At 49.6% G+C, this 141,081-nt stretch overlaps 1 protein-coding gene across 6 annotated transcripts; it reads right to left on the minus strand.

Moving 5' to 3' along the window:
- Positions 1-1,253: 1,253 nt before the first annotated feature.
- Positions 1,254-87,918, minus strand: FGD3 (FYVE, RhoGEF and PH domain containing 3). Of its 6 annotated transcripts, none has more exons than XM_021927707.2 (19): positions 69,598-70,307; positions 58,159-58,326; positions 57,510-57,544; positions 56,854-57,355; positions 34,481-34,570; positions 33,322-33,458; positions 31,583-31,739; positions 27,331-27,469; positions 26,527-26,585; positions 24,130-24,276; positions 22,300-22,392; positions 19,957-20,036; positions 18,332-18,362; positions 17,761-17,868; positions 15,818-15,880; positions 7,453-7,575; positions 4,538-4,678; positions 2,819-2,959; positions 1,254-2,162 (listed from the first exon to the last, which is right to left on the minus strand). In XM_021927707.2, the coding sequence occupies exons 4-19, from the start codon at positions 57,304-57,306 to the stop codon at positions 1,911-1,913; spliced, it is 2,214 nt and encodes a 737-aa protein (XP_021783399.1). In that variant the 5' UTR covers positions 57,307-57,355; positions 57,510-57,544; positions 58,159-58,326; positions 69,598-70,307; the 3' UTR covers positions 1,254-1,910. The 6 variants fall into 6 exon arrangements, with proteins under 6 accessions (XP_021783399.1, XP_021783398.1, XP_021783397.1 ...); XM_021927706.2 differs by lacking the exon at positions 57,510-57,544 and adding an exon at positions 65,642-65,798 and having other exon boundaries at positions 69,598-70,305; XM_021927705.2 differs by lacking the exon at positions 57,510-57,544 and adding an exon at positions 68,188-68,523 and having other exon boundaries at positions 69,598-70,305.
- Positions 87,919-141,081: the final 53,163 nt, after the last annotated feature.

A 141,081-nucleotide genomic window follows, 5' to 3' on the forward strand; every position in this document is an offset into this window, starting at 1 on the left:
CAGCACAGTCTTCGGCCCCAGCAGACCCCTGCCCTGCTGGATTCACCATGCCCCGCAGGCCAATTCCAGGTGCCTGCTCAGTGCCAGAGCTGTGGGGCTCTGGGGGTGTCCTCTCTCTGACTCAGTTTCCTCAGCTGTCAAGTGGGGATTTCCTGGGGCTGTGGTGAGATGGCAGAAATGGAACTACTGGAGCAGGCAGAGGACGGAGTCCTGACCCTTCAAAGAAGGGCCTCATGAGGGCTGCTGCGGATGCTCAGTAGATGTGTGTGAGGGAGCGGCTCTGCCACTGCTCCGTAGGGGATGAATGTGGGTCAGAGCTCAGATCTGCAGGGCAGAAGGCAGGGCCAGCAGCTGGGGTCCCCTTGAGGCCTCCTCCACCCCGTCCCTAGCTGGGTGAGGGGCTTTGCTGCTTCCTTAAGCAGCAGCTGGAGCCAGTCGGGGCACCTCTGTGCAGCTAGAAAGGTCTGATCCCGTCTCCCCCGGCGGGCACTGTCCAGTGTGGAAGCATGCACGTTGTTTAGCATGCCTGAGCCTCAGTTTTCCTCCGTGTGAAGTGGGACTAGAACATCCAGCACAGTGTGGGAAGCAGTGGCAGAGGCCCGGGTAGCCAGCAGGGGCTCCGTGTGCAGTGGCTGCAGCATCCAAGCACGGCCCAGCTAGAGCTCGTGGGAGCTCACCCTCGCCCTCACCTGTGCCCCCATCTCAGCTGTCCCCCACTCACCTGTGCCCCCATCTCAGCTGTCCTCCACTCACCTGTGCCCCCATCTCAGCTGTCCCCCCAACCCGTGTTCCCAGCTCACCTGCCCCCCACCTGGGATCAGTCTCCCATTTCTGGCTCCTCCCCCTGCCCTCTCAGCCCCCGGTAGGTGCCCTGCATGTCTTCCTAGGTGTCTCCACATGGTGCTATATGGATATTAGAGGAGTGGGGGTCCTGACCAGTGAGCATCCCCCATCACTGGTCCCTAAATTCCCCCACTCTCTCCCAGAGGCCCTTGGGGCTCTGGTGCAAAGAGCACCCGCACCCCAGTGGCCTCTGCAAGGTCCCCACTGGCACCATCTCGAGTGCCCTGCACCTCACCCTCCCCATCTCTGAGCCTGGCCATCTTCACCTGCCATCTGCCCACCCTGGGCAGGACAACAGATGCAGAACTGCTCTCCAGGTGGTGTGCGGTCCCATCACCCTTGTCCCTCAACCTTTTATCAGTCAGCCCACCTTGTGGGGGGACCCCGCTGAGGGGCTCAGGAGAGAGCACTGAGGCTGCGCCACTGCCGGTGGCCAGTGTTTATTTATGCAGATAAGCACTGTGTGCCACCAGCATCAGGAACAGCCACAAATCTCATGCGTCTGCCACTCAGTGGCTGGGGTAAGTCCCAGCAGAGCTTCCGAGTGCAGTTATTTAGGAACCGTGAGTCCAGCTAGGACGCGGCAGGTCCACCTCCTGGGGGCTGGAGGCAGGACCTCAGGAGAGGACAGAGAAGGGAGGTGGGAAGCGAGTCATGATTCAGCTCACACGGTAGACAGGCTGGGCAGAGGCGGGGGTGGACCACACTGCAGACCGGCCGGATGTGGCTGTCCCTGGCAGTGCCCACGCTGCCTCCTTCTGCCTTCTGGGCCACCATCACCACACGACCCGTATGGATGATGGTTACTGTGGCAGTCGGCCCCTGCTCCGGGCCACACTGCTGGGGCTGGAGGCCAGGCTCTTAACCAAGACTTGCTGGGTGACCCTTGGCCAGTGGCTGCCCCTCTCTGGGCCTCAGTTTCCTTCCCTCCAAAGCCAAGTGTCCTGAGCTCTGGGCTGTTGGCCCACCCTCAGCAGTCCAGGGCGCTCTTCATCTGGCCTCTGACGCCACCTCCCAGGAGAGCACAGGCCCAATGTGGTGGAGTGCAGGGCAGCGGGAGACTCAGCTCACGGAGCAGCTGTGCCCATAGGGACCTGAGGCTGCAGGGTCCCCGGGCTGTCCTGGGCCGTGTCCCCACGGGCAGCAGTGCTCAGGGTCTCCAGCCATCGCTGCTGCAGCTCTGCGGAGGGGGCGCTCAGGTACCAGGATTGCTTGGCCCACTGCAGCTTCCACACATGCCCAGAGTCCAGCCTCTCCTCAGGGTCCGGCACACTCAGTTTGCAGCCGGGGAGAGGGATGGTGCGGGGCAGCCGGCCGTCCTGCAGCAGAGGAGCAGATGGTCAGCGGTGCCTCAGCTTCCCGGCCTCGGGCTCACCTCAGTGACAGGGGCCTCTCCCAGGAAGCCACTCCCAGACCCTTGCAACACAAGGCAGGTGCTGAGCCCGAGGGGCCTGGTGGCTGTGCCTGCACTGCCTTTGTCAACAGGAGGACAGTTGATGGGGGGACCCACTGGTTCTCCCCGAGGGAGGATATAGGGGAGGGGATGCCTTGCCCCCCTCACCAGACCCCCAGACTCCATGGCCTCCTTTGGGCTGTCTGGCCCCTGGGGAGGCGAGGCAGGACAGGCCAGTCCCTGTGACAGAGCAGCAACTGGGGCTCCAAGGGGCCAGGCCAGGGCTGTGTGGGTTCCTGAGTCTCACCTGACAGGTTCTGTGGCTCCTGGCCACCCTTTGTGCCCCCTTGGCCCACCCCTCCTTGCACCCTGGCTGGCTCTGGGGTCCACCCAGGTGCCAGTAGGTTCTGTCTCCTGTGACTGGGGAGCAGAGGGAATCCTGCGCTGCTGGGGAAACTGAGGCCCCAGGTGACACTGCTCAAGCAGGTGGGCCCCAGCTGGTGGCACAGGCTTGCTGTGGGAGCCTCAGGCCTGAGGCTCTGGGCTGCTGGCCCAAGGGCCTGGGGGCGTGGGGACACGTACCTGGCTGCCTCCCTGCACGTGCAGCACCTGGGGATCTGACGTGGGGATGGCGGCCCACACCTCGCTCCAGGTCTCACCACTGTCTGACAGCTGCAGGGGGCCGCAGAGCAGGCTGGGCTGGGGGTCTGCAGCGGGTGTCTTCTGCAGATACAAAGACACAGGTTAGGGGCAGTCTCGCCTGCAGTGGTCATGCCCTGTTCTGAGGAGGCTGGGGCAGGGCCAGGGCCACTGCTTGGGAGGAGCTGGCTGTGGAGACCTGGCCAAGGCCTGCACAGAGACTGGGACCAGCCTCACCCGGCTTCCAAGGGTCACTAGAAGCCTGCAGGACGTAGGCGTGTGTGGTATCAGGCGGGGTTTGCAGGCAGGGCTCTCTAAGGGGAGGGTGTCCATATGCTGGGTCAGGACACATCAAAATCACAGGAAAACCCAACAGCAAGTACCTGAGGGTGGGTCACGGGACAGGGACTTCACGCGTGTCAGTTCTACACACACCGTATACATGCGTGTGCATGCACACACAGCACACACACACACCACACGTGCCACACACAGGCCCTCCCTCTGTCGTGTCACTGTTGGAGCTACTGTCCACCATTTGGACATGGCTTAGACACCCCCTGCCAGAGCTGGACCCCTCAGACCTGGGCCCCCCTTCGAGGCCAGAGTCCACCTTACAGGACCCTGGAGGCCCGTGCCCCAAGGACCTGGCGCTCTCAGAACACACCTCAGTATTTAAATTGCAGGCATGAGGCAGCTCAGTGGGCAGAGCAAGGTCCTTCTTCACCATCGAGACCATTCAACGCTCAGTCCTAACAGACTTACATCCTTGACTTCTGAGACCGAGGACCTAGGTCAGGGCTCCAACCACAGCTGTAAGTCAGAGCAGCTGGGACCCTGAAAACACACTGACCCCCCGATCACCTGACTGAGCCTCTAGGAGGGAAATCAACACTAGAAGCTTCCCAGGAGACCCCAGCGTGCAGCCGGTACTGCGAACCGCAGGCTGTGTCGAGTGCAGAGAAAGGGCGATGCGCTTTTCTGGAAGCTCACGTTTTCTTTTTCAGCTTTCCTGCAACCCCCCAGAATAGACTGTGTTCTTGAGGAAAGAAGGCAGGGAAAGCAGCAGCCACTCTCAGAAAGAGGAGTGGAGGAGGAACAGAGGAAGAGAAGGAGAGGAGTGTGGGGAAGAAGAAGATGGGGAGGAGGAGAGGGAGCAGGAGGAGGAGGGAGAGGAGAAGGAGAAAGACAGGGACGCAGAGGGAAAGGAAGGAGGGGGAAGAGGAGGAGGAGAAGGGGAGCGGGAGGAGGAGGAGGGGGTGCCTGCCTCCAGGGCCCTGCGCACCCTCTGACAGCTGGAGGTGAGGCAGGCCGAGACAAGGGCAGTGTCTCCCCTCAGATGGGCCTCAAGGCCTGGACTTGAGGGCAGCTTCAATCCATGCCCTCCAACCAGGTGACCAGGAGTGACACTTGTTCCCATCTAACTCCTAGATGCAAATGGTTCCCAAGCCTTGGCCGTGGCTGGTCCCGAGAAGCCAGTGTGCACACACGGGATCTTCCGAGTGTGTTCCCAGCCTGGGGGCCCCACTGAGACACACCCACATCTGTCCTGGCCCCAGGGACGCCCGAAAGCAGAGGCAGCTGGAGCTGCTGGGCACAGAAGCAGGTGTCTGGAGGCTCTGCCACACTGCCAGGAGGGGAGCAGGAGCTGGGAGCACCCACCTCTGTGCTCTGCTTGGGCTCGGCCGGAGCCTCGGGGCTGGGGCTCTCGGGGGCCACTGGCTGTGACAGGAAGCACTCTCTGCAGACGCGGCTCTGCCGGCTGTTCTCGGCCTTGAACTCGGAGCACTTCCCACAGATGACCTGCCAAACAGAGGGCACCTGTGACCCCAGCACCCTGGGGCAGAGGATTATCCAGGAAGAGGCCAGAGGAGAGGTGGAGTGGGCGGGAGGAGACTTAACACAGTGTGGGGAGGTGTAAAGGGGGGAATCCTGTCTGAGGGCAGAGAGCAAGGCTGACCTTGCTGGGCATCTGGTATCCACCCTCCTGTCCTGGAGGGTCCAGAGTCCAGGAGTCTGTGTGCATGGGAGGAAGAGTGGGAAGAGCCGCCAAGCACACGGGAAGACACCCCATCACTGGCCATCAGGGAAATGCAAATCAAATTCACAACCAGAAACCACCTCTCACCCCTCAGCACGGCTATCTTCCAGACCAACAATGACAACAGCAACGAAAAGAAAATAGTGTTGGCACGATGTGGAGACATCGGAATCCTTGCACTATTGGTGGGAAGCAAGCTGGCGCAGCCTCTGTGGGAAGCAGTAGGGTGGCTCCTCTGCTTCCCACAGAGTTAAACACAGAGTTACCATACGATGCAACAGTTCCACTCGGGGCATGTACCCAAAAGAACTGAAAGGAGGATCTGAAGGGATGTTTGTACACTCATGTCCATAGCAGCGTTATTCACAATAGCCAAAAGCTGGAAGCAGCCTGTGTCCGTTGGCAGATGAATGGATGAAGTCGTCATGGTCTGTTTGTACAGTGGCATGTGACTCAGATGCATGGGTGGAGCGTGGGGATGTAGCCAAGGAGTGCTCCTCAGTGACTTTTCCAGAGCTTTTCCTACCCTGGACACTCCTGGCAGGCCCCCTTGTCCCCCCTCCTCTGGCCCCTCCAGCTGCGTCCCGTCGGTGGTCCTGTCTCTCTCTGCCTCGGTCTCCCTCCCTCTGCTGGATCCTTTTCCCAGCACACAGAGGCTCCTGCTGCCTCAGGGCCACCCACACCCACTTCTGCATCTGCTTCTCCTGTTCCATCCTGCCCCGTGTACCGAATATTGCAGAGGACTTGGAGATCCTTGTTCAAACCTTGGGAAATTCTAGTTTGAACCTAAACCTGCGGGCACCGGCTGCTAAGGGACCACGGCACTCAAACACTGAGCTCATATCGAAGGTCTCAGGAGCCACAGCAGCGGGGAAATTGCGCTTTTTAAGTAGATGGAAGGCACCCTGTTCTGGAGTCCTACTTTTACGAGGATTTTATTTACTTTTGGAATTTATCTTTTCTCTATCACTTCTTGTGTGAGGAAGCAGGAATACTGGGCAAACCAAGGCAATGAAAGCTAAGCCCCAGCAGGCTGACATGGAGATGCAGTGACGTCAGTGAGGGCACCGAGCCACCTCTGCTGTGCAGGGAAGTCCAGGTTGGCCATGAGGATGCCCACTCCAAAGAAGATTAACAGAGGCTGCAGCTTCTGATCCTGAGTGGTCACAAAGCCTGAGGCCTAGAGCTGAGCAGGGGCCTGGGCACATATTCTGAGGATGGCTCTTAAAGCAACAGATTCCCCTCAGGTCTGATGGGGAAACCAGGTTTAAGTTAAATCCCCCAATTCTGGAGTATAAACTGGGCCCCAAACTGAGAGTTCTTTAAGAGGTACAGATCACATTTCGCACTTACCTGCCCATCCATCCTCTACCATCCATTCATCCATCCATCATCCATCCATCCATCATCCCTTCATCCACCCATCCATCCCTCCACCCACCCATTCATTATCCACTCATCCATCCATTCATCCATCCATCCAACCATTCATCTATCCATCCTCTACCATCTATCCTCCATCCATCCATCCATACTTCTGTATGCCATCCAACTATTTGTATATTCATCCATCCATCCATCAATTCTCTAGTCATCCATTTATACTTCCTATATATCCACTTCCATTCACACTTCCATATGCCATTTATCTAACTACCCACCTATCCATCCATCCCTCCATCCATCTCCCCATCCATCCATCCATCCATCTATCCATCCATCCATCCATCCATCCATCTACCTATCCATTCGCCCACCTCTCCATCCACTCATCCATTCATCCATCCTTCTACCCACCTATCCATCCATCATCCATCCTTCCAAGGACTCATCCACTTATTCCCCTCCCCCTGCTGCCTCCCGCCATGTGGCAAAGGTATGACAAGTAACACCAACTGCTTCAGGCACAAGTTGCTGGCGCCCTTTGAAAAAACACCAAAGAATTCTGTGTTGAGATCCAGTTGCTGACATAGATTCAACTTTAACCTCTTAACCTAAAGATACTTAAATCATCAGTTCCTTCCTCAGGGATACTTCTACATTCAATATTAAGCATTGAATTTTCTCCACTCTCAGGAGAAAGGGCTTTGGAGTGAGGGGAATGGAGATGGTGTGCAGCTGGGGTGCCAGTCGGAGGCACTGCCTCATCACATGGGCCCACCAGGCCTTCAGCACCACTGGAGCGCTGGGGCAAAGCTCCCAGCACAGCCACACCCTTCACCCATCTCCAATACACCTTGCAAGGAATGAGGACTATCATCTCCTTGTTCTCAAGGTCACCCAGCTAGGGGTGCTGTGGTTCCCAATCCAGCACTTTTCCAACCACAAGGAGTGTTTGTTGAACACCAGAGCTGACCAGAGAAAAGTGATCAGATTCTACTTTGGACAGGACAGTTTTGCACTCAAGGGCATCTATATCCATGAGCCAGGATCAGGAAGCTCTTCTGTGCAGGGCTGGTGTGCTGCTGGTGAGGACTCAGCTGCTCTGTCCGAGCAGGGTGGCCTCCTGTCCCTGTCCCCCTCTCCTGGGACTCACCGCCCCGCATAGCTTGCAGTGATGCCTCCTCTTCGTGATGGAGTTGAAGGTCTCGCCACAGCTCTTACAGCTCTGCTTCTCCTTGTCACGTCTGGTCTTAGAGGATAGTTTTCTGGGCTCGAGCTACAAGGAGGCAAATAGATGCCATCAGCTTCCGAGTCATGTGTGCACCCTACCCCACACGGCAGTGGAGTGGCAGCTCTCGTGACTGTAAAAGCCACACAGGCTCAAGGCAAAAAGTGGAACATGCAGAAGGGAATGAAGTGAAGAGCCAAGTCGGCCCCGTCTCTCTTCCCTCCCTCACCCCCCAAGCGGCTGCCTGTGCCCATTGCACCGAGTAAAGATTGTAAGTGGGTCAAGATCTTCATGTTTGGAACAACCTGGCCAATGACTTTATCTGGTGCATCTGAGAAACGATTGAAAGGAGCCACAGCTGGAGGAACACAGCGCTTACTAGGGTGGGCAGTGGGCAGCACAGCCACGGCCTGCAGCCTTGGGGACGGAGGCACCCCTGCCCGCAACCCGAGCCATGTGTCCACATGCCTGCTCTATGCTGGGCACTGGGGGGCCACACCCTCCAGGCACGCCACATGGATGAATATAGGTGTACACCCACATGCCTGAGTGTGCAGACAAGCATGGCAACATTTTAGGGGGAGGCTGGAGGCAGTGGCTCACACCTGTAATCCCAGCACTTTGGGAGGCTGAGGCGGGCAGATCACTTGAGGTCAGGAGTTTGAGACCAGCCTGGCCAACATGGTGAAACCCCGTCTCTACTAAAAAAAAATACAAAAATATAGCCGGGTGTGGTAGTGGCAGTGGTAGTGGGTGCCTGTAATCCCAGCTACTCGGGAGGCTGAGGCAGGAGAATCGCTTCAACCCAGGAGGCGGAGGTTGCAGTGATGCAGTGAGCCAAGATTGCACCATTGCTCTCCAGCCTGGGCAACAGAGCGAGACTCAAAAAAATATCTGGGAGGACATGTGAGGAAGCCATGAAGAGCTGTACCTCCCTCTGTCTCCTGTTGCCTGAACTGCCTATAGAGGAAGGTGGTGTGGAGGCTGCAGCAGGTGTATCCTGGGGCTGCCCAGCCCAGCCTTGGTTTCCATCTGATTATGAACCATGCAAGGTGGAGAGACCCCAGGCTCCTGCCTCCTGTCAGCCATGAGACCCTGGATGACTCACCTCTCCTTTCTAAGCCTCAGTTTCCTCACCTGTAAAATAGGATGAGTGACTGGTCCCTGGGCCCTAAGCCTCATCACAGTACATAAAACTGCCACTTTGGCAAGTGGCTAATTACCCTTTCTTTTTTTTTTCAACTTGTGAATTTTTTTTTTTTTTATACTTTTTAAGTTCTAGGGTACATGTGCACAATGTGCAGGTGCAGGTTTGTTACATATGTATACATGTGCCATGTTGGTGTGCTGCACCCATTAACTCATCATTTACATTAGGTATATCTCCTAATGCTATCCCTCCCCGCTCCCCCCACCCCACAACAGGCCCCGGTGAAGCTAATTACCCTTTCATGTTATAGCCTGCAGCCCTGGAAAGGCCTCATCATTTGAAGAAATAACTTCCTGGGCTTTTGAAGCTTGGTCCACACCCAGCATTTCCTCTCTGGGGAGGAGGCGCCTCCCTTGAGATACTTTGTTATGGGCGCAGAAAACACCCTTAAGAAGACTTTAGGAAAAGGCAAAGCTATGTCTCCCGTTCCCCAGGATGTCAGAGCTGGAGCTGCCCCTAGAAATGTTGATCTCAGCCTCTCCAGTCAGGGAAACTGAAGCCCGCAGGTGTTGTTTTTCTTTCTTTTCTTTTTTTTTTTTTTTCTGTTTAAAAGAAAATTACATAAAATAAGCTAACCATTAGTATAGCTGCACAGAATAAAAACAGGTCTGGGATAGGCTTTAAAATATTACAGTAAACAGAAGGCCGGGCGCGGTGGCTCACGCCTGTAATCCCAGCACTTTGGGAGGCGAGACGGAAGCGGGATCAGAGGTCAGGAGATTGAGACCATCCTAGCTAACTGCGGTGAAACCCCGTCTACTAAAATACCAACTAGCGGAGTGGTGGCCGGACGGCTGTAGTCCCAGCCACCGGAGGCTGAGGCAGGAGAATGGCGTAAACCCGGGGAGGCAGAATTTGCAGTGAGCTGAGATCCAGCCACTGCACTCCAGCCTGGGCGACAGAGTGAGACTCCGTCTCAAAAAAAAAAAAAAAAAAAAAAAAATTACAGTAAACAAAAGTGTGTGTGTGTGTGTGTGTGTGAACAAAAGTGTGTGTGTGTGTGTGTGTGTGTGTGTGGCGGGGCTGGGGGCCGAGGGGCTGTAAGAACAGCACCAGGCTGAGGTGTCTGGAGCTGGGGAGGGACGCTCACTGCAGTTATCCCCACTTGTGTGGGTCCAAAACTGCCATAGGAAAACGCTGAACAACATACACTTAAAAAAAGTTTAACAGAAACTCTTCAGGTTCAAGGAGAAAGGGCCAGGCGCCGTGGCTTGCACACGTAATTCCAGCACTTTGGGAGGCGGGAGGGTTGCTTGAGGCCAGAAGTTCGAGACCAATCTGGGCAACATAGTGAGACCTTGTGTCTCAACAAAAATTCAAAAAATTAGCTGCCGTGGTGGCACGTGCCTGCAGTCCCAGATATGTGGGGGGCTTAGGTGGGAGGATCACTTGAGCCCGGGAGGTTGAGGCTACAGTGAGTTGTGATCACACCACCACACTCCAGCCTGGAGGACATGACATCCCAACTCAAAAAATAAAAAAAAAAAAAAAAAAAGAAAGAAAGAAAAAGATGAACTGAACTGGTTGGGGGTGAAGAAGCAAGAAAGGGGTGGCTCAGATTGGGCATAAGCATTGGAGGCTGGGATGGGCTGAACTGTGTCCCCCCGGATTCATATGTTGAAAATTTAATTCCCAGTATCTCTGAAAATGTGACTATATTTGGAGACAGGGTGTTTAAAGAGACATTAAGTTAAAATGAGGTCTTCGGTTGGGCCCTGATTCAATCTTACTGGTGTCTTTATAAGAAGAGATGAGGACACAGAGACACAGAGAGAAGACCGTGTGTGGACACAGGGAGGAAACTGACATCTCCAAGCCAAGGAGAGGCCTCAGGAGAAACCAGCCCTGCCCACACCTTGATCTCAGACTTCAGCCTCAGGTAGTATTTTGTTCTGGCAGCCAAAACACACGGACACCAGTGCCTCCGAGCACATTCTGGCCGGGCACTTCCAGCTGTGTGGCCTGGTCTGTGGTCCCCCTTCACTGGCCCACCTGCAGGTCCCCCAAGCGCCCGGCCGGTTTGGCACAGGAGCCCAAGGGCAGGGCTGGCTCCTTTGAGGGTGACAGGGACGCTCACTCACTGTGCTGCAGCCCCCAGCACCTCTGATGAATGGGCCTTGTGCCAAAGACACGGGTGAGGCAGCCTCGGCTCCTTCTGCAGTTTTTCTTATGCTCAAGACCCCAGTGGGGGCTCCAAGCACACTAGGCGGGGAATGGGCATCACTGACCTGGTAGTGAAAACCTGTTCTCCAGGTGGGCACCCAGAGAGGCTGGGATTGGTGGAAGGGCGGCCCCGATCTGCACCTCAGCCCAGAACCGCCTGCTCGTGAGGACCCCAGAAGGGGGACCCCTGCCACGGCACCCAGGGGCAGCACTGCATAGCAGCTGAGAATAGCACACGGCATGCCCATGGGGCAGGGGGCAGCAGGGGCTGGAGAAGCGAAGAACAGCCATGTAGGAGGACAGGTACCTGCGGGGCTGGGTGCACAGCAAGAGCTTGGCCTCTGAAGACCAGCGGGGACCAGGTCCCAGTGAAGGGACAGATGACAATTCTGGAAGCAGCGAGTGTGGCTTCCAGAATTGGGGCAGTGCCGGGAGTCCCACTGGCTTCCTTTATCTGGCAATTCTTCTCAGCTATGGAGCTGAGCTGAGCACTCGGGGTGGGTCCTGGCCTGCACCAGCTCCCATGGAGCTGAGGCCCGCAGCCCACCGAGGCCAACCCTCCAGCTCCCGTCATCAAGGTGTGGCAGAATCTGTAGGCATGACCCAGTGGCTGAGGGGCAAGAGGCCCACCTGAGTAGCCAGGGATGGTCTCTCGGCTGTGCACACGCCCCTTTGTGGATGAAGTTACCACGCAGGTTGACCCAAAGAAGGGAGCTCAGGTTTTCGTTGTGGATGTCAGGACATCAGAAAAGCTGGGCCCAAGTCTCTCCAGGAAGATGGAGAACTGTGGCTTCCTCAGTATCTGACCGAGTGACTTCACCCCCAAAGCGCCCAAAACACACCAGCGTTAACCCAGAAAGTGGTCTCCACCAAGGGTCAACAGGGCTGCCCCCTCCAGCAATTTTTCTTGAGCAAATTGAGCTGCACATCCAGGAACGGGGGGCACAGCTGAGTTACATAGAATTGGAGCCCAGTAAGTGGCCCTGATGAAAACAAGTCAGTTTCATCAGATACTAGAAATGACCCAGCAGGGGACACGGGCTGTGGGGCACAGGTACTGCCTGGGGCTGTTCTGACAGGAGGGTGGCTGGGCTGAGGCCTGAGGCCATGCCCCTCGTGACAGCCTTGCCCTGGAGCCCCGAGGGTAGACACAGCGTGCGGCCTCGTCCCAGGAGGGGCAGTGCCTGAGAAGGAGCAGTGCCTGAGAAGAGGCCCTGGCACTGCCCTGTCGAGGGTGCCCTCTGATGCCTCGCTGGCACCTTGGAGGGGTTCATGTGTCACCCACGGTGGGTCTGAGACCCTAAGAGACCTTCTGGATTCTGACATTTTGTGTTTCTGTTAAGAGCAACTCGATGCTTGCCCATCAGGGAAGCCTTTGAATTCTGCAAGGCCCCTTGCAAAACTTCCTGGCTTGGGCGTAGCTTCTCTTAGGAAAGGGGCTTACAGGGACTATACCACTGAAGAAATCGGGCTCAGGAAGTAAGTTTAAGTTTGGTATACTGTAGCAAAAATCACTGTTGTGGATAAGAGGATGAACTTGCTTTTGAGTGCTTTGTAAAATGCACACTGAGCTCACCTCCATCACACCACATTCACCCTGTGCAGCTCGACGCCGACACTGAGCTGTCCCAGCTCCCACCACAGTCTCAACTCTGCTGTTTTTGCTCACAGGAAGCCACCAGTGAGGAACACATGGCCAGGTCAGGCCACATCCACTGGGGGTAGGGACGCCGTGGGGCCCTGGGCTGGAGCCGAGGTCTGTTGTTCGGTGGTCTGTCGTGGGCCCAGCCCTGGCTTGGTGTGGGTAAGGGACAGAGACAAGAGACTGGAACTGGAATTGTGGCCCTGAGCACCTGGCTCCCTGGGCTGCTGCAGAACCTGAGGCAGCTGGGCCCTGAGCCAGGGGAAGTACAGGGAGTGGGGCAGGCGGCACTGTCCACCCAGCTGGGCGCACCCATGGAGGCACAGCGGGTCTGCTGGCCACAGCCTGGTCCAGCAGATGCCCGGACACTGACTGAGGCCCCGAGCCCCAGTTGCCTTCTCGCCTGTGATGGAAGCAGGGGACCAATAAGGGCATTGCCTGTGTGGCCAGCAGCGCCTCAAAGCCCTGCTCCAAGGCCATCTCCAAGCTGTGTCTTCCCACAAGTGAAAACATTTTAAACCATGGCCTTGCAGGTTCTTCCAGCTAGAACATTCTCCTGTCCAGGCACCAACCCGGGGTTCGACTCCCCAGGACCACACTCAGACACCCTGTATGGATCCCCTCAGCCAGGCCCGGGCTCCTGTTGTTTCTACAGCCCACCCAGGTCCTGCCCACCCAGGGCCTCCCTCAGCACGTGGCCTCCACCCACTTCTGCTTCCTTGCCTCCCCAAGACACTGAAGGTGCCTCTCCAGGGCCTGTGGGCTCACACACAGGACAGACGCACTCACAAAGGACAGGTGGCTCTCACTGAGTCTTGATGCCTCTGCAGCGGGACTGTGACCATGGATGCCTCCATAAGCCTGGCCCAGGGCCTGGGGCTGGACATGGAGGGTCATCGAGCGGAGGCCAGCCCAGCTCACTCCTTACGTGAGCTGTATGTGTGGGAGGCAGTGCTCTGTGCCAGGACGTCACCATGGAAACTGTCAGGGATGCCTGCCCTGGCTGTGGGATGCCAGGCAGTGGGGCTGATCAGGCAGTGCCTCATACACATGGGTGTGGGCTGTCACGTCCCCACTGTGACCCTGCGATTGTGTGTCCACTGTGGGCAGCTCACGCTTCTGTGGCTGCACTCACACCATGAGGACACATTGCTTTTCATAACTTTCCTTACTGCTCCAGAAAAGGGACTGAAGAGCTCTGGGAGTCTGGGGCACAGCCAGCCTCTCACTTACTGCTGGCGATACGAAAAGTTGCTGATGGGCGGATTCCCGTCATAGGCCGGGCGTGGTGGCTCTCGCCTGTAATCCCAGCTGAGGTGGGCAGATCATGAGGTCAAGAGATTGAGACCATCCTGGCAAACATGGTGAAACCCCGTCTCTACTAAAAATATAAAAAATTAGCTGGGTGTGGTGGCGGCGCCTGTAGTCCCAGCTACTTGGGAGGCTGAGGCAGGAGGATTGCTTGGACCTGGGAAGTGGAGGTTGCAGTGAGCCGAGATTGTGCCACTGCACCACTCCAGCCTGGGTGACACAGCGACACTTCGTCTCAAAAAAAAAAAAAAAGGCTGGGTGCAGTGGCTCACACCTGTAATCCCAGCACTTTGGGAGGCCAAGGAGGGCAGATTACGAGGTCAGGAGATCGAGACCAGCCTGGCTAACACGGTGAAACCCCATCTCTACTGAAAAAAAAAATATATATATATACAAAAAATTAGCCGGGCGTGGTGGCAGGCACCTGTAGTTCCAGCTACTACAGGAGGCTGAGGCAGGAGAATGGTGTGTGAAGCCAGGAGGCAGAGCTTGAAGTGAGCTGAGATCACGCCACTGCACTCCAGCCTGGGCAACAGAGTGAGACGCCGTCTCAAAAAAAAACAAGTTGCTGATGGGCAGACTCCTGTCACTGAGACATTTTTATCAGGGACCCCTGGGTCAGGCTACGGGGCTTCATAGACTTGGACAGAGCAAACAGCAGATGTCAAGTCCCTGGGGCCTGGCAGGGCAAGGGGAGCCCAGGGCATCTCCAGGGAGGGTGGCCAGGAAGCGGGGTGAGGCCAGACAGAAGGAGAGAAGTGAGAGGAGATTTTCTCCTAGGAGGCCAGGGGACCACTTCCCCGCAGGCTGTCAGACTTCCTCATTTTAGTGTTAATAAGATGTCCCTGCAGGGTGCCTGTCTGCTCTGCAGAGGCCAGGTGGCTGTGCTTTGTGAATCTGGGGGTCTCTCCTCTTGCCTGTTGGGATGTATTTGGAAGTCCCCCCACGCCTGCGCACTCCATTGTGCCTCTGAAGCACTACATCCTTCCCGAGGCCTCCTGAGTTTCTTCATGGTTTCCCAACGCCGGGCCAGCCCAGATCACGATGGGTGGGGCCTGGTAAAGTTCAGGTCATGGGAGGCGGCGGCCAGCGGCCAGCCCACTTGGACAGACCCCTGTCTGGGGTGGGGCTAGGGCAGCCATCTGGGGCCACGTCATTTCTGAGCCTGCACAGCATAGGGGGAGCGAAGCGCCTGGAGAATCGCCCTCCCGCATCTGGGTGCAGCAGCCACATGGGGTGCTCCCGGGTGATGTTGCTGTCAGCATTGGTGAGTGCCAGGCCTGGGCGCCAATGATGATGGCTCCAGGTACAGATGCTCTTGGCCCTCATCCTCTTTAACTTCCCGGATTAAATGGAGGAGGCAGGCCTCATCCCAGTTCCTACAGCACATCCTCTGGCAGGCGGGTGCGTGGACACAGCCTGCCTGGCCAGAGCAGCACCCTTGTGGGCTGGCTGCCATAAGGCACAAGAGAACACAGACGGGGAGAGGCAGGGAGGCTCAGGCCTCCCTGGCCGCAGCTTGGGGTGAAGGACTAAGCAGTCCTCTGCGTTACTGAGCCTCCTGAGGACCTTGCACTGTCAATGCACGCTTTCTGGGACGATTCACACACGTTAAGAGCAGAAATGTTCACCTGGAGCTCAGAGGATTCTCACATGTGTGCCCAGCTGTGTGACCACCTCCAACTAGGTAATGGACATCCCCACATTGACAGGCCTCCACGTGCCTGCCTCACAGAGTCCTCTGCAGTGACCACACAAGTCATCAGAGCCTGGACTCAGACATGGCTTTACCTCCACACACCCAGGTCCCCAGGCACAGTGAGCAGGACAGGCTAGCCCCTCAGTCCTCAGCCTCCAGGAGGCCCCGGTCCGACCCTCCCTCTCCATCTTCCCTACAGGTCATCCTGGTCTGACCCCCTGCTCCGCCTCTCACCCCTGCTGACCACTGAGCATATGGCACTTACCCCTGCTGCACCTGAACCGCCTTCGGTGGTCACCACAGACTCCAGAGGGCTGGTGCTCGTGATCTGGAAGGGACACAGAGGCCGAGTGAGAGGAGATTCCAGGGCCACGCAGCCCCTGTGCAGCGGGGACAGTTCCTGAAGCCTCCAGCAACCCCGTGCATTGAGGGCAGGCTCAGGAGCAGGAATTCCCAGGCCTAGGATTTGCTGTGCCTTTGGGGAAGCTGCTTCCTCCCTGGGCCTGGCCTGAGCTGGAGGCCTCTCCTAGGAGCATCTGCCAGTGTGGTGGGTGGCTGGTGGGTGACGCCTTCCTTTGGCCCACCCTGATCAGGGGCTCTAATTCACACCAAGTCACCCAGTGAGGAGGGTCCCTTTGGGTTCTCTCTCATCCTCCAGGGCTCTTTGTGGAGAGTCTCTGCAGCCCCCACTAGCTCAGCAAAGTGAGGCTCTGGGCTCAGCCTCTGGACAGAAAGGGCTTGGCCAGCTTTAAGGACAGCCAGGCTCAGTGTCTCACATTCCCAGGTCACCTCCACTCAAGGCAGTCCCAGCACTCTTCCTTTCTGGATGATGCAAAGTTCTTACAAAGTGAATGCAGAAAGCAGAAAAAACCTAGTGGACTTGATACAAATATGAAGTGGATATGGGGGAGGTGGGCTGTGCCAGGCAGACCCACGGAGGTGGTACAGAGGGCAGAGCCAGCCTGGAGTTGGGATTCGGGCCTGCGGGGTCTGGGTCAGGCGGCGAGAGTTGGGGCACCCTAACTCTGAGTCATGCCCGGTACCCCCATGAAGGCTGGAGCAGAGGGCCTGGCGTAGGGCTCAGGGCACCGTCTCTCCTGGGTGCCTCCCCGGATGTGTCCTTGCTACAGTTCCAACCCCTATGCCTTGTCCAGGGCCAGTGGCTCCAGGGCCTTCCTTGCAGTGGGCAGACATCAGCCTCCTCACCCAATCCTCTCTCCCTGACTCCAGGGAAGCCCTGTGGGGAGAAATGGCCGAGGCTTGGTCCTGGGGCTGCAGCCCTGACTCCCTGGCCAGGCTTCTCAGCAAGGACCCTGTAGCCCTGCCTCTTTCCCAGCCTAAGTCTCCACATGAAATCCCCCTGGGCCCTTGGGGCAGCTCCACATGAGGATGGGGAGTGAGATGCTCCTACTGCTTCCCCCAAGGGGCTCTGAGCCACCATCTCCCAGGGCACGGGGGCACTGGGGGGAAAATACAGTCACAGAAAGGTGTCTGCAGTCATGGGCCGTCCTGGGCCAGAGTGGTATGTGGGCAGTGCACCACAGCCCTGTGATGCCGGGTCCACAACCCATGTCACCGAGTTTCTCTGAGACTCAGTTTCCACGGGGATGATGTAACATTCCTTGGTGCATAGGATGCTGTGCAGAAGGCACCAGACAACCAAACAGGTCACGTGGGAGCACTTCCTCCACGGCCACATCCTGCTTTCCCGTCCACCTGGGCGCTGACCACGGGCCTGGGGCCCAGCAGGCTGCAGCGGGCACTTAGTGGAGGGTGGGTAGGGGTGAAATTAAGTTCAGTCTAAAGCTGCCATGGAAAGGTGGCCAACGCTTCAAACCATGTCAAACACGGCAAACGCGGAGCTGTAACCAACCCAGCTGCTTCTGGGCTTCACTTTCCCTTTTCTGTCCATACATCCTCTCCGACCACACAGCAGCAGAGGAGGCTCTCTGGACCTATTCTGGTCTCAAGGGTTGTAGGGGGCAGGTGCTGTCCCATCCACGAATAGTTGTTTGCTCAATTAAATTGTTACATTTAATTTGTCTGAAGTTTTTCTTTTAACGCAAGGGAGCGCCCGCTGTCCTGGTCCCTGGTACAGCAGGAGGAAAGCCTGGAGGTTGGGCTGTCCACCCAGACGCCAGTGCCTTCTGCTCTCCGCAGGCAGCTTGTCCCCTGGAGGCCCCTCTGCGCCCCGGGCCACTGACTCACAGGCATGTCTGGAGAGAGGCTGGGGTCCTCATCCTGGCTGAAGGCGCCACCGAAAGCCTTGAAGGTCTCACTGTTCTGCTTGTGCTTCTCGATGGTGGCCTGGATGATCTGGACACAGCAACACAACAGGGAGGACCATCAAGGGGTGTGGGGGTGTGGGAGGACGCTACCCGCAGGAAGGATGCGCCTGCCTCTGTCCCGAGGACGGGCCCTGGCGTTCCCGGAACAATGCCCAGGCCACTGGCCATCTCCTTTCCCTGCTACCAATGATGTGGTCTCCCCTTCAAGCTGTCCAGATTGAGGAGATCCACCCTGAGCGGGGAACCTGGCCTGTGACTCCACCAGGCCTGTGCATGTTTATTTGGGGGCCCTCAAACAAATGAATGGGTTGAAAGGCCTGTGACATCTGAAGGTGCTTATGAAGGCACAGTGTGGTCACTGCATCCCTGCAGGGTGCAGCACAGGGCCAGCAGTCCCGGAGGCCGGGGCCCCCACCCTCTGTCCCAACATAAATGGCCTTACTGCTCAATCACTTGGTCGTTTGGTTACTTTACAAGTTTAGAAGCTTCACCTGAATCCATTCTTTCTTCTCTTCCTCTGTCCTAAAAAAACAAAACAGTCTTGTATTAATCCAGTCTTGGATACTGACTCTAAATGACCAGCCCTCTCTCAGCCCTGCAGCACACCCGAGCCACGCACTGGCTTGTCAACGCAGCTCAAGGATGGGAAGATTGTCCCCAAGGGCCTCAAAACACTTGTGGCCTGGTGGGGCCAGGTGAGCCACGTGGAGCCCTCTGCAGTGGCTGTAATTCAATGCCTCCTTGGACCATAATGGGTCATTACGAAGATCCCACTGTTGGTGGGCTGTGGGAGAACAGAACTCCCACATACAGCTAGTCAGAGCACAGCCTGACATCACCTTAAAGGGTAGTGTGACAACAGCTACCAAAATTTCAAACAGATGCACTACCCTGTGACCAGCAATTCTACGTCAGCAATCTATCTGATGGCTACAACTACACATATGCAGAAACACCTAAAAACAAGGACACTGCTTACAGCACCATTTGTGACGGCCAGGTTCAGGAGGAGCCCAGGTCCTCGTCAGTGGGAACTAGCTAATGATCATTAATGGAAAATTATGTTGCTTTAGGAATGGTGTGCAGATATGGGATGATTCTTGACAAATTAAGTGAAAAAGCAAGATGCAGGACAGGTATAAACAGCCATCTGTGATTTAAAACGTAGATACAGGTGCGTGTGCATAGAACATCCTAGAAGGGGCCAGGCGCAGTGGCTAACACCTGTAATCCCAGCACTTTGGGAGCCCAAGTCGGGGGGTGGATCACCTGAGGTCAAGAGTGCGAGACCAGCCTGGCCAGGAATTAGCCAGGTGTGGTGACGGGCGCCTGTAATCCCAGCTACCCAGGAGGCTGAGGCAGGAGAATCACTTAAACCTGGGAGGCAGAGGTTGCCGTGAACTGAGATTGCGCCACTGCACTCCAGCCTGGGCAACAAGAGCGAAACTCTGTCTCAAAAAAAAAAGAAAGAAAAGAAAATCCTAGAAGAATACTCAAGAGAGGACTAAGAATGTGCTGGGCCTGCTGAACAGGAGGTGGGCAGAGGCTTAATTTTCATCAACTTCCCTTGGTACTGAAAGGGCCCTGATCATCCAATAGATAGTTTTTTCCGATAAACATACAAATTGACCCTTCCAGTCTTCAAGCTTGAAAGTTAACATTTGTTTTATCTGAGTTCCTTCCTCAGTAACCTTAAGGCCTCTCAAAAAAACCATCAAGGGACTGAAACTCACCAGGTCACCACATCCAGACAATGAGATGCCCAGACCCTTTATCCATCATGATTGCTTCCTTGCCCCCACTAGTTCCTGTTTTCTTACACATTGTTACATTTCTTCCCTGCTGTATGTGCCCCTAGTTTTAGTTGGTCAGGGAGATGGATTTGAGACTGAGTTCCATCTCCTTGGCCGATTAAAGCTTCTTCCTCGGCAGTAATCATCTCAGTGATGGGCTTTCTGTGCAGCACGCAGCAGGAGCTAGACGGCACCCTGGTGTTTGGGTAACAGTACTGTTAAATTTTAAGCCATACATAAATAAAAATATATTGCAGGTTATCCAGTTTAGAAAAAGAAGACATGAGGTCAAAGACATTCACTAGAAACAGCCCGTTCCATACCGCGTCTGCAGCTCCAGGGACCTTTTCTTTCCCGTTATGATGAATGTATGCGCTGTGTTTGGCTTGACGATATCTTGCACCTGAAGGGGCAAGAACAAAGAACAAAGCAAACCCCAGCTGGTCATTTTAGCGGGTCCTTAACTCCAGCCTCACGTTTTCTGACTTAGAAGTGTTTCCCCGAGGAGGTAGCAGAGGTGAGCCTGCAGCCCCACAGTTCTCAGGGAGAGGGGCGCAGAGGCCCAGGTCACCGTGGCTGCTGCATGAGCTGGTCCATCGGGAACAGCGGGCCTCCCACCCTGCTCAGACAAAGCTGGGACCGCTCATCTTCTGTGCTTGGAACTCTGCTGACCAAATCCATCCCCCGACACCCAGCCTGTCAGGTTTCCTCCCCATGTCGCCCCCATCCATCCTCCTCGAAGCCAAGCCATTCCCCACAGGCACCACTGGGCACTGCCCCCCTACAGCAGCCACGTCCCCTTAGGATGGAAAGGGACCTGATAAGAAGAGCAAGGGTGGCCTTAGCCACCCTGTAGAGTCTGCGCCCCTGAGCAGGTGTGCCCTGAGATGAGATGTAAATAGGACAATGCGTGCCCAGAACTAATGAAAATGGGGTCACTTCTTCACAGAACCACAGCCTCAAATTCCATCCTCTTCCATCAGGATGAGACCATAGAGACCACGGCTGGGCGCGGTAGCTCACACCTATTCCGTGTCTCATTGCAGTGGGAGTTGAGAGGGCTTTGAATGAATGGGTGCTCCAAAAACATTTGCTAATCAAAATATGTAGTCATTTGCTTAATGCCACCAAGAATCGCTTCTTACCTTGAAATTCTCTGAATTCGGGTTAAGAAATAAAAGACTAACTAGAGAAAATACCTTTTTTTAAGGTTGTTTTATTATTTATTTTAAGTTATTTTTGAGACAGGGTCTTGCCCTGTCAGCCAAGCTGGAGTGCAGTGAGTGGCACAATCATGCAGCCTTGACCTCCTGGGCTCAAGCAGTCCTCCCACCTCAGCCTCCCAAGTAGCTGGAAATAGAGATGTGCACCACCATGCCTGGCTAATTTTTTATTTTTTATAGAGATACGGTTTTACTACATTGCCAAGGCTGGTCCTGAACTGGGTTCAAGTGATCCTCCTGCCTCAGCTTCCCAAAGTGCTAGGATTGTAGGCGTGAGCCACTAAAACTACATGCCTGGCTTTTTACAGTAGTTAGAAGAAACCACTTTTCTAGTGTTTCTCTATAAAAAATCAGTCATGGCTGGGCATGGTGGCTGACGCCTGTAATCCCAGCACTTCGGGAGGCTGAGGCGGGTGGATCATGAGGTCAAGAGTTTGAGAACAGCCTGACCAACATGGTGAAACCCTGTCTCTACTAAAAATACAAAAATTAGCTGGGCATGGTGGCATGCACCTATAATCACAACTACTCGGGAGGGTGAGGCAGGAGAATCCCTTGAACCCAGGAGGTGGAGGTTGCAGTGAGCCGAGATCACACCATTGTACTCCAGGTTAAGAACTACCATTAAAAATAATGACTAACTAGGCTGGGCGCGGTGGCTCACGCCTGTAATCCCAGCACTTTGGGAGGTTGAGGTGGGTGGATCACAAGGTCAGGAGTTCGAGACCAGCCTGGCAAACATGGCGAAATCCCATCTCTACTAAAAATACAAAAATTAGTTGGGCATGGTGGCGTGCACCTGTAATTGGAGCTGCTCGGGAGGGTGAGGCAGGAGAATCCCTTGAACCCAGGAGGTGGAGATTGCAGTGAGCCAAGATCACGCCATTGCACTCCAGCCTAGGCGACAGAGCGAGACTCCGTCTCAAAAAAAAAAAAAAAAAAGTCATTCTGGACCATGCTACAGATCTGCCTGGAACCCTCCCCCAGCTCCGGTGCAGGAAGACAGGAAAGAGCTCGGGACCCAGGAACCAGGGAAGGGAAGCAGGCCCTCGCCCCAGCCAGGATTTCTCCCTGCAACCCTGGGCTTCATGTTTTTGTTTGTAAATAGGGCCCCAAGTCCCAGTCTTAGAGGTGACAGGGTTCGGTCCAGGTCCTGGTGCCATCCCTACTGCCCCCTGCATCCTCCAAGGCTCTGCAGAAAGGGGAGTTGGCAGCAACGTGGCAGGTGGGCGAAGCAGAGAGGGATGGAATCCTGCCCTTCCGGCCTGGGGCACCAGGACTGAGACGATGCCTTGGTCACAGATAGGGTCTGTGGCTTGGAAAAGCAGGCAGGGGTGCCAGGCTGCACAGAGGTGAGTGCCTTAGCAGCCAGAGCCCGGTGTTCCCAGCCCTGCTCAGTGCCCCTTCTAAGGGGACAGGTTTGAGATGGAGGAGCTCACCCACCTGGAGGCCTGAGATGTCCATCTTCTCCCGGACACTGAACTTCTGGCCCATGAGCCGTAACTTGGGCACGCAGTAAAGGATCATGCTGTTGAACTGCAAGAGGGATGGCACAGGTGAGGAACGGGAGCTGCCTGCAGGCCACCCCCAAGGGCCCCAGTGAGCTTCATGAGATCTTTTCATTTTTTTTAATGTTATAAAGTGAAAAATATTTTTAAAAGATATGTGCAGTAATTTTAACTACGGTTACATCTTTGAGTGAGGAGACTCTAGTCACTAGCTTTATTTTTGTTCATTTCTATTTTTAAATTTTTAAACCATGAATATGAGCTAATTGTATAATCAAAAAAACAAAACTTTTTTTTTTTTTTTTGAGACGGAGTCTTGCTCTTGTTGCCCAGGCTGAAGTGCAATGGCACAATCTTGGCTCACTGCAACCTCCACCTCCCGTATTTAAGAGCTTTTCCTGCCTCAGCCTCCCGAGTAGCTGGAATTACAGGCAGGTGCTACCACGCCTGGCTAATTTTTATATTTTTAGTAGAGATGGGGTTTCACTATGTTGGCCAGGCTGGTCTCGAACTCCTGACCTCAGGTGATCCACCCACCTCAGCCTCCCAAAGTGCTGGGATTACAGGCGTGAGCCACCACATCCAGCCAAACCAAAACTTTTGAATGAGCTACTGACACATTCACCAAAACGGATGAATCTCTCAAACCCACATGGGGAGCTAAAGGAGCCAGACTCATCTCATGGCATTGATGTGACATTCAGGAAAGGCAAAATTCTAGCAACAAAGAAGAGACCCATGGTTGCCAGGGCAGGGGAGCACTTGCCCACAAAGGGGTGGGACAAGGGAATTTTGGTGGGAGGGGGGCAGTGATCAAACTGTTCTGTAACTTGGCCAGGCGCAGTGGCTCACACCTGTAATCCCAGCACTTTGGGTGGGTGGATCACCTGAGGTCAGGAGTTCGAGAGCAGCCTGGCCAACATGGAGAAACCCTGTGTCTACTAAAAATACAAAAATTAGCCGGGTGTGGTGGCGCGTGCCTGTAATCCCAGCTACTCGGGAGGCTGAGGCAGGACGATTGCTTAAACCCGGGAGGTGGAGGTTACAGTGAGCCGAGTTGAGCCACTGCACTCCAGCCTGGGAGACAGAGCGAGACTGTGTCTTAAAAAAAAAAAAAAAAAAAAAAAACCAAAAAACTGTTCTGTAACTTGATTGTGGTCACAACTGTATTAGTCAAAACTCAGAATAGTAAAGCAAAAATGAGTTTTAGTTAACATAATTTTTAAAAACTTAAAAAAAAACTTTCAAAGAAATAATTGTTTATTTAAGGAGAATTAGAAGCTAGAGGAAAATAGAGGAGGAAAGAAGAACCATATCTGTTTCTACTGCGCCACGGCACCCGGGGTGGGTCTCGAATTACACTTCCATCCAGCCTTCCCCTCCCTCCCAGCCAGGGTTTGGTTTAGGAATAGTCGAAAACATGATTTGCTGCTACAGTTCTCTGTGCTCTCCTGGTTGCTACAAGCTGGAGTCTGCTCAATTCTGGGGAGGAAAGAGGTATTGGCTGTGAGGGATTAAAAAATGAGATATTTGCAGCAAATGGGGAGAAGCCGCTGGCAAAAGTCTGGTGTCTGGATGTGGAGAAGCGAGGCTCCCTGTGGCTAGGGAAGGGATGCTGAGGGTCTGAGAGGGAGCCAGAGTCCCAGTAGGAGAGGCCACAGAAAAGCCATGTCCTTGGGCAGCCAGAGCCCTGCTGGCACTGCCCTGGACTTGAGACAAATGGCAAGGGAGGCTCTGCGGCTGGGCTGGCAGGAGCCAGGCTCACCAGGAAGAGGTGGCGGTCCTGGGCGGTGCCGTTCTTGGCTGACAGCTTCTGGATTTGGCCCTCCTTGATCAGCTCATTGGCCGGGTTGACAATGTCCTCTTCCCCACCCAGCTGCTCGTACACCTCCAAGAGCTTGTGCATTTTCTCCTGCAAGAGACATGGGGCTCAGGCACCAAAGGTCTGTGAAAGTGGCTGGTAACCTAGAGATACGTGGAGCCCTTCCCTGCAACTGTGGCTCAGAATCCAGAGAGGACAATGAGCTACTGACAGGGATGGGAGGGAAATCAGAGTGATGTTTGAGTTGAGTATTGAAGGATGACTAGGAGTTCGCCATGCAGAACATAATAACAATGATAAACAGCAACAGAGCTAACCATGCTGTGAGCCAGGTACTGTTCTACATGTGATACACGTTTTAACTCACCTAGTGAGGTGAGTGCCATTGTTATCGTCATTTTACAGACAAGGAAACTGAGGCACAGAGAGGTCAGTTGAGTGTCTGAGACCCAGACTCGGACAATCCATATGTCACCTTTCCCTGGCCATGGTGACTGCTGGGGTGGTCACATGGGTAACCAGCACCCAGAAGTGCGATGGGACAAGGTCAAAGCTCATGGCCCAGCTTTGAGCCGGATGCCAGTGCAGCGGAAGGCAGAGCCGAGCCCGCAGCAACCTCAACAGTCACGTGTCCGAGTCTGGACCTGCCGTGCCTCAGAAGCCCCGTCCTTGGACCTGAGTGATCTCAGCCTGTACACCCTGGAGGCGGGTGGGTTTGGCTGATCCTTCTGTCTCCGGCACCAATGCAGGTAGGTGCAAGTGGGCACAGGGTGTGGGGGGCACTAGAGGAGCCAGCAGCAGAGAGCTTAGAGGAGAAGACCAGGGTAGGGGTGAGGGTCTTTTGAGAACTGGGGGAATGGGCAGGTACCTGGTATATACACAGAGGAGCTGGCTGTGCACCTGCCCACTACTGCAGCTGGTGTGTACCGGGGGCTGGGTGTGAACCTGGTACGTACTGGCGGGCTGCGTGTGCAGCTGGTGTCTAATAGTGGAGAACTGTATGCACCTGGCATGTACTGGGAGGGCTGGGCAAGCACCTGGTGTGCAGTAGGAGGGCTGGGTGTGCACCTGTCATGTCCTGGGGGGCTGGGTGAGCACAGAGCCAGTCCATGAAGGGACTAATGCAGCTTTAGTGAGTGAATGAATGACAGTAACACTGAGCACTGACACTTCCTGCACCAGGTCCTGTTCTGAGCATTCTATGTGGAGTGCTCCCCTACACCCGGTGGCTTACAGGTGTGCGCCACCACGCCTAATTTTTGTATTTTTAGTAGAGATGGGTTTCACCATGTTGGCCAGGCTGGTCTCGAACTCCTGACCTCAAGTGATTTGCCCGCCTCGGCCTCCCAAAGTGCTGGAAGTACAGACGTGAGCCACCCTGCCTGGCCTTGCTGAGGCTTTTGAACACAAAAGTTGCCATGGGCTCAGGCCATCTAGGGCTGAGTTCCACGGTACCACGTGGCCGACACTGTCTGGGGCAGGCCGGAGACTGCTTTGTGGGGCAGGACTTGGGGCTGACGCTGGATATGTTGCAGCTCTCACTGTCTTTAGCGTTTTAGGGGTCATGAAACAGCCATTCTCTGAGAGGTGTGTGAGTTTTGGGAGAAAAGACCTGGATTTGGATAATTAAATGAAACTGCCTAGGGGAAATACCTGGAACATAATGGATACTTCGAAAACAAAGGAAATTCCTTTTTTTTTTTTTTCCTGGTTTTTGTTTATTCTTTTTTCTTTCTTTCTTTCTTTCTTTTTTTTTTTTTTTTTTTTTTGAGATGGAGTCTGGCTCTGTTGCCCAGGCTGGAGTGCACTGGTGTGATCTCGGCTCACTGCAAGCTCCGCCTCCTGGGTTCACCCCATTCTCCTGCCTCAGCCACCCGAGCAGCTGGGACTACAGGTGCCCGCCACCATGCCCAATTTTTTGTATTTTTAGTAGAGACGAGGTTTCACCATGTTAGCCAGGATGGTCTCGATCTCCTGACCTCGTGATCTGCCCACCTTGGCCTCCCAAAGTGCTGGGATTACAGGCGTGAGCCACCGCGCCCGGCCATAGAGTGATTCTTTTAATCTCCACAGATGCCCAATGAGACAGGCTGTCAGGGCTCCCATTTTATAGATGGGGAAACTAAGGCATAGAGCGTTAAATAACTCACCACGGACACAGATCTATCATAGCAAGGGGCGGGGCTGTCCAGCTCACCCCCCTGGGGACGGGAGTAGAGGAGTAAAGGAGTCACTCGTGGAGCCCCCCGAAGGATGGGGGCGAAGGGCTGGCCCACAAGGGCCCCCGGCCCTCACTGTTGCTCACCACCCTGCTGGTCCCCGCCCGAGCCCCGCACTCACCACTTTCCGAATGGCGGCATTGGAGTGGTTGGCGGCTGTGGAGATGAGCTCCAAGGACCCTGCAGGAGGGAGGCTGGGTTCAGCCTGGGGCCACGGTGGCTCCATTTTTGCTTGCCTGAGGGGCTCCAGGGCAGCTGCCTCCAGAGAGAGGATCTGTCTCTGCTGTCGGTCTTTCCCATGGTGCCTGGGCTACTCTAGAGGACTGGCCCAGAGGAAGGGGGTGACCCTGCCTCTGACGCTGCAGACACATCCCTTCTGCTGGGGCCAATACCAGGCAGGGGGCTCCCACAATCCTGCAGATGCCTGCCTGGGCTACCTGCCAGCCACACCAGGCAGTGACTGGACCAGGAGCAGCCCCCACCAGCCCCATAAGGCCCATTTCTGGGGCCTAAGCTCTGAACGGGGCCAGCATTTAGCAGCACCTTCCCTAGACCAATGTTTACCCGCATACTTCAAGCAGGGGAGATTTTTCTCTGCCCTCAAAGACACTAAGTCCCTTCCTGGGCTGTTAGGGGTCTCACTTTTTCTCTCTCTTCCTCTCTCTCTCCTTCCTCTGTCTGTGTGTCTCTCTCTCCTCCCCTCTGTTTCTCCCTCCCTCTCCCTCTCTTTCCCCAATGTCTCCTTATCTCTCTCTCTGTCTCCATCTCTCTCCCTCCCCTGTCTCTGTCTCTTTCCCTCTGGTCTCTCTGTTTCTCTCTCCCCTACCCCCAGGACCCCACGACTCTCTCTCCCCCTCTCTCCCCACTCCCACAGTTCTTGGCAGGTGCCCCTGTGCCCTCCTGGGAGCCCTTGGCCCCAGCTTACTCTCCGCGTCCTTCCGGTCTGGGGCGTCCTCCGGAAGCCTCTTCAGATAGTCCTTGAGCAGCAGCTCGTACCGGGGGACCCTCTGCACGGGCTCCAGCATGTGGTGCTGCAGTGTCAGGTTTCCACACACCTCCTGCTTCTGTGGGGACAGAGGGAGCATGGGGCACCCCAAGGACACGTGTGTGGACGCCGGCCCCACCACAGCTTCTGGCCACCACAGCCCCAGGAGGCTGCCTGGAACTGGCTGCCCGGAACTGACTGCCCTTCAAGACATGGCTGGCACAGACCACACTTTACAATGGGGGAAACTGAGGCTCGGAGAGACTGACCAACGGAGCAAGGACTGGAACCCCAGGCTATGGCCCTTGGCCCAGAGCTGGCTCTCTTATATGCATCCTCGGTGGAGAAAATAAATGCCTGGACAGGACTGTCTCCTCTCAAGAGTGGGTTCTCCCCACTCCCCACCCACCCGTGGGCCTATGCAGGGCTCCCTTGACCCCTCTGCTGAGAAATCAGGCAGAGCTTCGCCCAACTCTCCCCACTGGGAATCGGGCCAGGGCCTGTCCTCATGCCTAGAAGCCGCTGGGGAGTCCTCCTGCAGATCGTGCTCGATGTAAATGCACCAGTGTTCCAGTTGGGTGCTGAGATCCTTGCGCCCCACCCGTGCCCAGCACTGCTCACCGGCTCTCCGTGCCTGCCTCCCACCCTGCAGCACCTCCTTGCTGCCATGTCTCCGTCTGGCATCCGAACCCCAGACACGTGTGCTGAATGCTGCCACCCTGTCACCTCTGTGCTCCCCACTCGGGTCCTCCTGCCCGGGCCACTTTGCCTCTGCCTCCCCCGACGATGCCCGCTGGGCAGCCTGTGAGGGCCTGCTGCCTCTGTCATCCTGTCCACCAGCTTCCCCACCCACCTGCCAGCAACTTGAGGGCCTCAACCACCCTCACCCGGCTCAGGGCCCAGAACAGAATGGCTTCCAGCTCAGATGAGCTCAAAAATGCCTGGGATACAACAGGGTGAGAGAAACCCAAATCTTCATAAAAGCAACTGTTTCCAGCAACATATTGACATAATCTCCAAGTGTCTCCCTAAAAGAAACTTGTTTTTATTCTCTTTTTCTTTCTTTCTTTTTTTTTTTTTTTTGAGACGGACTCTCCCTGTTTCCCGGGCCGGAGTCCAACGGTGCCATCTCGGCTCACTGCAACCTCTGCCTCCAAGGTTCAAGTGATTCTCCTGCCTCAGCCTCCTGAGTAACTGAGATTACAGGCACCCACCATCACACATGGCTAATTTTTGTATTTTTAGTAGAGACGGGGTTTCACCATGTCGGTCAGGCTGGTCTCAAACTCCTGACCTCGTGATCTGCCTATCTCGGCCTCCCAAAGTGTTGGGATTACAGGCGTGAGCCATCGCACCTGGCTGAAACCTTTTTTTTTTTTTTTTTTTAATGGAGTCTTGCTCTGTCGTCCAGGCTGGAGTGTAGTGGAGTGCTCTTGGCTCACTACAGCCTCTGCCTCCCTGGCTCAAGCAGTTATCCTGTCTCAGCCTCCCAAGTAGCTGGGATTACAGGTGTGTGTGTGCCACCACACCCAGCTAATTTTTGTATTTTTAGTAGAGATGGGGGGGGGTCTCACTATGTTGCCCAGGCTGGTCTCGAACTTCTGACCTCAGGTGATCCACCCACCTCGGCCTCCCAAAGTGCTGGGATTACAGGCGTGAGCTTCTGCACCCGGCCAAGAAACGTATTAATTGGGGAAAAAACCCAGCTTCACCTGAGGAGTCCTGGCAGACACGCCCTTAATCAAGTCAATATCCCCAGGACGCAGAGACTGAGCCACCAGGCAGAACGCAGGGAGAAGAACACAGCCTCACTCTGGGAGAAGGCACAGCCTCAATCAAACTGGACAAACAGCAGAAAAGCCCAAGCAGGCAGTCTACAAGTAACTAGCCTGCACCCCTCAAAAAGACAAGGACCTAGGCCTGCTCCAGACCCAGGAAGCCAAACACCATCATGAGAGCAATGTGCGGCCCTGGGCTGGGTTATGGACCAGAAAACAAGAACGTTATTGGGACAATCGGTGACATCTGAGTGTGGGCTGCGGAGTAGACAGCACCAGGACGTCCGTGTAAAATCCCCAATTTTGATCACTGAGCTGGGAGTACGCAAGAGAATATCCTTGTTCACATTTAGTGATAAAGGGTTACGGTGTCTGCAACTTAGTCTCGAAACGCTTAAAGTCATCATCATCTGTATGAGTTTAGAGAGAATAGTAAAGTAAGACTATTAACAAAATGTTAATAGTGCATAACAATTTGGCATTTTTGCAACTTTCCTGTAAAGGTTTAAAGTTATTTCAAAATAAAAGTTTAAAGTTTAAAATATGCTTTGGATTAAAGGAAGGAAACCTCCAAAAGGCCACAGGAAACTTGAGTCACGCAATCCTGTTTTGTCCACGCCAGGGCTTCTCACCCTGGGCACTATGGACACTCGGGTCAGAGAATTCTCTGCAGTGGGCCATCCTGTCCACTGCAACGTGTTTTGCAGCATCCCTGGACCCACCAGATGCTGGGTGCACCACCAATGTCTGCAGATATGGCCTGGGATCCCTGGGGGGGCAAAGTCACCTTCAGAGAATGGCTGGACGGTACTGAGTCCAGGCAGAGAGCCCTCTCCACAGCCTGCCTGGCCCTGTGCCCAACCTGCCTACAGTGAGGGGATGTGCAGACCAGTGGCTGGCCTGCAACCGGGGCCATGTCTGCCTCGAGTGTCCCCAGGCAGTAGCTGCTGCAGACGTGTCTGCATCCCAATCCAGAAAGTGTCTAGCCTCCTAAGGGTTTGCTGGACCCAAGAACGGAGTCTGCCAGGGATGGACAGAGGACCACAGCCTGTGCCAGGACAGTGACTGTTCGCTGCACCCTGGAAGGGCTCACTCAAGCTCGACAGCACACACGTATCATTACGCCACGTGGCCATGTGACTAATTTCACTGTCTCAGCGTCTACATAGAGTATGCCCTTCCCTTACTTCATTCTGAAGCCTAGATGGGAGTTGCCAGCTTGATTGGCAACCCGGGAAGAAAACCAAATTAATCCGAATTTTGTGTGGTTTTTTTTTTCTTTCTTTTTTTTTTTTAACGGTGGGGGGTCTGGGGGACAGAGTCTCTCTCTGTCGTCCAGGCTGGACTGCAGTGGCACAATCTCAGCTCACTGCAACCTCTGCCTCTCGGCTCAACCCATTGTCCTGAATCAGCCTTCAGAGTAGCTGGGACTATAGGCTTGCCATGCCCAGCTAATTTTTGTATTTTTAGTAGAGATGGGGTTATACAGTCTTGGGTAGTGGGAAATGCATTTAAAAATAAGCTTTACATTTTAAGAAGTGGTGAGAGGAAGTACTTAAAAATAAAAAATTCTGGGCCGGGCGTGGTGGCTCACACCTGTAATCCCAGCACTTTGGGAGGCCGAGGCGGGTGGATCACGAGGTCAGGAGATCGAGACATCCTGGCTAACACGGTGAAACCCCATCTCTACTAAAAATACAAAAAAATTAGCCGGGCATGGTGGCGGGCGCCTGTAGTCCCAGCTACTCCGGAGGCTGAGGCAGAAGAATGGTGCGAACCCAGGAGGCAGAGCTTGTAGTGAGCCGAGATCGTGCCACTGCACTCCAGCCTGGGCGACAGAGTGAGACGCTGTCTCAATAAAAGAATAAAATAAAAAATAAAAGATGGGGGAAAATAATCTGTGACATGCATGAGAGAAAGCAGTTGATGTTCTTAGCATATAAAAGCCTTGTGAATCAAGAAGAAGGGACCAACCCTACAGGAGATAAGAGCAGCCAGGGCTATGAGGAGGCTGTTAGCAGAAAGCGAAAAAGAAAAAAGCAATGTAACATATAAACAAAAATGCCTGCACTAGATATCGAGGGACACTGTGGAATCAGACTGTCCTTTGAATTCAGGTTCCATCAGATAATAGCTTGTGATGCTGCAGCTTGCACAGCCTCTTGAGCCACAATTTTCCAATGGGAATGCTGATTCGTCTCTGGGAGTTATTGTAACGCTCAAAGCAACAACAGAGCTTCTGGACACATCTCATAATTTTCCTAATTTTCTCTATGTTCCAAAATTTCAGTAATGTCATATATTACTTTTTGGAGTTTATATATATATATATATATTTTTTTTTTTTTAAATAAAACACCGGGCTCTGTGCGTCTTGAGAACATCCGTGTCCACACTCCCGCTGCCCGCCTTACCTGGATGCTGTGGATGACGTCCTTAAACAGTGGGGAGCGCTGGGTCCACGTGCTCACCAGCCCCACGGCTCGGTCAAAGTTCTTAACGTACTCGCCGTACATCTTTAGGAATGGGGCCAGCTTCTGCAGGATGTCCCCGAGCCGTGGGTTTGTGTCCCTTCGCGGAGAAGTGAATCATCAGAGAAATAGCTGGGTGCAATGGGGGCTCCGAGGTTAGTGGACATGAACTCCACCAGGGGAGTGTGGGGTGGCGGCCAGCTCTGTGTGATGGTGAGCAAATTGGTCACCCTCTCTGAGCTTTAGTTTCCTCCCCTATGTCATGTAGAGTAGAAAATAATTAACAGGGCAATTAAATGAAAGGTGCCTGTAAAACAGTTGAAAGCGCAAGCTGCAGGCTTAGAACCAGTGCCCCAGACACAGGAGATAGCAGTAGTAGCAGAATCACCTGAATGATGAGCCACAGCTATCAAAGAGAACCAACAAAATACCATTATGCTCCTTTTAAATGGGCAAAGATTAGAAACAATGGTTCTATTCAATGCTGGCGAAGTCCTGGGGAAAGTAACTCTTTGTAGTACTGATAATGAAGAAAGCAGCTTTGGACAGGGATTTTCAAATAATTTTCAAGAAACAGAAACATATACTAATTGTCTTTGTCCTTAGGACTGTTTCAAAAAGAAAGAAAAAAGCCACCAGCACAAAGCCATCACTGAGGCGTGACTGAACTGCACTCATACATTTAATTTAAAGATCCAAAGGGCAGGGTGGCTAAGTCATCGGACCCCTGTGCTGTTATAAAAGGAGCAGAGGAGGTCACAGGTGCGCTCATGAGTTAGCAGTCTCCAGGGCCTTGCAGGAGAAAACCTGTCTCTAGCAAGCATGGATTTTGTCAGCCAGAAGGCCGCATCCAGTCCTGACTGCCTTGGGGACACAATGTAACCTGCTCGGCAGCTGGACCATGTCCTTGTACAGATTTATGAATTGACATAGTGCCTCCCTGAGCAACAGGTGAAAAGGCTCCCCCTGGCTTCCCATTCCAGCCAAGCCTCCGTGGTCTCCTGGGCTGCAGCTTGGAGAACAGGCTTGTGGGACACAGAAGGGCCAGGCTCCTGATGCAGAGGGAAGCCGGGCCTGCGAACGGGGCAGGCAGCAGAGACCCTAAGTCAAACAGCAGCGGCACCCAGAATGAGGGGAAAGGTAACACGCAACGTGGCGAACTGATGAGCCTGGGGGCCACGCCTGGGAAGTTTCATGAATTGTGACTTGCACTGAGCTGTCCCTCTGCTAATGAACAGAAGCATTAGTGGGACGGAGGGACAGGCCCCAGGGACAGCAGGAGGAGGATCTGATGTCCACTGTTGAGGGGAAAAAATAGCATTTTTTAAACAAAGGTGGAGTATAAGCCAGGAGGGAAAAGAAAACCAACTAGCATTATCCACTGTGTGGTGTTTCCAGATGTCAAACCTCATTTTAGTTTCAGAGCCCCGAGAGGGGCGTTAAAAGCCCTTCATTCCGCATCATCTGCTTTCTCAGGAACTAAGCCTTGGAGACCGTAAGTGGCCGGTCAAGGTCACCAACCAGGAAGGGGTGGAGTCTGGACCGGACCCAGACCGTGCAGAGAAGGGAGGCGCCCAGCCACCATGGGACAGTCCCCCAGCACTTGCCTGGCTCTCAGGCACATGAACCCAGGTCTAGAGACCACTTGAGGGGCCCCACGGGCATCCGCACACGGTACTCACCACTCCTCCGTGATCCGCGTCTTCAGCTCCGGCAGCAGGAACTGCCCGTGGAAGCGGTGGATGGAAGAGATGTTAGAGAATATGCCCGTGATGACTTCTGGAGGGATCCCCGCATCCGTCAGCCTGGTGCAGAAAACCTGAGCATAGAGAAGCCCACGTGTGGCCAGTGAGCCTCTTGCGCTGAGCACAGCTGCGTCCCGCTTCGGCCACAGGTGAGGGCGCTCGGGAGGGGCCGCTGCTGCCACCTTGTGTTTTCTTAATGAACTTCAGAATTATTGTCCTCCCTTTTCATCGAACTGGTTCAGACACCCTCATGGTCTTAATGCAAGCTCACTTATGACTTAGGAATGTGGGTGCGGCAGGGACAGTCCCCTGAGGACAAGGAAGGACATCTTTCCTTAGCCACCTCTCACGCGAAATGGAAGGTTCAGACTTCCTTTTCTATCTCCTCAGATAAAAACAGCAGCAGCACCGTCTGTCAAAACCCCGGCTTCCACAGGTGCTTTATTTCCTGAGCTCATAAACTCCACATTGTCATGTGGATAGGGATGAGTGGCAACCCCTGTCCCGACTATTTATGCAGAAAAACATGCAGAAGCCATGTACATGCTCAGATCATGCAGCTGCCAGGATGAAATGTCCCACAGGTGACTTGGCAAAGCCTTTTCCTCAGAGCCATAAGCACTGAAAACAAAAAATAAGTTTCTAGGATGGGCGTGCTGGTTCACACCTGTAATCCAGCACTTCGGGAGGCCGAGGCTGGTGGATCACCTGAGGTCAGGAGTTCAAGACCAGCCTGACCAATGTGGTGAAACCCCATCTCTACTATAAATACAAAAATTAGCCAGGCATAGTGGCATGTGCCTGTAGTCCCAGCTACTCGGGAGGCTGAGACAGGAGAATCACTTGAACCCAAGAGGCGGAGGTTGCAGTGAGCCAAGATCTCACCACTGAACTCCAGCCTGGGCGACAGAATGAGACTCTGTCTCAAAAGAAAGAAAAAAAAAAGTTTGTAGACCAGACTTAAATTTGTCTGAGTTTTAGTATTTAAGTCATTCATACTGCACCTGTAATGCCCAGCCAATGCTAAGAGATACTGAAACTGCCCACTGAAACTCTGGGAGTAGACTAAGGTGGGCCCCCAAGCCATGTGGGCTACCTGGTCCAGCAGGTGCAGCCGCCTCACATAGGTCTCCTCGGTGTGCAGGAGCTCCTGGGCAATGTGGAGAAGCTTCTGCGGGCCAGAGTGCTGTGGAGAGAAGAGATGCAGCTCACCTGGGGAAGATGAGCCTTGGGGAATCGGCACCTAACAGGCTGCCACTGTGTGCAGGAGAACCAGGGACCATGGGGGCGGCAGGAGGCCACAGGGGCAGGAGCGGGGACAGGAGGGGGCCACTGTGATGGCAATGTGGTGCTCAGTTCTCATAGATGATATTCGCATGGAAGATTTTGGGAAAAGCACAGTAGTTTCTGGCAGTCCCCCAAAAGCCTCTCTAGCCCAAAGATAACTCCACCCTCCTGGGCCTTTGACTACAGAGCAGTTGCAGCAACCACCTCAAAATATATTGGAGAGCAAAATAAAATTAGCTACAAAGAAACAGAAACATGTAGCCCAATCAAAGGAACAAAATAAAAAACTCCAAAACTGATCCTAAGGAAACACAGATCTATGAGCTGCTTGAGAAAAAAAACATCTAAATAGTTGTCATAAAGATGCTCAATGAGATAAAAGAGAACAGAAAGATGACTAAAAAACAAAATCAGGAAATGATGCATGAACAAAGTGAGAATATCAACAAAGAGACAGAAACTATTAAAAAGGACAAACCAGACATTCTGGAGCTGAAATACACTTTAACTGAACCGATAAATTTTTAAGAGGGGTTTGATAGCAGACTTGATCAGGCAGAAGAAAAAGTCAGCAAACTTGAAGAGAGGTCATTTGGAAATCAGAGAGTCAGATAAGAAAAAAAAAAAAAAGAAGAAGAAGAGCAAGGAGAGCCTAAGGGATGTACGGGCCACTATCAAGTAGATCAATATACGCACATGTAAGTTCCAAAGGAGAAGAGAGAGAAAGGGGCAAAGAGTTTATTTACAGAAATAATGGCTGAAAATTTCCCCAATTTGAGGAAAGCAATGGACTTAAAAACTCAAGAATCTCAAAGACCTCCAACTGGAGTAAATCAACAGAGAACCGTATCAAGACACTATATAACTGTCTAAAGTCAAATATACAAAGAAAATCTTGAAAGCAGTGAGAGAAAAGTAATTTGTCTCACATAAGGGTCTTCCATAAGATTATCAGAGGATTTGTCAGTGGTAACTTTGCAAACCAGAAGGTAGAGGGAGGATACATTCAAAGTGCTCAAAGGAAAAAAAACAACTGTCAACTAAGAATATTGTATTTGACAAAACTGTCCTTCAAAAATGGAGAAACAGGCCGGGCGCGGTGGCTCAAGCCTGTAATCCCAGCACTTTGGGAGGCTGAGACAGGCGGATCACGAGGTCAGGAGATCAAGACCATCCTGACTAACATGGTGAAACCCCGTCTCTACTAAAAAATACAAAAAACTAGCCAGGCGAGGTAGCGGGCGCCTGTAGTCCCAGCTACTCGGGAGGCTGAGGCAGGAGAATGGCATAAACCCAGGAGGCGGAGCTTGTAGTGAGCTGAGATCTGGCCACTGCACTCCAGCCTGGGTGACAGAGCGAGACTCCATCTCAAAAAAAAAAAAAAAAAAAGGAGAAATAAATACTTTTCCAGTTAAACAAAAGCTGAGGGAGTTCTTTACCATTAAATCTGCTCTAAAATAAAAAAGATTAAGGGGTCCTTTATGTTGAAACAAAAGGATGGTGAAAAGCAACATGAAACCACATGATAATATAAGGTTCTTAGTAAAGGTGAACACATGGATGAATATGATAATTTGTACTATTGTCCTTTTGGTGCATAGAATTTAAATTACAAAAACGTTTAAACATTTAAATCTATACGAATAAATAAAGATGAACTCATGATATCAATAACAGCAGGGAGAGGGAAGTGAAATTGTAAAAGAGTTTTTGCATATGATTGAAGTTGTTATTAGTTTAAAATAGAATGCTATGACTTTAAAATGTTTTACGTAATTGCAATGGTAACTACAAATAAAATATCTATAGATAAAAAAGGAAACGAGAAGGAAATAAAACCATATCACTACAAAAAAATCAATGAAACACAAAGAAAGGCAGTAAGAGAGTAAAGGAGGGACACAAAAAACCTATAAGACATACAGAAAACAACCAAATGGCAGTAGTAGGTCCTTTCCTATCAGTAACTACTTTAAATGTAAATGGATTAAACTTCCCAATCAAAAGACATATTGGCGGCTGGGCATGGTGGTTCACGCCTGTAATCCCAGCACTTTGGGAGGCCAAGGTGGGGGGATCATGAGGTCAGGAGTTTGAGAACAGCCTGACCAACATGGTAAAACCGTGTCTCTACTAAAAATACAAAAATTAGCCGGGCATGGTGGCATGCACCTGTAATCCCAGCTATTCAGGGGGCTGAGGCAGGAGAATCACTGGAACCCAAGAGGCGGAGGTTACAGTGAGCTGAGATTGTGCCACTGCACTCCAGCCTGGGCAACAGAGCAAGACTCCATCTCAAAAAAAAAGAAAAAAAAGACATAGTGGCTGAATGGATTAAAAATAACAGCCTCCAACTATATGCTGTTGACAAGAGACTCTCTTTAGATATAAGGACACATATAGGCTTAAAGTGACAGGATGGAAAAAGATATTTTGTGCAAATGGTAACCAAAAGAGAGCAGGAGTGGCCATACTTAGATAAAATAGACTTTACAGCAAAAACTGTTACAAGGCTGGATGCAATGGTATACACCTATAGTCCCACCTACTCAGGAGGTTGAGGTGGGTCACTTAAGCCCAGGAGTTCGAGGCTATCCTGGGCAACATAGTGAGACCTTGTACCAAAAAAAAGAAGGAGAGTGACAGCAGTAAGATGGCTAAGTAGAAACACCTGGCATTCCCCTCATCCCAGGAAAAGACTAAGGCACAAAAAAACTAAGATTTGGCTGGCGTTGGAGTGAGTGGTGGAGTAGAGATGAACCTGTGATGACTGGGAGAGCAGTGTGGAGGCACCCAGCCTCTAGTGGTCCCATCTCCCTCCAACCAGATAGCATCTATCCAGAGTCAGGAGGGACATTCCTTTGCAGGGAAAAAGTACAACACGAGAGAATCCCACATTCCTTGCAAGCCCCAAGCCCAGTTTGGAGAGCTGTGAGAATTCGCACAGCTACATCGCCCAGATTAGGATCACAAAGTGTACATGCCCCACCCCCACAAGCACCCACTGTGAACCAGGCTGCTGTGGCATGGCACCATCCTGAGACCGGAGCCACCTCCAGAGTGCTCCAGGCAGTAGCTACTGTACCTCTCCAGCATTGGGGCTCCATCTCCATTCCACAAAGACCACATGAATGGTTGAATGCCACAGCCCCAGCTGCATAGAGCTTGGGCCCAGGATCAGCTGTGACTCTGCTCCTGCACAGCAGGGAAACCAACCCTCACTCCCACACTTTCAGCTAAAAGAACAGTCTGCCATTCCAACCCAGAAGGAGCTCAAGCAATCCTCCCAGCTATTCTTCAGAAAGGAAGGAGGAACAAAATCTTTAACCGACAAGCAAAAACTAAGGGAATTCATCACCACTAGACCAGTCTTATAAGAAATGCTCAAGACAGTCTTAGGCCGGGCGCGGTGGCTCAAGCCTGTAATCCCAGCACTTTGGGAGGCCGAGACGGGCGGATCACGAGGTCAGGAGATCGAGACCATCCTGGCTAACGCGGTGAAACCCCGTCTCTACTAAAAATACAAAAAACTAGCCGGGCGAGGTGGCGGGCGCCTGTAGTCCCAGCTACTCCGGAGGCTGAGACAGGAGAATGGCGTAAACCCGGGAGGCGGAGCTTGCAGTGAGCTGAGATCCGGCCACTGCACTCTAGCCCGGGCTACAGAGCAAGACTCCGTCTCAAAAAAAAAAAAAAAAAAAAAAAAAAAAAGAAATGCTCAAGACAGTCTTATATCTGGAAGTGAAAAGACAATAAACACCATCGTGAGAACATGTAAAACTATAAAACTCACTGATAAAGCTGATACACAAGGAAGGAAAGAAATGAATCAAACCTTATCACTGCAGAAAACCATCCAACTACAAAAATAAATAATGAGAGGAGGTAAGTAACAAAAGATATACAAAACAACCAGAATGCAATCATAAAATGACAGGAGTTAAGTTCTCACCAATCAATAATAATCTTGAATGTAAATAGATTAAATTCCTCCATTTAAAAGATAAACTAGCTGAATGGATCAAAAAACCAAGACCCAACTATATGCTGTCTACAAGAAACTCCCCTTACCTGTAAAGACATAAACTGAAAGTCAAGGGTGAAAAGACATAGTCCATGTAAACAGAAACCCAAAACAAGCAGGAGTAGCTATACTTATATCAGATGAAGAAGACTTTAAGTCAAAAACTATAAAAATAAACAAAGAAAGACATTACATAATAAAGGGATTAATTCAGGAGGAGAATATAATTATAAATATATATGCACTGAATACCAGAGCACCTAGATATAGAAAGTAAATATTATTAGATATAAAGGGAAAGATAGATCTCCAACACAATAATGTTTGGAGACTTCAACACCCCATTCGCAGTATTAGATAGATCATCTACACAGCAAATCAAAGATACATCAGATTTAAACTACACCATAGAACAAATGGACCTAACAGACACTTACAGAACATTTCACCCAACAACTGCAGAATACACATTTTTCTCATGAACACATGGAACATTCTCCAGGACTGACAATATATTAGGACACAAAACAAGCCTCAAATTTTTTTAAATCAAAATTATATTAGGTATCTTATCTTACCACAATGGAATAAAACCAGACATCAATAACAAGAGAAACATTCAAAGCTATATCAATATATGGAAATTAAATAACATGCTCCTGAATGACCAATGGATGAAGGAAGAAATTAAGAATGAAATTTAAGGGCCAGGTGGCCCTTACAATGGCTCACACCTGTAATCTCAGCACTGTGGGAGGCCAAGGCTGGCATACTGCTTGAGCCTAGGAGTTTGAGACCAGCCTGGGCAATATGGTGAAACCCCATCTCTACAAAAAATATAAAAATTAGCTGGGTGTGGTGGTGGGTGCCTACAGTCCCAGCTCCTCAGGAGGCTGAGGCAGAAGAATAGTTTGAGCTAGGGAGGCAGAGGTTGTGGTGAGCCAAGATTGCGCCACTGTACTCCAGCCTGGGTGACAGGGTGAGACTCTATCTCAAAAACAAACAAATCTCCAAACAAAAAAAGTCCAGGACCCAATGGGTTCACCACTGAATTCTACTGAACCTATAAAGAACAATTTATACCAATTATCAAACTATTTCAAAAAATTGAAGCAGAGGAAATTCTTCCTAACTCATTTTATAAGGTCATCAAAACCTTGATACGAAAACCAGGAAAAGACACAACTAAAAAGACAACTACAGGCCAATATCCCTGATGAAAATAGATGAAAAAATCCTCAAAATACCTGCAAACCAAATCCAACAGCACATGAAAAAGATAAACTAGAATCAAGTGGGATTTATCCCAGGATGCAAGGATGGTTCAATATGCACAAATCAATAAATGTGATACATCACATTCACAGAACTAAGAACAAAAACCATATGATCATTTTAATATATGCTGAGACAGCATTTGATAAAATTCAGCATCCCTTTATTATAAAAGCCCTCAATAAACTAGGTATAGAAGAAATATACCTCAAAATAATAGAGCCCATATGTGAGAAACCCACAGCTAACATCTTACTGAATGAGAAAAGCTGAAAGCTTCTCCTCTAATAATTGCAAAAAGACAAAGATGCCCACTTTCCCCACTATTATTCAACATAGTACTGGAAGTTTCAGCCAGAACAGTTAGGCAAGAGAAAGAAATAAAAGGCATTGAAATGAGAATAGAGGAAATCAAATTGTCCCTGTTTGCAGATGATATAATCTTTTTTGGTTTTTTGATACAGGACCTCACTTTGTTGCCTGCACCACCATGCCTAGCTAACTTTTTTATTTTTTTGTATAGACAAGGTCTCACTATGTTGCTCAAGCTGGTCTTGAATTCCTTGGCTCAAGCAATCCTCCCATCTCAGCCTCCCAAAGTTCTGGGATTACAGGTGTGAGCCACTACACCTAGCTGATGTGATCTTATATATATAGGAAAACCTATACTCTATCACAAAATTCTTAGAACTGATAAATTTCATAAAGTTGCACGGCACAAAATCAATATATGAACAACAGTAGTGTTTCTACACACAAACAACAAAAAATAGCTGAAAAAGAAATCAAGAGGGCAATCTCATATACAATAACTGAAAAATAAATACCTAGGAATAAATTTCACGAAGGAGATAAAAAAACCCTCTACAAGGTGCAAAAGGAAAACAAAAACTCAGGACCCCAATTCATGATGCCAAAAGAAAAAAATTAAGCTGAAAGCTGAGTCATGCAAGAAACTGCCTTTACTTTTGTTCCTAAGCAGACAGCTATAGTTGAAAGGTTAAATATCGCCACAGGTGGCTGCCCTATGTTTACCCCATCTTACGTAAAGTGCCGATTTACTGAGCACCAGATGAATATATAATTGACTATTCCCCTACCAGCTTCTTTTCTCTTGCAACATGTGGATTAACATACCCTCCCTTTCTCCCCTCCAGCCCACTTTTCCCCTTTAAATACTGAAGCCTTCAAAGTCCTCTTTGGAGAAAGGCACAGGCCACAGACTGCTTTTCTATGATTCCATGTTTATTTCTTCCAAGCATAACCTCAACCTTGGCAAAATAAACTTCTAAATTGATTGAGACCAGTCTCAGATACTTTTTGGTTTACAAAAGAAAACTAAAAAAACACTGATGAGGCCGGGTGTGGTGGCTCATGCCTGTAATTCCAGCACTTTGGGAGGCCAAGGTGGGCAGATCAAGAGGTCAGGGGTTGGCTGGGTGCAGTGGCTCACACCTTCAATCCCAGCACTTTGGGAGGCCGAGGCGGGCAGATCACGAGGTCACGAGATCGAGACCATCCTGGCTAACATGGTGAAACCCCGTTTGTACTATAAAAATACAAAAAAATTAGCTGGGCGTGGTGGTGGGCACCTGTAGTCCCAGCTACTCGGGAGGCCGAGGCAGGAGAATGGCGTGAACCCGGGAGGCAGAGCTTGCAGTGAGCTGAGACCGCAATGCTGCACTCCAGCCTGGGTGACAGAGAGAGACTCAGTCTCAAAAAGAAAAAAAAAAGAGGTCAGGGGTTTGAGACCAGCCTGGCCAACATGGTGAAACCCTGTCTCTACTAAAAATACAAAAATTATCTGGGTGTGGTGGCACGCACTTGTAGTCCCAGCTACTCGGGAGGCTGAGGCAGGAGAATTGCTTGAACCTGGGAGGCAGAGGTTGCAGTGAGCCTAGACTGAGCCATTGCACTCCAGCCTGGGCGACAGAGCAAGACTCCATCTCAAAAACAAAACAAAACAAAAAAACACCGATGAAAGAAATTGAAGCAGATAATGTTTCATGAAAGGGCTGTGCATGCAGAGACCCCCAAATGCTGAAGGAGTTGAGAAACCAAAGAACAAGGCAGACTAATGTAGTTTCTCAGCAGAGCGTGATTTATTGGGGACGTTACAGACAGAAGATGTGTCTTGAGTGGCCACAAAACAGGTGGATCCTCACACTATCAACCCCCAAACCCAGGACTTATATGCCATAGGGAAAGGGTATACAGTGCTTCAGAAGGAATGTGTAGGACACTGAAATCAACCCCTTGGGGAAAGTCAAGAATGTTGTATTTATCATAGCGTAACAGTAGGATTTATGGTAAATATGTGTTTATGATAACATCAAAGTTGTCATGACCTAAGGGTAAGATTTACAATAAATACTTGCTCTTATACAAGGAACAGTAATAAGATAGAAATCTTAGAGGCATTCCTGAAACTATGATTAATCAGAAGTCAACATGGCACATTAGCGTAAGGTAGGTAGCCAGGCAGACATGAGCAGGGCAGCAGGCTCCCCACCACACCAGGAATATCGGGTGACCATCATCAGTGATGGTCTTGATAGATGCAGGAGGCAGATAAGAAAGGGTCCCTGGAGAATCTCCAATCTGCCCCACAAGCGTTTATGCCAGATTTTTTTTTTTTTTTTTGAGGCGGAGTCTTGCTCTGTTGCCCAGGCTGGACTACAGTGGTGCGATCTCGGCTCACTGCAAGCTCCACTTCCCGGGTTCACGCCATTCTCCTGCCTCAGCCTCCCGAGTAGCTGGGGCTACAGGTGCCCACCACCACGCCTGGCTAAATTTCTTTGTGTTTTTATTAGAGATGGAGTTTCACCATATTAGCCAGGATGGTCTCCATCTCCTGACCTTGTGATCCACCCGCCTCAGCCTCCCAAAGTGCTGGGATTACAGGTGTGAGCCACCGCGCCTGGCCTATGCCAGATAATTTTGTGTAGGTAAGGGAACCTGCGCAGGGTCTTGCCTGGGCATGCCCGCAATGGACTGGAGGCCCACAGGCACTGGGGAAGTGGGGTGGAGCTACCAGGAATTCATGCCTCATGCAGAGGAGGAGCCTGGCCTCTTCAACTAGTGTGTGGTGGCCTGGTATTCAATCTGTGAGGTGGTAGCCTGTTGGCAGGACCCCCTCTTTCTTTGCTGAGAGCTTTCTTTTTGCCTAATAAATCCGCCCTGCTCACCCTTCAATGTGTCCTCATGCCTAAGTTTTCCTGGTAATGAGACAAGAACCCGGATTTTAGCTGAACTAAGGAGCAAAAAGTCCTGTATTGGTCAGGTGGTTGCTAAACAGCCTCTCTAAAATAATAATTGGTAGCAGCCAGCACCAGGGAAAGGCAGTCTCCAGATAGATAGAAAAACTTGAAACAGGTAATCAGCTTCCTGATAAGATCTCAGGAGTTGGATAAATGGGCTCATGCATGCGCACTAAGGGGCGAAATGGTGGAGTGTAATTGGTATATGACCTTCTAGGAACTCTTGACTGGTACAGGAAGAACGCCTCAAGTGAGCATGCTCACAACTCCAGTAAACACACTATGCATACGGCCCCTCCCAAGTGCTGGCGGGCCACTGGGCATGCAGACAGCCCACCACACAAAAGAATCAGGGGAGAAGGGATGTAACCCCCTGGAAGCATGCCAGTGCAGAATCACCCTAAGTCAAAGGTTAAATGGAGCACTTGAATCTCTCAAGTCAGAGAGAAGGGACCTTGGAGTCTGAACTGAGTAGAACTGAGGCACCCATGGCCCTCCTAGACAGGAGGCTCACGAGAGTGGCAGGGCTAAAGCCTAACACCATGCAATGTCTGTTGTTTCCTCTGCTTTCTCTTTCTTTTTTTTTTTTTTTGAGACAGAGTCTTGCTCTGTCGTCCAGGCTGGACTACAGTGGCACTATCTCGGCTCATTGCAAGCTCCGCCTCCTGGGTTCACACCATTCTTTTGCCTCAGCCTCCCGAGTAGCTGGGACTACAGGCACCCATCACCACGCTTGGCTAATTTTTTGTATTTTTAGTAGAGACGGTGTTTTACTGTGTTAGCCAGGATGGTCTCAATCTCCTGACCTCATGATCCACTCGCCCTGGCCTCCCAAAGTGCTGGGATTACAGGCATGAGCCACTGCACCTGGCCTCCTCTGCTTTTTCAACTAAAATTGGTTCTTTTCCAAAAACCCATACTGCCTATTCTCCTGTTTTCTCTGTGTGTATTCTGAAATGGCTTGTGCACTCACTGGACTGTCTGCCTTGGGGGCAAGTCTGCCACTTTGTTTTCACTTTGCATGTCACTTGACTTCTTAAACACACACTCCCTGTTATTCATGCACCCGTGGCTCTTGCTGCATTTGTGTGGCAGCAAAGACACAGGCTCCCTTGGGGATATGCCCTGAGATTTATACTTGGTTTTACCCTACCAGCTCGGATGACCTCTAACCCTTCCCCTGACTACTGGCACATGGTCGGGACAGACACTAATTGGAACCCTGGCTCTGCCAGCTCCTTATGACTTACCATATGCTTTTCATTCCTGTTATGCCCCAGGGCCAAGTTTTCCAGTGGCTTTTGAAGCAGTTTGTCTGCGGGCACAGGGCCTCACTCTGTGGCCCTTTAAGGACCCTGCCTACTTGCTTTTTTGAGTTAGCACTTTTTGGGAGGAGGGAACATTCTTCCTTTGCCATTGCAAGTTCTTACCCCAAGCGCCAAGTCCTCCAGAGGTTCTTCGTTTATGTCAGGAGAGAAAATAAACATCGCCCTCTCAAATGGAAGGGCTGCTATTTTTGTGAGCATATGAAGGTTTTCCATGAGTATTCCTCTCGCCTCCTCCCACTTCCTCCTGTAGCCTCCATTTCTCTAATTACTTCCACATCCTTCTCAACATGCATCAAGACCTTCAAGGTCATGTTCGCAGGGAGGGGAGTCAGCCCCTTTGTGGCAGTTAGCTGAAAAACAGGCTTCTCATCTACTTGAAGAACATGAGAAATGGGACCCTGAGAAAAGAGATCATCACTTTATTGCCAGAATGCTCCGAGCAAGAGTCACTATAAGGTCATGGAGATAAGGATATAGGCCAGCTGAAAGCCACAGGCACAAGAGACCCATAGGACAGAGATAAAGGCTAATAGATTATCACTAAAACAGAGACGAAGGCAAGGTTAGGGGTACAAGGTAAGACATTGCAGAACCCCAAGGATGAGCAGGGGGCCTGCTGTTCACTCTGGTATCTCCTCTGTTCTCAAGTGGGTAATGTGATGAAATGGGACCAAGGTTTAGGGTACACAGTAAGACCAGTTCATTCTGGAACCCTAAGGATGAATGGGGGATGCCCTATTCAGGATAATAGGAAAGTAAGAAGGGATACCTTTTACCTTTTTTCTCCTCTGTTCTGTCTTCACAGATGGGTAATCATATCTCCACACCACAGGACACACCCCTCAGATGCATTCCCAAAAAGTGGGAAAAGTTTGATCCCCCAAACCTTAAAACAGAAAAATGGTCCAGGCACCATGGCTCATGCTTGTAATCCCAGCACTTTGGGAGGCCGAGGTGGGTGGATCACCTGAGGTGAGGAGTTTGAGACCAGCCTGACCAACATGGTGAAACCCTGTTTCTACCAAATACAAAAAATTAGCCAGGCATGGTGGCAGGCACCCGTAATCCCAGATACTTGGGAGGCTGAGGCAGGAGAATCACTTGGACTCAGGAGGTAGATTACAGTGAGCTGAGATTGTGCCACTGCACTCCAGCCTGGGCAATAAGAGCAAAACTCTGTCACAAAACAAACAAAAATAGAAAAACTAGGTTTTCTTTGTAATACTGTTTTCCTCAAAATTAACTGGGACTAAATTACAAAAGTCAGCCTCAGAACCCAATGTCCCTATGCAGGAAATCCTCAAAGTCACCTCCTCAGTCTTTTATAACTGGGAGTAGAATAAGGAGGACAGGGCTAAGGAAAAGGAAAAATGCAGGGACCAGAGGCAGGCTTAACTACTGACTGCTCTGCAAGCCCACCAGCCTCCTCCAGGTTGCCCTAAGGACACTCCTCCAGGTAACTGCCATTGGAGTGGGAAGCCAGGCCACTGGAAGGCAAACTGCCCTAGTGGGACAAACGGGAGGAAACTTCACATGGTTTGCCCCCTCTGCTAAAAGCTTGGCCACTGGAAATGGGACTGCTTCAAAGGCTGAAGGGGTCCCAGGACAGAATCCCAGCCCCTGATGGCCTTGAGCTAGAGAGCTCTCTGCTCCAGCTGGCTTTCAAATCAGACATTGGCACTAACAGGGCAAAGCCAAGGGTGACTCTGGAGGCAGCAAATAAAATTATAAATTTCCCTTTTGGGTTCAAGAGCTGCCTACTCTGTGCTAATCTCTTCTGAGCAATTCTTCTCCAGATGCAGTCAGGTAATGTGGGCAAATAGCACTCCCTCCTTCCAAAAAAAAAAAAAAAAGATTCACACCTCTTTATATTATTTAAGAGACCAATTACCACTTTCACACCAGTCCCTGCTAGTGTCTAAATACCCTACACCTCTTTGGGGCAAATATATACTTTCTTAGATGGGTGCTTGCTTAATATTTACCTGACCTCTGAATTCATCTTTCTCTCTAATAGCTCTATGTCTCCCAGGAAAGCTACCTAAATCTTTAACCAATAACCTTAACCTGGACAGTCCAACCTCAGGGATTTAGAAATAGCCCACACTTATTTGGACAAACCCTAGCAAAAATCTAACCAAGGCATCTCTCAAAGGGGGATACCTTCTACAGTATGTAGATAACCTCTTTGTCTGCTCCCTGCTTCACAGGACTGATACAGCAACATGTAGTACAAACCATAACTTCCTAACGGAAAGAAATTACTTTGTCTAATTCAAAGGTTATAAAGGTAAAGGTATTGTTGGTAAGGAAGTTTATAAAGAAAAGTGATTTTGTATGAAAAGGATTTTGTATGGTAAATTCTTGTCCCAAAGTAAAATAACTGGTTGTTTAAAAGAGGGATATTTAGGTCAAGTCAGAAAGTCCAAGCATGCTGTAGATGGTCAGTGCAAATTGTAAAACGCTTTATAAACTGTGATCATGACTCTTAACTGTACAACTTGCCTGCTTTATAGCTAGGTAAGGCCTGGGGACATACAGAGTTAACCGTATCCCCATATCCATGCTGGAAAGAGTCAAACCTCATCTGCATTTCTGTTGGGTGTCCTAGGCTCCAAACCTAGTGCATAATTAGAATTGCTTACTTACCAGGTTTTTCACCAAACGTAAAAGTTGCTAAGAGTTAACAGTGTAATGTGTACTTGACACTACTGGAAACACAGTTTACATGTAAGGTGTGTGGGAAAAGCAGAATGTGATTTTGGTAAAAGATTATAAGAAGGCATGGAAATATGGATATTTTTGCCTAGTTTAGAGGGTTAAAGGATGGTTTTAAATTATATATGATAAAGACAAAGGTTAAAGCAAGTTGTGGAAGGTTTGTTAAAATTAATCTTGTAAAAGAAATTCTGTATGTGACCATATTGGCTAGAGTTAAAGGAGTATTCAGTTTTTCCATAAATTGAACATTGGAATAAAAGCACAACAGAATTTTATTACAGCATTATTCTGCTCCTTATAAATGTGTTATTGGTACATGTTCCAAAATTATGCAAAACTTCTATAATTATGATATAATTTAGTATGTTATCACTAATAATAATTGTTATGTTAAAATTAGTGTGCCACAGAGATAACAAATGTCTTTTTTGATTGTGTCTTTGACTGTGGCACCATAAGATTTTTTGTCATCCACAGACAATTGTTGGCTTGTTTTAATCCTCTTTAAAAGGTGAGTTTTTTGGTTTTTTTTTTTTTTTAAAGACAGTCTCACTCTGTTGCCCAGGTTGGAGTGCAGTGGCACGATCTTGGCTCACTGCAACCTGCCTCCCAGGTTCAAGCAATTCTCCTGCCTCAGTCTCCCAAGTAGCAGGGATTACAGGCAAGCACCACCATGCCCAGCTAATTTTTGTATTTTTAGTAGAGACAGGATTTGGCCATGTCAGCCAGGCTGGTCTTGAACTCCTGACCTCAGGTGATCCATTTGCCTTACCCTCCCAAATTGCTAGGATTACAGGCATGAGTCACCGTGCCTGGCCAAAAGGTGGTTTTTATAGTCAGCTATAGGACTCTAACAGGTGCTCCTAAATGCAGGTTTCTGATAACTTTGGAGATTATGATATTAGAATAGAGGAAAAACTTTCAGGACTCTTATGGAGAGCTGAAATGTTCGTGAATATCAAGCAGAACAGGAGCTAACTGCATGAACAGTGATCTTGCCACTGCACTCTAGCCTGGGTGACAGAGCAAGACTCTGTCTCAAAAAAAAAAGAAAAGAAACGAAGGAAAAAAAGAATGAATACATTAAAAAACTAAAATTTTTTAAAAGAAAAACCATAGAACTACCATATGATCCAGCAATCGCACTACTGGACATTTATCCAAAGGAAGGGAACTCAGTATATTGAAGGGACAGCTGCACCTCCATGTTTATTTATTCCAGCACTATTCACAGCAGTCAAGATATGGAATCAACCTGGGTGTCCAACAACAGATGAGTGGATAAGGAAAATGTGGTATATATAGACAATGTCATACTACTGAGTCATAAAAATATGAAATCCTGTCATTTGTGGCAACATGGATGGAATTAGAGGACATTTAGTCAAGCAAAATAAGCCAGGAACAGAAAGTTAAACACCACGTATTCTCACTCATACGTGGAAGCTAAAAAAAAGTTGATCTCCCAGAAGTAAAAAGTACAGCAGAGCATACTAGAGACTAGGAAGGGTAGGAGAAAGAGAGGGATAGGGAGAGATTTGTTAAAGGATATAAAATCGCAGATAGATAAAAGGAGTAATTTCCAGTGTTCTATGACACTGTAGGAGGACGATAGTTAACAATCGTAGAGTATATAGTTTCAATAGCTAGAAGGAGGGTATTGAATGTTCCCAACACAAAGAAATGATAAATGTTTGAAATAATGGCTATGTTAATTGCCATGATCTAATAACTATATATTATATGTATCAAAACATCACTATGTAACTCAGGCATATGTACAGCAAGTATCTGGCACTTTAAAAAAAGAATCACTGCTGCCAAGTGGAAAAAAAATAACTGTTACAAGAAGCAAAGAAGGACATTATATAGTGATAAAAAGGTCAAGTCACCAAAAAGATGTAACAGTGATAAATATTCATGCACCAAACCTCAGAGCTCCTAAATATATGAAGGAAACTTTGGTAGAATTGAAGGAAGAAATAGCAGCAAAATAATATTAGGAGACTTTAATATCCCACTTTCAATAAACCAATAGAATAAACAGACAGAAGATCAATAAGGAAATAGAGAACTTGAACAACTCTACAGCCAGTTGACCCAAACAATTACAGAACACAGTGCCAAAAACAGCACGATATACGTTCTTCTCAAGTGTACCTGAAACATTATCCAGGATAGATCACAGTAGACATAAAACAAGTCTCAACAAACACACAAAGACTAAAATTACACAAACTATCTTTTTCTTTCTTTCTTTTTTTTTTTTTTTTTGAGATGGAGTTTTGCTCTGTTACCCAGGCTGGAGTGCAGTGGCACAATCTCAGCCCACTGCAAGCTCCGCCTCCCAGGTTCATGCCATTCTCCTGCCTCAGCCTCCCGAGTAGCTGGGACTACAAGTGTGCGCCACCATGCCTGGCTAATTTTTTGTATTTTTAGTAGAGACGGCGTTTCACCATGTGCTTGTGATGGTCCCGACCTCCTGACCTTTGTGGATCTGCCCACCAGCCTCCCAAAGTGCTGGGATTACAGGCGTGAGCCACCGTGCCTGGCCCAAACTATCTTTTTCAATCACAATGGAAGGAAACTAGAATTCAATAACACAATGAAAATCCACAGACATGTGCAAATTAAACAACACTTTTTTTTTCTTTTTTTTCTTTTGAGATGGAGTCTTGCTCTGGCACCCAGGTACGGTGGCGGGATCTAGGCTCACTACAACCTCCACTTCCCCAGTTCAAGCAATTCTGCCTCTGACTCTCGGGCAACTGAGATTACAGGTGCCCACTACCACGCCTGGCTAATTTTTGTATTTTTAGTAGAGACAGGGTTTCACCATGTTGGCCAGGCTGGTCTCAAACTCCTGACCTCAGGCCCTCCACCTGCCTCAGCCTCCCAAAGTGCTGGAATTACAGGAGTGAGCCACTGCACCTGGCCTAAACAACACATTCGTAAATAACCAATGGATAAAAGAAAAAAATGAAATAATAACATACCTATGGAATGCAGTAAAAGCAGTGCTAAGAGGAAATTTTACAGCTATAAATATGTACATTTTTTAAAAAAGAAAAACCTTGAATCGACAACCTAACTCTACACATCAAGAAACTCAAAAAAGAAGAGTAAACTGAAACTGAAGATAGCAGGAGGAAGGAAGTAATAAAGATCAGACATAAAGAGATATCTATATACATACAGGTATCTGCAATAGAGAATAGAAAGACAATAGGAAAACCAACAACATGAAAAGTTGGTTTTTTGAAAAGAGCAAAAAAATTGACAAACATTTAGCTAGGTTAACTAAGAAAAAGAAGGCTGGGAATGGTGGCTCACATCTGTAATCCCAGCACTTGGGAGGCTGAGGCAGGTGGATCACCTGAGGCCAGGAATTTGAGATAACCCTGGCCGAAATGGTGAAACTTCATCTCTACTAAAAATACAAAAATTAGCTGGGTGTGGTGGCACACACCTGTAATCTCAGCTACTCAGGAGGCTGGGGCAGGAGAATTGCTTGAACCCAGGAGGTGGAGGTTGCAGTTAGCTGAGATCGCACCACTATACTCTACCCTGGGCAGCAGAGTGAGTGAGACTCCACCTAAAAAAAAAAAAAAAAAAAAAAAAAATCTATTCTACTGTCTAAATGCATAGATTTTTTTCTAAATGTTGTGATTTTTAAATAGACTCCCTCAAAATAAAAGAGAGAGAGAGAAAACTAAACTAAAATGAAAGAGGGGACATTACAAGAGATGCCACAGAAATAAAAAGACTGTAAGAGAATACTGTGAACAGTAATGGGTAAATTCCTAGAAACACACAACCTAGGACGACTGAATCATGAAGAAATAGAAAATCTGAAAGAGCAATAATGAGTATGCAGATTGGATTAGTAATAAAGAACCTCCAGACAAACAAACGTCCAGGACCAGATGGCTTCACTGATGGATTCTATAAACATTTCAAAAAGAAATAAAACCAATCCTCCTGAAATTCTTCCAAAAAAATTGAAGAGGAAGGCATACTTCCAAGCTCATTCAGTAAGGCCAGCATTATCCTGATACCAAAGCCATACAAAGACAATACAGGAAAATAAAACTACGGGCCAAGATCCCTGATGAATATTGATGCAAAAGTCCTCAACAAAATACTAAGAAATGAAATTCAACAGTACATTGAAAGGATTAATTACCATGACCAAGTTTATTCCTGGAATGCAACTCTGGTTCAACATAACAAAAATCAATGAATGTAATACACCACATTAAGAGAATGAAGGACAAAAGCCACATGGTCATCTCAACTGATGCAGAAAAAGCATTTGAAAGGATTCAACATGCTCTCATGATAAAAACACTCAACAAACCAGGAACAGAATGAAACTACCTCAATATAATAAAGCCCATGTATGAGAAGCCCACAGCTAACATCATATTCAATGGTGAAAAACTAAAAGCTTTTCCTCTAAGATTAGAAATAAGACAAAGATGCCCACTCTCACCACTTCTATTCAATATAGTATGGGAAGTCCTAGCCAGAGCAATTAGGAAAGGAAAAGGAAGAAAAGTCATCCAAATTGCAAAGGAAGAAGTACAATTACTTCTGTTCACAGATGACATGATTTTATAGTAGAAAATCCTTAAGATTCCATTAAAAACTGGTAGGACTAATGGACCAATTAAGTAAGGTTACAGGATACAAAATGAACACAAAAAAATCAGCTGGTGCTGGGCATGGTGGCCTGCAGCTGTAATCCTGATATTTTGGGAAGCCAAGGCAGAAGGATCACTTGAGGCCAGGAGTTTGAGATGAGCCTGGGCAATATAATGAGATTTCATCTCAAGGAAAGGAAGGGTGAGATTCTGTCTCAAGGGAAGGGAAGGGGAGGGCAGGGGAGGGGAGAGGAGGGAGGGGAGAGGAGGGGAGGGGAGAGGGGAGGGAGGGGGAGTGGGGGAAGGAATTTATAAATAATGGAGTGAATGGATGGAAATATAGGGAAGGACATAATGGAAACTGGCCAGGAGCTTAGTCCATACATAGTCAGTGATCTTATTGAAAGAAAGTTACTGAACAGTCTTTTGTCCAATTAAGGCTGCAGTTATGACTGCTGGAATGGGGGTGGGGTGAGGGGTGGGCGTTGGGGGGGGTCAGTCAGCATCTGGTGGAGCTACAGTTGTTTTAATATTGCTTATTGCCTGTTTAGCTGCTAAAGAAAAAGAAAATTCCTTGTGGCTATCAGAATATAGTTTATTCTTTTTTTTTTTTTTTTTTTTGAGACGGAGTTTCGTTCTTGTTGCCCAGGCTGGCATGAATGGCGCGATATTGGCTCACCGCAACCTCTGCCTCTTGTGTTCAAGCTATTCTCCTGCCTCAGCCGCCCAAGTAGCTGAGATTACGGGCATGCACCACTATACCCGGCTAATTTTGTATTTTTAGCAGAGACGGGTTTTCTCCATGTAGGTCAGGCTGGTGTCAAACTCCCGACCTCAGGTGATCTACCCGCCTCGGCCTCCCAAAGTGCTGGGATTACAGGCGTGAGCCACTGCACCCGGCCAGAATATAGTTTATTCTTTAAGTGTATGGTGTGTACACTTGCCAGGTCCTGTTTACAATTTGGTATCTTATTGCCACGGAGTCTATTCTGTCAGTCTTCTGATCTCTGTTTTAAGATTAATGCTGCTCAGTTGTGTGTAAACTACAAAAGGAAGGAAGTAGAACCAGGTGTGTCTGACCTCCCATCCCATCACAGCTGGGAACTGAAGTTTTTAAGGTTTTTCTGGGGTCCCCTTGGCCATGAGGGGGTTTGCTCAGTTGGTGGGGGGCATAGGATTTTATTTTTAGTTTACAGGGTTAAATGACAATCTATCACTGAGCTTCAGCCTTCCCTACAGCCTCCTGTGTTATAATTTTAGCACACCAGGCTGCTTAAGCTAAAGCATGGGGAAAGGGGAAAGGAAAGAAAAAGAAAAAGGAGTATCCCAGGGGCGCAGCCAGGGGCCCTGCTGACTGCTGGCTGCTGGCTGCGGCCCCTCTGCAGCCTGGCCTCTGGGTGCTCCAGCCCCTTTCCCTTGGTCGCTGAGTGGCCTCCTTGCGCTTGGTCTGTCAAATGCCTTCTACAGAGAAGGCACAAGAAGTTTGCATCCTGAGGCAGCCTCTGGTCTCCAGATGGAGCCACATTCCCCTACACCTGGGGCCAGACCTCCAATAATGAACCCTGCTCAAACCTATCTGTGAAAAAATGCTTTCGTCTTGGATTTGCGTTTTTCACCTTATTCGACAATCTGGGGTTGGCTTACTCGTGTTCATTTACAGACTGGGTCCTGAGTCCTTGTGACCCACACCTCGGGGCAGAGGCCATGTGAGTCCCTTTCAAGCAGCTGCAGGTTAGTGGGGAGATTGCACAAGGCAACTAGCCAGGGTGACACCCACGGGCAGGGCGATCCAGAATCCCACAGGCAGATTTCCTGCAGGCCCCTGGGCAGGTGGTACGGATCTGAGTCCCTAGCAAAGAAAGAGGCCCTTTCTGTGGCTGGTGGTGGGATGAGGCTGGGGAGGCATCTGTACCAGCCTGGGGCGGCGTGTGCGCCAGCCTGGGGCCTTCAAATCAGGCCTCAGTGCCCAGGCAATGGGAAGAAGAGGGGAGTTTTCTGATAGCTGCGTGGAGGTGAGGGGTTGCTGCCAGGGGGTTGCCAGGTGGGATGGGGCTATGGGAATAGAGAGGAGAGCACAGTTCCTGAGGGACTGAGGGATCCAGCCTCAGAGCGGGAGGTGCGGGGGTGGGGAACACTGCAGCAGGGCATGGAGACCTCCCAGGTTCTGGTGAGCAAAGTGGGTTGCCCAGGGGATGCCTTCACAGGGACAGGCCTAAGGGGAAACCAGGGAGAGATGAGTGCTTAGCCTGGAACATCTTGACCCCATACTCATAACTCAACCCCTCTGTGCTTCAGAGTTCTGAGCCAAAAAAGCCCCCACTCTCCAGTTTCCCCATGAACAATGCTGAAAGGACAGACAAGCTAGCGGTGTCCCCAACACTCATGAGGCCTCACCCCACCATGTACCAAGGACAGGAATGCAAGATGTTAAACGTTTAAGTCTAATTGAGCCTCCCTTATTTTACCTAACCTTGAAAGAAACTCCTTTTAAAAACACGAAGGCAGGCTGGGCGCAGTGGCTCAAGCCTGTAATCCCAGCACTTTGGGAGGCCAAGACGGATGGATCATGAGGTCAGGAGTTCAAGATTAACCTGGCCAAGATGGTGAAACCCTGTCTCTACTAAAAATACAAAAAATTAGCCAGGCATGGTGGTAGGCGCCTGTAATCCCAGCTACTCGGGAAGCTGAGGCAGAGAATTGGTTGAACCCAGGAGGCAGAGGTTGCAGTGAGCCAAGATCATGCCACTGCACTCCAGCCTGGGCAACAGAGCAAAACTCTGTCTCAAAAACAAACAAACAAAAAAACATGAAGGCCAGGGTGGGCTGGGTGGAGAGTCCTCCTGAAACAGTGTTCCTGAGAGAGTTGGAAGGGGCCAAACCCCCCTGTTGGTTTAGGGATGCCAGCCCAGCCCTGCCTGCCCTGCTGTGTGGCTCCAGACCCAGCGCTCCTGCTGTCTCCAGGTGAGTGGCAGGTTCATGCCTGACCCAGGCAACCCCACGTTCCCCAAGAGCTGGGTGATTTCGGGAACAAGAAGTGTGCTGCTGAAGCATCCTTAACCTTTCCCCAATGCCTTTCCTGTATCACGTTCTAGGTTGCTTCTGGCTAATTCTTCACAGCACAGAGCCTGGCTCACTGGCTTGGCGTGTGTTCCCCTACATCACCCACAACATCAGACCCCTGTTCTTCCTCAGGGTGGGGTAGAGAAGACTCCGGGTCCCAAAGATCCTGTGTGGTGCCTCGCCCTGAGGACCAGCCGGTGTGTGACAGACTGCCCTCTGTCAAGGCATCCCACAAGGGAGGAGACAAACTCGTTCCCATCAGCGACAGAAGCACTGGAGCAAGCGCTGGAAATTTCCTATTGCAGACACCAGGACCTGGGCCTTCCCCGCACAAGCCTGGCCCTGTGCACCCCCCAGAACCTGAGGGGCTGGGCCTGGGGTCTGCACTGTCCCCGGCACTCAGGAGACTGGACAGCCCGCTCGGGACACCCCTGGAGCTGTGGGTGGCGTGGCCAGGACTCACCAGGCCTTCTGTTGTCTGTGTTCTGATGTGCTGACATCTGGACCTTTCTGACCCTAGAGGGACTGCCCCTCCCAGGGTAGCCAATTCTAGAGAGAGTAAAGGCTCAGGCTTGCCCTGCAAACTCGCCTTTCCAGTGCCCACCAACCCCCACAGAGCCCACACCCACCCCCCTTCTATGGGGCCCTCACACTCCAGGCAATATGCCCCTGCCCTCCTCACCCCAGGGCAGGTACCAGACAGCCAGGGACAGACCCTGTGCCCCAGAACCCAGTGAAATCATTCACACCAACCAATCCTCAGCCCGCTTACCCTGCCTTGCCCGTTCCTTCCTGCAGAAACCATATTACCGTCTCAGGCCCACAGTTTCCCCTTGAACCCTCTGCCTCCTGACGGACCCTGGGCTTCCCTGTGGCCCCACGGTGTGGTGTGATGTGCCCCTTTCTCTTGGAAACTGAGGATGACAAACCATCTTGTCAATGGCAGTGGTCTCCTGATCCTTCCTACACCTGAGTGATAATAAAGCCTCCATTGAACACAGCCCTGGCCTCGTCTCCATGAAGCCGGCTCCCAGTGGTCCAGGCACCGGGCTTCCCTTCACCTGCCCAGCCTGCCTCCTGATGGTACCCGTGTCAGCCAGCAACGTCCCCATGCAGGCGCCAGCAAGTCTGACCCGCAAAACGCTCCCATGACCTGGTCACTTGGCAGCTTACCCATGCTGTGCCCCATACCCACAGTTTCTCTTAGCCTGAGGCCATCTGCCGCCTCTCCATCTCCCCAAGACCCCAGCACCGAACCAAGAGCCCCATAAATGCTAATGAGAACGCAAACAAACTCCCTCAATGCAGCCCCATCGTGTTGTGGGAACTGTCTGCTCTGGTCTCCACACTGCACTGCGGGCCTCACAGGTCCTGCCCCACCGTGTCCTGAAGAGCACAGAGCACCCAGCCTGTGCCACACCCCATGGATGACCCCGGCCAGGTACCATGCTCTCTGTGCCTCAGTTTCCCATTGAGGAAAACAGTTTCCCCACTCACACTGTCTCCTCCCAGGAGTTTTATAAAGTCGGCAGTGAGCACTGCGCAAAGGGCAGCTTTGGCAGCACCACCGGCAGGACTGACCACCATACCTTCCCAGGGTCGGGAGGTGCCCACTGCGCAGCTGTGGAAACTGAGGCTCAGAACTGAGGTCACTGCTCAAGGTGTCAGGTAGGCTTGGCCTGACCTGCATGGATTCTTCCCACAGGATTTTCTCGGGCACACTGCATCCTAGGACCTCCCCTTGCACACGGCACGAGCCTATGTGCCACATTCCTGGAAACAAGCTGTGGCGTGACGCCCACTAAAAATCTCAAAACCCTCCCAAGGAAAGGCCTGCAGCCTGCAGCGGGGACAGAGAAGGGGAAGCCTACCTGGGCCAGGCCGGCGTCCTCGTCAGCCTTCTGGGGGGTGTTCTCAGGGTCAGGTTCCTCACCCACGTCGCTGTCGGCCTCCTCCTGGGGGGTGACCTTCGGGACCTGGCTGTCCAGGGTCATCTCTGGGTGTGCCCCCAGCACAGTGGGGCTTGGGCCAGCCTCCAAGCCCTCCTCACAGGGGAAGTTCTCTCCAGCCACACTGGAGGATGGACTGTCGATCCCGCTGTCCCGGTTGGGGATCTTTAAGCTACCACTCTGCTCTCCCGTGGGGCCCGTGTCTAGAGAGCCGTCCCCTGCTGCAGCTGGGCTGCCAGGATCCCCACAGTGGGCCCTGGGCCCGACGGGGAGCACTTGGAGCTTCCCCAGGGAGGAACTGCCAGGTCCAGTATCTGGCACCCCTAGGGCAGCAATGGGTCCTGGAGGGGTTGAGGACCCCCTGCCTGACTCCATCCTTAAAGCTTAGGTCACTGGGCTCAGGTGGAGGCTGGCCAGGGGCTTCCTGTAGGGGAGAAACAAGACAGAGTCAGTGCTAGCCAGGCATGGACCAGCCCCCTCAGGTGCAAACCCCAAATGCAGCCCCCAGGCAGTACCCTCTACCCCCCACCCAAAGCCTCGAGCAGGTGGGCTGGGGGCTGTGTGTGAAGTGTGAATACCCTGGTCAGCTTCAGTTGGGTCTTGTACAGACAGGCTTTTAGAGAACAGAAAGTAGAAAATGTTTTCTTTTAAAATTAAGTTTCTTCTGCATAAAAAAAAAGTAACCCTGTGGTGTGAAGCCATCTGCTGTTCAATAAATTCAAATAGATGCTCAAGGTAGTGACCATAACCAACAGGAACACAGTGGCTTCTGTTTATAGCGCATCCGAGTATCAGCGCAATCCTCTGATACTCCCAGGATGTGAGGCCAGTGTCCTCCTCTTCCTCCTCCCCACCACTGCCTGCTGGACAGGTCAGAAAACAGCCCCCAGGGGTCCAAGGGCCCAGCTGTCTCTACTATCTCCCTCCGGGGAGGGCTGGGGCAGGAGGTGGGTCTCACCAGAGGATGTGGACCAAGGTCTTTGCCCCAAAACTCTTCCTCCCTCCTATGCACTGGAGCCACCTCCCACTGGCCCACCACACCTCTCATGGACCAAATTCAAGTGTCAATTCTAAGTGCACAGAGAATTCACCGGGCGCCTCTGAGGAGAAGCAAAAGTGAGATGGGCCTAGAGGGAAACTGTCATCCCTCAAAATCATCCTCTTGAACCCAAGACGCAGCTGCCGAGGAGCCTAGGGGCTGCAAGCAGCGGTCACATATCCCCATACCTGATGCCACCAGCCTCTCCGAGGAGGGTGCTGAGGGTTGGCAGGCACAGGCGCCTCGCTCCGCGCTGGGGTCTGGGATTGGCCGGCAGGGGCTCGCACACAGTAGATGGTTTCCTTGAAAATCTTTTCCCTGCCCAGCAGGTTCAAAGTAGAGCCATTTAGGAGGTACTGAAAAGACATGAGAAGAGAAAGAAAACCACCTTCTCCAACTGGCATTTGGAGCAGCCAGAGGCCCGGCTCTAGGGGGGTGTGGAGGAGGGAAGCTCTATGCCACTGACCAGCAGAGTGGATCCCAGGATTGGGGCATGGCAGTCTGCACAGCCATATCCTCAGCCCCCAGGCTGGCACACAACACCTCCAAAAGGGTGGCGCCTGCACCAGCAGCCATTCACTGTGGGGTGGGCAGTGTCTTGCTCAGCTGGAAACTCTGGGGTCAGGGCTGAGCTTGTCCCTGGCCATGTAGCATCCTGCGGCCCAGGGGAAGGGTCACCTTGAAGGTGCAGGCACTGTCCAGTGTGAGGCGAGCCGGTGGGCATCGCCAGGCCCCTCCCCAGCCCACACCTCACACCCTCCCCCAGGCACACACAGAGAGGCTCCCTCAAACACTCACACCGATGGGCTGGTTCACACTCACACACGCACACTCACACTCACACTTAGATATTCCTCTGCCAGCAGCTTTACATGCTCCTGCCTCACTTACAAAGCAGAATAAAGAAGAGGCAGTGAAGAAACAGGCTTCACAAGACAGGCACACCGTGAGCCAGCCCTGGCTGCCTTGAGCAGGCAGGTGTGCCTCTGGGCAGGGTGTGACGCAGGCCTGGGCTCTGGCAGCGTCCCAGTGGCTGTGGATGCCAACCAGCTCCACGGTGGAGCACTCCACCCCGCACAGGCTCCTGAGTGCTCGCTGTCTTGGGGCACAACCACTTTTGAGTGGATGTTTCTTTAAATGACTCCAGAATCACTCAGGTGGGCATTTATGATTGGCTACTGCCACATTCCTAACGAATTCAATGGGGGGCAATATTAAGATTTCTGAACAGAAAATACATGTTTTGCCGCATTCTTCTCATAGCACAAGAGATAAACTCAGGTTTCCAGAGGTCAAACGTGGCACAGCAATAAAAATACACCGGATGGAATGTGAGCTGCGCTCAGCCTCAGTGTGTTCAAAGGTAGCTGTCTGGCAAGACAGAGCCTGGTTCAACCCCATCTCAGGGGAATTAGGGTTCTGGTCAGGATGGAGTAATAGAAACCAGATTTACTCTCGCCTGGAACAACAACAACAAACATGGACAAAACCTACGAAAGAGGTTTGCGAGGCTCTACACAAAGCAATAAAACACCGTGGTCCCTGAGAGACGGGAATGAATGAGGTGAGCCCTCCTATTGTCCCAGCTCACTGCCCAGAGACCATTTCTGGACCATGGATCAGGGAAGGGGAGCCCTATGGGGCCCAGTGGACTCTCTGAGTTGAGAAGACAAAACTGGGAGGCCCAGAAGACTAAGGTGGCCAGAGTCCACAGCATGGAGCCCTGAAGAGGAGAGAACTGCACACAGAGAGAGAGCTCGGAGATCTCAGAGGGACCCCTCAAGGACCGTTCGGCATGTGTATAGTGGGGAGAGCACATGAGGCCACAGTAAGAACTGCCTGCAAGGACCACAGGGAGCTTTCACAGGGCAGGAACACGCCTGTGCCCACCAGCCAGCCCGAAAAACCCCACAGTTCACGGGGCATTGCGTTGAATACTCAGAGGGTCTTGCTTCAGGAATGATGGATAATTAGCCCTGCAGTGATCACTGCTCTGGTCCCACCTAGCAAATACTAACAAACCTTAACAGGAAGTCCACATGTTTACACAACTGCATCCCTGAACAAAGCTAAAAAATATAGAACTACAAAAATATGTAGTGCACGGCAAGGTAAAATTCCCATAGTCTGGCATCTAATCAAAAATCACCAGGCATAGACCGGGCGCAATGACTCACACCTGTAATCCCAGAACTTTGGGAGGCCAAGGCAGATGGATCACTTGAGGTCGGGAGTTCGAGACCAGCCTGGCCAACATGGAGAAACCCCATCTCTACTAAAAATACAAAAATCAGCCAGGCATGGTAGTGCGTGCCTATAATCCCAGCTGCTCAGGAGGCTGAGGCAGGAGAATTGCTTGAACCCAGGAGGCGGATGTTGCGGTGAGCTGAGATTGTGCAACTGCACTCCAGCCTGGGCGACAGAGCAAGACTCTGTCTCCAAAAAAAAAAAAAAAAAAAAAAAAATTACCAGGCATAAAAGGGACTATACAAAAATGAAGAGAAAAAATTCAATATAAACACATAACTAACACAGATGTTAGAATCAGCAAAAAGGGACATTCAGAACTGCTATCATGTCTGTGTCCTACTATGTTCTAAAATCCAGTAGAGACATGGAGGATGTAAGAAGGCCCACATTAAACTTCCAGAGATGAAAACTACAAAGTGTGAGACCAAAAACACACTGGAAGGAATTAACAACCAATTCAACATTGTAGAAGAAAAATTAGTGAATTTGAAGAGACAAGAACAGAAACTATCCAAAATGAAACACACACACACAGAGAAAACTGAGCAACAGCGAAATGTGGGAAAACTTCAAGTAGTGTAATACATGTGTAATTGGAGTCTCAAAAAGGGGTGGACAGAAAAAGTATTTGAGGAAATAATGACAAGTTTTCTAGATTTGAAGCTATAAATCTACACATCTAAGAAGCTCAGTATAAAGTAAGCACAAAAAATCCTTGTAGTTAAAACTTTTCCCACATAGAGAACTTCAGGCGCAGAGATCTTCACTGGTGAATTCTACAAACATTTCAGGAAAATAATGATGCTAATTCTAAACCTACATCTAATGATCTTTCAGACCTTTTTTTTTTTTTTTTGAGATGGAGTCTCACTCTGTCGCCCAGGCTAGAATTCAGCGGCACAATCTATGTTCACTGCAACCTCCGCCTCCTGGGCTGCGTTCAAGTGATTCTCCCACCTCAGCCTCCTGAGTAGCTGGGATTACAGGCACCCACCACCACGCTTGGCTAATTTTTGTATTTTTTTTTAGTAGAGATAGGTTTTCACCATGTTGGCCAGGCTGGTATCGAACTCCTGACCTCTAGTGATCCTCCCACCTCAGCCTCCCCAAGTGCTGGGATTACAGGCATGAGCCACTACGTCCAGCCAGATCTTTTAGACCAGTTTTAAAAAGAGAGTAGAACGCAGATGAATCTAGAAATAATTATGCTGAACAAAAGGAGCCAAAGAAGACCTACAGTGTTTTCTCATTACTACGGAATTCTAGGAAGTGCAAAGTAGCCTATGGTGCTAGGAAGCAGGTCACTGGGTGCCTGGAAGGAAGGGGAGGGGCTATGGGATTGGCGTGGGGGAGGGGGGTGAATGGGGAGGGGGCTGGTGGGGTGGAGGGTGCTTACAAAGGAGCACAAGAGCTTTGAGGGATGTTGCACACATACTCATTACCTTGATTGTGGTGATAATTTCACAAGCATACCCCATGTCAAAGTTTATCCAACTGTACACTTTAAACATATGCATCAATGGTATGCCAAGTATACCTCACAGGGCTGATCAAGAAAATGTCACCCTAGCCAGGTATGGTCGGGGGCTCCTGTAATCCCAGCTACTCGAAAAGGTTGAGGCAGGAGAATCACTTGAACCCGGGAGGTGGAGGTTGCAATGAACAGAGATCTCGCCACTGCACTCCAGCCTGGGGGACAGAGCCAGACTCTGTCTCAAAACAAAGAAAAAAAAGGAAAAGAAAAATCACACCCTTATCGCCTTTGAACTGTACAAACTTGGTGAATTTCAGACATTCCTGAGCATCATTTTCCTTACCACAGAAGGGAGGATGGATCATGAGGAGAGGTGAGGAGGTGTGTGGTTGCAGCCTGGGAGGCTCAAGCAGCCCGGCCCCCGGACATCCTGTCCAGAGGAGAGAGGTGCACTGTGCTTATCGGAGGCCCTTAAATCACTCCCGTCTTGGAAGGGCTTTTGTCCAAGAGCAGAAGAACCAAAACAAATGAAGGACACTCACCTCCAGCTTTGCGTTTGCAACTCTGCATTGCCAACACCTGTGTTATGGATCCTGTCGGTCCCCCCAGTTCACACACTGAAGTCCTAGCCCCCAGGACCTCAAAATGAAGACATGTTTGGAGACAGGGTCTTTACAAAGGTAATCAAATTAAAAGTGATGCTTTTAGGGTGCTCTTGGTGGGGGCAACCTGGGTTGAGGAGCCCCTAATTGTCACTTCACTTCCTTCTATTCTGTTGCAGGGACTTTTTTTTTTTTTTTTTTGAGACAGAGTCTTGTTCTGTCGCTCAGGCTGGAGTGCAGTGGTGCGATCTCGGCTCACTGCAAGCTCCGCCTCCCGGGTTCATGCCATTCTCCTGCCTCAACCTCCCGAGTAGCTGGGACTACAGGCGCCTGCCACCATGCCTGGCTAATTTTTTTTTTTTTTTTTTTTTTTGTATTTTTAGTAGAGACGGGGTTTCACTGTGTTAGCCAGGATAGTCTCGATCTCCTGACCTCGTGATCCACCCGTCTCGGCCTCCCAAAGTGCTGGGATTACAGGCATGAACCACTGTACCCGGCCCAGTTGCAGGGACTTTTTACAGAGTATGTGTTGTTTTAAAATAAAAGAGGTAATGAGAACAGACAAACAAAGCTGGATAGAGGGGCAGGAGAGGGAGGAGCCACTTTGGGAAGTGTAGCTGGGCAGAGCCCCTCTGCGACCAAAGGCTTTACCAGCAGCAACCCTCCTGGGCTGGTGTGGCCACTGCCTGGCCTTCAAGGCAAGGTGCACACATGCATATACAAGCGCACATGTGCACATACATACACATGTGTGCACATGTATGCTGAAAAATAAAAAGACCTTTATCTGAGGAATGCCAGCCCCTTTATATAATCAGGCGTCGAGAGGCGCCGGAATGCAACACAGTCACGTGTCACTCCCCATCGAGCAAAATGGGTCCCTCCTGAAACCACTTGCTATGCAGGCTCTAGACTAACAGATGCCAAGTAACCCTAAAATGCCACATTCCCTGTAGTTCAACAGTGACTGGCCAATCACTAACCAGTGTTATTTCTGTGAACCAATGAGAGTTCCTGATGAACAACGGTCACCACCCCCTCTCCTGATTCATCCTTTCTTTAAACACTGGAGCCTCTCTTTTGTTCTCCAGACATTCCCTGAGGCAACTTGGAAGTGTCTCCCTGGCTGCAGTCCTCAACCTTGTGCTTGAATAAACTCTCTTTAGACTATATTCTGATTCTCTTGATTATTTTAGGTTGACAATGCACACACACATATAATACAAGTACACCCATGCACACCCATGCACACCCATGCACAGGGTCATTGCTGAGCCCTTTCTCACATTTGCAGGGGACATTTCTGTCCTTCATATGAGGAAGCCGAGGCTCAGACAGGCTGGCCCTGGCACACAGGTGCTGGAAGCCCGTGTGTTTGGGTCACTCTGATCCACCCAGGGCTATGCCTACGTTTCCACAGGGGCATTGAGGGAGCCGAGGTCAGTTCTCTGTACCCCACCACCTCAGCTCTCCTTTTAGGAAGCCCTGAGCCACCTGAGGTGAGCAAGGCTGGAGCTGCTGAGCCAGGTGAGCCATGCCCACTGTGGACTCAGCCAGGAAACAGGTCCCAGACACTCGGGGCTGCCACCACCTAGCACGAGGAAATCCACAAACCTGAAAAAATTAAGAATGCCCCAGAATCCAGGGCATCCTAGAACTGTTCATGTGTCTCCATCACAGCAGCCAGTGAGCAGGGGGTGAAGTGCTCTGGCCCCGCCCCGTGTCCCTCCACAGTGCAGCGGCCCCCCCAGATGGGCAGGGCTGGTCCCACAGATGGGCCACCAGTCTGCCTACCACCCAGCTCTACCTGCCACCAGATGTCCCTTCCTGGGGGCCGTGAGGGAGTCCCCTCCCCTCTGAAAGAAACCCACCACGGCACCTGTCCACTGGGCCGCCTGGCACCTAGCAGGCAGGGACCTCCCCTGTCCTGTTGCTGGAGTGGCCCAGTGGCCCCCAGCACACAGAAGGCTCCATAACAATGGCATGTTATGTGGGGGGAGCAACAAACACGTTAGTGGTGGTTTTTAAACTGCCATATATTCTTTGACACCCCTTCAATATAAAAGAGGACTCTGACATCCCTCCCCTAAATACAGAGGCCCTAAGAGACTCGCTGTAACTAGCGAGGGCAGCATACGGGAGACCAGGTCAGGAGGGAAGACAGCTCCAGGCTCTTGTCCTTGGAAACCAGCGCCTCGCTGTGAGGGAGCCCGGGCCACGTAGAGAGGCATGTGGAGGCATCCCTGCCAACAGCAAGTGGCAGCCAGGCCTGAAGCCTTTGGGGGAAGCCTTTGCAATGGGTCCCAGCCCTGTGGGCGAGAGCTGCCTGCTGCACCCAGGTGGCCCAGAATCATGAGGGAAGATGACAAGATCTCCCTTGAGCGTTACCCTGCAATAGAGAATCCAGGCAATACTGTAAGTTCCTCCAGGTGATACAATAAACCATGTGTACTGCCCATGTCTGCTGGTCCCCATATGGCTTCTCCCTGGCTTAACTTCAGTGCCTTGAGGTCCCAAACCCACTGAGGCCACCCACAGTGAGCAAGGCCCAGGGCACCCTGGCCATGCCCAGGTGTAATGGCTGATGGCAATCAATTAAAGCCACCAGGCTGGGTGCAGTGGCTCACACCCGCAATCCCAGCACTTTGGGAGGCCGAGGCACTTTGGGAGACCTCCACCTGAGGTCAGGAGTTCGAGACCAGATTGACCAATATGGTGAAACCTCATCTCTACTAAAAATACAAAAATTAGCTGGGCGTGATGGCTTGCACCTGTAAGCTACTCTGGAAGCTGAGACACGAGAATTGCTTGTACCCATGAGGCGGAGGTTGCAGTGAGGAGATTGCACCACTGCACTTCAGCCTGGGCCACAGAGCAAGATTCCGTGTCAAAATAAATAAACAAATAAATTAAAGCCACTTTGTGACCCAGAGGTGCCTGGAAGCACAGAGTAATTACCTTGGGGTCTCAGCCTGGGAAATGCCCTGTCTGCTGTGGGCGTGGATAGAGGGGGGGTCTCCATTATCTCTGCTGAGAACTCAGTGAGATGCCACATGCTCCTGAATTGGGGTGGGGGTCAGAGGGACCTCGGAGAGGGCAGGAGGTGAGGGCAAGCTGAGCAGGGAGAAGAGGAGGCGGATCAATGCAGCACCTGCCCGTTTGCAGGCATGCCATGAGCAGACACTCACAAATACGGCTCACACTACCACCTTTACACGTTACCTCTACCGTTTAAGACCGTGTGACTCTTCATGAACCATAGCCCTGGCACGACGCTGTGACTGTGGAGTGGGAGGACAGGCTGGACAGCCTGGGACTGGGGGCTGGTGGGCGGGGGGTGTCTACCTCTCCCAAGGGTGTGGCAGCTTTTCTTAGGGCAGCCACATTTACTCCAACACCAGTTTCCAATGTGAGTCCATCGAGTCAAGAATGTTTCTCCCAAAAGGTTTGAAAGCAGGGTCTTAAACAGGTACTTGTACACCCACATACACAGCAGCATTCCCTACAATAGACAAAGGGTGAAAGTCGCTCAAGTGTCCATTCACAGATACCTGGATAAAGAAAAGGTGGCCTGTCCACAGAACAGAATCATGTTCGGCCTTAAACAGAAGGAGGCCGAGCGCAGTGGCTCCCGCCTGTAATCCCAGCACCTTGGGAGGCCGAGGCAGGCAGATCACAAGGTCAAGAGATCGAGACCAGCCTGGTCAACATGGTGAAACCCTGTCTCTACTAAAAATACAAAAATTAGCCGGGCATGGTGGCGGGCACCTATAGTCCCAGCTATTTGGGAGGCTGAGGCAGGAGAATAGCTTGAACACGGGAGGCAGAGGCAGCAGTGAGCCGAGATCGCGCCACTGCACTCCAGCCTGGCGACAGAGACTCCGTCTCATAAATAAATTAATAAATCAGAAGGAAATTCTGACCCATGACACAACAGGGGTGAACCCTGAGGACATTATGCTAAGTGAAATAAGCCAGTCACAAAGGGACAAATCCTGTGTGATTCCACCTATGTGAGGTCCTTGAGGAGTCAAATTCAGAGACAGAAACCAGAATGGTGGCTGCCAGGGCCAGGGGAGGGAATGGAGAGGGTTTAACAGGGACAGAGTTTCAGATTGGGAAGGTGAAGACACTCTGGAGATGGACGGCAGTGATGGTTGCACAGCAACGTGAATGTGCTGAGGGCACTGTACTGATCACTTAAAAACAATGAAGGAGGCCAGGCGCGGTGGCTGATGCCTGTAATCCCAAAACTTTGAGAGGCCGAGGCTGGTGGATCACCCGAGGTCAGGAGTTCGAGACCAGCCTGATCAACATGGTAAAACCCCTGTCTCTACTAAAAACACAAAAAAATTAGCTTGGTGGCAGGCACCTGTAATTCCAGCTATTTGGGAAGCTGAGGCAGGAGAATCGCTTGAACCCGGGAGGTGGAGGCTGCACCAAGCCGAGATCCAGCCTGGGAGACAGAGTGAGACTCCATCTCAAAAAAAAAAAAGAAGATGAAACTGCTATGCTTTAGGTTATGTGTATTTTACTGCCATTTTAAAAAAGAAAACTTTTTTTAAAGGTATGGATTTCAGAAGATTTGCATGAGAAGCTTTTTGCATTCATACCAAAATGATAAGGTGCGAAGGGCAAGGCCCTGCACCAGGCCAGCCTCCTTTTCAACCTCCCTGCCCAGCTGGGGGCGTCCAGGGGGAGGTGGGATCGTTAGTGTCCCTTTCTGAGGCTGTGGAGCTCAGCCCCTGTTCACGCACTCTTGCCTTCCTTCCTTGGTCCACATGCACAGCCACCGCTGCTCCTCAGAAGACTGGCACCCTGGGCAGAGGCCTCACACAGACCCCCAGGTGGGGTGGGCCCCGGGCAGGACCCACGGGTGCAGCCTCCAGGCCTGAGTCTGCGGTGCCCCCACCTGGGAGGTGGGGCTGGGGGACAGCACACCTTGTGGCACAGAGTGGGGCGCCCCATCCTGGAGGGCTGGGATTATTGTTAGGAGTTCAATACTTGCTTTTGGGGAAATGCAGCAACCATTTGCCTGTGGGCTACTTTCCTGAGACCAGGGACACTCACCGGCAGGCGGCAAGCTCAGAAGGAGGGAGTGGGGAAGCTCACGTGTTCATCTTACGTGTGGGGACAGAGGCACCACAGGTGCAAGTTCATGTCACCAGGCATCAGGCAGCTTGTCCCCAGGCCCAGACGTGGCAGCCCCCATTTTACACAGGGCCTGCCCTGCACTGTCCTTGCAGCCAGCCAGATCCAACCGTGGCAGTCTCATGTCCCTGTCTCCCTCCTCAGACAATGGGCCCCTTGTCACCTACCAGGACCCACAATATCTGCAGAAAAGAGAAGGCAGCACACGGGGAGAAATGTAAGGGACGAATGAAGGTCCTCGTGTCCTGCTTCCTTCCTGACTGGCTCAGTCCCCACAGCTGATGGTCATCCCGCCCAGGGCCAGGCAGGCACCACAGTGCCCGGCACTGCTCTTCCTCTTGTCCTCGTTCATTGTTTTCAGCACATGCTTGCCTCCGAGCCTCCTTGTTCCACAAGCCCAGTCTCATCCTTGTCTAGGTTTCACACCTGCCCAGCACTGCCCTTACTGAGAGGCCTCAGTTTCCCTATCTGTAAACACACTGAAGTCCTAGCCCCCAGGACCTCAAAATGAAGACATGTTTGGAGACAGGGTCTTTACAAAGGTAATCAAATTAAAAGTGAGGCTTTTAGGGTGCCCTTGGTGGGGGCAACCTGGGTTGAGGAGCCCCTAATTGTCACTTCACTTCCTTCTATTCTGTTGCTCCGGATAGACCCATCGGGGCAGGTGGGGAGGATGCATTGGGAGCTCCCAGCACATGCACCGGTGACTCTTGGGTCACTCTTTCAGTCCAAGGACTAACCTGGGAGTCCTCAAGGGGCGCAGACCTGTGCGGCCAGGAAGGTCAGGCCTGTGCTTGTACAGCAGTGAGGCTTCTCAGGAAAAGGTCACTTCAGCTCTAACCTCTGCACAACACGGCTGCAGGCCTCTGTGTGCAGCGCACTCAGCCTGGTGTAGCTCCAAGGGGTCTTGCACTTGGGGTAGTGCTGGTTTCTGTGTAGACGCGGACCTCAGCCCCCTGAGGAGTGGAGCCGGGGCCTCCTCCGGCCTCCTGTAATAGCCCAGCTGGGGACAAACCACTTCCTCCGTTTCACACGCAGCTGGCTAGCCCCACCCGGCTCTGGGGCCACGGAGCAAGCTGTGAAGATTTGTACTGGGGCTCAGTCAGACACTTTGCAGGCTGGGGGGCCCAGGGCAAGTCAGCTCTGTGCCTCGGTTTTCTCCCTGCAAGAATGGCTGACCAGCATCCGCCCTGGGCATTGGCAAGCACTGATCTGAATGGCAGCGGCACCTGCTGAGCGCGTCCAGTCCCGAACTACACTGAGCCTGGCACAACTCAGTCCCCACTTTACAGATGAGTGTGGCCATGCTGTGCGACCCGAACATGCCCCTGCCCCTTGGGCCCCCTCTGCACAGTGGGCACAATCACGGTGGCGTCGGGTTGTGCCGCCACTGTCGCTGGGACCCTGCCATCAGTCCACGCACCTCTTGAGGTGGCCCCACCACTGTCCCACACTGCCAGGCACTGTATGGGGTGCGAGGAGGCTTCGGTGGGCGCGGCACTCCTTCCTCATAGCCCCATGCTACACAGGCCCACATCTGCTAATATCTAAACTGCAGAGTGCAGGGGAAGCTTCTGGAGCCACACTGTGTGGGAAAGCCTAGCCCCAGGACAGGTCTGGGACCACCCTCCTCTGCTCAGGCAGAGGAAGGCTCACACTGCCCCCGGCCCCTGGCCCCCGAGGCCTAGGTGACATGAGAGGGTCTGGCCGTGGTCTCGATGCCCTGGCTGGTGCACCGCCAGCTGATGGAAAAAGGCTCCCTGTATCTGGTCAGCCTTGGACTTGGGCCCCTGCCAGACTTTGATGGGGACACAGGCAGGCACCGTTCATCTTGTGAGAGCCTGAGCCACCCCCAGATGATAGGAAACACTGTCCCAGCACTGTCCCAGGCAGTTTACAAAGGCTTTTCACACTTGCCATTTGAGGCCCATAATAACTCTGAATTTTTACACATCACGCTCCAGGAACCCAGAGAAAGACGACAGAACAAAAACAAGACACCATTCCGTGCCACCACAGCCACTTCCTGCCTTGAAAACATCCGTCTCCCTCAAATGGCTCCTGCCCTGAATGCTCCCACCACCCCAAAGTTCCACAAAACCAGTCAGATCTCAGGGCTCCGCCAAGACCTCAGGGCCAGCCCCACTCACCTGTCTTCCGAAGGCGAGCGAGTTTCTCCTCCGGGCTGAACTTCGTGCAATAGCGAAACACAACTTCCTTCTTTCTAATTTTCGCAATATGGGTCACAACATGATGGTGTATTTGCATTTCCGCATCATTCTGCTGGGGTGAGAGGAGCTTGGCTTGCTGATTCTAGAAGGTGCAACTTGCAGGGTGGCGGGGGCAACAGCAAACAAGCATGCAATCCACAGCTCTCCACTGACCAGGCGCTCGGCTCACAGCCGCGGCAGCCGTGCTGGTTTAAAGGTTAACAGGGCTGCGCACAGAGGACCCACAACCACCACCCTCCTGCTTCTGCTGGGTGGACTATTGTGAGTAGATCTGCCGTGTAGATCTTCAGGGAGGAGGGGCCCAGCAGAGAGTGAGGGGGCCGGCCCTAGACCAGACAAGCCCAGAGTGAGCCCAGAAACACCATCAGAGGCTTCTTCAGACCCTCTTGGTTGGGAACAATGAAATGGTCACAAGTTAGAAAGTGAAGAGACCTCCGGCAAACAGATATTTCAAGATGTTTCCTGGGAGACCTGACCTGCGAGTGCTGCTCCAGCAGGCCCAGCACCTGCCCTGCTAAGCAGCCCCACCAGGAGGACACCCTCATTGTTTTAAGGAGAGAATCAATAAATAATAACACCAGGTCCTGAAGGGCTTAGAGTGCAAAGTCTGACTCAATTTTAATAAAGCTTGTTAATCCAGCCTTAAATTCATTTTTTTTTAAAGCAATTTCTCAGCTGGGCATGGTGGCTCATGCCTGAAATCCCAGCACTTTGGGAGACCGAGGAGGGAGGATCACTTGAGGTCAGGGGTTTGAGACCAGTCCGGCCAACTTGGTGAAACCCCATCTCTACTAAAAATACAAAAATCAGCTGGGCGTTGTGGTGCATGCTTGTAATCCCAGCTACTAGGGAGGCTGAGGCGGGAGGACCGCTCGAACCCCAGAGGTGGAGGTTGCAGTGAACTGAGATTGTGCCACTGCACTCCAGCCTGGGGGACAGAAAGAGACTCCATCTCAATAAAAATAAAATTAAAATAATAAATAAATAAATAAAAGCGGCCGGTCACGGTGGCTCCAGCCTGTAATCCCAGCACTTTGGGAGGCCGAGACGGGCGTATCACGAGGTCAGGAGCTCGAGACCATCCTGGCTAACACGGTGAAACCCCGTCTCTACTAAAAAATACAAAAAACTAGCCGGGCAAGGTGGCGGGCGCCTCTGGTCCCAGCTACTCGGGAGGCTGAGGCAGGAGAATGGCATAAACCCGGGAGGCGGAGCTTGCAGTGAGCTGAGATCCGGCCACTGCACTCCAGCCCGGGTGACAGAGCGAGACTCCGTCTCAAAAATTAAAAAATACAAATAAATAAATAAATAAATAAATAAAAGCAATTTCTCTGAGCCTCAGTTTCCCTGTGCCAGGCGCTGCCACAGGTGCCCTGTGGGTGGTTGCTCATGAGGCCCCTTCATGCCCCTATGAGGGGCTGTATGGTTATCCCCGTCTGACAACAGGGAAACTGAGGCTCGGGACACAGTGGTGTGCCCCCCTCTCCCAAAAGCTAAAGGCCAAGGTGATGTGGAGTTTGTCCCCTAGTTCCCTGCCTATGTAAGGATGCAGAGCTACACCCAGCTGTGACAAGGATGGGGTGGACAGTGTCACCTGAGCTCAGATGCATGGGTGCTGTGGCCTCAGCCACATAGCTGAACTTCTTCTTTTTTATGTTTTATTTTATTTTATTTTATTTTATTTTATTTTTTTGAGACGGAGCCTCACTCTATTGGAGTGCAGTGGCGCAATCTCAGCTCACTTCAACCTCCACCTTCCGGTTTCAAAGATTCTCCTGCCTCATCCTTCCGAGTAGCTGGGATTATAGGCGCCCACCACAATGACCAACTAATTTTTTGTATTTTTAATAGAGACTGTTAGCCAGGCTGGTCTCAATTCCTGACCTCAGGTGATCTGTCTGCCTCGGCCTCCTAAAGTGCTGGGATTACAGGCATGAACCACCACGCCCAGCCATTGATGAACTTCTTGAAGCCTCCATTCTTCCTCCACGAAATGGAGAAAATGTGGGATGCACGTGGTGGAGTTTTTGTAAGAAATGAGGGCTTTGCCCACGGCAGGTACTCAAGGGATCCTAGCCACCAACATCTGAATCACCGTTGCTGTGCTGTCAATGCCCGGGCCCTGGAGTCTTGGCTCCTGCCCCTTGAGGAGACAGCCCTGGACCATCCAGATGCTGCCAGCCCAGGCCAGGAAGGACAGCAGCACCTGCCACCACCACCTGGTTCAGCCTTCTCCTTTACAGACGTCCCCTGTACCAGAAGGCCAGCAGTGGGGTCCCATTAGTACCAGGGATACAAACCCAGGTCCACCAGGAATACACAACTGTCGTCCTAAGAAGGTCAAGATAAATTCTGGCAGCACAGCAGCAGGCTGGCTGTGATGACCTGAAAAGTGAGGGGTTGTGGTAGGTGAAGGACAAAAAGAGGATGGGGAGGGGTTTGTGGCTTGAAAGTAGAACTGAGGCCAAGTGTCCTGTCGTCCCTGGTGGGGGTGAGTGGGAGGAAGAGGCCTCCACCTGGGAGTGACATCATTCAAAAAGAAACATGTTTGTGGCAGCCAGCCCCACAATGGCCCAGTCATCATCAACTGCTGGTCATCTGCCTCTCCCACTGTGAATAGAGCTGACCTATGGACACTACTATACAATAGGACATTACAGAAATGATGAAGGTGACTTCCAAGGCCAGGCCATACATAACACTGCAGCTTTTGCCTTTCCTTCCTGAATCACTCACTCTGGGGGAGCCAGCTGCCATGTTGTGAGGATGCTCAAGCAGCCCTGCAGAGAGGCCCATGTGGAGAGGAACTGAGGTCCCCAGGCAGCAGCCAGCAACAACTTGTGATGAGTGAATGAGTCACCTTGGAAATGATCCTCAGTTTCAGTCAGGCCTTCAGATGACACTGCAGCCCCAGCCACCATCTGCAGCTTCATGAGAGATCCCCAAGCCATAGCCAAGCCACACCCCAATTCCTGACCCATCAAAACTAGAGTTAAGTGTTTACTGTTGTTTTACAGTGATGTAGTATTTTCATCAGGAAAAAGGGCAAGGGGTGACCTGAAGTTGGGGGATGGTGGGATCAGCCTGGTGGGGAGAAGTGGCCACCAGGAAGTAGTAACACATATTCCAATTTCTTTAACCAATTATTTCACTCATGTTCCAATGGCTCCTCTACCCTGGAGGGCTCCTGCAGGCACCTGCCTCAGGGCCTTTCTATTTGCTACTCCCTCAGCCTGGACCACTGTCCGCTGGGTCACTCAGGCCCCTCAGCTCTCTGCCTCAATGCCTTCTCCTTGAAGAGGCTTCCTGGCCACACTACCCAACCCATGGAGGGTTCCTGGGGGCCACAGTGATAATCCATGGGTGCCATTCAATCTCAAAGCCCCTGAATAACTTTATGGAGTCAGAGGCTCTGCAGAGAAGGCCCTGTGCCTCCAGTGTCCCTCAGCCTGTCCCTCAGGGGTACTGCTCATCCTCCCCCAGGCGGCTCACTTCATGAGGGGTGGGTGCCTCTGATGAGAAAGGGGGTTTCCCCGGGACTCCTGCTTTGTCCCAGGGACCCCCAGCCCTGTCTTCCAGGAAAGCTGGCAATGGCCAGCAGCATGGCGCCTCCAAGTCCAGTGACCCAGGACCCGTGCACCTCACAAGCGCCGTGAGAGCCTTACGGGCAGAACTCAAACTGTGGAGCCTCACTGAAGAGGAGAACATAGAGACAGGGAGACTGAGAGATGTGGCTGACCCCACTGCGGAGAGTCCTGCATGGCACCACCAGGAGTCTGCATGCCCCACCACCCCAGGTGAGAAGAGTCCCTGGAAGTACACCCAACTCACCCAAGTAAAGAGAGTCCTTGCTAAATTCACTACCAGACATATCCTGGGAGGAGCACCCCACCTGGTGATGGCGCCCGTGGCCAAATCACCACTGCATATAAGTCCTGCGTGGCCAATCCACCACCAGGAGAGAGTCCTGGAGGAGCACCCACTCACCAGGAGAGAGTCCAGTGGGGGAGCAATCACCTCACCACAGAGGAGAGAGGCCTGGAGTGAGCACCCCACTACCAGTGGAGGAGGCCTGTACCCACTAGAGAGAAGTCCGAGAGGCACCCCACTACCAGGAGGAGAGCCCTAGGGGAGCACCCACTCACCAGGAGAGAGTCCTGGAGGAGCACCCACTCCACCAGGAGGGAGGCCCAGGGGGAGCACCCACTAGGAGAGAGTCCTGGAGGAGCACCCACTCACCAGGAGGGAGGCCCAGGGGGAGCACCCACTCACCAGGAGGGAGGCCCAGGGGGAGCATCCACTCACCAGGAAAGAGGCCTGGGTGGAGGGTCCACCCACCAGGAGAGAGATCTGGGGAGAGGGTCCACCCACCAGGAGAGAGGCCTGGGGGGATAACCCACTAGGAGAGAGGTCAAGGGGGAACACCCACTCACCAGGAGGGAGGCCCAGGGGCTCTACCCTGTTTAGCATCCCCTGGCCTAATTTCTCTCACCTGGCCTAGGGGCTCTCCCCTGGTGGGTGAGTGCTCTCCCTGGGCCTCTCTCCTGGTGGGCAAGTGCTCCCCATCTGACTACATGGAACAGAGCCCCCACAACTCTCCCATCACCAGCGCTGGACTATGACTAAGCCTGGGACTGTTACAGCAGCCAGCTGGCCCTGACTGTTACACCCCATTCCTTCCCAGGGTTGCCACCAGTTTATTCGCTGTGGGGGAAAGTGTCCACCTGACGTCTAGTAGTGACACTTGGGGTGCATTTTTTCAGGGAAGCCATCTTACACATGTTGATTCTGCGGCCTTTAAATGGAAGGTTTAAGGAGGAAGGCAGCTCATATTTACCAAGCACACAGCATAAGGCAAACCCTGCTCTGGGCTGGTTTATGGGAGACATGAGGATGTGGGGATAGGAGGAGTCCTCATGGGGGAATGAGGACGTGGGGATGGGGGACTTGGGGACACGAGGGATATGGAGACATGCAGACATGGCGACATGACAGGACATAGAGGACATGAGGATATGGGCATTTGGGGACACGAGAGCATGGGGAGTGGAGGTCATGGAGACATGGGGACGTGAGGACAAGTGGACATGGGAACCTGAAGACATAGGGACATGAGGACATGAGGACACGGGGACATGACATGGGAAAATGGGGATATGGGACATGGAGACATGAAGAATATGGAGATATGGGGCATGAGGACATGGAGACATGGGAATATGGAGACACGGGAACACAGGGACTCGGGGACGTGAGGGACATGGGGACATGAAGAATATCGAGATGTGGAGGTTATGGGGACGTGAGGAATGAGAAAATGCAGACATGAGGAATGTGGAGCCGCATAGACTTAGAGAAATGAGGACATGGGGTACAGGGGACGTGGGGACGTGTGGTCTTGGACTTGTGGTGGGGACTTGGGGGCATGGGGACACAAGGACATAGGACATGCAGACATAAGGGACACTCGCTTCAGCTGTCGACCTTCCAAAACACCCACACAAATGAGCAAGGACATTTTGTACAGTCTTATTAGGGCTGTTTTTTTGTTTGTTTGTTTTTGTTTTTGTTTTTGCTTTGAGACAGAGTTTCCCTCTGTTGCCCAGGCTGAAATGCACTGGACCGATCACGACTCACTGTAGCCTCGACCTCCTGTGCTCAAGGGATCCTCCCATCTCAGCCTCCTGAGTATCTGGGACCACAGGTGTGCCACTATGCCTGGCTAAGTTTTTATCATTTGCAGAGATGGACTCTGGCTATGTTTCCCAGGCTGACCTTGAACTCCCGGGCTCAAGCTATCCACCTACCTCAGCCCTGCAAAGTGCTGGGATTTACAGGCATGAGCCACTGAGCCTTGCCCAATGTCAGAGATGTGCTGAAGGTCCAACAACAGAGAACTAGTTCAACCAATTACCCTATTTCAAGACTTACTATAGTAATTATATTTTGTTAACTAAAATAATATTATTATAGTAATTGTTTTCATTAATAAAATAATTATTATAATAAAATAAATTTCGGCCGGGCGCAGTGGCTCCCACCTGTAATCCCAGCACTTTGGGAGGCCAAGGTGGGTGGATTGCCTGAGCTCAGCAGTTCGTGACCAGCCTGGACAACACGGTGAAACCCCGTTTCTACTAAAAATACAAAAAAAATTAGCCGGACATGGCGGTGGGCGCCTGTAGTCCCAGCTACTCGAGAGGCTGAGGCAGGAGAATTTCTTGAACCCGGGAGGTGGAGGCTGCAGTGAGCCAAGATCGCGCCACTGCACTCCAGCCTGGGCGACACAGTGAGACTCTGTCTCAAAAATAAATAATAAAATAAATTTCAAAAGCAAGACAATGTGGTATCAACATAAGGATAAATCAATGGAAATCAATGAACTAATAGATTTTCATTCATTTGTTCAACTGATTTTCAATGACGGTGCCAGCACACATCAATAGGGAAAGATAAGTCCTTTCAACAAACAGTGATGGAACATTTAGATAGTCGTACCAAAAAATGAACCTTGACTGCTTACTCACACTATACACAGAAAATAGCTAGAAATGAACCAAAACCTTCATTGTGAATGCTAAAACTATAAAGCTTCTAAAAACACATAGCTGAAAATATTCATGAATTTGACGTTGGTAATGATTTCTTAGGGTACAAAAGGCACTAAGCCACACACACAAAAGACTTGGTAAACAACTTCTTCAACACGAAAATATGTTTCATCAACATAGAAAACTTCTGCGTATCGAAAGGCACCATTAGGAACATGAAAAGGCCGGCCACATATGGACTCTGAGTGACAATGATATGTCAAGGCAGGTTCATCAGTTACAACAAACGTCTCCTCTGGGGAGGATGCTGATAAAGGAAGTGTCTCTGAATGTGTGGGGTCAGGGAATATATGGGAAATCTCTGGACCTTCCTCTCAATTTTACTGTGAATGTAAAACTGCCATTAAAAAAATTAAGTCTTTAAGGCCAGGCATGGTGGCTCACGCCTGTAATTCCAACATTTTGGAAGGCCAAGGAGGGCGGGTCACCTGAGGTCAGGAGTTGGAGACCAGCCTGGCCAACATAGAGAAACCCTGTCTCTACCAAAAATACAAAAATTAGCTGGGTGTGGTAGTACGCACCTGTAATCCCAGCTACTTGGGAGGTTGAGGCAGGAGAATCACTCGAACCTGGGAGGTGGAGGTTGCAGTGAGCCGAGATCATGCCACTGCACTCCAGCCTGGGTGACAGAATGAGACCCTATCTCAAAAAAAAAAAAAAAAATTAAATATTAAAAAAAAAATTCAAAGGCAGTGAGGTGCTGTGGCTCATGCCTGTAATCCCACCACTTTGGGAGGCTGAGGTGGGCAGATCACCTGAGGTCAGGAGTTCAAAACCAGCCTGGCCCACATGGTGAAACTTCATCTCCACAAAAATACAACAATTAGCTGGGCATAGTGGTACACACCTGTAATCCCAGCTACTCTGGAGGCTGAGGCAGGAGAATCACTTGAACCTGGTAAGTGGAGGCTGCAGTGAGCAGAGATCATGCTACTGCATCCAGCCTGGGCAACAGAGCGAGACTCTGTCTCAAAAAAAAAAGAAAAGAAAAGAAAATTTCAAAGGCAAATCACAGATTTGGAGAAAACATTTGCAATACATATATCTGATAAAAGATTTGTGTTCAGAATACATAAAGATTCCTACAAGTCAATAATTTAAAAAAGGACAAACGATTCCATTTTTAAAATGAGAAACAAAAAACTGGAACAAGCATTTGACTTAAGTTACCTAAATAGACAGTAAGTACACGAGCTGGTGGGCAACACTGCGGCCATCAGGGAAACTAGAAACCGCACTGAGGAATGATTCCAGTCCCAGCAGAATGGCTACAGTGAAAAAGACTGACAATGCCACGTGCTGACAAGGATGTGGCGCAAACGTAACCCTCAGTGCGCAACTCTCATGCTGGTGGGAGCAGAAAACTGCACAACCACTTTGGAAAACTGTTTGGCATTTTCTCACAGTTAAATATACACCTTCCCTATGACCCAGCAATTGCACTTCTAGGTATCTACCCAAGAGAAAAGAAAACATCTGTTCACACAAAGACCTGTACCCAAATGTGCAGAGCAGCTGTATTCATAACTCGAAGCTGGAAACGACCCAAGTGTCTGACAACCGGGTAATGCGTTATAAGCAAAGTATGGTGCAGCCATAATGTAGATAGAACAGGATTCAGCAATAAAAAGGAGTAAGCCATTGACATAACAGTGATGTAGAGCTGGGGGTGGTGGCATGTGCCTGTAGTCCCAACTACTCAGAGGCTGTGGCAGGAGATTGCTTGAGCCCCGGAGGTCAAGGTTGCAGTGAGCTGTGACTGCACCACTGCACTCCAGCCTGGGAGACACAGTAAGACTCTGCCTCAAAAAAAAAAAAAAAAAAAAAAAAGCAATTATATGGATGGATCTCGAAGCCAGACACAAAAGACTGTTAGATGAAGTTCAAAGTCAGGCGGAACTAGTTTCTGAAGTCAGAACAGAGGTGCCCTGTGGCGCTCTGGAGGGCAGTGTCTTAGTTTACCGTGGTTGCTATAACAAAGTCCCACTGGCTAGGTGGCCGAAAGGTCGAAAATTTACTTTCTCATGTTCCTGGAGGCTGGAACTCTGAGATCAAGGTGTTGGCAGGGTCGGTTTCTCCTGAGGCCTCTCTCCCTGGCTTACAAGCAGCCATCGTCTCCCTGTGTCCTCACGTGGTTGTCCCTCTGTGAGTCCTCAGCTCTTTCTATTGGACACCAGTCATGACAGATCAGCACCCACTCTCAGCACCTCATTTTAACTTCATTATCCCTCTAAAGGCCCTGTCTCCAACACAGTTACATTCGGAGGTCCTGGGGATTAGGGCTTCAACATGTATTTTGCAGGGACATAGTCAGGCCCATAATAGTCCCCCAAAGTGAGAAGAAGGCAAAGACGCCTGCTCTCACCACTCTTATTCAACATAGTGGAGAAGGTTCTAGACAGCGCAATAAAACAAGAACAGAAAAGAAAATGCACGCTGAGCAGAAAGGAAGAAATAAAATTGTCCACGTTTGCAGATGACATGCTTGTCTACAAAGAAAATGCCAAGAAACGGAAAAAAAAAAAAAAAAAAAAAAAAAAAACCTCCCAGAACTAGTATGTGAATTTAGCAAGGTCAGGGATACAAAATCAAGTCGCAAAAATCACTTGAATTTGTATATACTGGCAATGAACATGCAGACACGGAGATGAAAACTGTGTTGCCATTTACACATGAACTATGGTACATCCATGCCACACAACAGCACTCAGCAATAACAAGGAAACACTACTGGCACACACAGCAGCCGAGATGTGTGATGATTCCCCTGGATGAATTCCCTTAGACAAATCCCAAGGGATTATGCTGGTGGAAAAAGGATAATTTCAAAAGGTTACATGCTATATGATTCCATTTATATAACATTCTCTAAATGACAAAATTGTAGAAACAGAACAGATTGGCTGCTGTCCGGGGCAGGCAGGGAGCAGGTGTGGACATCAAAGGGCTACAGGAGGCTCCCTGTGCTGGTGCTGCTCTGTGTCTTGACTGTACCAGTGTCAATGTCCGAGCTATATCGTTTTGCAAGCTGTCACCACTGGGAACTCCTGGGTAAAGACCCATAGTGTCTCTGCATTATCTGTTATGTGTCTATACAGTCATTTCAAAATAAAAAGTTTAATTAAACAACCAGCTAGTGGCATCCCTTGGCTCTTTTTTCTTTTTTTTTCTTTTTGACAGGGAGTTTCGTTCTTGTTGCCCAGGTTGCCTCAGCCTCCTGGGTAGCTGGGATTACAGGCCTGTGCCACCATGCCTGGTTAAGTTTATATATACATATATATATATATTTTTTTTTTAGTAGAGATGGGGTTTCTCCATGTTGGTCAGGCTGGTCTCGAACTCCCGACCTCAGGAGTTACACCTCACCTCAGCCTCCCAAAGTGCTGGGATTACAAGCGTGAGCCACTGTGCCTGGCCATCCCTTGGCTCTTAAGAGAAGCAGTGAGCCGACAAGTGACTCACAGTAACGCTGGAATCCTCAGCATCATCTCAGAGTTGGCCCGGCTGGAACTGGGTCCTTGCAGCCTCCCAGCCTCATTCCCGGCCTCGGCAATGGTTGGGAGCACTCTCCCCACCGTCGCGGGCCCTGTTCCCTCTGCTTCTTGGCCGCCCCGGCCACATCAGCTTTAGAGTTTCCCTCTGGGTGCAGCTGGCTCTTGGACACACAGACACCATATCGCCATCACTCTCCAGGCAGACCATGAGTTCCATGAATGCAGGCAACGATGCTCCAAGCATCCTCTCATTTCTCCTTTTCCAGAAGACAAAGCTGTGGTTCAGAGAGGTGGAGGAACTGTTAAGGCCACGACACTCAGAGCCTAACAAGATGCAGCTGAGGTGGCTGGTCTCTAGGACACAGCCTGAGGTGCAGGACAAAGGGGAACCAGGGGACCAGGGGCTCAGGGGAGTAAAGAGCTTGGAAGTAAGAGTCCCATTCAATAACCAGGACATTGAGGTTCAGAGAGGCCAAAGTGCTGTCACTCAGTCAGTCAACAACCATTTGCTGAGCGGCTCCTAGGACACAAGAATACTCGGCAGGCTCAGGAGATGGCCCCTGAGGAAGGAGCGGCTCTGGCCTGCAGAGACATTTACGGCTGCCACTCCTCCTGTGCAAGGTGACCCCGGTCCCTGCCCTTCTGCTCACTTATTAGGGTCACAGCCAGTCACTTGGGCCACACGGGCGCAGGACTCAGAGCCCAGCTGCTTCTCTAATCACCTGCCTGCTTTTGGGAACCGAGAACCACAGGTCTTAGATCCTTCCCAGAACCCTTGAGACCCAAGGTTTGGACAAAGTATCCACGTTGAGTTACTCTCATTCTTTTGACAAGACAGGGGAAAGCCACAAAAATAACACACTAGCCAGGGCCGGAAGTGGGTGGGACCAGAGGAGTCATTCCCGTGTGGCTTTGGCTGGGGCTGGGGGGTGGTGCACCTTTGTCAGCGTTCAGGCTCCAAGACAAATCCTACTGAACATGTGACCTAACAATAGACAAGACGGAAGGAAACGAAAGCTCCCCAGACAGAGGCTGTGTGAAACCCTCAGGGCGACCGTCTCTGGGTGGTGAGCTTCTGGGAATTTTCATTTGCTTCTTGATGCTTCTCAGTAACATATAAATTTCTACCACGAACATTTATATTTGCAATTGGGAGGAAAGCCAACCTGTTTAAAAATACAAGAATCGAAATCGCTCATTGCTCATTGGAGATTCCCAGCTGGGAACTATTGCCCAATGAAAGCCAGCTGTCTCCATGCCTGTTTACATATGGAAAATTTAATTTCTACTTAGCTGTCCTAAATGTCTCTAAGGAAAGATGTGGTTGACAAACCAAAAAAAGAAGGGATACTGAGTGTAATTCTGCTTTCTGAAAACACATTTTTTGCAAAACGTTTTCTAGGTTACTTTAAACTGAAATTACATTTGGTCCAAAGACAGACAATATTTCCTAAACCTTGGCACTGCCCTTAACTTTACCTGCCTTCCTCCTGAGCAGGCAGCTGGGAGGGTGGACAAGCCCAGAACTGGAACTGTGAGGCCCGTGTGCAGGTGACATTGTGTGAGCCCCTTCACCCCAACACGAGGAAAATATCCCTGGATGCCAGTTCCTGGGGGCTCCCTGGGAAAATGCGTGTAAAATGCTACAGTGTGAGCAGTGAGGAGCTCGCTAGTCATCACTCACCATACCTCACTTCTTAAAAGTTGTTCTAAAAATATGTGATGCTTTAGTCATCTTAGCCAAAGTGGAGAGGCAATCCCAGCTTCAAACTCTTAGACCAAGAGGCATTTTGAGAGTTTTCCACTCAGGAGACATAATTACAGAGCAGTTCTGGCAGTTGGCTATGACAACATTAGAGCCTGAAGTGGGAGCGATTGTTTCTTATCCTTGACAAAGAGCCCTGATGTGTCTATACTTACACGAAAGTGCTGCGTCTGGTGCATTTTTTTTTACCCTGTCGGAAAAAATTATCAATGTGTCAATAGAGAATGATATACATTAAAAAAATAAGGCAATAAAGGGGTGGCCACACCCCCACTCAATCAGGCCCTGAATAAAGGATAATTCCAGCATTGTTATGGGGCAGCTGCACAGCGTCAACCAGAAACACTCATATACCCAGGGAAGTGCGGGGTCCCTTCCTATGCACTCCATGTCCAGTCCAGACATCACATTCTGCCAAGTGGTATTCTCACAATCACTTGGATCCACCCTTTACTATTCAGTCCTTAGTCTAAGCTCCTGATCAACCAGAGGCTATTCAGAATGCAACAGCACATGCTCATTTAGGTTTCCTTTAAGGGCAGATGCTGAGCTGGGAGACCTGGGGGGAGAAAGTAACCAGAAAGGTTAGAATTGGAGGCACCTGAGGGTGATCACAGCAGCACTATTCTAAAGGAGAAAAAAAGGAAGGAGGGAGGGAAAAGGGGAAGGAAAGAGAAAAGGAAGGAGAGAAACAAGGAAAGGGAGAAAGAAGAGAGGGAGAGAGGAAGGAAGAGAAGGAGGAAGAGGGGGAAGGAAGGAGAGATCTGAGCCACACTTGCTCAACCTTCATGTTAAGGAGGGCCTTAGGATTGGAGGGTACAGGATGGGGTGGGGGGCGCTTCGGCTTTAAAACATTTTGATTTTTGGGCCAGGCGCCGTGGCTCACGCTTGTAATCCTAGCACTTTGGGAGGCCGAGATGGGAGGATCACGAGGTCAGGAGATCGAGACCATCCTGGCTAACAAGATGAAACCCCGTCTCTACTAAAAAATACAAAAAAATTAGCTGGGCGTGGTGGTGGGCGCCTGTAGTCCCAGCTACTCAGGAGGCTGAGGCAGGAGAATGGCGGGAACCCAGGAGGCGGAGCTTGCAGTGAGCTGAGATCATGTCACTGCACTCCAGCCTGGGTGACAGAGCGAGACTCCGTCTCAAAAAAAAAATTTTTTTTTAAATTTTCAACAGTGATATGTGCATATATCCTTTGCATACTTGAAAATAAACAGAGATGTGCTCTGGTCACCCCCTGCATCGACTCCCGTGAGCTGGAAACCAGGGATATTAAGAAGCCCGTGGGAGTCAAGTGTGAAGTCTAATGGACGAATTAGGGCAACGAATTATTCCTTATGCAGCATAGTTTGTTTTGCAGACAAAATTTTTTGGAACTTGATTAAAAGCAGGATCAGGGAGAGGGTCAAAGAACCAGATGCCCCTTTTGCCACTGAAGATCTTAGCCCCTCAGATTTTGCCTGCCCTGGAACTGGGGGACAGGGGCATCCTCTCTGCGGCTGTAAAGTCAGGGTCTTCTGACTGGGATCCCCCCAAGCCTACTTTGCACCTACTTTGCATGGGCAAAGGCCAGCAGTTTTATTCCTTCAGTTTACCACCTCTGCAGCTACATGAATCCTGCAGGCACCAGCGTTTCAAGGACCAAGAACATGAGCGTGCTCAGACACAACCCCACGTCTCGCCAACTCTACACAACTTTAATTAATTAATCAATTTTTTTGAGACAGGGTCTCACTCTGTCACCCAGGCTAGAGTGCAGTGGCACAATCATGGCTCACTACAGCCTCAACCTCTGGGTTCAAGCAATCCTCCTACCTCAGTCTCCCAAGTAGCTGGCACTACAGGCGTGTGCCACCACACCTGGCTTATTTTTGTATTTTTTTGCAGAGAAGGGTTTCACCATGTTGTCCAGCTGGTCTCGAACTGCGGGCTCAAGTCATCCACCCACCTCGGCCTCTCAAAGTGCTGGGATTACAGGCGTGAGCCATCCTGTTCGGCTACATAACTTTATTTTAGGAAGTTACAAGTTCCATGTAAGACACATTTCAGTGAAAAATTCTACCTTACGGGTTGTGTCTAGCTGGCATATTCTGAAAAGCAAAATAATTTACCCAGAGAAGACAAGCTAGGAATACTTAGAATTACTGGATATCAGTAACCAGAAAAATACAAGGCCTTCTTCATATATTCATTCAACAAGCACATATTAGTATGCTATATACCATTTTCCTTCTTCCTTTCTTTTTTTTTTTTTTTTTTGAGACAGAGTCTCGCTCTGTCACCCAGGCTGGAGCACAGTGGCACAATCTCGGCTCACTACAAGCTCCGCCTCCCGAGTTCACTCCATTCTCCTGCCTCAGCCTCCTGAGTAGCTGGGACTACAGGCGCCTGCCATAACACCCAGCTAATTTTTTGTATTTGTAGTAGAGACAGGGTTTCACCATGTTAGCCAGGATGGTCTCGATTTCCTGACCTCCTGATCCTCCCACCTCGGCCTCCCAAAGTGCTGGGATTACAGGTGGGAGCCACCACAAACAGCCACCATTTTCCTTCTAAAAGCCCCACATTCCTAAAAGGCCTGTTGGAATTCCCTCATGAACACACTAGCCCTAGAGCGGGACCCCCAGAGCAACCTGGTGTCTCAGTAGCCCCTGCCCACAATCCTCAGCCTGCAGGGCTCCCTCCACCTCTGTGACCTGTCTCCTAGGCACCCTTGCCTCTCCTCATTCTCCTCAGGGCCCAGGCAGGTCAGGGGCAGCCAGATCTCGGGGAGAAGCAAATCTCCAGCGCTGGATGGGGCCACATCTGCTGCCCGTCTCCTCATCAGCATGCAGGGGATGTGGCAAAACAAGGATCCTGGCTCCACTTCCATCTGCCTAGGCAGAAAAGGCAGCCGTCCCCAGGTCACTTAGCGGCTGTCATCCACAGATCCCTCCTGGGTGGACTCATCTGCATCTGGATTTAATTCTTTAGAGCAAATGTCACCAGGCACTCTAGCCACAGACTACCACAGCCTCCACAGTTCATGAGGGCCCTACCAGGGGTCAGAAGGGACTCGGGCTACATTTGCCAGCCTTGAATGAACCCCTCCTGAATCATGTGTGACCCCTTCTTTCCCCACCCTCAGTCAGGGGCCCAGGAGTGTTGGTCCAAGTCCAGGCCTCTGTGAGCAGGGACTGCCAAGCCGCATGGGGCCGGAGCCTGCTCAGTGTCCTCAGACTTCATCATCCCCATGACAAGTTCTGCCTGGCAAATCCAACCTGCTCTTCCTGCTCTTACTTTTCACTCATTTGCTTCTTTTTTTTTTTTTTGAGATGGAATCTCGCTCTGTCACTCAGGCTGGAGTGCAGTGGCACGATCTCAGCTCACTGCAACCTCTGTCTCCTGGGTTCACGCCATTCTCCTGCCTCAGCTGGGACTACAAGCGCCCGCCACCACGCCCGACTAATTTTTTGTATTTTTAGTACAGGCGGGGTTTCACCATGTTAGCCAGGATGGTCTCAATCTCCTGACCTCGTGATCCACCTGCCTCGGCCTCCCAAAGTGCTGGGATTACAGGTGTGAGCCAACGTGCCCGGCCCCATCTGCTTCTTTTTATCCTTTGCACTCTATGCTGAACCAGATCGTTTCTGGAATAACAGGTGAACAGATGAAGGGAGGAGAAAAGGGAAAAAAAGAGGAAGGAAAGAAGAGGGGGGAAGGAAAGGAGGAAAAGAAGGGAGTAGGAAGAAAGGGAGAAAACAGAAAAGAAAGGGAGTTGATGAATTCGTTGCTTGGTTAGTTGGTTAGTTGGTTGGTTAGTTGAGCCCCTGCCGGTGGGCACAGAGCTCCTTGGCCAACAGGACAGGGAGAGTTCCTCAGAGGGTTGTGGTGGGAGGAGGGAGCCCCACCCCTCACAGGCACACCCTGACAAGGGTGCTGTGGAGGAAGCCTGAGTCTCCCCTGTCCTTACTGGCACATTTCTGCACACACGAGCACCTCGCCCCTTCTTGGCCCACACAGATACACTCAGGGCCAAGAGCTACTGCCTGGTGGCCTTGGGCAACCTGAGACTGCAGAGCCATGGCTACCACCCAAACCCATCCTGTCCCTGAGGGTGGGACCCTCAAGGAGAGATGCTGGATATCCCTCCTTGGGATGTCCTGGAGAATGAGGACACCCCAAGGCTGAACTGATGCTGCAGGACTGAGTCAGCACTGGTACTCATGAGCTTGGACACGCAGGGATGATGGGGAAATGGGCCCACATCTCCCCCATAGCCAGAGTGGACGGACGCCCCACTGCAGACCGGCAGGTGCTTGTCAGACACTGTCGCGGATGAGAGGCTTCCATACAGGTCACACACAGTGAAAATGCAGTCTTCGGCTCTTTCACCCAAGAGCAAGCCACCAGGGGGTGACACATGACCCCACTTACAAATGGAGAAACTGAGGCACTGGTCCACAGGATGGGGCCAGATTTCCTTCCACATTGCTTCCCTTTCCAGGCACCAGTCCCTCAGCACATGTGCTCTATGGTGACAGGAGGATGTGTCCTGCTCTGACCTCCCCCAGATCATGTGTGACCCCCTCTCTGGGGTGTCCAGAGAAAAGCCAGTACCATGATGGGCTTGGAGAAGCCTACAGTCCCCCAGGAGCCCAACTAAAGGCCCAAGGGATGAGCTGTCATAACCCTCATTTTGCAGATAAGGAAACTGAGGCCTCCAGCCCCAGCCCAACCTCTGCCCAGTGAGTCCTGAGGTCTGAGGATGAGGAGGGGCACTTGGGACACAGCCCAACCCCAGAACAGATGGCGTGAGCCGCTGACTCTCAGTGAATGAGCTGGGACCCTGGGCACAACACAGAGAAGGCGTTGTGTCCAAAGCCAGCTGGCCTTCAGCTGACCACCCGCTGCCCCAACACAAGGGCCTGGGAAGAAGAGCCATGGGCAGCGGCCAGAAAGCAGCCAGGTTTCCCTGCTGCTGAGAAATGTGTAACTTTTCTGCACAATATGAAAGAGAGGGTCCACCTCACTGGGGCTGGGGTTTGCTGTCATCCTAATAGTTCACAGCATTAAATCCTGTGCACACACATACATAGATGCAACACACACACACTCATCATTTACACTTCAAACTGATTTTAGGCAGTGATACCTGTATTTCCCAGCCATCCCAGAAAATGACAACATTCTAACTGTCCTGATTCACAGACACAGAGGACAGGAAACATGCAGTCAAAGAGCCGGGACAACCTGGATCCGCAAGGACCAGAGACACCAACCACGAAAAGGGGCACGGCCGGCCTTGCGGCCTCTTTCCACCCATGTCTGTCCGAAGAACCGGAGGTCTTAATGAACCTCAGACTTTTGCCTAGCAGCGCCAAAGCACCCCCTTTCACCCTGGTTTTGTTTTCTCCCTTACAAGAGGTGACACTTAGGGGAAATGCCGAGTGGTAAGAGTAAGGTAACAAAAAGAAAAGACAATCCCAGCATCTGACATGGGGTCTCCGTTGCCATGGCAATCGCCCAGGCAATGACATGTGTTCTTTTTTTCAAGCAGACTATTTTCTTTTCCCATCCATTTGAAAAGAAATGGGAAGAATGGGCAAGGGTGGAGAAACCCAGAAATAAAACAGGTCTCATCACAGTCCAGCCTAGCACTTCTCATTCAGTAGGTATCCTGGAGAATCCTGTTCCAGAGCCAGGGGCCCCAGCACCCACCGCGAGGACTGCCCAGGTGGTCTTCTTCAGCTCAGTCTCCCCTGGGCTGTGCTCAGGAGGGGGCAGAAAGCCGACTAAAACCCCTCTTCAAACTACACACCAGGCAGTCACCTCCTCCTCCTTCAGAGGGCTCCCGCCAGCCCGCCCCCTGGAGAAGCCCTGCTCAGCCCCGGACACCCAGAAAAATGACCCCACACAGGATCTCAAAGCCACCTGAAACCAACGAAAATCTCCACCTTTTCCAATGAACCTACTCACCGCCTTCCTCTAGGGACGGAAACCATTTACAAAGCAAACAGGGAAGTCGGAGGCTCCCCCAGCTCCGCACAGGCGAACTCGGGGCTTGCAGGAGCCGCTTCCAGAGGAGCCCCGGAGCGGTCGCTCACAGTGGGCGGCAGGAGGCTGGGGTCTCCCTGGGGACCCGGAGGGCCGCGCTGCGCTTCCCGCCCCAATCAGCCCAGCACTAAGTCTCTGGGGTTCCGAGGAGCGGTCCCGCCTCCCCGGCCCGCCCCGAAGGTCCGCGGCACCCACAGGCAGCCGCCGCGTCTCCTCCTCCCCTCGCAGCTGCAGGGACGCGCTGAGCCCTGACAAAGCCGCCCGCGGAGAGTCCGCGGGAGGGCTGGGGGCGCCGGCCCGGGTGCGCAGGCCGCTCTCCATGGCAACGAGGGCTGGGGGCTGCGGGCCGAGCGGGTCCCTCAGGCCAAGGGGGAAATGCTGTTTATTTTTCCTGACACCTCTACGGGGAGCCATTACCTCTGCCAGACTTTTCTAGAGTGTCCTGGGGCGGCAGGAACTTTCTTTGCTCCTTCACCACAAGGAAACGCCTTTTTAGGCGTGAGCACTTTCCTCCAGGCTTAGAGAGGGTAGAGTGGGAAATAGGCTCTTGCTGAGAGAGGTCTTGGTGCAGAGGCTGTGCGTGCCTGTGCGTGTGTGTGACGTGTGTGTGCGCCGTGCATGCTTGTGTGTGCGGTGTGTGTGCAGCGTGTGGCATGTATATGTGGTATGTGTATGTGTGGTAGGCTGTGCATGGTGTATCTGATGTATGGTGTGTGTGACGCGCTTTGTAGTGTATGTGTGTTGTGTTGTGCGTGTGTGTTGTGTGTGGGATGTGATGTGTGTATGGTATGTTTTGTGGTTTTTGTGTGGTGTGGTATGGATGCGCTGTGTTGTGTATGTGGTATGTTGTGTGTTGTGTATGATGTGTGTGTGGTATGGGGGTGTGTGTGTGCAATGTGTAGTGTGTGGTATGCATGGTGCATGTATGGTTTATGTGGTGTGTGTTATGTTGTGGTATGTGTTGGGAATAGGCCCCAAAATCTAGCCATAAACTGGCCCCCAGCCCACAGTGCTGCAGAAATCTCTGCAGCACTGTGACATGTTCATGATGGCCATGACGTCCATGCTGAAGGTTGTGGGTTTGCTGGAATGAGGGCAAGGAACACCTGGCCCCCCCAGGGCAGAAGACCGCTTAAAGGCATTCTTAAACTACAAACAATAGCATGAGCGATCTGTGCCTTAAGGACATGCTCCTGCTGCTGATAACTATCCATCCCTTTATTTCACATAAGGAATACTTTTAATTAATCTATAATCTATAGAAACAATGCTTATTACTGGCTTGCTGTCAATAAATATGTGGGTAAATCTCTATTTGAGGCTTTCCGCTCTGAAGGCTGTGAGACTCCTGATTTCCCACTCCACACTATATTTCTGTGTGTGTGTCTTTAATTCCTCTAACGCTGCTGAGTTAGGGTCTCCCCAGCTGAGCTGGTCTCAGCAGTATGTGTATGATGTTCAAATCGCTTGAACCCAGGAGGCGGAGGTTGCAATGAGCCGAGGTTGCACCACTGCACTCCATCCAACCTGGGTGACAGAGACTCTGCCGAGAAAGAAAAGAAAAGAAAAGAAGAAAAGAAAAGAAAAGAAAGAAAAAGAAAAGAAAAAGAAAAGAAAGAAAGAAAAGGAAAAGAGGAAAAGAGAAGGAAAGAAGGAAAGAAGGAAAGAAGGAAAGAAAGAAAGAAAGAAAGAAAGAAAGAAAGAAACAAAGAGAAAAAACAATGAAGAGAAAATATTTTGAAGGAAAAGGATGTCCCTAAGTGCCAAAATCGAGGTCTAAGCCTCGGCCCACGCCTCAAGCGAGGGACATCTTACCCTCAACTGTAAAGTGGACATCTTCTACATCTTCTAGCTGAGCCTCCTTCGGCATTGCCAGAGAATTCCGTGGGACACAAATACACCCATGGCCCAACTCCCCCTTATTACTCTATTCATGCCAGCTGGTACCATTCTACTACTCCGGTATTTACATGTGCTTTTTATTTTTTAATCAGACTCTACCATGCCTGTTGTTTTAGGTGTGTTTTCCTCACCCTGAAACATATCGCAACCTTTTTGCTTTTAATAAGTGTTCTCCTATGGCCATGGGATTCTTCCCACCCAGTCCTTCTTGGGTCCCAGCCAGTTCTTTGCTGGTGCTTCTCTACTCTCTGCCCTTGCAGTCCCTGATAGGAAGTAGACATGGGTAGAAACCAGCAATCGAGCACTTTTTCCCTTCTCCAACGGACGCCTCTCTCTCACCGAGCCCTGACCCACAGACCCCACTCTGCCCGGACGCGCTCAAGGCACCGTGAACAATGGCTCATTTTTACACTCCCACACGCCCATCTTACAGAGGGATGGAGAAATTCCTGTAAACCCAGGACGCCACACACCACCCAGAGCATGTGGACCCAAGACCCTCCAGACCCCTTGTTCTTTTTTTCTTTTTTTATTCTTGGGATGGTGTCTCACTCTGTTGCCCAGGCTGCAGTGCAGTGGCGCCATCTCGGCTCACTGCCATCTCTGCCTCCCGGGTTCAAATGATTCTCCTGCCTCAGCCTCCAGAGTAGCTGGGATTACAGGTATGAGTCACCACACCCGGCCTAGACCCCTTGTTCTTACAAGGGGAGCTCAGTTCTGTCAAGCTGAGGACCTCCTGTGGGTCCGCGTTTCTGGTTTGTTCTTGGGACTTGCGTTGGGCAAGAACCAGCGGTGTGGCAGGCAGCCTGTACCCCAGTCCCACAGGGTCAGCCTCACAGGGCTGCCAGTTGGTCACTATGTGCCTGCATGGTAGGTGACTTCCCACGCAGTGTCTGGACCAACAGGCCATGCCCGGGGATGGCTCTCAGGACCAGGGGAATCCTGTGCTTCTCATCCCTTCCTGTGGAGACAACTCCGGGTTCCTCACTCTAGCTGTCCTGATCTGGCCTTCGCTGTGCCGGGAAAAATCCCACAAATAAAAACATGGACTTGTGGTCTAGGAAAAATGCCTTCGTCTCACTAAATGGTCTTTTGCTCCTGAAGAGCTGATGCACAAAATGTCATGTGGCTGTTAAAATAATCAGGAATGTTATGTGGCAACATAGGAAAACACTGCAAAGAATAAAAACAGAATCATGAAAGCTGCAATTACCACCTGGTCAAAACTAGTTCTGCACGCGTGGAGAGGACAGAGTGTGTCGTGGGACTCTGTGCAAATATTCTTCTTGTTTTCTTTTGTTGTGATGAGAAATGTATAACAGGCCGGGCACAGTGGCTCACGCCTGTAATCCCAGCACTTTGGGAGGCCGAGGTGGGCAGATCACACAATCAGGAGATCAAGACCATCCTGGCTAACACAGTGAAACCCCATCTCTAATAAAAATACAAAAAATTAGCCGGGTGAGGTGGCGGGTGCCTGTAGTCCCAGCTACTTGGGAGGCTGAGGCAGAAGAATGGTGTGAACCCAGGAGGGAGGCGGAGCTTCAGTGAGTCGAGATTGCGCCACTGCACTCCAGCCTGGGCAATACAGTGAGACTCCGTCTCAAAAAAAAAAAAAGAAAAGAGAGAGAGAGAGAAAGAAAAATATGTGATAAACAAAAAACAGGAAAAAATAAAAAATAAAAATAAAAAACAAGGGATTTCCTTTGTTTTCGAAGTATCCATTATGTTCCAGGTACTTTCCCTAGGCAGTTTCATTTAATTATCAAAACCTGGGTTTTTTCACCCAAAACTCTCAGACACCTCTCAGAGAATGGCTGTTTCATGACCCCTAAAACACTAAGGAGAGTGAGAGCCGCAACATGTCCAGGTCAGCCCCAAGTCCTGCCCCAGAAGGTGGTCCCTGGCCTGCCACGGAAAGTGTCGGCCACATGGTACCGTGGAACTCAGCCCTAAATGGCCTGAGCCCATGGCAACTTTTGTGTTCAAAAGCCTCAGCAAGGCCAGGCAGGGTGGTTTACGACTACAATCCCAGCACTTTGGGAGGCCGAGGCAGGCGAATCACTTGAGGTCAGGAGTTCGAGACGAGCCTGGCCAACATGGTGAAACCTCGTCTCTACTAAAAATACAAGAATTAGCCAGGTGTGGTGACTCACACCTGTAATCCCAGCTACTGGGGAGGCTGAGGCAGGAGAATCACTTGAACCTGGGAGACAGAGGTTGGAGTGAGCTGAGATCACGCCATTGCACTCCAGACTGCGCAACAGAGTGAGACTCCATCTCAAAAATAAAATAAAATAAAAAAGTCTCAGCAAAGAAAAGGTGCCTTCACTTGAGGTTTGAGCAATGTGGATTTCCCCCAGAAAAAATGCAGAAACGCTTCAATTCCAAGCTTTATTTATCAGGTTTTTAAATATCCAAGTGGCTGCCTGCACCAATAAGAAAGTCCTCCTTTGCTGCCTAGGAGCACAAAGGTGCCAGTGCCTCATCTCAGAGGGCTGGACACGTTCCCCTTTCTTTGTAGCTTTCAGCCACAAGCTTGTGACATTTCACAGCGGAAGTATCAATTGCAGCTTCCTGTCGCCCCAGTGGACAGTCTCACACCCACTCCTGCTAGCCCCCACCCTCCCGTCTGATTCTGGAGGAGAAGGAACAGGTAGTGGCACCAACTCTTTCCAAACTGCTGAGCCAGGAACAAGTTTCAGCATCTGGGCATGCGGCCACAGGGCACTGGCTGTGTCAGACCTGCTAGGGCCCAGCAGCCCAGGAATGGCAGCCTCCCTCCGAGATGCTGAAGAACCTACCGGGACATACAACGCGGCCGGTGGTGAAAGCCTACTGCAAAACAGAATTTGCTTTCTGTAGCAACTGGTCAAAGGGAAGGAGTAAAGTGTTACACACCAAATTGGAATTAAATAAGAACTCTTTACGAAATAACTGCACATCCATCTGTATATGGAATATATGATGAATACCTAGTTCTAAATACTTTGTACATGCCAGGCCCTCACACAAGGCTCTCTATCATTTGCTCCTGGGTGGTCCATCATTAACTCTGTTCCACAGGTGAGGAAACTGAGACTCAGAGGAGGGCATGGCCCAGCCAAGGCCCCACAGCTGGCCATCAAGGGCGCCCCACAGCAGCCCCTCTATTCCCGTCATGGAGACTGCTTGATCCACTTGGCTCGTCTCCATCAGCAATGCGTAAAATCCTTCGGGAACAGCGGTTCTGGGTGAGGGTGGGCAGTGAGTGTCCCTGGACATGGGAGCTCCAAGATTCTCCTTTCTGGGCTCCTGGGCTCTCTGACCTCAGTGCTAGCCCTGGTAGGCTCTGGAGCTGAATCTGTGTAGCCCTGTCAGCCCCTGGGGACACCAAGTTCCCTGAAGGAGAATGCTCTTCCCCAGGTGGCCTCAAGGAGCACCCCGCTACCTAGCCCAGGTTGCCCCCTGCCCTCTGGACTGCATCTGGAGGGGATGGCAGTTTTAATTTTCAGTGGTGATGGCTCCTGGAACACAGTAGTCAGACCTGAGGATGCTGGCAGGACAGTGCTGGTGGCCGCCACAGCCGGGTAAGGGACACCAGGGAGGGTAGACTTGCCAGACATCCAGAATGTGGGAAAGATGCTTTACTGACACCTGCATCGCTCCAGAAACTCCCTCTGGGGGACCTCACTTGCAAAATGATGAAATGATGTCTCCTTGCAACCAGGGCCCTCCCTGTTGGGGCCTCACTGCCTCCCTACTCTGTCCCTGCAGCTCCACTTTCCAGCTCCGCCCAAGGCTCCAGCACTCCGGGATGATGCATCCCAGATCCCCAATCCTATCATTACCAGCTGTGCAAACCCACGGGACCTAAACACAGGGAAACACAGTGTTTCCACCCGGCTGAGGCAGCCTCCCTTCCCACAGCTGCTGGTCTGTGTACAGGCCCATGGCAGAATGATGGTAAGGGCAGCATCGGCCTGTCAATGTTCTGGGAATATGGTGTTTAAGACCCGTGCCAACTCAGCCTTGGTAAACAGCATGTTACAAAACCTCAACTTCAGACACTTTTTCCACTTGGCATCAGGGGACCCAGAAGCCCAGTCAAGTCACCGGCCTCGTGTCCTCTTAGCTTTGACGTCGGACTTTGTGGAAGAGAAGACTCCAGGCCCCAAGTCATGAGGGCAGCTGACAAGGTTCTCTCCCTAACCAGACTCTACTCAGGCTCCATTGAATTGTCTTTCAACCAAGTCCTGATTTGGGGATTTCTATGTTTGTCTCTGCATTGACCAATTTTTTTGAGATGGAGTTTCCCTCTGTAGCCCAGACTGGAGTGCAGTGGTGCAATCTCGGCGCACTGCAACCTCCACCTCCAGGGTTCAAGCAATTCTCCTGCCTCAGCCTCCCAAGTAGCTGGGATTACAGGCACCTGCCACCATGCCTGGCTAATTTTTGTATTTTTAGTAGATAGGGGGTTTCACCATGTTGGCCAGGCTGGTCTCAAACTCCTGACCTCAGCTGATCCGCCCACCTCAGTCTCCCAAAGTGCTAGAATTACAGGCGTGAGCCAGTGAGCCTGGCCTACATTGTCCAATTTTAGCAAGGATCCTACTAAGTCCAATTTTGCCAGAATACTCCACCCTCAGTCTTCTGGTCACCCTCACTAACTGGCCAGACGCCCCATCCCCTGCCACACCCTGGGTGCTATCTGGTCACTGTGGCCGGCTTTCAGCAACAATCCTGTTAGGTGACTTAAGCCAGAATCGCCCTTCCCCCTGCTGTTTTCCCTTTGTCATGCTCCATCCGGCAACCCCCACCCTGCCCTTGGCTCTCAATCTCCAGTGGTCCATGCTGTGTTTGGAGCTGAGCCAAATATCTCTCTTCCACTACAAGACCCTGTACCTATCTCAATGGGCCTGAATAAAGTTGGCCTTATAGGGTTTTAACAAGCAACGGGAATATTTTTTCTTTAATACAGCCAATCCCAACATCCTCCAGCTGTCTGCTCCACCTCTGCAGCCCAACACTGCCCTAACCCAGAGTGGATCTCCACAACCACCCCTTCTTTGACCCTGGGCACACCTGGACCTCACCCCTTCTTGTCCTAGGAGATGCTCTGATGTTCACCTTCAGGTACTGGCCAGAGTGAAGGTCCCCACCACAGTTCCCTGTGCTGTGTGAACTCCATGCTCCAACCCTCTGCCAAGAGTCTGGCGTGCATGCTGGTGTCAGCCCTACAGTAGCTCTTCAAGGGGCTGCTGCCATTGCCCCTGCACCTTAGGGAGACCCCAGACCTGGCCAAGGGCCCAGTGGAGGGTGATGGTGGTGATAGCGCACTGGACCACTGAATCTGACTATGTGCTATGTCTCAGGCCTGGAAGACCTCAAGGGTCCTGCCCTCTACATTCATCTAGCACAAGCTCAAGTTCCACCCAAGAGGGAATTGGTGCCCAGAAAAGCCTCCAGGTTTCCCACACTGTGTGGTGGGTCAGGCCCAGGTCCCTCTGCCACCCTCACTGAGGGGGTGCCACTGCCACCCTTGTTTAGTGGGCTTCCTTCAACCAACCAGCCTGGTTGGGGCTTGGATGGGGCTTCCTTCATCTGCAACCCAGCAGCTTCCATTAGCAAGACACTAAATAGACATATCACTGCTGCACTGGGACCACACAGGACCCTGCAGACAGGACAGCTCAGACAACTGACAACATTTAAATGGGCTCTGTTCATCAGAGCGACCAAACAATGACACCCTATAACAATGAGCACCCCTTGTGCCCAGAGCTTGGTCCCTAAGCACCAATTTCCAGTAATAGAAATCAGGGTTCTCAGGGGAAGTGACTGACTCCAGGGCTGGGGCAGAGAACATAGAAGATGAGCCTGGAGCATCTTGTATACCAGAAAGTGAAGAGGTACTAAGAGAAAGAAGGAAAGGAGGGGAGGGAGGAAGGAAGGGAGGGAGGAAGCAAAGGAGGGAGGAAGGAAGGAAGGAAGGAAGGAAGGAGGAAAGAAGGAAGGAAAGAAGGAAGGGAGGGAGGGAGGAGAAAAGGAAGGAAGGAAGGAAAGAAGGAAGGAAGGAAGGAAGGAAGGAAGGAAGGAAGGAAGGAAGGAATTTGTCCAAACAGGACCCAACCTAAAGAAGCTCCTAATTGCCAAGGATGGAATAATTTGAGCAACAAAATAAAGGATGATATTAGATTTTTCACCCACAGAATAGAATATCCATCATGCCGATATTAGTAATGGAAAAAAAGTCAATAAACAAATGGAGAAGAGATGATGCTTCTTCACAGAATTCCAATGAAGAAATGAAGATAGAAACATTGCTGACAGGCAAACACCAGGAATAAAGGCTGCAAACACAATGCCACAGTAGAGGCAAAAATTAGTGGGTGAAATTTTGGGGGGAATGGAATGTACACAGTCTCCCTCAAGATACTGAACTACAAAAAGAAAGATGGTAACTATAAAGTGGAGAAATTTCGTCAAAGTGTACAGTGGAGAAATTTCATCAACTTAACCCAGTGGTCAAGGTTCACATGGCTAGTATCAGATGCACGGACATTCTGGGCCTCTCAGTAGGATGCACCAAGAAGGGCATATCATTTCCGTGGTATTCCCGCCAAAGATACAAAGCTTACTTCAGTCATGAGAAGACACAGGGCAAGCACAAACTGAGGGGCACTCTGCAAAGATAGCTGCTCAGGACTCTTTAATCCAAATCACCATTGACAAGGAAAGGCCAAGGCACCGTTACAAACTGGGGATGACCCAGGAGAAATAACGACACAATGCAGGGTGGGAGCCTAGACAGAAAAAGAACATTTAGTGGACAATTTGGTGAAATTCAAGAAAGGTCAGGAGTTAGTTAATAACTTTGTACTAATGTAAATATCCTCCTTGTGATCCTTGTGCTCTTTTCTGTAAGGGTTCACGCTGGGGGAAGCTGGGTGAGAAATACCCACAGGGAATCCTTGGCACTAGTTTGGCAACTTTTCTGTAAGTTCTAGCAACAAAGAATTCAGTTCAGCCTTTAAGACAAAAGCTATTTGACTGGTCATGGTCGCTCACCCCTTTGGGAGAACTTTGGGAAGCCGAGGCAGGCGGATCATGAGGTCAGGAGATCAAGACCATCCTGGCTAAGACAGTAAAACCCTGTATCTACTAAAAATTCAAAAATCAGCCAGGGGCAGTGGCAGTGACTGTAATCCCAGCTACTTGGGAGGCTGAGGCTGAGGCAAGAGGATCACTTGAACCTGGGAGGCAGAGGTTGCATTGAGCTGAGATCACACACTGCACTCCAGCCTGGGCAACAGAGCGAGACTCTGTCTCAAAAAAAAAAAAAAAGATACAGGAAGGAGGGAAGGGCGGAGGGAAGAGCAGGTGCTAAGGCCCTGAGGCAGGAGCCAGCCTGGTGGGAGATGAGACCAAAGAAGGGTGCTGAGACCAGCCCTGGGGTCTTCATCAAATCAGGAAGAGGCCTGGGTTCTATTCTGAGAGCTGTGGGAAGCCCCTGTAGGTTTTAAGCAGCAGGGTCCTGATAACTACAGGTTTCAAAGACTGTCTGGCTGCCAGACTGGGGGCTGGGCCAAAAGGGAGACTCAAGGGATGAGGGAGTAACCAGCAGATGTCAGGAGAGGTCAACACAGGTCACAGAGAAGAGAGCAAAGGCTGCAGGGATGGCCCAGGGCGAGAGCTGGGGGACCTCACGAGGTTCCCCACTGGAACACAAGGCAAGGCGGAGCCCAACCAAGGAGGTTGAAATTCATCCAGATAGTGGTGGGGGGCAGGAAAGGGGCTGAGTGCAGGGGGAAAAGTTCTTCCCTTCTTCTGAGATTTACCCTGCTGGAGGAGGATGGAGGGAGGGAGAGAGGGAGGAGGTGGATGGACTGAAGATGGGCAGAACTTCAGGAGGCCAGGGAAAGGAGGAGGATGAGAGCCATGTGGGCGAGGGCATAGCCACAGATCCACAGATCTCAGGGAGGCCAAGAGGTCAAGGAAGAGAGGATGTTGCAAAGAGCTTGTGGCTGGAATTTAGTATTAAGAGGATTCTGAGGCAAAGTCTAGACCCTCAGGAAGGTGTCCTGAGACCTTTGCTATCTGTGTGTTACTGGGGACTTATGTGACAGTGAGTGTGGGCCGCACTTGCTTTACTTAGCAGTATCTAGCTCTACCCAAGAGAGCCCCTATAAAGCCTCGCCACTAAGTCTGAGCCCCCACCCTGCAGCAAAAACTTGGTGGCCTCACAAAAGCCTCAGCTTCCCATCTGTAAAACAGATGCACCCCTCCCCTGCCTCTGGGAGTTGCTGTGAGCACTCAGGGAGAAACTACTTGGGACCAGTGAGATCGGCCAGACACACTGGGGTGTGGGCAATTTCTTCACACCAAGCCCGAGTCCTCCAGGCCAGAAATGCAACTGTGAGTCCAGAGGACGGAGGGGACAGGACTTCAAAAAAGCAGCTCAGCTCTTCCTCCCTAACACTCAGGCCCCACAGAGGTGCCAGAAATAAAATTCTCCAGTTTCTGACTCTGAGTCAGGTAAAGGGGAAAAAGCCAGCTCCAAGAGTGAGTCGGGGCCCCCCAGGCTCTCCAGGAGCACTGGAGCCAGGCAGTTGGAGTTCCCAAACCCACTCTGCCCCTGGCTGTGTGACCGGGGCAGGTGAGTCCCTTTCTGGGCTATGGGGTCTACTCTGTGTGGCCCCTCCTCTCGGGCTGCTGGGAGGCTCAGACAAGCCAGCACACGGAAGGCCCCTGTGCCCTGGCTAGTGAGCAACCCCGCACAGCAGGGCCCTGCCCTCTTGCCTGATGGATAGCATGTGTGGGCCAGTCCGTGGTGGGACCCGCCCGACCACACAGCCCCCACCTCGCCCCGCTTCTGTGCTGTCCCCCTTGATGTGAGGACCATATTCCTCCCAACCTGTCCCTATCATTGTTGAGAATTCCATGTGTGACCCCTCACTAAGCACCTAGTACACAGAAGGTGCTTAATAAACAACAAGTCCTTGGCCTTCTTAGATTTCATCACAGATGGTCTTTTATCAGGCAGAGGAGCCCCATCCCAGGGGGAAGCACGGGTTCACCAAATACACCCTGAACCACTGTTCTGGGCCTCGCCTGGAGAGTCCACAGCCACCCCTAAACAGGAAACTACAAGAAACTCCAGTGACACTGCTGAGTCCACCCCATGCCATGGTGCCCAGGACAGAGACTGCAGCCTGTGCGTCCCTGTGCCTGAGGCACAGAAGCTCTGCAGACAACTTCTGGTTAGGGAGTTTTACTCCTTAAATCAAATCTAACCTTGAAGACCCTTTAGAGTCAAAACCCCCTTCAACATTTGTGGTTGAGGTGTTCCAGACTAACCTGGTGAGATGAGTTAAAAGACAGAAGAAGACAATGAATGAATATGCAGGCTGGAAACAAGGGAGGTGACCTCCGAGGCCCTGCCTGGCAGAACCCTGGATTACTTTACACAGGTGAAACAACGATTTCTCCCGTTAATCTCTCTGATTTAGATTGCACTACATTTTAGAAACCCCAGGAGGAAATGGTTTTAGGAAGTGTTCAATAGTCTAAACACATGCTACCTTATTAGCAAGTTGGAAACATTGATAGAAAGAAAACAGCTGATAGACATTCAAACCCTTCCACAAGTTCCTGCTCAGAGGGAATTCCAGCACTGGAGCTGTGGTGGAGTTGGGGGCTGTGGGGAAGAAACTGGCTTGAAAATGAGGAACAAAGAGAAACCATGTGCAGTGGCTTTAAAATATATCCACAGATTCTTTGACATTCTTCTCTCCAAAAAGTGGAGCCTGGTTCACCTCCCCCTGCATGTGTGCTGGGCTTAGTGATTCACTTGTAACCAAACAAATGTGGTAGGTGTGATGTGATACAACTATTGGGTTTGGTCATAAAAAGAATACCTTCTGCCTAGCTGCCTGTTTTCTGGGTCACTCACTCTGAGATGAACCAGTCACCGTTTTGTAAGGATGCTCAAGGGGCCCCATGGAGAGGCCCATGTGGGGAAAAACTGGGCCTACAGCCAGCACCAAGTGGCCGTGAGTGAGTCACCTTGGAAGTGTATCATCAGCCACAGTCAAGCCTTCAGATGAGTCCACAGCCCCAGCCATCATCTGACTGCAGTCTCATGAGAGACCCTGAGCTGCAGCCATCCTACTAAGTTGCATCTGAACTTTTCGCCCTTAGAAACTGGGGTGGATGATAAATGTTTATTGTTGTTTCAAGCCACTAAGTTTGGGGGTAATGTGTTACACATCTCTAGATTTATTATACACCATTGGATGGTGACCTCTTCTCTGGATGGGAAAATACAAACCAAGAGGTCTTCAGGACTTGAGGTTGGGATTGTTTCAATTGGAGCCCTGCACAGATACCCTGTATCGGTCAGTGACCCCACCCCTGACCCGCCAGCTGCAGGGAGCACTGGCTGCTACCAGCTCACCCTGACCATCAGACTTCCCCTTCCTCAGACCTCAGTCAGTGACTGACAGGGCAACCTGAACCTTCAGAAAAGGGAAGGTGCTGATTTAGTCTGTTTTTGTTGTTGTTGTTGTTGTTGCTTATAACAGAAAACCTGAAATTGGGTAATATATTAAAAATATGTATTTCTTACAATTATAGAGGCTGATAAATCCAAGGAAAAGGGGCCAAGTCTGGTGAGGGTTTTCTTGCTGATGGGGACTCTCTGTGGAGTCCCAAGGTGGCCCAGGCCATCACATGGTGAGGGCACAAAGCATGCTGATGTACTTACTCAAGGTTGTCTTCCTCTTCTTATAAAACCACCAGTCCCATTCCCACAATAACCCATTAATGGATTAACCCATTCATCTCTTAAAGGCCCCACCTCTCAATACTGTCATATTGGGGATTAAATTTCAACATGAAATGTAGTGAGTTTTGGAGGAGACAAAAATATTGCAATCATAGTGCTGATGTTTCCTGTGGCATATACACACCAGGCAGGTTACACGTGTCATTTCTGTGGAGCCTCATAAAATCCTTAGATCCCCCACTTTACAGAGGAAAAAACTAAGGCTTGAATAACTCAGCCTGGCGCTGTGGCCCACGCCTGTAATCCCAGCACTTTGGGAGGCCGAGGTGGGCGGATCACTTGGGTCCAGGAGTTCAAGACCAGCCTATGCAATATGGCAAAACCCCGTCTCTACAGAAAATGTTTAAAAATACAAAAATTAGCTGAGCATGGTGGTGCATGCCTGTAGTCCCAGCTACTCAGGGGGCTGAGGCAGGAGGATCGCTTGACCTGGGAGGCAGAGGTTGCAGTGAGCCATGATTGAGCCACTGCACTCCAGCCTGGGCGACAGAGCAAGACCCTATCAAAAAACAAACAAAAAAATTCACCTGCTCTTAAATGATGAAGGCTGGATGAGATGTCTAACTCACGTGCTTTCCACTCAGCCATGCTTCTCCCCTGTAATGTGGCTTGAGGGCCACAGAGCATTTGCTGAGTAAATGGATGGTGCTCACAGGGTTGGCAGCTCTAGGCTTTAAGAAACTTCACACCCTCCTGCACCAGAGATGGGGTTGGGGTTCAGCTTCGCATATTGGACCACTCAGGGAAGCAGAAGGCACAAGCTGCTACACCCTCAGAGTCCTGCCTCTGACCACCACGTGGCCTTAGGCCCCTTCACTCTGGGCCACCAGCTTTGCATCTGCAGAATGGGCATTGTAACAGAATCTTGCTCTCACAGGGCTGCCATAAGGAAGGCCCAGCCAGCAGTGGGTCCTCCCCAGACTAGGGTGACCATCGCTCCATTCCAGGAGAGAGAGAATGCCCTGAGCACAAAGCCAGCTTCCTCACTGATGCATTCTGAGGGCCGGATGGTCCCAGGCACAGCACGGGAACCCACAGTTTGTAGAATGAAAGAACAAATGAACACAAGAGGTGGCCGGGCTCGGGCCAGGACCTAGGCTCTGTGTCCTTAGACCAGCTTCTCACAGGAATGGTTCTTCGCAAGGGCGGCCACAGAGCAGGACCCTCCCACCAGGATCCTGAGGGCAGCGTAACTTCCCCTCCAGTTGGGATTCTCTGGCCTCTCCCCTAGGTGCCTCTCCAAACTGCACGGGAAGGTCAAGTTCATTCCTCCAAGGCCTCTGTCCACTGGCCATTCATCAGCAGACTAGGGGTATGTAGTGATGCTGAACACAAAACCATGAGGATGAGAGGGACAGACAGGAAGGAGGAGGTGAGCAAGATGCCAAGGAGGGCGCAGGGTCCAGCAGCCACTGAAGTTTCCTAGGCCACCAGCTCCCTTGGTGATTCTGTTCTGCTCCTCAGTTGTAAAAACACCAAGCTTTTCTGTAGTAGGAAATAGCTCTGCTGTTTCTATTCCTGAAGATGAAAGGTGGCTTCTGAAATGAAAAGTTGACTTTCCTGCAGAGTGCTAAGGCATGGCACAGGCACAGACATGACCTGGCCTTTAGGTATTTCTCTTTGGAACCTGGTAATGCCACCAACGGTCCTTTCTCAGGATGACGTGGATGCTGAGAAGCCAAGAGCAGCTTCCCCCTGAAAGGCATCACTGCAAATAATTTCCTTAAAATCCTGGGAGCTTTTTCTGTTTTCACATGAAATTTTGCTTTGGAGTTTCGCTGGATACTGTGGGAATCTAAAATATTTAAAAGAAAACAAGAGGCTGGGCATGGTGGCTCACGCCTGTAATCTCAACACTTTGGGAGGCCGAGGCAGGTGGATCACTTGAGGTCAGGAGTTTGAGACCAGCCTGGCCAACATGGTGAAACCTTGTCTCTACTAAAAATACAAAAATTAGCTGGGCGTGGTGGCACACACCTGTAGTCCCAGCTATTCAGGAGGCTGAGGTAGGAGAATCGCTTGAACCCAGGAGGCGGAGGTTGTGGTGAGCCGAGACTGCACCACTGCACTCCTCCTGGGCAACAGAGAAAGACTCCTGTCTCTCAAAAAGAAAGAGAAAGACTCCTGTCTCTCAAAAAGAAAAAGAAAAAGAAAAGAAAACAAGAGACCAGAGAGATGCAACAACGGAAGAGGCAGGAGAGATTGGAGGCCTATTGTCTATTTCCTCTCTGTTCACAAACTTGTTGGCAGAAAGATATTTTCAATAGCTTCTTGCTATTTTTAATTTTTGGGAAATGTTTGTGGTGTTGGTATCTCTTGTAAAGAGCAGGAAAATAGCAGGAACAGCCAGCACTCTCTCACAAGGCCACCAGTACAAGAATATTCACGGAAACAGTGTCTTTAATCGTGAAAGGTCAGACGTCCATAATCTAGAGGAGAAATTAATACTTTATGGTGTATTAGTAAAATGGAATACAATATAACACAGGAAAAATGAATAAAGTAAATCTACACATCTCAGTAGGGATGAATTAACTAACATAACATTGGGGAGTGAAGCAAGTTCAAAACATTAACTACGGTGCGAATGCATTCCTGTGAATTTGGAAATGAACACATTGGGAACACATGCTGGAGAAGGAAGGCAGCATGGACTGCAGAGAAGGCAAATTCATAACACTGGTTTTCTCTGGGGAAAGACGGGGCATGGAGAGGGTGGGATTTGGGCTCAAGAGTGAATTGTAGGAACTGCAGCTTTGTAACCACTTAATGCTTAAAAGAAAACCGAGTCAGTCAGGCTTGGGGGCTCACACCTGTAATCTCAGCACTTTAGGAGGCTGAGGTGGGAGGATTGTTTGAACCCAGGAGTTCGAGGCTGCAGTGAACTATGATAGCACCACTGCCCTCCAGCCTGGGTGACAGAGTAAGACCCTGACTCAAAAAAACCAAAACCAAACCAAACAAAAAAACCCTAAAGTAAATATGACTCCGTGTTGAGAGACAGAACGAAATATCAGTAAATAATCATTTATGTGAACAAATGATTCCCATTAAGGAACAGTATTACATCCTACAGACTTTTTTTTTTTAATCCTGAAGCCTTCTACCTGTAATAGGAACTGATCTGTTGTTTAAAAAAAAAAAAAAATTCTGGCTAGAAATAGACCTTTCTGCAGAGCTTGGGCAGAACAGAGCTACAAGGCATCAGCACCCACAGCCTGCAGGCCTGGATTTCTGACTTTTGGCAAGGGTTGCCATGGAGGTGATGCCATCCTCCTAGAATCTCACCCTCTTCCAGGTCAATCCCCAGGGAAGGCTGCCTCCCAGCATCTCGGATGTCTTTGCTCATTGCAAATAGTGTCACAGTTGTGTTCCCAGACAGGCGTCCCTGAGAGCCTCCACCTCCCTCTGCACAGTGCAGCGGCAGCCTGGGGCCAGGACAGCGGCATCGCACACAGGCCCCTGAGGTGTCCAGTTCCGGGCCACGGGCAGAGTGGGCTTGGCTAAAGTAATACGTGTGTCCAAGTTCATTCAACAACCTCCAGAATCTGCTCTCCACCTGGCACTGAGGGCAGCGGGAGAGCTGATTATAAGATTTGTGGACCCCAGTGAAAAATGAAAACTCCAGCCACGCCCAATGTTTAAAAAGTAGAAGAGTGCCATATAAAGCCTTCTCCTGCTACGGTCTCTCTCTTGACTTTTCACAGTGTTTATGTTTGCTATTTAACTTCATCTGAAATAAAGAAAACTTAGAATTCTAAATCATTAGCACGGTTTTTCCTGTGAATCTTTACGTTGCACAGTGCTGGTTTTAGATGCAAACATAAGGCACTTAACTCGCATGCAGAATCACCAAAGTTCTACAATTTGTATTTTGTAGCACCTTCTGCATGTAGAATGCCTGAAGCCAGACAGAAGAGACAAATGCAAGCTGAATTCTAGAAGGTTGGAAAGAGAAGAGGGCACCCCAGCTCCTGGGCATGGGGAACTCAAAGGGAGTCTATCCTCATGGCCAGGTCACCCAGCCGCCCTCTGACTCGGGTTCCATGGCTGCTGGGCACCCCCCTGGCAGCCCGGTGGGCTCTGAGGAAGTCAAGCTGGCCTTTCCCCTTCCCACAGCCGTCACCCCAACCCCTGGCACACAGGCAACCCCCAAAACTCAGAGTCTAGATAGCTGCAGTGTTGCCTGTCCCTGTCCCCAGATGTCGCAGAGCGTACACACCTGACTCGACCCTCTGGCACCTGCACCCAACCTTCTTGGCTCAACAGGACCCTGTTGCTGCCCCGGGCAGACGTAGGCAGGGTTTCCAGGCTAGAAGGGGAGGATGGGCAGGACCTGGCACCAAGAAGAAGAGGATGGAGCCACCAAGAAATTGTCCTAGGGAGGCAGGAAGGCAGTTGGTGACCAGTGCATGACCAACACCCCATTGGACTTGACCTCTAAAGCACAGGCTCAAAGATAAAAGTATTAAGAATCATGAGATGGTGATAGCAGAGCATTAAGCCAAGTGCAGGGCCTTCCTAAGCCTGAGGCCCTGGGACTGCACAGGTCACAGGCCCATGAAGCCACCCTGACTAAGGAACGGGGAGAAGGAAGGGGTCCCAGCCCCCCAGCACCTCGGTCTAACAGAGCAGGTGATAATGTGGCCCAACCATTGTAAAACAGTGGGAAGAGGGTCTCAGGGGAAGTGAGTGTGAGCACTACAGTTGAGCAAGCACTGGATCTGGATGGGGCAGCAAAGGCTTCCTAGAGGGAGGCTCTTGAGTCTTAAAGGATGAGGATGAATACCAATCAGCTAGAGGGAGGCTGGGACAAGCATTTCAGATGTGGGAACAGAATGTGCAAAGACAGGAAGTTCAGGTGGACACCGTCATGAGCCAGATTGCAGGTGGGGATCATTTTGAAGACGAGCTTGACCAGCACTGGCTGCCCTGATGGCTGCATGAAGGACTCTGCAGCTTTCTCTGCAGCCTGCACAGGGATCAATTAGCAATGTCTGTTGTAGCAACAGGAGCAGGAAGTGGTAGCGAGAGCGCTTCCTGAGAATGAATCTGGGGCCAGAGCAGGGACCTGGGGAACAGCAGGGTGTGAGAATGGAGGTGGCAGCTCCAGGACCATGATGGACAGTGAGTACCAGCTGTCCCACAGGGTTCTGATGTTGTTTCTTTTTTTTTTTTTTGAGATGCAATCTCGCTCTGTTGCCCAAGCTAGAGTACAGTGGTGTGATCTCAGCTCACTGCAATCTCTGCCTCCCAGGTTCAAGCAATTCTCCTGCTTCAGCCTCCCGGGTAGCTGGGATTACAGGCTTGCACCACCACGCCTGGCTAATTTTTTTGTATTTTCAGTAGAGACGGGGTTTCAGCATGTTGGCCAGGCTGGTCTCAAATGCCTGACATTATGATCCGCCTGCCTCAGTCTCCCAAAGTGCTGGGATTACAGGCGTGAGCCACCGCGACTGGCCAAAAGTATATTCTTAATGAAAAATGTTCTTCCTGGCCTTTTCACGTTTTTCTCTTACTGAAAAGTAAGTTGGCTGGGCCCGGTGGTTCACGCCTGTAATCCCAGCACTTTGGGAGGCCGAGACGGGCGGATCACGAGGTCAGGAGATCGAGACCATCCTGGCTAACACAGTGAAACCCCGTCTCTACTAAAAATACAAAAACTTAGCCGGGCGAGGTGGCAGGCGCCTGTAGTCCCAGCTACTCGGGAGGCTGAGGCAGGAGAATGGCGTGAACCCGGGAGGCGGAGCTTGCAGTGTGCTGAGATCCGGCCACTGCACTCCAGCCTGGGTGACAGAGCGAGACTCCGTCTCAAAAAAAAAAAAAAAAAAAAAAAGAAGCAGAGTTATCACTTTATTTTTCCAGAGACCTTTTTTCAGGAAATACATAAGTCAGTATAAATTCATTTGTCTCCCCTTTCCTTCTTTTAAAACACAAGCAGCAGGACACCATACACTCTACTCTGTGGTTTTCCTTTTTCACTCGGCAACTAATTGGAGAACTTTCCCTATCAGTAAACACAGAGCTTCTTTATTCTCTTTCCTTGTGTAGAAATCCATTGTATGGACCGGTCATAATTGATGACCACTTCTTGGGGGACGTTTAGTTTTTCCACATAATTGTTTTTACCAAAAAAAAAATCCTGCCATTAATATGCTTGTAATCTGTTATTTCACAGGTGCGTTAATTGGCTATTGCTGTGATAGTGCTGATTACCATACCACTTCCCACTCACAGGACTGAGGATCCACTGCGGTTTGGTAGACACCGTCTGTGCTCAGCCAAGTAGCTCTCCTTGGAGCTGTAAGACACCCAGGATGGACTCCTAGCCGTATAACGGGTTCCAATTTGTCTCCTAAACCTCTCATCCTCTTTGAACCAGTGGCTGCCTGAAGCAAATTATGGCAAATGGCAAGAGTGCAATCAGAACCAAGCCACTCAAGCTTCGAGAACACTCAAGCTTCGAGAATATCCTTTGCTCAGTTTCCTGTTGGGTATTAGTCTTGATTGATCTAGAACTCTATATAGTAGGCATATCGCCCCTTGATTGTAAAATGAGTTGCACATTTTCCCAGTTGGTCATTTGTGTTTTGACTTTGCCGATGAGATTTTTACTAAGTAGAGGTTTTTCATTCCAATGTAGCCAAATGCATCAAGTTTTTCTTTTTAGAGTTTCTGGGGTTTTTGTCATAGTTAGAAAAGTCTTACGTCAAGTCCTGTTCCACTAATTTTTGTGGGAGTTTTACATTTGAATCTGTGGTGCTCTGTATATAGCATGAAGCACAGATTTGCTTATTTTCTTTTTATTTTATTTTATTTTATTTTATTTTGGAGACAGAGTCTTGCTCTATCCCCCAGGTTGGAGTGATCTCAGCTCACTGCAACCTCTGCCTCCCAGGTTCAAACGATTCTCCTGCCTCAGCCTCAGCCTCCTGAGTAGCTGGGATTATAGGCACCTGTCACCACACCCAGCTAATTTTTGTATTTTTAGTAAAGACGGGATTTCGCCATGTTGACCAGGCTGTTCTCGAACTCCTGACCTCAGGTGATCCACCCATGAGCCACCACGCCTGGCCTGTTTCTTTCTTTCTCTCTTTATTTATTTCTTTGCTTTTTTCTTTCTCTTTCCTTCTTCCTTCTTTCTCTCTCTCTCTCTTTTTTTGCAAAACAGATATTCAATTTTCCCAGCAACATATATATTTGAAGTACTATCTTTGTCATATTTTAAATTCTGTATGTACTTGGGAATTTTTGGACTTTCTATTCTGTTCCAGTTGGATGTCTATTTGCATATGAGTTTCACGTTGTTTAAAGTACTAAGCATTGCAGTAGGCTTTGATATCTTAGGTCCCCACCTGCTGTTCCCTTTCAAAAATGTCCTGAGTATCTTACTTTCCTTCGTCAAACCCCAATATAAATCATATAGTTAGTTACCTTAGCTAGTTTAAAAAATTCCTAATGGCATTTTTGTTAGGATTGATTTTAATCTAGGAAATAACTCCGGGAGATTTGGAATTTTCATTATTTTGAGTCTTCCCATCAGAGAACTTGGTAGTTTTACCATTTGTTCAAGTATTTGTTCATGTTTTCTGTTTGACAGTTTTCTTTCTTTCTTTCTTTCTTTGAAACGGAGTCTCGCTCCGTCGCCCAGGCTGGAGGGCAGTGGGGCGATCTCAGCTCACTGCAAGCTCCGCCTCCTAGGTTCACACCATTCTCCTGCCTCAGCCTCCCGAGTAGCTGGGACTACAGGCGCCCGCCACCACACCTGGCTAATTTTTTGTATTTTTAGTAGAGATGGTGTTTCACCGTGTTAGCCAGGATGGTCTCGATCTCCTGACCTCGTGATCCACCCGCCTCAGCCTCCCAAAGTGCTGGGATTACAGGCATGAGCCACTGCGCCTGGCCTAATTTTCTTTCTTTTTAAAGAAATTTTTTATTTCCATAGGTTTTGGGGAATAGGTGGTGTTTGGTTACACGAATAAGTTCTTTAGTGGTGATTTGTGAGATTTTGGTGCACCTATCACCTGAGCAGTGCACACTGAACCCAGTTTGTAGTCTTTTATCCCTCAACCTCTTCCCACTCTTTCTCCCTTAGTCCCCAAAGTCCACTGTGTCATTCTTATGCCTTTGCACCCTCATAGCTTAGCTCCTACTTACGAGTGACAACATACGATGTTTGGTATTCCATTCCTGAGTTACTTCACTTAGGATAATAGTCTTCAATCCCATCCAGGTTGCTGTGAATGCCTTTAATGCATTCCTTTTTATGGCTGAGTAATATTCCATCATATATATACACCACAGTTTCTTTATCCACTCATTGATTGATGGGCATTTGAGTTGGTTCCACATTTTTGCAGTTGTGAACTGTGCTGCTATAAACATCTATGCGCAAGTACCTTATGTATATAATGACTTCCTTTCCTCTGGGTAGATACCCAGTAGTGGGATTGCTGGATCAAATGGTAGTTCTACTTTTAGTTCTTTTTTTTTTTATTTTTTTTATTTTTTTTTTTATTTTTATTTTTTTTATTTTTTGAGACGGAGTCTCGCTCTGTCGCCCAGGCTGGAGTGCAGTGGCCAGATCTCAGCTCACTGCAAGCTCCGCCTCCCGGGTTCACACCATTCTCCTGCCTCAGCCTCCCAAGTAGCTGGGACTACAGGCGCCCGCCACCTCGCCCGGCTAATTTTTTTTGTATTTTAGTAGAGACGGGGTTTCACCGTGTTAGCCAGGATGGTCTCGATCTCCTGAACTCATGATCCACCCGTCTCGGCCTCCCAAAGTGCTGGGATTACAGGCTTGAGCCACCACGCCTGGCCTACTTTTAGTTCTTTAAGGAATCTTCACACTGTTTTCCATCGTGGTTGTACTAGTGTACAGAGCTGGAACAAGATAAGGATGCCCACTCTCACCACTTCTATTTAACAGTTTTCTTTCTAGGTCTTTGTATCTGGAGTTTCCCCATGAGCATACTAAGGTTTAATGATTCACTAGAATGACTTGGATAATCCAGAAAAGCTATTATACACCTGGTTACTGTTTTATTAGAGCTAAAGGATACAGACTAATATCAGCCAAGGAGCACAAAACAAATCTTAATATATTTTAAAAGTTTGGGCCGGGCGTGGTAACTCATGCCTGTAATACCAGCACTTTGGGAGACTGAGCTGGGCGGATCATTTGAGGTCAGGAGTTCGAGACTAGCCTGACCAATACGGTGAAACCCTGTCTCTACTACAAATACAAAAAAATTAGCCAGGCGTGGTGGCATATGGCTGTAGTCCCAGCTACTTGAGAGTCTGAGGCAGGAGAATTGTTTGAACCTGGGAGGCAGAGGTTGCAGTGAGCCAAGATCGCACCACTGCACTCCTCCAGCCTGAGGGATAGAGCAACTCTGTCTAAAAAAAAAAAAAAAAAAAAAGTTTGAAATCAAAGTATATTTTTCTGTTTGAAATGGAATGAAACTAAAAATCAGTAACATAAGGAAACTGAAATTTTCAGAACTATGTGAAAATTTAAACAATATACTCTTTCTTTTTTTTTTTTTTTAGATGGAGTTTCACTCTTGTTGCCCAGGCTAGAGTACAATGGCATGATCTCAGCTCACTGCAACCTCTGCTTCCCAAGTTCAAGCAATTCTCCTGCCTCAACTCCCTGAGTAGCTGGGATTACAGGCGTGTGCCACCACACCCGGCTAATTTTGTATTTTTAGTAGAGACAGGGTTTCACCATGTTGTTCAGGCTGGTCTCGAACCCGTGACCTTGTGATCCGCCTGCCTTGGCCTCCCAAAGTGCTGGGATTACGGATGTGAGCCACCATGCCCGGCCTAAATGATATATTCTTTTTTTGTTTGTTTTTTGAGACAGAGTCTCGCTCTGTTGCCTGGGCTGCAGTGCAGTGGCACGATCTGGGCCTACTGCAAGCTTTGCCTCCCGGGTTCATGCCATTCTTCCACCTCAGCCTCCTGAGTAGCTGGGACTACAGGCACCCGCCACCATGCCCGGCTAATTTTGTTTTTGTGTTTTTAGTAGAGGCGGGAGTTCACCGTGTTAGCCAGGATGGTCTCAATCTCCTGACCTTGTGATCTGCCCGCCTCGGCTTCCCAAGGTGCTGGGATTACAGGTGTGAACCACCGCACCCGGCCAACAATATACTCTTAAACAACCAGTGGGTCAAAGAAGAAATCATAAGGGAAGTCAGAAAATACCTTGAGACAAATGAAAACAAAAGCCACACATATCAAGACTTATGGTATGCAGTGAAAGCAGTGCTAAGAGGGAAATGGACAGCTGTGAATGCAGACATTAACAAAGAAGGAGGACCTCAAAATTTAAAAGCGAACTGTATACCTTAAGGAACTAGAAAAACAAGGAGACCAAATCCAAAGCTAGCAGAAGATAAGAAATAATAAAGATTAGAGTGAAAACAAATAAAATAGAGAATAGAAAAACAATCGAGAAAATCAACAATATCAAAAGTTGGTTCTTTAAAAGATCAACAAAAGGAATGAAATGTTAGCTAAATGGATAAAGAAAACAAAAGAAGCCTCAAATTACTAAAATCAGAAATGAAAGTGAGGATATCACTATTGATTTGACAGAAATGAAAAGGATTATAAGAGATTATAAGATAGTACTATGAACAATTTTACACCAATAAAGTTGATAACTTAGGTGAAGTGAATAAATGTCTAGAAAGACACCAACTACAAAAACCAACTCAAGAAGAAATAGGAAATCCGAACAGACCTACAACTAGTAGGGAGATTGTATCAATCCATTCTTGCATTGCTATAAAAAAAAAACACCTGGCCAGGCGTGGTGGCTCACACCTGTAATCCCAGCACTTTGGGAGGCCGAGGCGGGTGGATCAATTGAAGCCAGGAGTTCGAGACCAGCCTAGCCAACATGGTGAGACCCCATCTCTACTAAAAATTAGCTGGGCATGGTGGCACGTGCCTGTAATCCCAGCCAGTCAGGAGGCTGGGGCAGGAGAACCACTTGAACACAGGACGGGGAGGTTGCAGTGAGCTAAGATTGTGCCACTACACTCCAGTCTGGCAATAGAGCGAGACCCTGTCTCAGAAAAAAAAAAAAAAAAAGAAAAAAGAAAAGAAAAAGGAAATACCTGAGACTGGGTAGTTTATGAAGAAAAGAGGTGAAATTGGCTCGCTGTTCTGCAGGCTGTACAAGCATGGTGCCAGCGTCTGCTTGGCTTCTGGGAGGTCTCAGGGAGCTTTGACTCATGGCAGAAGGCAAAGCAGGAGCAGGCCCTTTGCATGAAGAAAGCAAGAACAAGAGGGAGAGAGGGTGGAGGTGCCACACACATTAAACGACCAGATCTCACAAGAACTCACTCATTACGGTGAGGGCAGCACCAAGACATGTGGGGTCCACCCCCATGACCCAAACACCTCCTATTAGGCCTCACTTCCAACACTGGGGATTACATCTCAACGTGAGATTTGGAGGGGACATCCAAACTATATCAGAGATTGGATCAATAATCAGAGACCTCCCAACAGCTAGGCACGGTGAGTCATGCCTGTAATCCCAGCTTTTTGGGAAGCTGAGGTGGGCAGATCACTTGAGGTCAGGAGTTTGAGCCCAGCCTGGCCAACGTGGCAAAACCCCATCTCTACTAAAAATACAAAAATTAGCCAGGCGTGGTGGTGTGCACCTGTGATCCCAGCTACACAGGAGGCTGAGGCAGGAGAATCGCTTGAATCCTGGAAGTAGAGGCTGCAGTGAGCCGAGATGGTGCCACTGCACTCCAGCCTGGGCAACAAAACAAGACTCTGTCTCAAAAACAAACAAACAAACACAAAAACAAAAAAACCTCCCAACAAAGAAAAGTGCAGCAGCAAATAACTTCATACCAAATAGCTTCACTGGTGAATTCTACCAAACATTGAAAAAAGAATTGCAGCAAGAAAGCCTAGGCTAACTGTCAAAGCCAATCCTTAAACTCTTCAAAAAAACAGAAAAGAGGGGAACACTTCCTAAGTCATTCTGTCATTCTGTGAGGCCAGTATTACCCTGATGCTAAAGCCAGAAAAAAACACCACAAGAAAACTACAGATCAATATCCCTTATGAATATAGATTTAAAAATCCTCAAAAAAGCTAACAAACTAAATTCAGCAGCGTATTTAAAAGAGTAAGCACCATGACTGGGTGGGATTTATTCCAGGAATGCGAGAGTAGATGCACACATGAAAACCAAGAATGAAGGAGAAAACCCACACAATCGTCTCCATAGATGCAGGAAAAGCATGTAACAAAACTCAACACCTTTTCATAATAAAAACACTCAATAGGCCGGGTGCACTGGCTCACGCCTGTAATGCCAGCACTTTGGGAGGTCGAGGTGGGAAGATCATGAGGTCAGGAAATCAAGACAATCCTGGCCAACATGGTGAAACGTCATCTCTACTAAAAAAAAAAAAAATAGAAAAATATTAGCCAGACGTGGTGGCACACACCTGTAGTCCCAATTACTCGGGAGGCTGAGGCAGGAGAATTGCCTGAACCCAGGAGGCCACTGCACTCCAGCCTGGGCGACAGAGGAGACACTGTCAAAACAAAACAAAACAAAACAAAAACACTCAATAAATTAGGAATAGAGGGGAACTCCTTCAACTGATAAAAAACAATCTGTTAAACTCACAGCAAACATTCTACAGAATGACAAAAGACTAAAAGCTTTTATGCTAAGATGAGAAAACAAGGATGCCCTTTTGTCATTTCTCTTTAACACAATACTGGAAGTTCTGCCCAGAGCAACTAGGCAAGAAAGGGAAATAAAAGACATCTAAATTGGAAAGAAAGAAGTAAAATTATGTCTTTTCATAGATGACATGATCTTATACACAGAAATCCTAAAGATTCCACAAAGAAACTTAGAACTACTACATGAATTCAGCAAAGTTGCAAGATACAAAATCAGAAGCCAGTCCAGGCCATTCCTTTCTTTGGAAGGTGAAAGTTTTTTTTTGTTTGTTTGTTTTTGTTTTGAGACAGTTTCCCTCTTGCTGCTCATGCTGGAGTGCAGTGGTGTAATCTCGGCTCACTGCAGCCTCCACCTCCCGGGTTCAAGCAATTCTCCTGCCTCAGCCCCCTGAGTAGCTGGGATTACAGGCGTGTGCCACCACTATGCCCAGCTAATTTTTTGTATTTTTAGTAGAGACAGGGTTTCGCCATGTTGGCCAGATTGGTCTTGAACTCCTGGCCTCAGGTGATCTGCCCACCTTGGCCTCCCAAAGTGCTGGGGCTACAGGCGTGAGCCACTGCACCCAGCCTGAATGTGCAAGTTTGAGCCCCACCAAGCCTACTGAATCAGCCCCCTGAGTCTGCACAGGCCACCTCCGTGATACTTAGGCTGACTCTCTTACTGCAAGACAGTTATATTTGTTTAAGCATCTACATTTAGTACAGAATTTGTGTAGCAGACAGCAATAGTATCAGTGTGAATGTGCCTGAAATGTAGTTGAGCCAGGATGGGGTAGGGCTAGATTGAAAGAAATAAGTAATCCGTCCTATAAAGCCATTACATACATTTTCAAATTTCTGTACTAATTTGATTATTCAGTTCCCCCTTGCTCTACTGCTGTTTGTACCTTATGATAGCCTTCTATAGACTCTTTAGCACAGAAATTAGCTGGTGGTTAACTAAATCCAGTTCTTCCAAAAGCCAGTGATTTTCCAGTGATATTACGTCCTCAGGAGGCTTTAACTCAATCTCCCAATATCTTTGGTCATCAACATCAGATTATCTTATGACTTATATATGTAGGATAGTTGAATGTTACCAACGATGCCAGTGCTGTATCACACTGCAGTATGGTCATGGCACAATTTAGCTTCGTCACAGAATAAATCAGTCATAATTTCAGTGCTATTTGCTAGGCCTTTCCAACAGAATCTGCCCATGTTCACATGCCATATATTATTATGACCAGGCATCATTACAATTGGCCATGACAGGCCAGATGCGGTGGCTCATGCCTGTAATCCCAGCACTTTGGGAGGCCAAGGTGGGCGGATCATCAGGTCAGGAGTTCAAAACCAGCCTGGCCAATATGGTAAAACCCCATCTGTACTAAAAACACAAAAATTAGCCGGGCATGGTGGCACACGCCTGTAGTCCCAGCTACTCAGGAGGCTTGCAGAAGAATCTCTTGGACCTGGGAAGTGGAGGTTGCAGTGAGCTGAGATCGTGCCACTGCACTCCAGCCTGGGAGACAGAGCAAGACTCCGTCTCAAAAAAAAAAAAAAACAATTGGCCATGACTTGGTAATTCCTGGGTTTCAAAGCCAGTCACCTTGTCTTAGTTCACAGGCTTGTACTGCAAGACTGGCTTCCGTTCTACAGCGGGACTCACATCCTCTCTCCTACAGAGATGTGGGTGGTATTCAGACTAGTTCCTTTTCCTGCTGATTATACTACAGGATGTGGGTTATCCAGAGCAGAGTGCATTGGTCCAAGTTGCAAGAGCTCTCAGAGAGCTTCCATAGGTTTGGAGACCCATACGATTCCCACAGGTGGGCCCCTTGAGCCTCAGCAATCAGGACAGAGGGCCACTGCCCCATGGCCACTTTGGCCTCCATCTGTAACGGATAGTCAAGGAACCCTGCTGGATCTAGGGAGAAGCCCTTTCCCAACACTGGGTGCTAGCTTTACCCAACATTACCCAACCCACTTCACCAAAGCCTCATCATCCTCCCAGGCTGACTCCTACCCCTTGCTGCCTCTAATCTGCTTTTTTTTTTCAATGAATCTTTCCCCGCTGAGTGCTGCTCCTCATCAAAAGCAAATTCAGGCTGGGTGCGGTGGCTCACACCTGTAATCCCAGCACTTTGGGAGGCCAAGGCAGGCAGATCATTTGAGGTCAGGAGTTTGAGACCAGCCTGGCCAATATGGTGAAACCTCATCTCTCCTAAATACAAAAATTAGCTGGGCGTGGCGGTGGGTGCCTGTAATCCCAGCTATTGGGGAGGCTGAGGCAGGAGAATCGCTTAAACCTGGGAGGCAGAGGTTACAGAGAGCCAAGATCATGCCATTGCACTCCAGCCTGGGCAACAAGAATGAGACTCTCTCTCAAAAAAAAAAAAAAAAAAAAAAAGGCAAATTCAGCTCATCCCATGAAGCCTAAGCCTAAGCCTAAGGCCCTTTTCTGTCTGGTGGGCCAGTGTTCAGGCCACCATGCATGCTGTTGCCACTGTGTCCTCGTGGCCGAGTGCAGTTAGGATACATGTTTCATTACCCAAAAGTATTGGGTTTTCCCATACTTGCATTGTATAAGTGGTGGTCACACCTCATTGTCATTTAGTCTGAATATGTCATAGAGGTTTCCATTGTCTTCCTTGTGCATGGAGAGGATGCTCTCCTGGGGAATTTGGACCCACCAGGTGATGCCTACTCTTTAGTTCTATCAGAATCCCAGTGGTTTTTCCTGGTTTGTGTAAGAGCTTTCTGTTCACAGAACAGGGTGATTTGTGTCTGTGCATAGCACACTGTGGCATGTTGGGCAGGCCACCATTCTATGTCGTCCAAGATAACCAGGGGGACCTTTGTAAGTCTCTGATCACCAGGGTTTATAGTTACACAGGAGTCAGTCAACCAGCAATTATACACCATGCAGTGTGATGCCCCAATAGGGAGTAGTTCCCAAAAACCCCTTCCCAGATGATATCCTTTGTCATAGATGTACCCTGAAAAGTCACAGTTGAAAGATGCTAGAGTTCCACTTGCTCATCATCGTGTGACCACAGTGTCTCCGACAGTGATGTCACTAGGTTTGCAGGCTGCCATTCAACTTCGTCAGATTCCTAAAGCGGGGATGGTTTTGACAAACATACAAGTTTACCCTTTCAGGCATCTGGTATAACTGTGCTAAGAGACAATATCATTCCCTTGCTCTGAGCTTACTTCAAGGCACCAATGTATTGTTGGGTTTCTCTCATTGCATAACCCATTTATTCATTCCTTTGTCTTCAGCTACCATTTCTCCTTCTCTCCATTTGTCATTGATTTTCACCCAAACTTTTACACCTTTAGAAAGGACGAAGGGATGTTAGGTTCATCCACTGTGTAGGTCCAGATGACCAGCAGCAATCCTACTCCAGCAAGTGCCTCCCCCAGGGCCATTTCAGTCATGTACGGTAGGGCTGCATAGAGACAAACTGGGAGGCTGCCCTGACCACCAGGAGATACAGCTGCACTCAGTCACCACCTCTGATTTGCCAGATGCAGTGGAGGCATAGCCATCCCATCAGACCTTCAGGATTTCTGACACAAATGTTGAAAGAGACAGCAACTGTTTCTCACTTAAGAATCATTCTTGCTTCCAGCTGGGTGCAGTGGCTCATGCCTGTAATCCCAGCACTTTGGGAGGCCAAGGCCAGCAGATCACAAGGTCAGGAGTTTGAGACCAGTCTGGCCATCATGGTGAAACCCTGTCTCTACTAAAAATAAAAAGAATTAGCTGGGCGTGGTGGTGTGAGCTTTACCTCCCCAGTAGCAGATGCTTCCAACACTGGCAGCTGACGGGCCTGATTTCAGGCTCTTTTCATCAGGTGGGAAACAAGAAAGTTGAGGTGCTGTTAGGAAGAACTGCATAGTGATAGCAGCATCCTTCCCGGCCATCTTCCCCAGATCACTCCGAGAGTGGAGGAAATCTATCTAGTGGGAACCCTCCTTGACTCCCACATGTTAAGTGTGAGCACACATGCATGGAGGTGTGTAAGCCTTCATGCTTTTGTCTCTCCCCATGTAAGATAACAAATGTTTCCATTGCCCGTTTCAATTCTCTCACAAACTGCTCTGAGGATAATGTGCAGCATGATATACCCATTTGATGGGAAGTCTCCTTGCCCTGTGTGGGTTGTAAAGTGTGTTCCTTGGTCCGAAGGTATGTAACTTAGTGACACACATTGATACAGTGTCTTCTGCTCAGTACTTTTATAGTATCTTAAGCATTTGCATCTGCCACTGGGTAGGTAAAGGTCCGGAGTACGTGTCTATTCCTGCCAGAACCCATTTTTAAACTCCCTCCAGGGCTACCAGCAGGGGTCCCGTACAGTCCACCTGCCAGCTGCACGTGGGGTCTTCTCCTGCTGGGGAATCCGCCCCTTAGACACCTGCGGTCTCCATCTTCTTGTCGTCAAGACAGTTCTTGTTGGCATTTGTGTCTCTGAGGGTGCAGGAGGGACATGTTTCTGAGCAGCCCATCCCTGCACTGTCGCCCACTCCTTTGTTGAACCCAGGTGGCCACCTCAAGTTTGTTCATCAGGATATCCACCTACCGGATCTGACCACACATCCTGGGAGGGGTTCTTCAGGTGGGCATTGACATGACCTACTTTAATGTGCCCCTCAAATTCCTGCAGTGCTGTGCTCCACGTGGGCATCCCTTTCACAGCCCAGTTTGCCATCACCCTCTGCCTGGTCCCGTGGCCAGGCCATTGGCCATGGCCCACGAGTCAGTAAAAACCAAAACACAGGCTCTTATGATTGTTCCATTCTTTCATCACAGCAAGAAATGCAGCATGCAGTTCATCTCGCTGGGCTGATTTGTTCTTACCTTTTTCAACGTGAGTTTTCCCATTATTGCTCACAACGTAGTGGCCTTCAGATCTGGATGTTGTCCACCCACCTTGAAACTGCCAACCACAAACCAAATAGCTCTTTGTTGTCCATTGAGAACTGTTCACAGGGCACCCTCTGTGACGCCACAGACCTGGTAGGTCCTCAGCTGGTTCCGAAACCAGCCCCAGGGGAAAAGCCCTCCTTGCATTCCCTCAGTATCATGCTCCTGTAGAAACCATTTCCGTTGTATTATGGAACTCTGCTAAGCACTGCCTTCTTTATTGAAGTGTATCTCTGCCATCCCGCAAGACAACATGTGTATTTCAGGCTTTAAGATTAGAGTATGTCCTTCAGTCTTAGGGGCAGTTTCAATTAATGCTCAATCTACCTATCAGGTCTGGGGATTTCCTGGTCCAAAATCCCAGTGGTCACCACTGGGTGGCACTCATGCACAATGCTGTTGCACAGAGAACATAGTGCCAGGATTCCAGCCTCCAACAGGTCATTAAAGTGAAAATCTCTTTGCTCACCAAGTGTTTCATACTTTTTCAAATTAACAGCCTGTTTGGGCTCCGGCCCATGGGTTCCCCTTTAGTGTGTCCAATTAATATTGGCCGAAGGGCAAACGTCCGTGCCATCTGCTTCACAATACTAGATACAGACATGTTCCCCAGTCAGACATAATATCCATCCTGTAAACACATTCAGGTAAAGGAGGTGCAACCACTTCACATAAAGTCCATTCAAATATTCCTATTTTATTCCGTATTTTCACCTTAATTCCATCAACCCATCAACCACTGAGATCATGACAGTAGGGCCTTAATGATGACATGGAGGCTCACACCTGTAATCTCAGCACTTTGGGAGACAGAGGTGGGTGGATCACTTGAGGCCAGGAGTTTGAGACCAGCCTGGCCAACATGGCAAAGTCCCATCTTTACTAAAAATACAGGCCGGGCGCGGTGGCTCAAGCCTGTAATCCCAGCACTTTGGGAGGCCAAGGCGGGCGGATCATGAGGTCAGGAGATCGAGACCATCCTGGCTAACACAGTGAAACCCCGTCTCTACTAAAAATACAAAAAATTTAGCTGGGCATTGGTGGTGGGCGCCTGTAGTCCCAGCTACTCAGGAGGCTGAGGCAGGAGAATGGCGAGAACCCTGGAGGCGGAGCTTGCAGTGAGCTGAGATCGCGCCACTGCACTTCAGCTTGGGCGACAGAGCAGACTCTACCTCAGAAAACAAAAAACAAACAATAACAACAAAAAAAAATTAGCTAGGTGTGGAGGTGCACACCTGTAATTCCAGCTACTTGGGAGGCTGAGGCACAAGAATTGCTTGAACCCAGGAGGCCTAGGTTGCGGTGAGCTGAGATCATGCCACTGCACTCCAGCCTGGGAGACAGAGCGAGACTCTGTCTCACTAAATCAATAAATAAAGATTTTTTTTTAAACGATGGGATTAGTGTCCTTATAAGAAGAGCGACACACCTGAGAGCTAGCATGCAGGTGCCCGAGCTCTCTCTCAACCCATTGTGAGGACACAGTGAGAAAGCTGCCACTACAAGCCAAGCAGCGAGCCCTCACCAGAACCCGACCTTGCTGGCACCTTGATCTTGAACTTCCATCCTCCAGAACTGCAAGGGAGTAAATTTCTTTTGTTTAAGCACAGCATGTGGTATTTTGCTATAGCAGCCTCAACTGATGACACATGTTTACACCATCTGACCCAGGTTTGGGTTGACCCCAGAAGACTAAGTTCCACTGGCTGGAACTGAGAAGGGAAGAAAGCAAAGTCCAGTATGAAACCTAAATTCAAAGATGACTTTAACTCTTTTTTTTTTTTTTTTTTTTTTTTGTCAGATGCCGCGCTAAAATGGGCGACGGAGTCTTGCTCTGTCGCCCAGGCTGGAGTGCAGTGGCGCGATCTCGGCTCACTGCAAGCTCCACCTCCCGGGTTCACGCCATTCTCCCGCCTCAGCCTCCGAGTAGCTGGGACTACAGGCGCCCGCCACCACGCCCGGCTAGTTTTTTGTATTTTTAGTAGAGACGGGGTTTCACCATGTTAGCCAGGATGGTCTCGATCTCCTGACCTCGTGATCCACCCGCCTCGGCCTCCCAAAGTGCTGGGATTACAGGCTTGAGCCACCGCGCCCGGCCGACTTTAACTCTTAACAGTATACTTCATTACTTCATAGGAAAAACGTAAACTCCTAAAGTTGTCTTACATCTGAATTTTGGGAGATGGAATGACAGGTAGTGAAGGTGAGGGATCCTCCCGTCTCTACTTAAAACATTAAGGCCAGCCGGGCGCGGTGGCTCAAGCCTGTAATCCCAGCACTTTGGGAGGCTAAGGCGGGCAGATCACAAGGTCAGGAGATCGAGACCATCCTGGCTAACACGGTGAAACCCCATCTCTACTAAAAAATACAAAAAACTAGCCAGGTGAGGTGGCGGGCTCCTGTAGTCCCAGCTACTTGGGAGGCTGAGGCAGGAGAATAGTGTAAACCCGGGAGGCGGAGCTTGCAGTGAGCTGAGATCCGGCCACTGCACTCCAGCCTGGGTGACAGAGCGAGACTCTGTCTCAAAAAAAAAAAAAAAAAAAAATTAAAGCCATTCAGTGGTGCTGAAAAGACTAGGCGAGCTCTCAACTTAGACACTGTCTTTCTCATAGGTTCTGCTAAAATTTCCTATTAATATATTCAGTGTCTGCAATGAATTTTGTGTTAGCCACATGGTACCTTTCCATTGTTTTCAGTACTCAGCAAGTAGCCCACTTGACAGCTCCTTTCCAGCTAGAAGCTTCACTTTCTTTCTACTTCCCAAAATCTAGACAGGAAAGTTAACTCACAAAATCTAAAAATGATTTTAAAATCTTGTCATTGGAAGAGAGAGAGAGCGAGCACTACCTACCATCCTAAAATGGTACAAAGACTGCTTCTTTTAGTTTTTCTTTGTAAATGTCTGTGGTCTTCAAAAATAGATCATATTTCAGCTACACATATTAAAACCCACACAAAAACGTTACATTTTATTTTAGCTTAAAAGCGAGCATACTGTATGGAGTTTTAAAATAATACAGCCTGAAGTCTTACTTTTCCCCCACCATGATCCACTTCAGAGCCATCTGTAATGTGTCAGCTACTTCTGTGAGGTCAGCCATATATGCATTACATGAAACATGTTTATGGAAATATTAAAAATTAGAAATCATTTAAAAGTGTGCATCTCAGGAAGCAGGTGCACACTCTTACAGAAAGTATTTGTAATTCTTTTTTTTTTTTTTTTTCTTGAGACAGAGTCTCGCTCTGTCTCCAGGCTGGAGCTCAGTGGCACAGTCTCATCTCACTGCAACCTCCGCCTCCGGGGTTCAAGTGATTCTCCTGCCTCAGCCTTCCAAGTAGCTGGGATAACAGGTGTGCGCCACCACACCCAGCTAATTTTTTGTATTTTTGGTAGAGATGGGTTTCACCATGTTAGCCAGGCCAGTCTCGAACACCTGACCTCAGGTGATCTGCCCGCCTCGGCCTCCCAAAGTGCTAGGATTACAGGTGTAAGACACCATGCCCAGCCCTCTATAGACACTTTTAAAATAGAAACAGAAAACACTTTTTAAAAAAAGATATAAAAATTAAAGGTTTTTTGTTTGTTTGTTTGTTTGTTTTTTGAGACAGAGTCTTGCTTTGTCGCCCAGGCTGGAGGGGGAAAGTGGCCGATCTCAGCTCACCGTAAGCTCCGGGCTCCCAGGCTTACACCATTCTCCTGCCCAGCCTCCGAGTAGCTGGGACTACAGGCGCCCGCCACCTCGCCCGGCTAGTTTTTTGTATTAAAAATTAAAGTTAACATGAAAATTAAGCATTTAAAGAATGGTTTAAGCTTTCAATATGGAATAACAGGGACCAGATTTGCCTCTCCAGCCTGTAACAAATAAACAAAAAACAGATGAAGCCTATGAAACAATTCTTTTCCGACATTGGTCCTTGAAGAGTGGTGAACAGTGTCCTGGGAGAGGAGAGACCTGCAGCTGCCCCCAGCTCATGGCCTGGAGACAGCATCCAGGGTGCATGTCCAGAAAGAGACTCTAGGGGGAGCTGGTGGTCTGCTGGCACTGAGAACAGGGAATTGGGAGCCTGCGCAGGCTAAGGACAGTTTCCCAGGGCAGGGTACCTAAGAGAAGAAAGCTGTGCAGATGAGGAGAACGCTCTGAACGATTCCGGAGGGTCCCTTTTGAGGCCTCAGCTGGGTGCTAAGCAGTGTACTTAGTGTGAGGGAGATCACCTGAGGCTGGGGAAAGAGCCACCAGAAAGAAGCAGAGAGGCTGCGTGCGGTGGCCTACGCCAGTAATTCCAGCACTTTGGGATGCCAAGGTGGGCGGATCACCTGAGGTCGGAGTTCAAGACCAACCTGGCCAACATGGCAAAACCCAGTCTCTGCTAAAAATACAAAAAAAAGTAGCCAGGTGTGGCGGCGGGCGCTTGTAATCCCAGCTACTCGGGAAGCTGAGGTGGGAAGAGGTCTTGAGTTTGGGAGATACAGGTTGCAGTGAGCCGAGATCACACCACTGCACTCCAGCCTGGGTGAGAGAGTGAGACTCTGTCTCAAAAAAAAAAAAAAAAAAAAAAAAAAGAAGCAGAGAGAACAAACCTCAGAGATCCGTAGGACAGGAATAGTTCCTGCTGCTCCCACCAGCCGGAGAAGAAAACCTCTTACTTCATGGGCATCAGATAGGGTACTTGGAAATGGTGAAATTAGTCCCTGAATAAAGGCTTCTCTAATCTCACATGACATAGCTGAAGAGCATAACAGTTGGGAAGATCAAGCTGTTTCCAAGTAACTTAACTGCATCCTTGAATACTATTCACTAATATTCATAGGAATTCAAAAGGAGCCAGCACTAGCAAGGTAAAATCCACAATGTTTGGCATGCAAAGGAATAGGAAACTAAGACTCATAATGAGAAGAAATATCTATTAATATAAATAGACCCAGAAATGACACAGATATTGGAACTAGCAGATAAAGACATTGAAATAATGATCATAACTGTTTTCCATATGTTCCACAAAAATCAAACACGTTAGCAGGAGTGTAGGAAATTTTTAAAAGACCCACATCAAACTGTTTGAGGTGAAAACACAATATCTGAGTTGAAAAATACACTGGATAGGATTAACACAAGATTAGACAATGCAGAAGAAAAGACTGGTGAATTTGAAGAAATAGTAATAGAAACTGTCTAAAACGAAACACTAAAAAGACTTAAGAAAATTAATGGAGCATCAGTGAGTCATGGGACAAATTCAGTCATACTAATACACATGGAGTTGGAGTTCCTGCAAGAGAGAATAGAGAAAGGGAACATTATTGAAGAAATAGCCCCAAATTTCCCAAACCTAATCTAAAAAACTCTAAACCAGTGGTTCCCAACGGGGGATTATTTTCCCCATGAGAACATTTGGCAATGTCCAGAGTCATTTTTGGTTGTCACAACTGGGGAATACCACCTGCCTTTTGTAGGTAGAGACCAGGAATGCTATTAAACTTCCTAGAGTGCACAGGACAGCCTCCCCCAGGCCCCATAGGACTGAGGTTGAGAAACGCCGCTTTAAACCCAGAGATCCAAAAAGCTCGATCAACTTCACGTGCAACATAAAATAGAAGAAAACAGCACCAAACACATCATAATCAAATTGCTGCTTAAAACCTGTGATAAAGAGAAAAATCTTAAGAGCAGCCAGAGGAGGCCAGGCGTGGTGGCTCACACCTATAATCCCAGCACTTTGAGAGGCTGAGGCAGGTGGATTAGAAGGTCAGGAGATCAAGACCATCCTGGCTAACAAGGTAACACGGTGAAACCCCGTCTCCACTAAAAATACAAAAAATTAGCTGGGCATGGCGGCGGGCGCCAGAAATTTTTTAAAAAAGTCCGTCAGGCAGAAGAAAATGATGTCAGATTGAAATCTGCAAGGAGAAATAGAAAAATCCACAATAATAATCAGAGATTCCAACATCCCTCTCTCAACAATTAAAAGAATGAATAGATAGAAAAAAATCAGCAAGGACATAGAAGACTCGAATAATATTATCAATCAACTTGATCTAATTAACATTAATGAACTACTCCACCCGACAACAGTAGGAATGCTTTTTTTTTTTCTTTGAGATGGAGTCTCGCACTGTCACCCAGGCTGGAGTGCAGTGGCACAATCTTGGCTCACTGCAAGCTCCGCCTCCTGGGTTCCCACCATTCTCCTGCTTCAGCCTCCCGAGTAGCTGGGACTACAGGCACTCGCCACCACATCCAGCTAATTTTTTGTATTTTTAGTAGAGACGGGGTTTCACAGTGTTAGCCAGGATGGTCTCTATCTCCTGACCTCGTGATCTGCCCACCTTGGCCTTCCAAAGTGCGGGGATTACAGGCATAAGCCACTGTGCCCGGCCCCTTTTTTTTTCTTTTCTTTTCTTTTCTTGAGACAGAATTATGCTCTTGTTGCCTAGGCTGGACTGGAGTGCAATAGAGTGATCTCAGCTTACTGCAACCTCTGCTTCCTGGGTTCAAGCGATTCTCCTGCCTCAGCCTCCCAAGTAACTGGGACTACAAGTGTGCACCACCACACCCGGCTAATTTTTTGTACTTTTTAGTAGATACAGGGTTTCATCATGTTGGCTAGGCCGGTCTTGAACTCCTGACCTCAAATGATCTGCCAGCCTCAGCCTCCCAAAGTGCTGGGATTACAGACATGAGCCACCGCACCAGGCCAGAATGCATTATTTTTAAGTGACCATGGAACATTTACCAAGATAGACCATATCCTGAGCCATAAAACAAGTCTTAATAAATTTAAAATAATTTAATTCATACAAAATGTATTCTCTAATCACCATGGAATTACATAAAAGTAAATTAGAAAGCTCCCTGGCTTTCCATCCCAGGCTTGCTGTTATAGTTTGTGCTCGTTAAATGGTCATAGGCCGGGCACTATGGCTCACGCCTGTAATCCCAACACTTTAAGAGGCTGAGGCAGGAGGATCACTTGAGGTTAGGAGTTCAAAACCAGCCTAACCAACATGGTGAAACCCTGTCTCTACTAAAAATACGAAAAAAAAAAAAAAATTAGCCAGGTGTGGTTGCGTGCACGCATAGTCCCAGCTACTCAGGAGCTGAGGCAGGAGAATTGCTTGAGCCTGGGAGGTAGAGGTTGCAGTGAGCCGGGGTCGTGCCACTGTACTCCAGCCTGGGAGTATGAGGGACACCAGATGATGGAGGCCTCATTCACCATGATCACTTCCTGGCCCTTCCCAAGTTTCTGTTTTCTTACACATTGTTACATTTCTTGCCTGCTATATAAATTCCTGGTTTTAGTCAGGAAGATGGACTTGAGACTGAGCACCCATCTACTCGGCTGCAGCACCCAATTAAAGCCTTTTTCCTTGGCACTACTTGTTGTCTCAGTGGTTGGCTTCCTGTGTGGTGAGTAACAGGACCTAGACTGAACCCCTACTGTTCCTGTAACAATAGCAATTGTCCTAAGTCATAAGTACCATTTGGTTATCAAAGCATTACTGTCAGCAGAGCCCTGCCCACAATGTACCAAGATCCCTTAGGGTGGAAGACAGGGCCACATGATGGACAGCAGAGTATGGAAAAGCTGTCCCAGTGATGACCATTAGAGACTTTCGGCACAAGACCCCTTAGACCTAGGCAGGTGTCGCCAGAAGCAGAGAGGGACATAGAGCTGGAAAGATGAGATGCCCTGAGGTAGCATAGTGAAGGTGTATTTCTGGCCTTGCCAACTGAAAACAAACTGCTTCTGGTGGTCTTTGTGAGCAGCTATTGAGGGGGAAAAAAAATTGTAAGGATCAATAGCTGCCTACCAAGTACCGGGGGTTGTGTTAATTTGCTCAAGCAACAACAACACATCAGAACAACAGCTGCAATTAGAGTTGACAACCAGTTAAACTTAAGATAATCCACTGTCATTCTTCAAGCCCCATCTGTCTTCTACACTGGCCAAAGAAGTGATTTGAATGGGGGATGATAGCAGAATCACCATCCCTGCATCTTTCAAGTCCTTGGTGGTGGCATTAATCTCTGCAATCCCTCCAGGGATACAGTACTACTTTTGGCTTACTATTTTCCTAGTTAGAGATAATTCTAGTGGCCTGTCCCACCATAGTGGCCCTCACTCCACAGGTCAGGGAATCAATACGGGAATTCTGCCAGTTGCTGTGCATGTCTATTCCAATGTTATGCATTCTAGAACTGGAGAAATAACCACAGGATGAGTTCAGTGGCCCACTGGACCCACTAGGAGAAGGACCTGAGCTAATACTCCATTGATCACCTAACCTCCATAAAACTCTGCTCGGGCTAATGGATGACAGTGACGTTTTAGTTCTCCTGGAATTCATGTCACTTCAGAGCTGGTGCCCAGCAATCCCCAAAAAGTCTGATTATTTCCCTTCCCATAGTGCAGTCACCCTGATGAAAGGCGATGGGTCCCTTTAGGGAAGGCTGGAAGAAAGATAAACCGTTTTACATTTTTGACAACGTAGCCGACTCCTTCTTCAAGGTGACCTGGATTCTCCTTCATTCAAAGGGTTCAGCGTCTGTAAACTGGCTCAAGTCTGGGCATTACTTGAGGGACCATGACTCTCTGCTCTGGTAATTCAAGTTAGACTTCCGTTTACCTGACCTAGAACTCTTCTGCTTACGCAGATCAAATAAGAATGTAGTAGGCTTCCTGTCTGTTTCACTTCTAGCAACACCATCATCAGCTAGTCAACATCATAGGTCTGAGCGAGTCAGAATATTCTGATTGCTGCTTTGATTCTGCTGCTCATTATAGCAACCCCACCCACCTTGCCTTTGGCAATTAAGTGCCTCCCCTTGGCTCCTGCCACTCTGGGATCCAATTACCTAAGTGGATTTAGGTTTCCCAACTCAGTGGCAGCAGTTCTCACTGTAATTTTTACCTACAGATAAAAGCAACCACGTAGGTTTTCTTTTTTTTTTTTTTTTTTGTAGAGACGGGGTTTCACCATGTTAGCCAGGATGGTCTCGATCTCCTGACCTCGTGATCCGCCCGTCTTGGCCTCCCAAAGTGCTGGAATTACAGGCTTGAGCCACTGCGCCCGGCCAGCGTAGGTTTTCAAAGGTGCTGGGACTCCCTCACAAATTTATTTCTCACAATCATGGTTAAAGATATGTTCTCTGAACCCACCAGGGGTGGAGAAGCCAGTCTTACATAACAAATCCACTCTACCACTCCAGTCTCCCTGAGCCTCTGGATACCTTCTACTAGAATATACCAAGGCGGTTCTGACACTTCAACTTCATTTAGTGCAGGTCACCTTTTGGTTCATGTTTCAGCCAATTAACCAACCAAACATTAGAGTTCTTTCCATCCATCTGAGCCACAGCACTGAGTCTAGAATCTCCGTTTTGTGGCAACACATATTCTCCATATTTCTGTCTGTATAAACTGGAAAAATCATGTATTTCATTTGAAGTGTAACGCATGTCCTTGGGGGTCATACTTTGTGCCTCATCTTTCAAGGCCTGCTTAGAGTGATTCTAGTTATAGGTGTAGATGCAAAGACAGGTGGTGATGGGTGGATGCGTGGGTCCTGAGGAAAATTAGCAATGTTTTGTAAGGCGATTTTCTCAGGGAGCCATTACAGTTTCCTCAAACAAAGCAGAATTACTCTCCTCAGATGTAGGTGGAACAGCTTCTACTGGCAAAGAAAACACATCCAAATTTAGAAATTTAATGTCCCCAGCTTCATCCAGATCTCCCCATATGTCTCCGTCTGTCTTAGAACATTTAGTGTTGCTATAAAGGGATACCTGAAGCTAGGTAGTTTCTAAAGAAAAAAGGTTTATTTGGCTCATCGTTCTGATGGTTGGAAAGTTCAAGATTTGGCATCATCTCCCGATAGGTCTCAGCTGCTGAGGCTGCTTCCACTCATAGCAGAAGGCAAAGGGAAGCCCGTGAGTGCAGAGACCACATGGCAAAAGAAGAGAAAAGAAAAGAGAAAGAGGTTTCAGTCTCTTTTTAACAACCAGCTCTTGCAGGAACTAATAGAGAACTCACTCACCCACAAGGGAGGGCATTACTCTGTTCATGAGGCATTCACTCCCATGACCCAAACACCTCCCATTAGGCCCCACGTCCAACATTTTGATCAAATTTTATCATGAGATTTGGAAGGGACAAACATCCAAACCATAGCACCATCTCAATTTTCAGGATCCCATTCATTCCCAATGAATGCTTTCACTTTAGCATCAGACACCATGGAGGATTGGAAAATCAGTTTGCTTTGTAACTCACCTGATTGTAGGATGAAACTCTGGGTTTGACTCTTAGCAATCTCATCTCTGTGGCTACCGAAGATAAGGTACCACAGTTTGCCAGAGCAGACATTGAAGCTTTCAGGTCATTTATACAGAGCTTGAGTTGGGAATTCAGATCCCTAGGGTCCTTTTCCTCTTTCCCCACTTTTCCCATGCAATTAGCAACCAGCCAATGTCATTATATTTGCCAGTGTTTTTGTCCATTTTGTGCTCCTATTATGTAATACCCGAGACTGAGTAATTTATAATAACAGAAATGTATTGGCTCATGTTTCCGGAGCTGGGAAGTTCCAGATCTAGTGGCTGGCATCTGACAAGGACCTTCTTGCTGCATCATCTTCTCATGGCAGAAAGCAGAAGAGGAAGAGAGAGAATAAATGGCAGCTGAACTCCCTCTTTTATTACAAATCCTCCCCTGGGATAATAGCATTAATTCGTTCACTCTGGCCTCATGGCCTAATCACCTCTCTTTAGACCCCACCTCCTACCACTGCCAGATTGGGGATCGAGTTTCCAATCATGAACAATAGGGGACACATCAAATCACAGCAGTTAGTTTGATTAAAATGTTCCAAGATATCAAATACGTGATCACCCAGAACCTTACCGCCTGTAAATATTTGATTAGGAGTATCAAAGGGTGATATTTGTTATATATGTATTGCCAGATCACACAATGGATTATCAGTGTTGTCTTTACTGCCAGAAATAGAGTCATCAGTGTCTTCAAATATAATCAAATTGAGAACCAATTCTAGATACCCTAGAGTTAATGAAGAAAGCTCATCCTTAAGACCAGGTACAGTGGCTCATGCCTGTAATCCCAGCACTTTGGGAGGCTGAGGCAGGTGGATCACTTGATGTCAGGAGTTCGAGACCAGCCTGGCCAACATGAGGAAACCCCTGTCTCTACTAAAAATACAAAAATTAGCCAGGCATGTTAGCATGCACATATAGTCCCAGCTACTCGGGAGCCTGGGTGACAGAGTGAAATTCTATCTAAAAAAAAAAAAAGAAAGAAAAGGAAGAAAGAAAGAAAGCTCATCCTCCTTAATATTCTGTTCCTCTGGATACCTCTAGATACACTCTTGGTGCCAAAGTCTATATCAGTCAGAATTCTCCAGAGAAACAGAACCAGTAGGACAGATAAGATAGGTAAATAAGTAGATGGTAGACAGATAGACAGACAGACAGATAGATAAAAAGATAAAGATATTTACTTCATAGAACTGGCTTTTGCTGCTGACTTATGCTGAATTTTGTAGGGCAGCCTGGAAAATCTTGGGCAAGAGTTAATGCTGTGGTCTTATAGCAGAATTTCTTCTTCAGGGAAACAAATTTTGCTTTTAAGACCTTTCAATTGGTTAGATGACACTCATCCACAGTATGCAGAATAATCTCCTTAATGTCAACTGGTTGTAGGTATTAACCATATCTACAAAGTACCATCACAGCAACACCTAGATTAGTGTTTGATTGAAGTACTATATTGATTGAAGTTATATTGAGGTACTATAACCTAGCCAAGTTGACATATGAAACTAACCATCACAGTGGTCAAGTAATAATTTGACAGATGTTTCTGTAAATGCCTGGAACCAGTAAGTCTCCAAGTCTTTGCCAGGAGGGTCTATATGTGCATTGGGGAATGCCTTCGCCACTCAGCCAGATGGTTTAAGCTCTGCCTTAGCCTTCACTTCCTGCTTGTGCATATCCTCATGTTCAGTCAGAGGTGAGACCTTCTCATGTCTTTCCTGAGCATGCACACTGCTGCATACAGCCCTGGGCATGCACATGGCCTCCCAGATCTTCAGGAATATGTTGGTGCCTTTCAAGGTCCCATGGACACCTCATTCCTCAAATTTTCCTTTTAACCTTGATGGTTAGTCTGTTGTTTACTCCAACTATTATTTATCAGCTCAGGCGGCCCTGATGTTGAAATATTCTACAACTGCTGCCACTGGGAGAGTCATTTAGCACTGAGCTAGAAGCATCCTAATTTGCATAGTTGAAAAAGTTAATGTCTCCACCTCAAGGTGATAGTGGTATCTAAGGCGGTGTGGTAGAAACTAGTACTGCAGCTTAAAATTGGGACAAGAAGGAAGCCTCATCCTCCAGTCTCCTAAAGTACCTACTTATTGAGAAAGAGGACAGTAACCTTGATTGTGAGGAGCATGAGGATGCAGTTTGAGAGCAATGCTGACTAGTTGGTGCCTCCTTTGCAAGGCCACTGTTTCAGAGATATACTAAACCAAGGCTATTAAAGAAACAGCTAAAGTCAGAATATCTGATTGCTGGGATAGAGGAGATTCTTAGGTTCCTAGCTTCATAACCTAAGACTCAGTAAGCTTTTCTTTCTTTCTTTTTTGAGATGGAGTCTGTTCTATCACTTCAGGCTGGAGTGCAGTGGTACGATCTCAGCTCACTGCAACCTCTGCCTCCCGGGTTTGAGTGATTCTCCTGCCTCAGCTTTCAGAGTAGCTGGGATTACAGGTACACACCACCATGCCTGGCTAATTTTTGTATTTTTAGTAGAGATGGGGTTTTGCCATGTTGGCCAGGCTGGTCTTGAACTCCTGACCTTGTGATCCGCTTGCCTCAGCCTCCCAAAGTGTTGGGATTACAGGCATGAGCCACTGAGCCCGGCCTCAGTAAGCTTTTTGACTTAGGTTATTAGCTCTTCAATAAATTCAGATAGTTTATATGATTTACAGGTTTGAAAGGAACTTGTATTTTGAGACAAATCCTTGTGATCATTATCCTATAGGGCAAGAGTCAGCAAACTTTTTCTATAAAGGGCAAGATAGTAAATATTTTAAGTTTTGCAGGCTATGTTTTCTGTCACAACTACTCAACTCTGCCAAGAGGACAGCAGCCATAGACAAAAGAAACAATAAGCATGATTATTGTCTCAGTCCACTCGGACTGCTGTAACGGAATGCCTTAGATAAAGTAATTTATAAACCACAGACATTTACTGCTCGCAGTTCAGGAGGCTGGAAAGTCCAAGATCAAGGCACCAGCAGATTCGGTGTCTGGTGAGGGCCTGTTATTCATAGATGGCACTTTCTGTGCATCCTCACTTGGCAGAAGGGCAAAAGAGCTTCCTCAAACCTCTTTTATAAGGGCACTAATCACACTCATGAGGAGAGAGTCCTCATGACCTAAAGGCCGCACCTCTTAATACTATCCTGTGAGGGATTAAGTTTCAACATATGAATTTGGGGGAAGACAAACATTCAGACCACAGCAACTGTATTTCTTTTTTTCTTTTCTTTTTTGTTTTGAGCCAGAGTCTCACTCTGCTGCCCAGGCTGGAATGTGGTGACGGGATCTTGGCTCACTGCAACCTCTGCCTCCTGGGTTCAAGTGATTCTCCTGTCTCAGCTTCCCAGGTAGTGGGGGCTACAGGCACACACCACCACACCTGACTAATTTTTGTGTTTTTAGTAAAGACAGGGTTTCACCATGTTGGCCAGGCTGGTCTCAAACTCCTGACCTCACGTGATCCACCCATATTTTGATAAAACTTTATTTACAAAAACAGGCGGCAGCCTGGATGTTACCCATGAGCTCTAGTTTGCCAAATCCTGCTATTAGGCAATCCTGTGATGATGACATGGGACCCAACGCCAAGAGCAGACTAGTAGAGAAGGGCAGTCCCTGAGTCATCCTACTCACTGTCCAGCTCAGACGCGACCTAGAGATCAATGGACAGAGGAGAGCCTCCCAATGAGCTAAACCAGGGTCAGTGTATTAGTTAGCTACAGCTGCATAACCAATCACCCCAAAACTAGTGCATTAGAATAACAAGAGTGTTTTTAGTCATGCACCTGCATCAGCTGGATGGTCCAGGATAACCTCACTCAAATGGCTGTCAATCTGCTGGGGTGTTGTGGGTGATGCACCAAGTGCTTCTCATCATCTGACAGACTAGCCCAGGCTTGTGTTCATAATAGCTGAGACAGTTTCTGTAAGAGAGTAAGAGGGTTTAAAGTCTCCTGAGGCCCAGGCTGAAAACTAACACAACGTCACTTCTGCCACATCCTGTTGGTGAAAATAATTCAAGAGGGCAGTCCAGAATCAAGGCATGAAGAAACAGACTCCAGTTCTTACTGGGAGGAGCTGCAAAATCACTTTGCAAAGGAATGAAGAGAGAGGGCAAGCTTCATGCCCTTTTTTGAAATCTATTACAGGAAGCCAGATTTAGCTGATAAAGAAAGTAGAAAGTCATACTACTGCCTAGAGAGGAAGACCTGTGGGTGTTAGGGTGTGTATCTTTCTTCCATTTTTCCCAGTGTAATGATTCCAAACTATACAAGAAGGAAGGAAGGAAGGAAGGAAGGAAGGAAGGAAGGAAGGAAGGAAGGGTTGCTTAAATGTGGGTGCAAATAGCAAACGTCTGTGATGTTCCTACCTGGGGAAACTGTCATAACTTCCCAACACTGTTTAATTTGATGAATGTAGGGGCAGATAAAGAAACTATTACCTTTGATTACACTACCAGAGGGATGTCACTTGATTTAAATACTGTCAGCTAAATTGGATCTCACTGACAAGTGATCAGGGATGTCCAGCAGCTCTGCTAACCTGAAGTCAGACCTTTTTTGTTTGTTGGTTTGTTTGTTTATTTGAGACACAGTCTCACTCAGTTGCCCTGGCTGGAATGCAATTGGGCCATCTCCACTCACTGCAACCTCTACCTCCTGGGTTCAAGCAATTCTGCCTCAGCCTCTCCAGTAGCTTGGATTACAGGCATGCACCACCACACTCAGCTAATTTTTGTGGTTTTCGTAGAGACAGGGTTTCGCCATATTGGCCAGGCTGGTCTCGATCTCCTGACTTTAAATAACCTGCCCACCTCAGCATCCCAAAGTGCTGGGATTACAGGCATGAGCTGCTGTGCCTGGCCTAAACTCAGATCTTTTTTGAACAAGAAATGAACCAAAAGGATAGATAAGGTTTTACTAGGGAGTTCCAGGTGGTGAGACAGCAATAGGGGCCTTGATAAACTCTCACATATGCCACATTGGGAGGAGGATGAGCACATGTGTGACAAAGATTGGATTGAACTGAAGCCACGCATGCATCTCTGGCCAACTGAATGTGACTATATATGCGGAGAAGACGCAAGAGATCCTAGTGGAATCTAATAGCTAGAGTAGACTTGAATGTGGCCTGTGGTTAGAAGGTGCTCCTCTGCCAAATTGCAGATCCATCAGCACAGTGTGGAAGCCTCATTGGCTATGAGCATAGTCTGACTAACCTCCAACTGAATGCTAATGTATGAAGTCACAGTTGCAGAACCTAGGAAGCAGGCTTAAACATAAAAATAAGAAGAAAGCAGCCACACATTGCTGAGAAGACAGAGTTCACAAACAAACAAAACAAAAACAATAGTGCACAAGAGGGGGAATCCAGAGTTGCTTCAATACATTATCTCAAATATCAAGTATTCAACAAAACATTGTAAGACATCCAAAGACCCATCCTCAGAAAAAAGAGAATTCAATAGAAATTGTGTCTGACAGTCCTCAGATATTGGATTCAGCAAACAGAGGCTTCAAAGCAAAGCAGCTGTTGCAAAGAAGTTCAAAAAGCTAAAGAAATCCCTATTTAAATAAGCAAAAGAATGGATTATGGCAATGAATCAACAAATAGAAAACCCCAGTAAAGACAGAGGTTATGAAAAGTACCCTTCATCCAGTTTCCCACACATTTTCTTCAAAGAAGAAACACAAATGGCAAATAAGCACCTGAAAAGATGTTCAATATCGATTGATCATTAGGGAAATGTAATGATTCCAAACTATACAAATCAAAACCATGAGATACCACCTCTCACCCACTGGTACAGTTTTTTTGTTTTGTTTCATTTTGTTTTTGAGACAGAGTCTCGCTCTATAGCCCAGGCTGGGGTGCAGTGGCACGATCTCGGCTCACTGCAAGCTCCGACTCCCAGGTTCACGCCATTCTGCCTCAGCCTCCCAGGTAGCTGGGACTACAGGCACCCGCCACCGCGTCCAGCTAATTTTTTTGTATTTTTAGTAGAGCTAGGGTTTTACCATGTTAGCCAGGATGGTCTCCATCTCCTGACCTCATGATCCACCCGCCTCAGCCTCCCAAAGTGCTGGGATTACAGGCATGAACCACCACGCCCAGCCTGGGACAGTTATTTTTAAAATGGAAGTCACAAGTACTGATGAGAATTTGGAGAAATTGAAGGCCTTGTACCTTGTTGCTGGCAATGTAAAATGGTGCAGCGGCTATAAAAAACATGGCAATTCTGCAAAAAGCCAAAGGAAATTACTATATGACCCAGCAATTCCACTTCTAGGTACATCCTCAAAAGAATTGAAAGTAGAGCCTCAAGCAGATACTTATATAGCCATTTTCACAACAGCATTCAAAATAGTCAAAGCGGGTCGGTTGCGGTGGCTCACGCCTGTAATCCCAGCACACACACACTCCGTCTTGCTCCTCTTCCCTGAATTTATCCCCAGGCCACACTCATCCATGATTCCACATCTTTGTGTCCCTGGGGACTTCTCTCTGGAGCGTATTTTCCATGACTGGCAGAAACCTGCTCCTTCGAGATGCAGCCACTGTCCCCCACTCTGTACCACCTTCTGAGTTCTCCAGGTGGAGTGTTGCCCCTCCCAGGCTCCGGAGTGCAGCAGAGTCAGTCACTGACGTCTGTTCCATCTGCAACATGAATCCTTGAGGGCTGGGCTGTGTCCTGCTGCACCCAGGGAAGGCTGGCGGGCAGGGAGCTGGGATCTGGAGTCACATGGACCAGGGTTCAGATCCTGAGCTTCTCCAGTTATACCCTATGATATCTTGGACAAGTCATCTACCTTATTGTGCTTCAGTTTCCTGGTCTATAAAATGAAAACAGTGGTACCTGCCTTGTAACTTGTTTGTGAGGCTTAAGAAAGATAGTGATTATTTGCAATTGCTAGACATAGGGCTTGGAGCAGGGTAAATGCTCAGCACATATGGGGTCTTCACCACCATCATTGTTCCTGGACTGAACTGAGGGTCGGGCTGCTTGTACTCATGGTCCAGTAACGAGATGCAGATGACCTGGGAAATAAGAGAGTTTATTTCTGTAAACAGGTACAGGGAGAAGGGCAGGGGCAATTCACCAGACCAACTCAAAGTTACAAAGCTTTTCCAGTGCTTATATACCTTCTAAGCTATATGTCTACTTTCTAGTGTGCATTTGTCTAAAGACCCAAGTGATGGATTCCTTGTAATCTACAACTAAGGTGTGGGTCGGCCGGGCACAGTGGCTCAGGCCTATAATCCCAGCACTTTGGGAGGCCGAGGTGGGTGGATCACCTGAGGTCAGGAGTTCGAGATCAGCCTGACCAATACGGTGAAACCCCATCTCTACTGAAAATACAAAAATTAGCTAGACGTGGTGGCATGCACCTGTAGTCCTAGCTACTCTGGAGGCTGAGACAGAAGAATTGCTTGAACTCGGGAGGCAGAAGTTGCAGTAAGCCAAGATCACACCACTGCACTCCAGCCTGAGTGACAGAGTGAGACTTTGTCTCAAACAATGACAACAACAACAACAAAAACGTGTGGGTCCTGGAGACCTTTCTCCAGAGCCTCATCTACTTGATCTAGATAGGTGCTGGCACCGGGGCTCATTACCTTTATCTTGTCTCCAGCTAAGGTATGGAGGTCTGGGGAGTTTCTTTAGACCCCCAATAAAACTTGCTTAATCCTAAACGGGTCCTGGTAGGAGAAATGTAAGAATTCCTTCATTGTCTTGACATGTTTCAAAGCCCAGGAGAGGCCCGGGTAAGACTCTTGGAGGGCTTCTGTTACATTCCAGCCATTTTGTAGGAGCACTGGCCCTTTCAGCCTTTAATATCTAACCATTCAGTCAGGGCTGACGCAGTGGTTCTAGAGGCCTGCCTGTTCTACTGTTAGTGAGACCTGGCCTGCCACATCATCATTACTGTGTCGAAACTCCTAGCACAGAGGAGGAGTTTATCGAATGCATGACATTTGGGCCAAAGATCTTTCTTTTTTTTCTTTGAGACAGAGTCTTGCTCTGTCGCCCAGGCTGGAGTGCAGTGGTGCGATCTCAGCTCACTGAAATCTCCACCTCCCAGGTTCAAGTGATTCTCCTGCCTCAGCCTAGCTGGGAATAGTCCCAGAGTAGCTGGGACTACAGGTGTCCACCACCAGCCCAGCTCATTTTTGTATTTTAGTAGAGACAGGGCTTCACCATGTTGGCCAGGCTGCCCTTGAACCCCAGACCTCAGGTGATTCACCCACCCCGGCGTCTCAAAGTGCTGGGATTACAGGCGTGAGCCATCATGCCCGACCTGTGCCAAAGATCCTTTGACGTCATACAGCATGAAAGTGTGGAGGCTGCTATGTGACCCACCATGAGGGTGGCCCAAGCCACATACACCTGGCAGGCCATCACCTGTTGGGGAGACGGTTTTGTTCCTCAGCCAGTGAGGAGCAGAGAGGAGACAGGGGAAGGGGCTTACGTGGGTAGGCAGAGCTCTCCAGGGAACAGTGAGGAAGGGGAGGCTGAGCTGCCAGAGTGACCACACACCAAGTTAGGTTTGAGTCTGGGCATGTCTGTGTGTGAGGGCACTGCCAGCCTTTGCCTGGGCCCCTGGGGAGCCTTTGTTTATTTACAAAGGCCGAGCAGCTTGGTTGGGTGAACATCACTTCCCGTTTTGTTGCCAGGCCCCAGCTAAGCGGTCCATTTCTCCTAGAGGGAGCCACGGAGCTGTTCCCTGACACCCTTCAAGCCCCTCTCCCTCCCACCTCTGCCGAGGTCGAGGTCGCCTGTGTTATCTTGTGTGTCCCACCTTCCTGGTGGAGGGCGCTTGTGTCCGGGAAGTGGTGCATGGTGAGCCCAGCCTGGTCTGTATCCGCTGAGCCCTGACCCCTAAGGGACCTTGGCTGGTGTCCCTGATATGGGCCCAAAGACTCACTAGGCCTCGTCAAAGCTCCTGCCCTCCTAGAGCTGACCTTCTAGGGGGACAAAAGTGTACAAAGGTGAATATGCACACCATACAGTATGCAACAGAGGGAGGGAAATAGAACCGGGGAAGGGAGTCTACAGCCTACAGCCATGCAGGTGTAACCAAAAATAAAATTTGAAGACCCGCCCAACCATCTGAATGAACTTCCTCCTCAGCCAGGGCATTCTAAAATTTAACCTGAAAGACTAACCTGTTCAGGCCGTGACAGGAAGTGGGGGTTGGACAGGTCCAGGGTTTACATCAACACAAACCTTAAGTCTGATAAGAAACATGTACAGTCTATTATGTCTAAAGCCTGCTATTTAAAGGTTTCATATGCATGATAAAACCTCAGCCTTTACAACCCCTGATCACAAACCAGATATTCCTTTCTACTGATCATAAATAACTCTTCAACCAATTGCAGTCAGAATATGTTTAAATCTGCCTGTGACCTGGAAGACCCCCCACCCCTTGCACGCTTCAAGTTGTCCCACCCTTCTAGATGGAACCAATGCAAATCTTACATATATTGATTGATGTATCGCTGTTACTGGAAAGGGGTTCTGACCCAGACCCCAAGAGAGGGTTCCTGGACCTTGTGCAAAAAAGAATTCTGGGTGAGTCCATAGAGTAAAGCGAAAGCAAGTTTATTAGGAAAGTAAAGGAATAAAGAGTGGCTACTCCACAGGCAGAGCAGCGGCATGGACTGCTTGACTAAGGATACTTACAGTCATTTCTTGATTATATGCTAAAGAAGGGGTGGATTATTCATGAGTTTTCTGAGGAAGTGGTGGGCACTCTGCAGAACTGAGGGCTCATCCCCTTGTTAGACCATATAGGGTAACTTCCTGACGTTGCCATGGCATTTGTAAACTGTCATGGCGCTGGTGGGAGTGCCTTTTAGCATGCTAATGCATTATAACTAGCACATAATGAGCAGTGAGGATGACTAGAGGTCACTTTTATTGCCATCTTGGTTTTGATGGGTTTTGTCTGGCTTCTTTTTTTTTGAGACAGAGTCTCGTTCTGTCACCCAGGCTGGAGTGCAGTGGCGTGATCTCGGTTCACTGCAAACTCTGCCTCTCGGGTTCAAGCAGTTCTCCTATCTCAGCCTCCTGAGTAACTGGGATTACAGATGCCCACCACCACTCCCGGCTAATTTTTGTATTTTTTCAGTAGAGACGGGGTTTCACCATGTTGGCCAGGTTGGTCTCAAACTCCTGACCTCAGGTGATCTGCCCGCCTTGGCCTCCCAAAGTGCTGGGATTAAAGGTGTGAGCCACCATGCCCGGCGTTACCTGGCTTCTTTACTGCAATCTGTTTTATCAGCAAGGTCTTTGTGACCTGTATCTTGTGCTGACCTCCTGTCTCATCCTGTGACTTAGAATGCCTAGCCTCCTGGGAATGCTGCCCAGCAGGTCTCAGCCTTATTTTACTCAGCCCCTATTCAAGATGGAGTTGGCTCTGGCTCAAATGTCTCTGACATTATGTCTCCCAAAAATGTATGAAAGTAAGCTGTACCTCGACCACCCTGGGCACATGTCATCAGGACCTCCTGAGGCTGTGTCATGGATGCATCCTTAACCTTGGCAAAATACACTTTCTGAGTTGATGAAGACTTGTCTCAGACACTTTTTGGTTTACAAGAGCTACACAAGAGGAGAGGGGAAGGAAGAGGTAGGGGAAGAGCCACACTTGAGTGTGCAGGGCCTTGGAGGTAACTGTGATGATTTGGCTTTGACTCTGCGAGGGTTTCAAGCAGAGTGGGAATGGAACCTGACTTGGGTCTAAGGAAACTCTTGGCTGCCCTGCTGTGAGAGAAGCCTAGGGGAAGGAGGAGCCAAGGAGGCAGTGAGGAGGTGACGGTAATGGTCCAGGTGATAGGGACAGGGAGGGGGGTGGAGGGGGGGCAGAGAAATTCCAGGCAGGAAAGAGCAGGTCCCTAGTGAAGCCTTACTATCAAGCTGAAAGGCCTGAAACCCCAGCCCAAAATGAGAACTTATATCTGTTTCCCACTCAAATGTTGCCCTTTCCTAAACCATCCATGGCCCCGCCCTGCCCCATCCTGTGCCTATAAGGACCCCAGGCTCAGCCAGCAGAGAGGAGAAGCAGCTGGATGTCGGGGACTATGGCTGGATGTCAGGGACTATGGCTGGATGTTGGGGACTATGGCTGGATGTCGGGGACTGTGGCTGGATGTTGGAGAGAATGGCTGGATGTTGGGGACTATGGTTGGATGTCAGGGACTATGGCTGGATGTCGGGGACTATGGCTGGATGTCGGAGAGAATGGCTGGATGTCGGGGACTATGGCTGGATGTTGGAGAGAATGGCTGGATGTCGGGGACTATGGCTGGATGTTGGAGAGAATGGCTGGATGTCGGGGACTATGGCTGGATGTCGAGGACTATGGCTGGATGTTGGAGAGAAGCGGCTTGACTTCAGAGTGACAGCTTGATGGTGTAACTTTGGAGAAGAGTCTGGCCAGAGACAGACAGACTTGAGGAAAAGAAGGTGGCATCATTTCTACCCCTCAGGGTATTGTGAAGATTGAATGAGAAGATGTATGTCACGTACCGGGTAATGTTGGGGACACAGGCAGAGCTCAGTAAGAGGTGGCTCGTTATCTGCTGCCGGGACCACCCTGCTTCTCTTATGCTTGCCAGCCCCCTATTCCTGCAGCCTTGGGCTGGCCAATTCCTGTGCATCCTCTGCGCCTCCCTCAGGTGTCTTCTCAGGGAAGGCTGTCCTGATCCACTCCACCCCGTCACACACTGCAACTCCCACCCAGAGCTCTCCCTCCGGTCAGAAGGAAGCCCACAAGGGTAGTGACAGACCCTCTGCCCCCAGCACCTAGGAGAGTCCCTACCTGTAACAGAATGTTCCTGAAGCCTTTCCTGGCCTCCCTTCCACCACCACCACCTGTCTCCAAGTTCAAAGCGCCATGGTCACTCTCTGCGTGGGACCTCCACGGTCCTTCTCCATCCCTCCTCAGACCTGCCCCATGGGAAGGTATGGGTGGGGCTGGGGCGGTTGGAGTCAGATCAGGCAGGATCAGGTGCAGGTGTTGCCCTGAGGCTGTGTGACCTTGGGCAAGTCACTGTGGGACATCAGTCCCTCCCTTGTTAAGTACACACTCAAACAAGGCTTGTTCCTTCTTTACACTAGGAGCTGTCCCACTTATTAACAATTTGCCCAGCCCAAGACAGTCCCAGGCAAGCCAGGCCGCTTGGTCATCCTATTCCTACTACAACTGATTAGTTAATTTCACAAGTCAAACTATGACACATTCTCCTCAGACAAACAAAACACTAAAAAGAATCAGGGCTCCTTGAGGAAATAACTGATTTCAGGTCTGGGACATGGAGAGCACAAGATGATCTTGGAACAACTGGCATCAGATATCAAGGAAGTAATAACAATAATAACAAATTACGATGTTTTGAAGACATGGAACCAGCTTGGAGAGCTCCCACAGGCCAAATCTGCTACCATTTGAGCATCAAAGCAAGTAAGGAAAGTAATGGATTGTAACCCATGGAGTAAAATAAGAATCCATGGATCCACACTGCTAATGAATGAGAGAGAAGGGAATAAATGAGAAGGTATAGCTGCCTCACAGCACAAAGGCAACTCATAAATGGAGAAGGACTGATGGAAATAGAAAAGTAGCCAGTATGGCCGGGCATGGTGGCTCATGCCTGTAATTCCAACACTTTGTGAGGCCCAGGCAGGCAGATTACGAGGTCAAGAGATCCAGACCATCCTGGCCAACATGGTGAAACCCTGTCTCTATTAAAAAAAAAA

The sequence above is a fragment of the Papio anubis genome, chromosome 13 (genome assembly GCF_008728515.1).
Source record: "Papio anubis isolate 15944 chromosome 13, Panubis1.0, whole genome shotgun sequence".
Taxonomy (NCBI): Eukaryota; Metazoa; Chordata; class Mammalia; order Primates; family Cercopithecidae; genus Papio; species Papio anubis.

What these genes read in the sequence shown, in the direction of transcription:
- FGD3 (XM_031654041.1), bottom strand. Translation starts at nt 57,306, where the DNA reads ATGGAGTCAGGCAGGGGGTCCTCAACCCCTCCAGGACCCATTGCTGCC. An exon ending in TGGACATCTCAGGCCTCCAG is followed by an intron (nt 20,037 to 22,299) that starts GTGGGTGAGCTC and finishes TTGCCCCTTCAG; the next exon opens with GTGCAAGATATCGTCAAGCC. An exon ending in GCCTCTCTCCAGACATGCCT is followed by an intron (nt 15,881 to 17,760) that starts GTGAGTCAGTGG and finishes TGTCCCTTCCAG; the next exon opens with ATCACGAGCACCAGCCCTCT.